Source organism: Periplaneta americana, chromosome 16 (genome assembly GCF_040183065.1).
Source record: "Periplaneta americana isolate PAMFEO1 chromosome 16, P.americana_PAMFEO1_priV1, whole genome shotgun sequence".
Classification (NCBI taxonomy): domain Eukaryota; kingdom Metazoa; phylum Arthropoda; class Insecta; order Blattodea; family Blattidae; genus Periplaneta; species Periplaneta americana.
In genome coordinates, this window is record NC_091132.1 from 163,034,075 (window position 1) to 163,170,068 (window position 135,994).

Genomic DNA, 135,994 nt, shown 5'->3' on the forward strand with positions numbered 1-135,994 from the left:
AAGAACTGAAGGGGTCGCGAGATGGTTTACAAAATAAAGAAATAACGCCTTATTAACATATGGGTACATTTTGTATTTGTAAACATAAACAATTTTGTACATGAAAAACAAAATAAGTTTCAGCAGTTATAAAATAAAAAATAATTCGACAAATTAGCCTAGTTTTTGGAAATAAGCTTCCCAAACTTGGAGTATCTATTCAATATACACACAGAGATATTATTGTCATGTTTAAGGAGACTTTATTTTACTTGGTTATTTAACGACGCTGTATCAACTACGAGGTTATTTAGCGTCGATGGAATTGATGATAGCACAATGATATTTGGTGATATGAGGCCGAGGATTCGCCATAGATTACCTGACATTTGCCTTGTAGTTGGAGAGAACCTCGTAAAAACCCAACCAGGTAATCAGCCCAAGCGGAAATCGAACCCGCTCCCGAGCGCAACTCCGGATCGGTAGGCAAGCGCCTTAGCCGCCAAAGGAGGTTTCTGGCTTTTGTTTTAATGGCAATCGTGCAAAGAAACTAATTTTGCTTAAATACGAGGCTGCAAATGTTATAAAACACGCAAAAGCTTCTTTTACAAACTCGGGGTATTATTGCATTGGATTTATGACATCTAACTACGAATAGTTTGTACTCTTGAACAGACTGGAAAGTCCAGAAAACGAAGATTTGGGATATGGATAATAGATATAGCAAGCATCATTTTCGATTTGTATTGAACTATTACAACTGCGCCACGGCTGTAATAGTTTGATGTACTAAGAATTATGTTTACTTAGTAGTTAGTGTCTTTTTCGGACCATATAGTTCCATTTTGGCCGTTGTTTGAGTGGTATCCATTGGTTTTGGATAAAATTATCGTTTTCGATTTTTCAAAGATTTCTATTTTTTGAATGAGGTTAAATACCGATACGGTAGTGGGGGAGGTCGCAAACAAAATTCTCACTCTAAAGTGGGTTGCGCCTTCAAAACATTTGGGAACCACTGGTGTACAGTAACTTCTAGATGTATGAAATGTGCAGGAAATCACTTTTATTATACTTGTACGAAACCAGCCACCATACCTGCGACATATTGTAATTGCAAACAGATCACCCTACTAATGGCTGGTTAAGGTGAAACTTACTGAAAAAAAAAAAAAAAAAAACATTACCAGACCGAACTCCCAAACCAATAATTCAATTCCACAAAAAAGTCAGTTCCCACAACTATCTAAAATACATAAAACATTGGCATGGTCACGTCCAGTTCCAAACCTAAAACTGAAGCAAGTAGTGGCGTATTTACTAGTGAAATACTAAAAGATTTATCAACATTCTTCAGACATTCAACATTATTATTATTATTATTATTATTATTATTATTATTATTATTATTATTATTATTAGAGAGCTCTTAAAAATTAGAAGTCTGGTTGCCCACTTAATATAGCACCCACCTCCATAGATAAAGGTATTATTCTCTGAAATTTTATCTCTCCAATACTTGATAAGAAACTACCAGCTCACACTACAGAACATAAATGCCAGCCATTAATAGGATATATAATCCAACACAACCACTTAAGATAGTGACATGGAATGATAACGATGTACAATATGACAAATATCTTTTACCTACGTTTCTTCAGAACATGACATTGACATTCTAAAGCCAAATCAACGTTCTCATATTCCGAAATATGTAATATACCGTACGGATGGCCCAAATGCATCACATGGAGGAGTAGCTATACTCATAAAATGTGCAATTATATATATATATATATATATATATATATATATATATATATATATATATATATATAGTTATGTCCAACCTCCCAATCTACAATATTTACAGGCAGTGCTTATATCAAACAACTATATAAATGAAAGGATAATAATTGGTTCCATGTGTGCACCACCCAGTGTGCCACTAACCAAACAAGATCCAAGTGCTTTGTTAGAACAATATCCCACGTTTATTATCTCAGGAGATTTTAATGCTAAACATATAAATTGGAACTGCAGAAAAACACTCAACGCAGAAAAATGTTACACAAGTATTCATATGAACATGATTATAATATCTAAGGGCCATTAACACCTACACACTATTCTCCACATGTCAAATCTGACTTCCACATCATGACGTGAGACCACCAACCACTGTCAACTGATAAAAAATAACTGGTTGATTGAATCTTTACAAGATTTTGAGAAACCCTATAAGTCAAACATTTTCAGACATCAATATTGAATCATATTCTTTTAAAAAATATTATTTTGTGTACATTCTTTATGTTTTTACCAACATTCCCCATTTCAAATAATTCAATTCTTAAGTCATGCAACTCTTTAAACAGTTTTTGTGTTTGCCCAAAACTTTGTATTTTTTACTAAATGTTTTTTTTTTTTTTTTTTTTGCATTCACTGCATTAAATGCAGTGAATGAATTTTAGGTTCGTGTAAAATCATGCTCCTAGTCGCACAGTTTCAAAATACATTTTCTCCCATTACTTAATGTTTCATGCATTTACGGAATGTTCCTTAAGGAACAGATTGTAAAGCACCAGTGATTAATACAGAAATGGTTTAACAGAAGCACCCCATTTCAACACGAAAACCTCTAGCCAAATGACATTTTATTTCTTTCATTTTTTTACATGGAGATCAAGCAATTTGCTGTTGATTGCGGAATTGAAGTTGTTTTCACTGATGTACAAACAATTCTTGGTAATTGATGTTTCTAAAGTTTTCCTGGTTGGAAAGCGACTAATTTATTTATAATAGTAAGTTTATGGTTACAACCTTCCAATACAAGTTTACTTTAATCACCGAGTTAGAAGAGAGATTATAGAGTAATCATTGCGCTGCCATGTTTGAAGAAAATTGAAAGTGCGTCCGACATTAAAATATGCGCCTAGACAAAATGGGCGTAACGATAGTAAGGCGGGAGTCGAATAGTTGTCAAAATTTCGTTTGCATAAATCAGTTGAATTGAAGTGGAAAAACCTAGTATTTCGTCAAAAATGTTATTTACGTGATAGTAACATAATCTAAAATACAGAACTTATGTACGCTAAATTTAAAACACTTGCACTATCCTGGAAGGAGAGCTTAAAAGTATAATCCTACGGGGAAAAATTATCATGTACATACAACCAGCAAATATATTGAAGGAAATGTTATTATTCTTAAATTATTTTTAAATGCGACCTGCAAGACACCTATAAAATGAACGAGTATGATTCGGATGATCTTATTAAATTGCTTTCCCAGTCTCTACACGTTACAAAACTACAGTATTTATTACTCCATAAGATACTATAGAATGAAAGTAGGCCTTAACTGTAGTAGGCTAAATAATCTTTACTTCTAACCTTGTAACTCGAGTGAAACAAAACACAACACGCTTTTATTTTCCTTAAGTGAAAACCTATATAATTATGTATATCCAATAGTTTTGATTACTATTAATTCTGATAAATCTCATACCTGTTTCTCCAGAAAAGCTACACCCTAGATCATATATGTAACAGATAACTCCCCGCTACGTTAAAATCGGCAGCACTTTGAAGAGAACAACCGCCAGGATCGCCACCCGTCCGCCGTAAACGAACACGAGATGGCAGCACGGTCGCTAATGCAATTCAAATGGGAATTATGACGTGACTCCTTATGTAACAACTAGATGGCAGCGTAGTAAACCTGACAAAAGTTGTTAACCTCAAAGCCTATAAGCCCGACATATCTGTTACATATATGATCTAGGGCTACACCAAGGAAGGCACAATTTTCTTTGTTTTGCTGACTTCTGTGAGATGTATATAGCCATAAACACTTGGTATGTATATAGTGATTAACACGTGGTTTGGTTTGCAGCAACAAATACTTTGAATATATAAATCGCTTAAAAAAAAAAATGTTATGTTTTATTTAACGACGCTCGCAACTGCAGAGGTTATATCAGCGTCGCCGGATGTGCCGGAATTTTGTCCCGCAGGAGTTCTTTTACATGCCAGTAAATCTACTGACATGAGCCTGTCGCATTTAAGCACACTTAAATGCCATCGACCTGGCCCGGGATCGAACCCGCAACCTTAGGCATAGAAGGCCAGCGCTATACCAACTCGCCAACCAGATCGATTAAATCGCTTTATCTGTATATTCTAATGCACAATAAATCTTTACAATAGCGTTACTAAAGCAAGGCAAATAGCAAGGATTCCCACCAAAAACAGTACGGGATAGCATGGAGGAGAGATGTTTGGTTGGGTTAGTGACACTACTACACAATTGTGAGGAATTATATGCAAGGCATACCAAGAGTATAAAGTAACCTATCACTGATTCGACCTTACAAAAACTCGTCTTTTCTGTTATCAGTATGGGAACGCACGGAAATGAGATAAGCTGCCCTTCCCCACCACCTCAGCGGACCAATCCCACCGGCCCCACTTCTCTGCGGGACGCCACATTCACAGGAAATTTCCATCCTTATTTCTATCAGCACACAATTTTTTGTTGTTTGTTTATAGTACATATGGCTCGACTAGAATCCAAGTACGTAAATACAGTTCCTTATTTTTTCAAAAGGAACCTACAAGAAAAGAAAAATACTGTGCACTCTGTATGGTATGCTGGACTTTGTTACACATTTACGCACGAAAAAAAGCTGCTAATTAACAAACCTATGGACTTAACTTCATACAATTTACCTGAAATATGAGCTGTTGAGAGCAGAAGTGGTGCAAGTGAAAATTGGGTAATAAGGGTTAAACTAAATATTCTGTAAAATACAGCGCAAAGTAGCAATTAATATTCACCACTCCTATAATACGCTAAGCTGTTACTCAGAAACAACCAGGATATGAAGACTGATATTGTCCAATCTGCACTTAAAATCCATGAAAAACTAATCCGCCTACATGGTGTTGACTACCCCAGCAATATGCAAGGACCCCGAAGATTAAAGACACAAGAGGGATTCCTACAGAAAGTTATGAAGGGAAGGGAAAACTAGATATATCATTTCAGCCATGCCCATTATTGCTCCCAGAAAATCCATCAGAACAGGATGATACACCTCGAGACATTCTGCAAGCCATCGCCACAGAAACTATTCTGACGAGGTATCCAGAAGAAACATGGCTACACATATATACAGACGGGTCACAGATAGAAAGAGATGGCACTGCTGGAGGTGGCATATACTGTAGGCTCTTCTCAACATATCTCTCTCTGGGCAGGGACCACATTGCCTTTGATGGAGAAGTGAGAGCCATAAAAACTGCTCTCACACAATTATTGCCTCGGTTATCAACATTTTCAAGTGCTGTAATTCTGTGTGACTCCCAAGCTGCAATTTCCGCCATCACCAACAACTCTAACTCTCCACCTTGTCCTGATATACACGAATGCAGGAAAATAATTAGGAACCTTACTGAGCAAAACAAAAAAGTAGTCCTGCAGTGGATACCATCCAATTGTGGTATCCCCGGGAATGAAATAGCTGATTCTCTTGCAAAAAACAGGCACTAAAATCCTGCCCTATGTTTGCGAAGTACCCTACAGTCGAGCATCAACCATCATACGACAGAAGGTAAAGGAAATTTATAAAAAATCTCTGCAAGATAACGTATGGAAAGACAATGTCACTCCGGTACCAGATTGGCTAAGGAGAGAAGCAGTTGCCAAATTCCAATTAGGAACTGGGCATGATTGCTTGCATAAACATCTATGCCGCATTGGTTTACTGCAGAATCCTAACTGCCCACTCTGCAAACAGAACATCGTAATGGACTCGACCATGTAATGGATTGTCCCAATCTGTCCTCCACACCACTGGTAGAGAAGTATTGGGAAGCAAGATAGAAGATGATGGCCATCCAAATTCCATCATTCTTGCTGAGATGAACTATTTTTGTACTTTTCTCACTGTTTATTTGTATATTTGTTTACTTATCTCACACTATTGCATGTTGCCATTATCACGGCTAAAGATAAACTCTACAGCCCTGCATTAAATAAATAAATAAATAAATAAATATTCAATTTATTTAAAATATCAGTAGTCAGTGGATAGCACGAAGGACATATTAATTGCTATTTTGTGCTGTATTTTACAGAATTTTTACTTTAAACCTCATTACCCAATTTTGACTTACACCTCTCCTGCTCTGAACGGCTCATATGATATAATATCCTTTGTCTATTTTCTTCTGTTATCACAGTTATATGCAGCACAGACACTTTTCTTTTTCGTAGCTCCTATCTCCATATACACAACGTTGTAAGCAGACGAAATTTTATAACGGAGGACACCTAGTTTATTACTGCCATACTTCGCCGCGGCAATGCTACAAGCGCTGTACAAGCCAACTTGGCCACTCTATAATCTCTCTTTAAATCGTTGGTTTCATACAAGGACGTTATATAGTATACTAGATTCACACAGAGCGCTGATGTCCTGTCCAAAATTGAAACCAGTCTGCGCATGTTTACGTCGCCATGTTACTGGTAGAAACAGCGGTAGTGGCCTCCTTGTGCTGTATTTTGTCTCGTTTTTTTTTTTTGTGAACACTGTGAAGGTGATGCAAATTGTTGTGATAACAGTATGAAATTTTATGTCTTGTAAATATGATTACAGTTGATATGAAGTGATGTGCTTTGTAAATAGTGTAAAATGGTAGTTTCCTGTGCGGCGTACAACTGCAATAACACGTGGCTTACAGGGTCAGGAATTTCTTTTCACAAGTACACAAGCTTTGAAATAATAAAATTGAATTCTGGAGGCTACATTGAAACTGTAACATATGTATACTGTATCTTAGATACCGTAGTTGAAAAAGTTTATAATTAGGCAACAATCTATCTTTACAGGTTCCCTTTGACGACGTCCGAGCTACTTGCAAAGTGGCTTGTCGCTATTAAAAGAGATAAATTTGTGCCTTAAATTTACGTAAAATTTTGTTCGGCTCATTTTAAAGACATAGATTTTTGGAAAAGTAATGGCAATAGAATTTTGAAAGATGATGCTGTAACCGGCCCTGTTTAATTTTCCAAGCCATTTGCAAAATGTATGATATATTATCTCTGTTGTTCCATTATCAATATCATTAAAAATCAATCAGTAGTTTACAACAATAAAGAATACTTAATTGTTAGTACAAGTATATCAGACTATAGAGAAATCCCACTGAGCGAATATTTTAGACTTACACATCAGATATTAAACACAATTAGTGGAAAGATAACTTTTTGTTTTTATTATATAAATTAATTTATCTGCAAGATAATAAACATCGATTCAAAATCTATATGTGGATAAGTAAGTAAGTAAGTAAGTAAGTAAATAAATAAATAAATAAATAAATAAATAAATAAATAAATAAATAAATAAATAAATAAATAAATAAATAAATAAATAAGTAAATAAATAAATGGCTATAATAGGTAAGCCTACTTTGTGAACTTATGATTCAGGGTTCATGATCAATATGTATAGGCCTAACTAGACTAATGAATTAGCCAGCCGTGGGTTTGATCTTGTTGGAGAACATGCTATCTTTCAGATGTAAGGAAATGAATACATAAAACTTAACAACGGGTCTATACTGATTATCACATTTATTTCACTTAAGAATTCGATTATAATAAGAACTTGTGAAATCAAGGTGCATATATTTATGTCTTGTGATCTAAGAGTAATATATGTTAATATAATTTTCGATTCTCTGAAACCTAACAATATGCTGATTATCGTAAAATTATACATTCTATAATGTATATTGTGTAGGCCTATTTATGGTTGTATGAGCATGTTTTCTATCAATTGCTCCGTACGTATTTTCTTTTCTTTAATGCTCTGACGCATATCAATGAAACTTTGAATATATTTATTTCGTCCTAATTTTACGTTAAACGTCGAAAATGGCCATAATCTGTCAATTTTAGATCATCACAGCGTTAAATTGCGAGAATTACGTACTTCTATTATGCGTCTGCTCTCCATCAACATGGCGGCAAGCGCAACGTTCAATTTGCCCCGGTTTCCTCGTTCGCGCAGCCGAGATTGTAGGGGCCGAGCCCCTACCACGCCGTAGCGGAGAAGTGAGAAATATGTTCCCAAATTGAAGCAAGAGAAAGCCGCCATTTGTTTGGTAGAAAACGCGCGGGATTTCGAAACCGCTATTTGAATACGTGTTGTATTGTGTATCTCCTTTGCGAGATACCTTTATACCGTGTTTCTGCTGTCAGCAGAGTTGCTAGGTTTTCTGCGGGATAAATCGGGATATCAGAAGCTAACTTAAGACATTAGACTTAGCAACACTTTATCATAAAATTTATATCAGTTTTCTGCAAAGTAGAGTTTACGTTATTTTTAATGTAATAGGCCTCTTCGCCTCCGTGAGAAACACTAAAATACGAACGACACGCAGTACAGAGAACACTATAATAATTTTGTCTTTTATTAACCACGAATATGTTTTAACCATTTGCTACTAAATTAACTTTGCAATATTTCTTTTCGGAACCGGTACTGCAGCAGTTGCACTATCTGACGATGAATCCATGTTTAAACGTAGTTCACTAAACTATAAAACGCAGGAATTGTATGTGTCTGTTATTAGTGTAAAATACGATATCAAAAACGCTAACATTTTTACCACTCAACGCACTTAAAATACGCAATATTTACTAATTGCGAGAACAGCGACTAGGGACCGAAACAGATTAATCAACAATACGGTAGAACTAGGAGAAGTATAATTTACGGTAATCAGCTGGGCTACCTCAGACTCACTAAATATCCGCGGGTTACCTCTATGTTTAGAATGTTACAATTTGAGTCAATATATAGGCCTGAATAAAAATATCGGGTAACAGAAAATACCTACATAATTTGTTTAAAATATGTTCTAGGCTAATATCTGTAAAATCGGAATTTTTGTCAATCCCGACTCTTTTTAATCGGGACTCAACCGGGAAACTGGGAGAATCCCGCCTAAATTTGGATACCCGGCAACCCCGGCTGTCAAGACTTGCATCATTTTCATAGAAATTCTGGGTGTGAATATTAATAGCCACGGTTAATAAAAGAATTAATATGTCTACTATTTTAATTCAATATGTCGGTTATGCTGTATGAAGTCACAAAGTAGCAGTAGCGGTGGCGGTGGGAGTGGCGGTGGTGGTGGGGGTGGCGTTGAGGGTGGTGGTGAGGGTGGGGAGGGGGTGGCGATGGTGGTGGCGGTGGGGGTGGCGGCGGGAGTGGCGGTGGTGGTGGCGGTGGGGGTGGCGGTTGTGGTGGCCGTGGGGGTGGCGGTGGGGGTGGTGATGGCAGTGGGGGTGGCGGTGGGGTTGGCGGTTGCCGTCGGGGTGGCGGTGGGGGTAGGGGTGGCGGTTGTGGTGGCGGTGGCCATGGGGGTGGCCGTGGAGGTGGCGGTTGGGGAAGGGGTGGTGGTGGCGGTGGCGTTGGGGGTGGCGGTGGTCGTAGGGGTGGCGGTGGGGGTGGGGAGGGGTGGTGGTGGCGGTGGAGGTGGGGTTGGCGGTGGCGTTGGGGGTGGCTGTGGCCGTAAGGGTGGCGGTGGGGAGGGGTGGTGGTGGCGGTGGGGGTGGCGGTTGCCGTCGGGGTCGCGGTGGCGGTGGTGGCGGTGGCCGTGGGGGTGGCGGTGGGGTGGCGTTGGGGGTGGGGGTGGCGGTGGGGGAGGGGTGGTGGTGGCGGTGTGGTTGGTGGCGGTGGTGGTGGTGGTGGCGGTGGTGGTGACGGTGGGGGTGGTGGCGGCGGTGGGGGTGGCGGTGGCAGTAGTAGTATAAAATGTTAAATTAATCTGTAATTAAGGCAAGAATTACTTTCAATCAATTATATTAAAAATTTAACTTTTTATAATTTATGCAATTTCTGTATCTTTAAATTTGGTGAATAATTATTCATGTATGCACTATATTCATGTATATAACCTATACAATCAAAGGCCTACTTATTACTGGAGAAGTGAAGAATGTACGTATGAGTACACGTGACTTTCATACCATGAGTTATTATATGATGAAAGAGTGATGGAACGGAGAAAAATTAGTGGATAAAGCATCAGCACGTAGAGCTGAAAACCCGGGTTCAAATCTCGGCGCCGGAGAGAATTTTTCTCCGTTCCATCACTCTTTCATCATGTGATGACGCAGAATATCTGCATGGAAATATCATATGTACTTCGGTACATCAAAATATATATGATATGCGTAATAAATCACTTTGTGATTTAAGACGGCGCCTATACCGTCGGATCCCGGCCAAACAGTCACTCATCTGAGTGCACCTCAACACATGTATGGACTTCGGTCCTGCGTTCATAGATATCTATGACGTAGTGCAGAGGGCGGCCACTAGAGGGAACCCAAGAGATGGAGCTTAATCTGAGACGATTCTAAACGGCGTCGGGGTTGTATCCGGCGTGGCTTAGTGGATAAAGCATCAGCACGTAGAGCTGAAAACCCGGGTTCAAATCTCGGCGCCGGAGAGAATTTTTCTCCGTTCCATCACTCTTTCATCATGTGATGACGCAGAATATCTGCATGGAAATATCTTCGGTATATATGAGTTATGAGTTATTATGTTATGAATTTTCTGTATCAGTCAGTGTTTATGTTGAAGTGGTGTCATTCTCGTAAAGTTGTAGCATATGTGTCTGTCATTATGAATTTAAGGAACTGTATATAAGGTTATACTTTTTTTTTTGGAAGAAAATGAAGGATATTGAGTGGATGCATTGTAGGGTACAAATTCTGTCTGCGGATTGCATCTGTTCACTTGCGGGTAAAGGAATCTTTACTAAGAGGAAACTTGAAGCATAGTCACATGCACATGGCAAGTATAGTAGTTTATCTTCTGCATTTGCATCACAGCTTTCTTTTTAAATTCATATATTATATTTAACATTTTAACATAGTTAATATCGAACTGTACAAATTTATTTATTTTATTTTAATGACATGATCTAATGAGAATAATTAGCCTTTAATTGTATAAGGTTAAAATCATGCCGTGCCTTCTCCATGTCTTATATACATACAAAAATCTAGCATCAGTGTTCAGCTTTACCATGTACAGTTTACCTCAAGAGGCACAAAACTTATATAATTGTAAATGCCAGCACGTGCATTACTTACTATAATATTAATTGTTAGATTAACTTATCACCTATTTTTAAAAATTGTTTGCATCTCATGCACCTGAAGATGACTTTTTAAAGTCGAAAATATTAGTGACTTCATATTAAATATTGTGATGTAACAGATTATCTGACCTCATAAATTGAAAAGTGTATTTGACTGAAAATGTATTATATATATTTATTAACTGTATTCACACTTTTCTGAACCAACATGTCTTAAAAAAAAAAAATTATGGTTTATTTAACGACGCTCGCAACTGTCGAGGTTATATCAGCGTCACTGGTGTGCCGGAATTTTGTCCAGTAGGAGTTCTTTTACATGCCAGTAAATCTACTGACATGAGACTGTCGCATTTAAGCACACTTAAATGTCATCAACCTGGTCCGGTATCGATTTTTTAGCAGCTTATTTTACGACGCTTTATCAACAGCTTACGTTATTTAGCGTCTGAATGAGATGGTGATAATGCCGATGATATTAGTCCAGGGTCAGCACCGAAAGTTACCCAGCATTTGCTCATATTGAGTTGAGGGAAAACCCCGGAAAAAACCTTAACTATAGTCCCGTCGCTCTAATTTCCGGCAGCCAATCGCGTTGCAGGTCGGCTACATTTAAACGCTTGCGTCTTGTGATTCGCTTGTGAAGACGTTATTCATTTCTTAAGGCTCGATAAACAATATAATCGTCCGCCATTTTGGCTCTTTCGTTGGCGTTCGCAGATAATGTTTAACGGTGTGGCAAATAGATTCCTCGTATGGTAGCTCGGGAACGAAAGAACAAATATGGCGAACGATACTATCTACCTAGACTTTATAGAGCCTTCGCTTCCTAAGACGTAAGCAAAGAGGCGGAGCCACGCCGGAAATAACAGCGTCGCGACTATAGGTAACTTGCCCCGACCAGGAATCGAGCCCGGGCCTCCTGGTTTCGCGGCCAGACGCGCTAACCGTTACTCCAAAGGGGTGGACTCCGGGATCGAACCTGCAACCTCGAGCACGAAGGCCAGCGCTATACCAACCGCACTACCGAGTCCGACTAAATTGTTAGAATAAAAATTAAACTCTTTTATTATGTACTTACCATCAGACTGCCTCCTTCCGCTGTCGTTCTATTTCAAACGATTTAATCACCTTCACTGAGATCCGGGCCACCTGGTTTCGCGACCAGACGCGCTAACCGTTACTCCACAGGTGTGGACTCCAGGATCGAACCTGCAACCTAGAGCATGAAGACCAGCGCTATACCAACCGCACTACCGAGTCCGACTAAATTGTTACAATAAAAACAAAACTATTTTATCATGTACTTACCATCAGACTCCCTTCTTTACTCTGTCGTTCTATTTCAAACGATTTAATCACCTTTACTGAAACATCTAACTGAAAGTGGAGTGTTATGATAGAACCGTAATACATATCCCGCAAGCAACGGTTTCATCTCAACACTGGGTTATCAGTCAGATAAGATATCTTACTTATTTAAACATGTCATTAAGGTAGGGTCACACGTCGCTACTTTTGCAGTGCTGCAGTAGAAAAAAACTGCGCAACTCTCGTACTGCGACGTGTGAACAACGGTGCAACCCGAAAAGTAGCGGCTATCGAACCTGCTGCCCGCTACTTTTTCATGCTACGCGCAGTTTAGAAGTAGCGACGTGTGAATAGGGTTCTCAGGGTTGCAGCTGCAGCATTTTTGATATCGGTTTTGTTGAAATTTCTGCTGCGGTTGCGACCAGTGTTGCCACCCAAATGTGCCAATGATACTTTCATTGTTTTTATATATATTTTAATGTTAGATGCGGTGAAAATAAATTATTTGTAACAGTTACTAAATGCACAACACAGTTTGAGTATATTTGCGATTCATTTTTTTAATTTTCCGTAGCGTAGTTTCAAACAGGAGGATTGCCAACATTGATTACGTGAATATGCTGTCGATTGATTACGTGAATATGCTGTCGATTATCATTTAAGTATATAGGCGTTTTTAGTAGCTTTATAGTAAAAATAATGCCAATATCTGAATACTAGTTAGGACAGAAAAGCAAATAATAGATAAATAAGCTATTGTATGAGTTTCATCATAATGCAAACATAACCACAAAATGTATATTGAAAAGTCAACACGGACATGGAAACCTGCAGCTAGACTGCAGCTGCAAAAGTTAGCGCCTTGTGTGTGAACAGACTCGCAACCTCGAGTTGCAACCTTTGCAGTGCTCGGGTTGCACAGCACGTAAAGTAGCGTGCAGCAAGCTACTTTTGGCTTATGTGTGAACACGACACACAACTTTTGCAGCTGCAGTACAAAAGTTGCGCAACAAAATTAGCGACGTGTGACCGTACCTTAAGAACCAAAAACACCAACGTCATATGTTTACCGTGCATCTGAGTCGAATACTGTATTATCTTCCTCTGTCGTTCAGTACATCCTCTACCAGTTGTTTTTAATTATTTATTCAATTACAGGTAAATAAATAAATACTGAATTATAATAATTCATTCTTTACAATCCAATATTTCATAATAGATAGGTCTACGCCTAACCTAAAAACATTAACTATGATATTATAACATAGTACTTACGTTTTGGACGCATTTTTTCTTCGAATTAACCACACGCTTCCTTATATCAGCTTCCATTTCCATGTATTTCTTGCTTTCATTACTACAGAACAGAAAACAAATAGTTTATCTTGAACAGCCATTAATCTCTAGAAACAAACAGAAACATGTAGAATCGAGCATGACAACTACGAATCTATGCAAGCGCAGTAGCATTCCCAGCATCGTGTAACATTTTTCAAACCTAATCCACTGACCAATTTAACCATTGAAAAATATTCAGTGATTATGAATTCCGTAAAGTTTGCATTGTGATAGCCATGGCAAATTTAGCACGCTGAAAGTGTGGGCTAACGTGAACTCTATGAATACCGCTCTATTTTTTTAAGGTATGTTTTCCTTTCCCCTTACAGCACAGTTCGTATCAGTGTTGCCAAGTCAGCAGTTTTGTAGCTAAATCTGGTGTTTTCAGGACTATGGTCAGTTACAGAACTTTACCATCAGCAGCTAGCTATTTATTTGGCGTTTTTTGATGATTCCGACAGGAGGAGACGATTTTTTATTCTTTTCTGTTAAGATATTATAATTGTTTTCATATGTACTTGCGGACAACAATGTTAGTTAATCATAAACCAGAGTTTAATATGGTATTATCACAATTTTTTATTGTGCGAGTACAAAATATCAACGTTTTATGTTAACTCGATTTGGTACGACCACGTCCATTTCCTGTCTCATCAATTGTTGTACAAATAAGGTATGCCACATTTGTTAAACTGTCTAATCATGTATGCATTGTTTTTGTAAACGAATTGATATATTTAATCATATTATTTTCATTTATGATAATATATTATTATATATTATTTAATTTATCATTCCCCATTAAAGTTTATGTAATACAGACATACTTAAAACTAAAAACCAAATTCATTGGTGGCAGGCACGTATCCAGCTCAGTGTGAAATCAGATTACGAACCGACTGGTGTGATTGTGAATGTGATTGTTTCCGAAGTGTCCAGTATATTCTTGATCTACTTCATTCAATTTTGAAGAAATATGCCGCGTAAAACTCCATACATACTAAAGTTTAGAAATGTGGGTAAAACATATTGTGTTGAAAGACTGGGTGGAAGAAGTTGCCGATGATAGTTGCAAAGCTCGGTGTAAATGGTGTAAGGTGATATTTAATCCAAAATATTCAGATTTGTCCATACGATTTTGCATAGAACATAGAGCCTAAGAAGTGATACACACTTTCCATATTTTAGTCTACATTTTTATAAAATTCTCCAGTTTCTAAAGCTGTATACTTTGTATTTCAAATTTGGAAGTGATGTGTTAAGAAAAATCTGGAGTTTTTCAACTACAGTTTAGCGGTTTTTTTAAGCTTGTGCAGCGGTAAATGGAATTCTGAGTTGGCAACACTGATTCGTATACGCCAGATACTGTCGGATGCTTTTCCAATTCATCGCGGGCTAAAGCAGGGAGATGTACTATCACGTCCACATCTGTGGAGTAACGGTTAGAGCGTCTGGCCACGAAACCAGGTGGCCCAGTTTCGATTCCCGGTCGGGGCTAGTTACTTGGTTGAGGTTTTTTCCGGAGTTTTCCGTCAACCCAATATGAGCAAATGCTGGGTAACTTTCGGTGATGGACCCCGGACTCATTTCACCGGCATCATCACCTTCATCTCATTCAGACGCTAAATAATCTAAGATGTTGATAAAGCGTCGTAAAATAACCTACTAAAAAATGTTCTATCACATTTACTTTTTAACTTTGCTGTAGAACAGGCGTTCTAAATCTGGTACTCGCGAACACCATGATGCTCTTTCAATGACATTTGGTGCTTTCGTCATGTGTGTAAAAAAGTGCTCGCAAGCACAAACGCTCCTGGGGTCCTTGTTTAAATTCAAACTTTGTTGTATGAGGCGGAACAAATAACGTTCTCATCCATCCATCATAATATCTTAGAGATCTGATAGATCTCGTATTTCACATGGTGTACAACCCCTTTCAATTCAATGTAGACTTAATAAGAAAAATCAAGATTATTCATGGCAATAATTAGCTTGCTCACGCGGAATTCAATTGATAGATCTTTAGTCCTCCTTAGCGCTGAAATATTTGTTTTAAAAGGAAAGATGCACAGCCTTTGAGGAGTCGAAGATATAAACACGCTCCAAATACTGCGGAATATTTCTCTCAAATATCTGGTTATGTTCGGGACAACCTAACAATGCAAAAAAAAAAAAAAAAAAAAAAAAAAAAAAAAAAAAAAAAAAACTTTCTACCTTATGAAATACCTTAATCACGATCAAGATTAACTAATTCACACCTGCAGGACTATTTAAGTGTAAGCTACAAGCGACCTCTCATTCGACATCACTAAAATTCTGAGTAACATTCAAGTTCAAGAATATCATTATCCTCTGTGATTGTTGTAAAATTGTATTTGTTTATTTATTTAGTTTAAATGTTTTGTTTTATTTAACGACGCTCGCAAATGCATAGGTTATATCAGTGTCGCCGGCTGTGCCCGAATTTTCTCCCGCAGGAGTTCTTTTACATGCCAGTAAATCTACTGACATGAGCCTGTCGCATTTAAGCACACTTAAATGCCATCGACCTGGCCCGGGATCGAACCCGCAACCTTGGGCATAGAAGGCCAGCGCTATACCAACTCCCCAACCAGGTCGACTATTTAGTTTATGTATTCATATAGCCCTAATCTAAAATATTCCAATTTATGGTGCTCACTCACTTAGTATTATGTGTGGGCGATGCTCACAATCTTCAAAATGTTGAGAACCCCTTCTCTAGAATATTCCATTAGAAAAGTCCAGGATAACAGAGAGGGTTAGATCAATTGCTTGTCTATGAGGATGACGTAAATATATTAGGAGAATCGACAAACTATTAGGCAGACACGGGAATGTTACTTGAAGCAAGTAAATAGATAGTTTTCGAAGTAAAAGACGAAAAGATGAAGTATATGATTATGTCTCGTGACCAGAATATTGTACGAAATGGAATTATAAAATTAGGAAATTTATCCTCTGAAGAGATGGAAAAATTCAAATACCTGGGAGCAACAGTAACAAATATAAATGATACATGGGAGGAAATTAAACGCAGAATAAATATGGGAAATGTCTGTTATTACTCGGTTGAGAAGCTTTTGTCTTTCAGTCTGCTTTCAAAAAAGTTGCCAGTTAGAATTTATAAAAGTTATATTACTGGTTGTTCTGTATGGTTCTGAAACATTGACTCTCACAGGAACAGAAATTAAGGATGTTTGAGAATAAGGTTCTCAGGAAAATATCTTCGGCTTAGAAGTTACAGGAGAATGGAGAAAGTAACACAACACAGAACTGCAAGCATTATATTCTTCACCTGACATAATTAGGAACATTAAATCCAGACAATTGAGATGGGCAGATATAGCACAACTGGGCGGATCGAGTAATTTATAGTGTGTTAGTTGGGAGGCCGGAGGGAAAAAAGACGTAGATGAGAGGATAATATTCAAATGGATTTGAGGGAGGTGGGATTTGATAATAGAGACTGGATTAATCTTGCACAGGATAGGGACCAATGGATGGTTTATGTGAAGGTGGCAATGAACCACTGGGTTCCTTAAAAGCCATAAGTAAGTAAGTGTGTTTTCCTCAGTCTCATTTCAGAATTCGATTAACAAAAGCCACGTTATGAACTTAATAGTGAACCATTTTGCTGAGTAGCCCGTCTTTTAATCTACTCTACCGACGGACACTAAAATTTGGCCGGCAGAACCCTACTTAGCACACGTACTATCGCTATCATTATGCTACGTAACACCATTGGGTTTATGAATACTAAAAACGTTACTTCGTTGTGTAGCTATCTTATCACAATAAATTGCGGTAATTATAAGTACTCATGTCATAATAACGTGTGAAGGATGAAGGGAGCACGTTACATTAAACTTGGCACGCGAAACACTAAATTAAATTATGAAAGGCGGAATGGGAAGCTCCACTTCAACATCTTAATAGATGTCATCTGTTAGAACGAGATGCTAATGAATGTAATATCACTTTGCATCTTGAAGGTATGTATTAACGTTTTGGAGGAAAATATACATTTTTTAACCAATTTTTTTAAAGATATTTGTCAGACAACATATAAAAGTACACTAACATAACCATATTTTAGAAACTTTGATTTCACTTTCTTGTCCCTTGCAAAAAAAAAAAAAAAAATGAATAAAAAATTATTCAATTTTCAAAATGTCACAGATTTCCTCAAAATTACTCAATTTTGAAATTTATTTCATTGAGTTCTTGCTGTTTATGCGTGCAATGCTCTGTACTAGGATTTTGCAGCTAACATTATTACAAACAATGTTAGAATTTTGTTTTCAAATTTCAAAAAAAATTATATACAACATAATCTAAATTAATTATGTCAGGCTTTTATTTTTCAGAATATTAAACTGAACTTAGTTCACAGAATTCCCACATTCATAAGCTTTAATTTTATGTATCTGTGAACTCCTTAGCTCAATATTTAGTACTAGTTTTATTAATTTGAATGGCGAAAAATGTGAAAAAAAATATATATACTGAGAAAACCAAGGATAAAGTTTAACATCTGAGACATGAACATAGTAAACTTACTTGACCATCTTAAAACTCTCCAGTTCCATAGGTTTGACCCTCCTTTTCACGTGTCTTATCCTCTTTCAGTTTTCTTCTGTCTCTCAAGTACCTCCTCCTCTGTTTTTGTTCTGGTGTAGTTTGATTTGCACTCTTACTCAAGCGTCTCACATCTGCTTCAAGTGCACCAGATGATGTGTACTTGCCGGGAGTAATGCCCATCCTCTTCCACTTTGTTTCCACAACTGAAATGGCAAACACTGTCCATAACTCCCAATTTCAATGTATCAAGCCCCACATATGTCTCCTTAGGACATCTTCTCCATATCATGCCATTGAATGACTCATTATTATTTTGTGTCAAACCATGTGGACATTTAGACTGCATTTTTGGTTTGGTAAGTCGCTCATGTATGGATTTCACAGCTTGAAGAATGTCAAAAGGCAGACCTGGCTTGTTTAGTCGGACCATCTGATCTGTGCCCCCGTAAGATATGCGAACTGAACCCTAATTACTTCTCAGCCTCGGTAATTCATTTCCCTCCCTCCATTCATCTCTCTCTCTCTCCCTTTCTGTCCTCCACTACTCACATATTTGGCCTTCTTGCAGGACAGTTTATTTGCACTTACAGTCCAGTGTTGTCAACTCAACATGAATACTGTAGCACGGAGTGGCGAAAGAAATATTATTAAGCAAGTATGTAATAGCATTTTTCGATGAAGAGAAATAAACAGGTCAATATCTGTTTCCTATAAATCAGGCAACGAAAAGAGCAGCTGCGAACACAGTGAGGCTTACTTTCAATGGATTACGTATTAAAATTACATAACTAATACTAATAATACAACATTTTTATGTAATTTATATAGGCAGGTCAGAGCTCCTAATAAATAAAATCAGGAGAGAGGGAGTCTGTGCAGGAGATGAAAAGCTAGAAACACCAGGGAAGAACAGACCAAGGGAACCTTTAATTCTTGTAGATGATATGGACCGATGTATTTTAAGAAGAAAGATACAAGAATTTTATACCGTGCAGAAAGAAGTTCCAACATTGAAGAAATTACTGAAGTTTGCGAGAGAAGCAATAATTTCCAAGGTTGGAGAGAAACGCTATAGAAAGTGATTCGAGACGTGGGATTTAGGTTTAAAAAATGTAGAAATATAAGATGATTTTGATTGAAAGAAATGATATTGTAGCATGGAGGACCAGTTATTTATGACACACTTTGACGGAAGTTTGGCAACATCCCTATTCGGCAAGGTTCGTGGCCTGCTGTTACATGGTGGGAGAAAAGCGGGTGGAATGGAGTGAGTACAGGCGTTAACTTTTCCAAGAAAAACGACAGTGCTGAAGGTGCACAGATCCGATGGTCCGACAATACTTGAATTTATTAAGCTCAATGTTGGCTCTAGCTCCTATGGGAAACCTGTGATATGTAGGACGATAAATTGGCACCATTATTGCATCTTTCCAATCTCTCGGGACAGTTAACTGATATTTCAAATATACGTACTACATAGGGAATCATGGCTTCCCTTCCCAATTTTAACATGTCTCCGGCAATACCATCAGGTCCTACTGATTTATGGGTTTTCAATTTAGAGATCCTCCTCCTTATGTCCCTAGGCTTGATAGAAAACTGACCCGCATTTTCCACAGAAGTTTGGTATTATTGCCCTCATTCCAAAAACAGTGGAATAATAGGAATTTAGTTTGTCTGCTTTTTCGCTGTCCTGTACAATACATACTGGAGTGACACTTCAGAGAGTTGACAGAGAGAACAGATTCGACTAAGAGAACAGAGAGTAGACTGAGAGGAGAGAGAGTGGACTAATGGTACAGCGGGAACTGAGAGGACTGATTGCACTGAGGGTGGAAAGAGAGTAGAGTGGACTCAGGGGACAGAGAGCGAATTGAGAGTGGAAAGAGAGAACTGAGGGAACAGAGAGTGGACTGAGTGTACTTGTAGAGAGAGTGGACTGAGAGTACAGAAAGTGGACTGAGAAAGAGAATGAACTGATTACAGAGAATGGTGAACTGAGAAGACAGAAAGTGCACTGAGATTACACATAATGGAATGAGAGGACAGAGTGGGCGGAGAGGACAGAGACTGGACTGAGATTAGACAGTGGACTGAGAATACAAAGAGATTTGAAAGAGAACACAAAGTGTGGGGTCAGGGTACAGAGAGTGGACTGAAAGGATAAGAGAGTGGACTGAGACTTCACAGAGAGTGGATTGAGAGGACAGAGAGTAGACTGAGCCGACAAATAATGGACTGAGAGGACAGAGATTGGACTGAGACCACATAGAGTGGGCTGAGAAGACAGAGTGGAATAAGGACAAAGACTCGACTCAGAGGGCAGAGACTGGACTTGTAGGACAGAGTGTAGTGACATGAGAGAGACTGAACTGAGAGCAAATAGAGTGGCCTGAGAGGACACAGAGTGGACTGAGAGAACAGAGAGTATGACAGCACAGAGACTTGACTAAGAGCACATAGAGTGGACTGAGCAGACAGACTGAGAGCACAGAGACTAGACTCAGAGGACAGAGACTGGACTGGTAGGACAGAGACTGTAGTGATAGGACAGAGCTTGGACTAAGAGCGCATAGAGTGGACTGAGAAAAGAGTGTGGAATGAGAGGACACAGAGTGTTCTGAGAGTACAGAGACTGGATTCAGAGGACAGAGACTGAACTCAGAGGACGGAGACTGGACTCAGAGGATAGAGTGTGTAGTGGCAGGGGAGAGATTGGACGGAGAGCACACAGAGTGGACTAAGAAAGAGAATGGACTGAGAGGACAGAGACAGGGACTGGACTGGTAGGACAGAGAGAGTACTGACACCACAGAGATTGGACTGAGAGAAGACAGTGAGTGGACTGAGACTGTTGTACTGGAGAAGATATAGAGGGGACTGAGAGGATAGAGATTGGACTGGCAGGACAGCGTGTACTAAGCGTGGACAGAAACTACAGAGAATTGGCTCAGAGATCAGAGAGTGGTCTGAGAGGGCAGAGAGAGAGTTGGGAGTCGAGAGAGAACTGAGAGGACACAGAGTGGACTGAGAGGACAGAGTGAGAGAAAAGATTGGACAAAGAGACCAGAGATTTGACTGAGACTAAAGAGAGCGGACTGAGAGTAAAGATAGCGTACTGAGAATACAGTGAACTGATAGAACATTGAAGAAAATGACAGATAACACAGAGAGATCTGAAATACAGGTTGAGGTCAAAAACATTATTTCCCCCAGTGAGACTTGTAATCTTACAAGTGGTTAGTACGGGAAAGAAGAAATTTATAAAAAAACAAAGCAGAAAATGTACACATATCTCTTGCCGTGAAGCTTACAGGCCACTGTCTGAACCCAGTGAGGGCATTCTTTCATGAGTTCATAAAATATTGTTACAGACATGAAGGAATTGGAAAAAAGAATGCTAGTTCTGTAAACATAATGCTCCATGTCCACGTATTAGCAGGCCATAATTGGAACTCTGTCAGGTCATTATTTCCCGAGTTTCTGTCCTTGTAAACTAATGAATGACTGGTACAGGTAAGCGCTTTCATCAAGAAATTTCAAGTATGGAAAAAGATAACAAGGATAGTGGAGTAGCAATATGCTAGCACACTATTGTTCAACTTCAGCTCGTGAGGTACCTGATGCCCAGTATAAAAAAATTCAGAAAAAGAAAGCCGCAATCTTCTGAACAGAGAGAATTTAACCTTATTGTCATTACTCAATCAATAAAACTCCTGTATCTCCTCATGAGGAGCATAGGGCATTCACAAAGTGCCTCCATCGGACCCTATTTGTAGCCAACTTCTTCACTTCGCTCCATGTTTTCCCCTCCCTAGCAATTTCCTACAAAACTGTTCTCTTCCATGTATTTTTTGACCTTCCTCTTGTTCTACTACCCTGGAGGTTCCAATTCAAAGCCATTCTTTCTACTGCTCCATCTTCTTTCCTGATTGTGTGCCCTATCCAATTCCACTTTCGTCTTTTGATTTCTATTGTGATTTCTTTCTGATTTATCTTCCATAGTTCTGAGTTCGTGCTTATATCTGACCATCTAATTTTTAAGATTCTTCGTAAACATCTATCAACAAAGGTTTGCAGTTTATTTTGTATAATTTTACTTGTTTTCCATGTGTCACAGTCATATAATAAGACTGATTTCACATTACTGTTAAAGATTTTAATTTTTGTAGATCTAGATATAATATAAGATTTCCATATTGGGTACAACTGGACAAATGCACTATTTGCATTTTTTATTCGGTTCTTTACATCCTCAAAGGCTCCACCATCCTTGTCAATTATACTACCCAAATATTTAAATTCTTGAACAGTATAAATGTTATTATTTATTATAACTTTATCTGTGTTTGTACAATTTAATCTCATTTCTTTAGTTTTCTTTACGTTTATTTTCATATGAGCTTATTCTCATTATATAAAACAGTATTTCGAATAGATATAAATTCGAAAATTTTTCAAAAACCGTAACCAACAACTGTTTTTTATTGTCATGTTCTTATTCAGGAAGTTCAAATTATATAGAGAATATGTATCACATGCCCAGCGCAAAAAAAAAAAAGTTTACGTTTGTTACGCAGTATCATCAGAGCAGAATATTGTAAACTGGCGGTTTAAAAAAAATGCATTCCTCAGCCCCGAACTTGAAACAGCTACCACTTTCACTTACAATTAAAAATAGCTTAATATACTATTTCATAAACATATCTTAATCATTGGTAATATTAATAACTTTTAACCGATTTGTAAATGCATACGTCTTACAGAATATAAATTTAATATCAATACTATGGTGAAGCATTAAACGTCCTTAAACCATATGAAGCCAGTTATGTAGACCAATTTACAGACAAAGTCGTTGCCCAGAGTGCACCAAAGGAGCCCGGTGTACACTACATCCGTGATGAGATGATTATGGAGATATGTTGGGCTGCCACAGGGAAATCGGAATTCTCTTAGAAAACCCGTGTTACCTGCACCATGGGGTTGGCCAACACAAGTTATAAATTGGGGGTACACCAGGGATCGAACCCGAGTGCAAAGGATTACAAGTCCTGCACTCCAGTCACTAGACCACCGTGGCAGCTTGAATTAATCATACATTACTTGCATGTTTCAAGAGCAACTGAAAAGATCATTCTCTTCGAGAAGCGAACTCTTTCATGATCACATGTGTTTCTATGCAGACCTGGTAAATTTGTCTTCCTCGATGGAGGCATGTGCTAGATTACCAAGTCATTCTCTGGTCACACGGGCTTAACCAATTTTACTGCTGTAAAACCTCAATGAAACATGACAGGGAAGAAGCAACACAGTTTTAAAAACGTATAACCTCCATCTCCACGAAATATCAATCCATTTCCCTTCAGAGATAATTTCAAGCGTACTTTCAAAATCTGTAGCCACAAATTTTACAAAGAAACATATAGTTTAAAAGAATAAAGACATTTCGTCATCTTTGTTATTTTATCGAAGTTATAGAGAATTTATAAGTTCATAAATAAATCTCAAGAAGAATTACACACAGAAACAGCGTGAAGTCTATCTGCATTTTTCAGAAAATCACTTATTCATTTCTCTTGGAAATATTTTCTATCATCCAAAAATATACATCTTGATTACACAACTTTTAACACTACATCACTTCGGAAAACGTAAAGGGTGCGTCAGAAAGAACGGATGGATTTCAAACTATCGATACGCAACGAGGAGAGAGATATAGTGAGGGGGACCACGACTGTCGGGTCAGCCATAGAATGCAGTTTCAGTTGAGAACATGGTGTTGGTCTAGTGTACAACGTGCTTTCATCGTAGAGACATTTTTGAAAAATGAAGAGTCTGTGATCGCCACTCAGGGCTCATTTCGACATCGGATGTCACGCTAGGATTCCAACTCGGAATACAATTTTGCGGTGGGAGGCTTCATTTCGTATCACAGGTTCAACATTAAAGAAGGAATCACCTGGACGAAATTCTATTGCACTGAGATTGTCCGAGGCTACGGTAAGATCTCGCGCCCTGCGACTTCTTTCTTTGGGACCATTTGAAGGCGTAAGTTTGTAAACATCGATCACATACACTGGACGAACTGAAGACAGCGATTCGTGAAGAAATCGTGGCAATTGCACCAGCTATGACTGTGAAAGTGATGGCGAACATCAGAAAACGCCTTGATGCCTGTATTGAAAGCCAAGGACATCATATGGATAATGTTGTTTTACATAAATAAACTGCATGTATTGGTGAATATGTTGATAACAATAAATTTTTGATTTGATGAATCTTTACAATTTTCTTGCCATGTGAAATCAATCCGTTCTTTCTGACGCACCCTGTATTATGTGACCTTTCTCGTGTTAAATTTTACATTACCTCGTTAAAATGTTTCAGGCTGTTATCGGCCATCAACAACTCACATACACAACACATGCAATCACCCAACACAACACAAACAGGCTGCATTCCGAAGAATGCTACACATACTACTCAACATACCAATGAAGTAACATGACCACAAACAAGAGCGAAACACAATCAAATACATAGCTCAAGAAAACGGATACAACCCCAACATAATAAGAAAGATAAACGCATAAGAATACAACACAAACACAGGAACACAAAAAATACATCACACTAACATACGAAAACAAAAACACACACAAGATTGCAACGTCATTCAATGAATTAAATTACAACATCGCATTCAGAACAATTAATATTCTACAAAAGCATCTCAACACACAAACAAACACATTCAACCACACAGGCGCATAGAAACTCAAATGCAACACCTGCAACAACTTCTACATAGGCTAGACAGGCAGATCATTTCTAACACGCTACAAAGAACACATCACAGCCATAACAAAACTACAAAACACTTCCACTTGTGCAGAACACATCACATATTTTAACCACACCTTCAATGACATCAACACAGACATGGAAATTCTACATAAAGCCAGAAACTAAACACACTAGAGCAATACGAAATATATAGACACATAAACACATCCAAATTCTCAACACACAACTCAACTTGAGAACACACACACTCTTTGACTCCACATTACATGACACAAACACACCCTCACAGGAAACACAAACAAAAGGCGCCAAGACCAGCAACAACCAGTTCTGAAGATGGCCCATAACAGGCTGAAACATATTAACTAAGTAATGTAAAATTTAACACGAGAAAGGACACATAATACGTTTTCCGAAGTAAAAATATACCTGCATCTCAATCTTATTTCACATCTTCAACTATGGACTTATTGTAGTTGCAAAATAATATACAAAGATAGTCTATATTACATTTTAGCCTTCTGAAAATAGAGTAATAATGGTTATTTTTGGATCACGGCATTCCTGCTTTGCTTCATATACCTATTTTTTAATTAAATTTAACTTGTGTTTACTGTCCTATATATTATCCAAACTCTTGTGGCATATAAAATCTTCATACAATGCACATATCCTAAATTTTACACACTGTACCTGCAATGGAAAAATATTCTTTCCAAACAAACATATATTTGTTATGGGATCATTTTCAAAATTCGAAATTAGCTAAATTATGAAGTACCGAAATAGAGTTTGTCAAAGTTTGAAAACAATCCGTTCAATATTGCAACAGTAAAGTTTTCTTTTGATTATCATTTATTTTTTGTATAAAAATTGTCACTCCACCACCGCTGGCCCATTTCCCATTTGCAAGACATACTCTTCTAAATACTCCCTGGGTTGAAGTTTAAATAACATTTATGTTGACAGCTAAAGACTGAAATCTGGCATAATTTTGTTCACCTAAAGAGTAACGAACCAATATTACACATATAATAAAAATAATGTCAAATCATGTGTCTGTACACTGTTACGTTTAACAAGTTAAATGTCAGAGCTATTTCCGAGAATTCTAAGGCCTTTCACAAATAACACTTTAGCATTCACTTCAATACAAACCGTTTACCTTCGTCTTATTGCCTCTTGTCTCTTCGTCTTACATTAAATGAACTGTGAATTACCAACTGTGCAAAACATTTCCCATAAACATCGCATCACAATTTCATAGTGCCAGAATGCGTACGTGTATGCACTGTAAGATGATCTGAGCGTAGAAAAGACTTTCCACAAACATCGCATTTAAATGTCTTTTCGCGAGAATGTGTAAGTGTATGCCTTATAAGATTTTCTGGATATGCAAAGCATTTACCACAAACATCGCATTTGAAGCCTTTCTCGCGAGAATGAGAAAGTCCATGCCTTTTGAGGTGACCGGATTCTACAAAGCCCATCCCACAAATTAGGCATATGAATGGTCTCTCGCCGGAATGCGTGCGTGCATGCCTGGTGAGACTTCCAGCCTGTACAAAACATTTCCCGCAAACATCGCACTTGAATGGCTTCTGTCCAAAATGCTTACGTGCATGGACTGTGAGATCGCCCGAATGCACGTAACATCTGCCACAAATTTTACACTTGAATGATCTTTCGCCAGAATGAATACGGGCATGATCTGTGAGACTACTTGGCTTAATAAAAGACATACCACAGACATCGCATACAAATGGCTTCTCACCGGTATGTCTACGTCCATGTACTTTGAGATAACTTGAAACTGCAAAACACTTGCCACAAATATCACATTTGAAGGGCTTTTCGCCCGAATGTGTGCGTTCATGCACCCTGAGATGGCTTGAATGAACAAAACATTTCTCACAAACGCTGCATTTGAAGGATTTCTCGCCAGAATGCATACGTGCATGGCTTTTCAGCTCACTACATCTTGCAAAACATTTCCCACATACATCGCATGTGAATGGCTTTTCACCAGTGTGTATAGGTACGTGGGATCTGAGATGATCTAAACGTAAGAAGTACTTCCCACAGGTACCGCATTCAAATCTCCTCTCTGTGGTGTGAATTCGCAAATGCTTTCTCTGGTTTTGTCTAGTCCTTAACAACTTGCCACAAATATTACACTTAAAGGAACTTTTGTCTGCGAGACTCAGTGTTTGTAATTCACTGTTACTTTTCGTTCCATGCCGGTGTTGATAGATATGGGGTTCTGGAGTCTCTGAGAGGAGATAATTCTCAGATACAGTGCAGTTCATCTGTGGCGTTCCTTTCCCATCAGTGTTCAATTTTCTGTAATCAAGAGATTCAATTAATCTAAGTTACTAACTTTACTACAACAAAGGCTATCAACAACGGCATTGAAGATGTTCACATTTGTGAACGAATCGTTCATTCGAGCGACTAATAATGAAGAATCATAAGGAATCGTCGTCAAAAGAATAGCAACGAATCGGCATGGTATCGTAACCCACGATTCTATTTACTTGTTTGATGTAACCTGTCAGCGGACATTTCCGAACAATACCGAATGCTCCCGAGCGACAGTGAAATCAAAATACTGCATTTGTTAAGTGTGAGAAATAATGAACACGAACTTGAAATTTACATGGTTAAATAGAGATGTAATGCAAAGAATATACTTGATAATAAGGTTCAGTTGATAAATTATAATTAATAAACACTGACTTGAATAATTTTGTAGACTAATGGAGGTCATGATGAATGGTTACAGCCAATGAGAAAGAGGCCATCCAATGTCCCGTCTCTTATGCCATCTATGCGAGAGATGTAGAACGTTTTTGTTCTACCCGTGGTTTGCAAAGGAAAGTGTCCTGTAAGTCGTTCGTTGACGAATCGTTGGAATCACAGACTAGGAAGAATTGTGAACTCGCTGACGATTCAAAAGAATAGTTGGAATAGCAGACTGGAAGAATCGTGAACGAATCGTTAGAATCGATTCGTAATGTATGATTGAATCGTTGGAATCGACTTCTGAAAAAGAATCGCGTTGCCCAACTCTAATGTTTACTAACCTAAAATGAACTACGAAAAATATATACCGATTTGCATAGAACATCCTGTTAGGAATAGTGCACTGGTCTGATGTTATAAGCTACATCGGCGAATTAATGCACAATACAGAGAGATGGAGATATTTAGGAAAGGCATATGAAGCTACGAATCTTCTGAAGCTGAAAAATTTCAACTGGCCTCGAAAATGACGCTTATAATTATTACGAATAAACTGCAAATGACGAAAGACGTTGATTCATACTTGAAGACCTCCCCAGAAAAAGATTCGACACATTCTTAAAATATGTGATGTAGGTGGAAAAAGTAATTTTAAACAGTTTTCCAGTAAACAGTTCATGAAACCTAATTCTCAGGTTTATGAATTGAATGGTAATTTCCTGAGATGCTAGGAAAGAAACATGGAAAGATGTAGAATTGTAAAAGATGTTCAAAAGATATCTATGAAAATTACGATTAGCTGTCAACAATCGAAATAAATGTGGAAAAGGTAAGAGCCTGAAATGTTACAATATTAAAAAAATGTAACGCAGATACCAACAATGTCAATGTTCCAAGTTAAAGTGTTATTCTACATTGCACTCACATTTTATTTCCAAAGCATCATCAGATTTTATAACCCCCAATTGTTAATGAGGTATCCATGTTTGTTTAGTATACAAGTCATCAATCAAGCAAGCATTTTCGTTTACTAGCTACTACGGACTTGATTGCTATTCACTACGTAGCATTGGATCGTAACTTCTGATGTCACATCCGGCTATTTAGTCAACAATCTAGTTCACTTCAGCTGAAAATGTAGCTTTGAGACACTGCCTAAATATAGGTAGGCTGACCAGACGTTCCCGATTTCTGGGTTTTGAGTTGCTGTACCCGGGGAGCAAATGTCCCCATTTTTGTCCCCGGAAATTAATTTTGTCCCAGAAGTTTTGATTTTGTTTGAATAACATTTTACACGTAAATATTCAAGTATCGTGCTGAAACTGCTGCGATTCATGCACATTTCTGAATGGTTCACAGTATGAGACAGAAGAACCAGCGAGCACAGTATGAGATATTTTCCACTCTTTGAGAAGAACATAGCATCTTTATCTTCACTCGCATTGCGCGGAAGAGTTACAACCAAATACCTTACAATTATAATACCGGACAGCAAGCAGCTTTATGTGCGAACGACGATGGTGCTGCTACCTACCTGCCAGGATGGAGATACTCGCGAAACAAGCTGTAATCAACTGCAATGTATATTGTTGCTGGGCTAGTAAATTTGTTAATAGTTTTATGAATTAGTACTAGTGTTAAAATGTCAGGGTGTATATGTGCTGCTTATAACTGTGACAATTGCTCCAAATCGTACTTTCGATTTCCGACAATTCATAAAACGTAAGTCAACAACATTCTTTAGTAGGCCTAATTCCTTCGTCCTTGTGTTGATAGAAAAATACAAATTAGTTTTTTTTTTATTTAGACCTAATAAATAAATAGAAGTTAAAATATATTGGATTTTAAGGTTTTATCAAATTAAGTTTTATTGTTGTCCACATGCTTTTACTAATTATTACAAGCATCAGATTACTAACAATTTTATCTTTACAGTTGTCAGCAATGCGTATATAAAACATTACTGTAAATTCATTCCTAATATCAGATTGATTTTGTCTCGGTAAACCAAAGAAAAAATATGTAACAATTACAGTAATTACGGAAAGTAATATGAAGCATGCAATATTTCTCATAATATGCAGCTTTGATATAAGATAATAATTTTACATTAAATATTATTCAACATTTCTTAAGTGTTTCATATATAATTCCACATTAGTATCTCCCGTTTTAAACAATAGTCCGAATCTCGCTATATTAATATTTGTATATGTGGACGTAATTCTATCCCTCTGCGCTAGATGTCAGGTCCGCGATTTTTCACACTCACGCCAATGGTGCTAGTATACAGCTGTCCGGTATTATTATAGTAAGGTATTTGTTAGAACTGCGTCCATTTTTAAATCTTTAAAAAAATGAGAGGTTTTAAGACAAACCAACAGGTGAAAAGTGGTATAATGTTTACAGTGCAAATTCAATGTAAGTAAAAGCATCTCAAGTGCGCTTCTAAGAAACACAAATGTTCTGCAACCCACCTAAACTCGTATTACGCGATTTAGATTCTAATTACCTTTTCATTTCAAGGGTAAAGAAGAATCTGCGGTCCACACCTGTGGAGTAACGGTCAGCGCGTCTGGCTGCGAAATCAGGTGGCCCGGGTTCGATTCCCGGTCGGGGCAAGTTACCTGGTTGAGGTTTTTTCCGGGGTTTTCCCTCAACCCAATATGAGCAAATGCTGGGTAACTTTCGGTGTTGGACCCCGGACTCATTTCACCGGCATTATCACCTTCATCTCATTCAGACGCTAAATAACCTTAGCTGTTGATAAAGCGTCGTAAAATAACCTACTAAAAAAAAAAAAAAAAAGAAAGAATCTGCGTTCCTCTAAAGAGGAGAACCCACTTGTAAATTTTCTAGATTAGCCAAAAGCTGAATCCAGTGTCAAGGTTTATTCGTTGCATGTGTTAAGTATGTACTCCACAACTGCTCTGAAAGTTTCTCTTACATCAGTAACACTACCACAGCCACCCATGTGGTAGCACTCGACAACTGCAGAAGGGGACACATGTTTCTTCTTATGTGTTAAGGTAATGTATAATAATTAATGCCCTACATCATCGCTTACTTCTGCCAGAAGAAACTCATCACGTGCATACTACACTCACCTCTCAGTCAAGAATTCAGATTCATCCATTTTTAGTTCCAGCTGGTTCTCCTGTTTGACTCTTACCATGTCAAATGTCTCTTCCTGAAATACCAATGAAATACAATGTACATTCTTTTAATCAAAGGAAATTTAGCATCAACTCACACAACTTTCGTAATGCCAAAAACTACGTATATGGTGGAACTATGCATAGAATACGAGCTACAAGTTTATTCTCTAGGTCTCATTTAAAATGCATGCATGAATATGTTAGGAGAAAATCCACAAACGATTAGGGAAAACACGGAAATTTTACATCAAGCAAGTAAAGTGGTAGGTTTGGAAGTAAATCCCGAAAAGACGAAGTATTTGATTATGTCTCGTGGCCAGAATATTGTACAAAATGGAAACATAAAAATTGGAGATTTAACCCTTCGAAAAGGTGGAAAAAATCAAATATCTTGGAGCAATAGTAACAAATATAAATTTATTTATTATTTATTTATTCTGGTGTAGTTAAGGCCATCAGGCCTTCTCTTCCACACCACCAGAAATACAAATACAATAATAGAAAGAAATAGAAAAAAACACTATTAACAAATCAAACCACACAAAAATATATACAGGTTGCAGTCGCACAAACTTTATATGAGTGATCTAGTATCGTAATTAATTGTATCCTAACTAATTAACTAACAAACCAGAAACTTGCAATTTTAATCTAGAGTAAAAAAAAAAAAACACAAATCAACACTAGCAATACCTAAATACCATTAAATAAGACAAAGTTTTCCAATTAAATTTTAAATTGTGATAAAGTCCGGTAGTCCCTGACAACATTAGGTAACGAATTCCAGAGGCGAGGTATTTCTACAGTATAGGAGGATGAGTATAAAGACGTTCTATGATGATGGATAGAAAGGAGTGCTTGATGTCGGTTTCGAAGAGTTGTAAGAAATTGAAAACACGATAGCAGACAATTCGAAGTAGAAATATGCATGATTCTAAACAGAAGAGACAGTGAATGTATTGTTCTACGTTCCTTCAGACGCACCCATGAAAGTAACTGGAGGGAAGGTGTTACATGGTCAAATTTACGAGTATTGCAGATGAATCGTATGCACAGATTATGAGCTTACATTAGTTGACAAGGAATCGCAATAATCAAAATGGTGCATTACAAGCGTCTGAATAAGATTCTTTATTAGACTAAATGGTACAAATTCTTTCATACGAAACAAGGAGTGAAGTTGAGGAAATATTATTTTGCAAGTGCGTGTTACTTGAGTGTTCCAATTTTGATCGATATCCATAAAAATACCAAGATTTTTAACTGGTTCACTGTATATAACAATAATCCCATTCAATTTTATATGTGGTATAGTACAACTATCAAGAGTGCTTTGTAGACGATTATGTCCCATGATTGCTTGCGATTTCTCTGGATTTAACCTTAATCCAAATTTGTGTGCACACAGTGAAATCGAATTCTAGTCTTCGTTTATTTTATTTACTGCGTCACTAGTCTCGTCAGGCTGGAAATGCAAATAAATTTGCAAGTCGTCAGCATACATATGGTATCTGTAGTGCTTCATCATATCAGTCACGTCATTAATATAGATCAAGAAGAGTAAAGGTCCGAGAACTAATCCCTGTTGAATTCCAGATTTCACGAATTTCACGACACGCCATTTTGAAGAATAATCGCTTGCAATGGCACATTGTTGACGTTCGCGAAGGTAGGATTCAAACCAAGTAACAGAACTTTCAGAAAGATTCAGAAGTCTTAAATGACACTCGGGAGGAAGTTAAATGCAGAATAAATATAGGAAATGCCTCTTATTATTCGGTTGGGAAGCTTTTGTCATCTAGTCTGTTGTCAAAAAATCAGAAAGTTAGAATGTATAAAACAGTTATATTACCGGTTGTTCTGTATGGTTGTGAAACTTGGACTCTCACATCGAGAGAGGAACAGAGATTAAGGGTGTTTGAGAATAAGGTTGTTAGGAAAATATTTGGGGCTAAGAAGGATGAAGTTACAGGAGAATGGAGAAAAGTTACACAATACAGAACTGCATGCATTGCATTCTTCACCTGACATAATTAGGAACATTAAGTCCAGACGTTTGAGATGTGCAGGGTATGTAGCACATATGGGAAAATCCAGAAATGCATATGGAGTGTTAGTTGGGAGACCGGAGAGAAAAAGGCCTTTGGGGAGGCCGGGACATAGATGGGATTATAATATTAAAATGGATTTGAGGAATGATGACAGAGACTGGATTAATCTTGCACAGGATAGGGACTGATGGCGGGCTTATGTGAGGGAGGCAATGAACCTGCGGGTTACTTAAAAGCCAGTTATAAGTAAGATATTAAGTAGTCTACTTGAAATTACACGAAACAGTCAAGAAACTTTCATATATAAAGAATTAAAAGTATTAATCGATTTTGAATTGGTAGCACACATCTGAAAAATGCAGTGTGCTGTAAGTCCAATTGGAATACTAGTTAATTACATCAGACCATCATACTTTAAGCTAAGAAGAAGAAGAAGAAGAAGAAGAAAAAAAAAAGTACTGATTGCAATCCAACGTTTTAAATAGCCGTAAATATTTATTATTGAATAATGTCACTGTGTAATAATTGAAGCTGCCAATGTAACCTCAGAATAATTATATTTATTTTGATGTACCGAAGTACATATGATATTTCCATGCAGATATTCTGCTTTCTCAGATGATGAGAGAGAGATGGAACGGAGAAAAATTCTCTCCGGCGCCGGGATTTGAACCCGGGTTTTCAGCTCTCCGTGCTGATGCTTTAACCACTAAGCCACGCCGGATACAATCCCGACACCGTTGAGAATCGTCTCAGATTAAGCTCCATCTCTTGGGTTCCCTCTGGTGGCCGCCCTCTGCACTACGTCATAGATGTCTATGCACGCAGGACCGAAGTCCATACATCATCTGAGAAAGCAGAATATCTGCATGGAAATATCATATGTACTTCGGTACATCAAAATAAATAAGATATGCGTAATAAATCACTTTGTGATTTAAAAAGACGGCGCCCATACCGTCGGACCCCGGCCAACCAGTCACTCATCTGAGTGCACCTCTACACATGTATGGACTTCGGTCCTGCGTGCATAGACATCTATGACGTAGTGCAGAGGGCGGCCACCAGAGGGAACCCAAGAGATGGAGCTTAATCTGAGACGATTCTCAACGGTGTCGGGATTGTATCCGGCGTGGCTTAGTGGTTAAAGCATCAGCACGGAGAGCTGAAAACCCGGGTTCAAATCCCGGCGCCGGAGAGAATTTTTCTCCGTTCCATCTCTCTCTCATCACCTCAGAATAATTAGCTTCCCTGGACCAATGTGATTAGTCCAAATGTGGTTCATGGTGCAAGAATACTTTTATCGCAGGCAGTGATGTATAGTACATGCGTGGCAGCCATACTCCTCTTACTTGCTGTATTAGCAAGTTCGTTGGTATTCAGTGGAGAATTATTGGCTATGCAAATTCTTTGTAAGCTGGAAATGCTTTGTATTTCCTGTTTAACATAGATGCGATGCATTCAGCTTATCGTAAAACATTTTCTGATTGTCTCGAAATTAATGCCCAAATATGGGGCATAACACTTACAAAACTGCATTCTAATTGCTTAAATTAAAACAAGCATTGTTCGAACTTCTTTCTCATGTGTAATCCCAACAAAGCTACATATTACTGTATTGCAAAGAATATATTTGGTTGTAATAGTTAAGACGACGAACTTAAAGTATGTATAAACGAAAAGATCCTAAAGTCCGTCTCATCTGCTAGGTAGTGTGGGTGATGCCACGGCTGAGAAGCTGGCAAGAGAACATAAAAACCATTTTGTTGAGGGATTAATGGGGAGTCATAGGGGAGGAGAACCCGGAAGCACAGCAAACATTGTGACAAGAAGCTTGATAACAAGATGACGGCAACTCCATCTACGGTTATTTTATGTAAGTAGTATCTAACCTCTTTGTTTAATATAAATCATGTTCGGTTTTGTATGAAATCAATTTAATCCTGAAATCTAAATCAAGAACCAAGTAGTTTTCCTATATATCCTGAGAGAACCAGCCTCGTTCACTACAATCATTCTTTTTTCATTATATAATAATAGTAATAATAATAATAATAATAATAATAATAATAAATATAATGAAAATAATAATTATAACAATAATTATTATTATAATAATGATAATAATAATAATAATAACAATAAAAATAATGATAATAATAATGATAACAATGATAATGATGATAATGATAATGATGATGATAATGATGATAATAATAATAACAATGATAATGATAATAATAATAATAATAATAAATGATGATAATAATAATGATAATAATGATGATAATAATAATAATAATGATACTAATGATAATTATGATAATATGATGATAATAATGGTAATGGTAATGATAATGATAATGATAATCACAATAATAATAATAATAATAACAAAAATAACAATCATAATAATAATAACCATAATAAAAATATTAATGATAGTAGTAGTAATATAATAGTGAAGTACAAAGCATACAATGAACACAATATTTATAGTTATACACTAGAAGAAAATTTATGATTATATATAGCTCAAGTTATCACATTATAGATATGCCATTATCGGGAAATTTGAAAACAAAAAGATAAAATGAGTTAAATATTACTAGAATATGAAAAAAGATGTGAATACGTGGAAAGATGCAATACAACACTTGTCATAATTGTAAATTAATTTGGCAACTCGTCAGAAGATTATTTTCTAACTTTGATTTGAAAGATTTCAATATTCGGCAGCCCTTACCTTCGGGTGGCAGTGAGTTCCAGTGACGAGAGGTAGCAACAATGAAAGAAGAGGAATACAGAGATGATGTGTGGAGTGGAATTTTTAGCGTGTTATCGCGTTGTGATAGAGTATTAATATTATGACAGCGAAGGAGAGAGTATGAAAATGGGCGAATAAATAAGAGGGGGATGAAGTATGCATAATTCGATATAAGAGAGAAAGCGAGTGCAGATTTCTTCTCTCATATAACCTAAGCCATGATAACTTCTCGAAAGAAGGTGAGATATGATCATAGTCTCGAACATTGCAAATGAAGCGGACGCATACGTTATCAACACGCTGTACTTTCTGAGAGGAATCAATCATGAGATCACTGAACAAAACGATCGTCTAGTTCAAAAGTGCGACAACTCAAAAAAACAAGTTTTGAGATATCTTCAGTTGAAAGTTTCAAATAATTCACTTAGAAAAGAACAGAGTTCTGGTACATAACCACGACAATTAGAAATGAGTCAGTATTCAGGACGAGTTTATCACAATCTTCCATTTCATTATTAATACATTTCGAAATGTACTAATAATGAATAAGTAAAGCCCATAGTTATAATTATTTCTAAGAAAAGTTTATTTAGTTTTTTTTTTTTTTTTGGTTGTAAATATGACTTATCTCAATATTGCATCGGAAAGAGCTCCGAAAGGGGCTTTCTGTAGTATAAATAACTAAAAAATGGCAATTTTTGAGTTGTCGCACTTTTGAACTGGACGATCGAAAAGTCGTAATTCACTGAACAAAATGTTGCAATATTATAATGGTGGTGTCAGGAATCCTGATAAGTTTAAGTATGGTATTTAGTCGGAATCGAATGCAGTAGCCGTCCATTCTGTAAGTCATCCGTTGTAAGTTAAGGTGAAACAAAACTTATATGCCAACAGTAGCGGGCACAACAGTAAGAATGCTGTTAGAAACAAAAGAGAACGTGCTCAATATCAAGAGAATAGAGAACAAACAAATTAATAAATTTCACTCACCTCAGGTTCACACTTTATCACAGGAAATGTCACTGGCACTGCAGTTTCCTCAATTTTTATCTCCCATTTGAAACCACAGTTGGAGACTGTGCTCTTCACTGTGGTGTCTTCCTGTGGAAAACGAATTTATAATAAAATTATAATATAAACGATTCCCGCAAGTGACACCACAGGCAGGCATCTTACCTGAATCCACCTGTCGGTGAACGCTCTGTATCTGTGTACCAAACTGCAAAAGAGTGTAGATGCAAGGTATAGGCTACTAGAAACATGAACCAAAACTAACCTAACACTGATACTCGAGCTTACAAAAATTCGCTATCTACTGTACCTACCTCTCTACCAAAAAACCAACATGCATGGTATAACAAAAGCCTTAACAAATCAAACCTAATCTGTCACTGATTCTCGACCTTAAGAAAACTAGCATATCCCATAGTTCCACAATTTGCACCAGGGGCATACGCAAGGGAGGGGGGATGAAACCCGGTAACCCCCTCTTGAACTTCGAAAAGAATATTTAGATTTGACTACTTTTTTATACATAATCATTTTTCATTCTCTAATTCTTCATTGTAAAAGTAACAAAATCTACATACAGTAAAACCCCGATAAGACGCTGTTCAAGGGACCGGCTGTAAACTGCATATTAACCAGGACCGTGTATTAGGCGGGTATACTAATTTTGACTTATATACAGTATCTATTAGCATTTTTATTTACTGAAATACATGATTCATGAAAGGTAATACAGTATTACTCCATTATGTAATTACTGTACTGTACGTCAAAGACATTTACAATATGTACTGTACCTAATTCTTTCGAAAAAAAAAGTCATTTATAGTTGTTTGCCGTATGCGTGTTCTCCAAGTCCTCATGTTTACCACACTCCAGTTCCCTGCGATTATATCTTCCCGACGACGTCGCAACTGTAATGATAGAGTCGCGATCTTTTATTATCATTCTTAATACCGATGATGAGATTCCTAATGAATCAGAGAGTTGTTTCTGAGTAAGAGTACTGGTCTCATCGTACTTTCGTAAGATTTCCAATTTTTCCGGCACAGAAAGCGCTTTTCGTTTAACACTCATTGTAATGACATTCACAGACACTTCAATACACTAAAGGACAACAAACTGCCCAGCAAAAATTTCCAGAATTTTATTACGGCTGAGTGAGGAATGCTGTTTGAGAGAGAGAGATAGAGGTATTGTAACTGTATGTAGGCTTTAAGCGCGCAGGTAAAGAGTAGAATAAGTGAGCGTTACAAGAGGGTGGGGTTTACTAAGGTATGAAGTATGAAGGTTTAAATGCGCAGGTAAAAGGTCGAATACCAATACTTTTCAGGTTAACGGCACCAGTGAGTTCAGTGACCAAGATGTTTCATTGTTGTTAGAGTACATTCCTGAAAATTACACGAAAATATTCCACAAAAACAGCATATTATGCGGTACTCGAGTGCAACAAATGGGGTACTTTATAAAGGCGTTATGTATGAAATGTGCAGGGACCGGACAAAAAAAGCATATTACACGGGATAGCGTAATAAGCGGGCGCGTCTTATCGAGGTTTTACTGTAGTCATAAGGCACAGTCCTCCTACCTTGCCTTCAATATAATCCCTGTGCTTGGTGCTGCAGCACGTTCGAATTATAACAATGCTACCTTTATTATAGAGAGATCTACTGCTTAGTACCGACTTGTAATAAAATTAAGCTGACATAATACAAAATTTAATTTGTTGTGAAACATATTGAAAAGGTTGTTTTGATAGTTCTACAGTACATATGTTAAATATTGTGCATTGTCGATTTTAAGCTCCCTTTAACCACTTCCCTTATTAACCAGAGATAACTCGGGTTGCTAACTTGTGTCAAAATTTATTAACCCGAGTTAAATCGTTTGAGTCCCATTTTCACTGCTAAGGATTATATCCCGAAAATATACGTTTCCATTCTTTCATTAACCTTTTCCTCACTAGATGACTACAGAAGTTAGTGATATTGCTACACCTGGTGGTGTTTTTTGTACTTTTTTGCGAGTGGAATTCTATGCTCACATAGCATTCACACACAGTAGTGAGTAGATGGTAGTTAGTTTTGGCGGTTTCTATTTGTATTCAGTGTTTTTTGTGCTGTTTTGTGTAAAGATGGATCAAGTTAGTGATTCCGAAACTTTTGATCAGGAATATATTCGTGTAGAAGATTAGGAAATGAAACATCGGTATCAGAAGACGAAGTTATAGACCAACAAACAAATTCAGATCAGTTGATGTCGCGTCTTTTCGACAGTGGTTTGAATAGAAGACATCCGGCACCATGTCTTCTGCACCTCTGAGGTCCCCATTCCCTGAAATTTTAACATTGCTTCTGATAACGATAATTCTCAATTTTTTTAATTATTCTTTAATAATGACCTCATCAACATTATATTCGAGGAGACGATTCGGCATGCTAATAAGTCTTCACAGAATGCTGAAAATAATTCGTGGCGGCCTACTACAGACTCTGAAATACGTGTACTTTTGGGCATAGTGATACTCCAGAACATTATTCACAAACCTGAAGAACAGATGTACTGGTACAAACATTCAATGACTGCTACACCATTCTTCCCAAAACGCTCTCATATAGGAGAGCAGATACTACTGTCCGGAATGCAATGTGCCACTGTGCATAATATCCTGCTTTCGAGTCTATCACACGACAAGCAACATTTAACGCCTTGATAACAGCACTGGTGTTGTACCTCATAAATGAATCCATAAAAAAAAAAAAAAACATAAGTTGGTAAATAGTTTAGGAGCAAATCAAAGTGGGACAACTACCAGAGCTGGAATCAAGGTGCACGAGATAACTCGGGATAATAATTCAGGTATGAATGTATGTCTATTTCATAGCGATTTTTTAGGTATGTAAGCAAATTAGTGATGTACAGTGATTCAGCAATATTAAATGACCTCTTTACGAAAAAAAAAAATGACACTTTTTTCACAAAACTGATAAAATATATAGTAAGGGACGAGGTTAAGATTGGTCCTCACCCAGTCCTTAGTGTGAGTTTTGACTTTACTGTGAATCGTTCGTTTAACGTTTTGTGCATGTGACAATTAAAATTTTTTAAATATACACCATCATCATCATCATAACCATTTCACGTATTAGACCTAGGGGTCTGTTACGGTCTCTATCCAGCACTTTTTAGGTGCTCCCAAGTTTCTTCGGCCTCTTGGAGTATAGCATAAGATCAGTTTTACCAAGCGGTTGGGCAGCATCCTGGCAACATATTCTTTTCAGTTCAGTTTGTATAGTTCTATATACTGAGTAACTGAATCTACTTTTAATTCTTTAAGAATGTACTCATTTCTTTTATGGTCAAGGAGGGAGTAACCAGCACTTCTCATAAATCGCATTTTGGCTATACATAGTATACAGGGTTAGTTAAAAGTCCCGCACCACTTAAATAACTTTTGAAGCATGTGGTTCAGTGACATTACACTTGGTGTGTGGTGATACCCATATATTAAGAACTCAATAATGATATTACCGAGTTTTTTTCTACTTCCGGTTTAACCGGTAGTACTGCCAACTCTCTTATTTTAAATGAAACACCCAAGATATATTTTTTATTTTAGAATAATGCTCATTAAGAGCTTTTCAAGTAGTACCCCACACTTGATACGTCTGTACAAATTCAGTGTTGCTAAATCAAGAAAACAGAAAAGTGCATCGAATATTAAAATAATAAAATATTCCTTCTTTAACAAAAACAAAATAAAGCTAGCTTACCTTCTAAATTCTGTGTTCAAACTGGTAGCCATCAGCTGCTTGACTATGTGCCATCCGATCATAGAAATCATTTAAGGAATGATTTAATCGGGCTTTGGGAATATTTTGCAGCACTTCCATTATTCGATGCTCCAGATCTTCTACGTTGTTGGGTCTTTCTCGATATACTACTGACTTCAAATGACCCCACAAAAAGAAGTCCAAAAGCGACAAAATAAATCTGGGGATCTAGCTAACCACTCTATGTGACCTCTCCTACCAATCCATCATTGTGGAAGAACCTGGTCTAAACGCTCACAAACGTTCTGTCCATAGTGAGCTGGAGCTCCATTTGGTTGGAAATAGATGTCATCTATTGACTGGATGTGAAAACAAGTTTGTGATGGCCGGTACTACAGGGACATCATTTTATTTTTACTAACATTTCTAATATTAACCTGGCTATACCTTTGTCTTAAAGGTTGTGAACCGGAAACACCGTTTGCTACCCTCTTCCAAGACTGGAGTTCGATGATACTGGCGTAAGATACAAACAAATCACTTTACTAGATATAGGAGGGATGAAAAGTAGTTCATCCATATACGTAAAGTAGGAAATATCGCTATTTTGAGTTTAATAATTTTCATTAGGTTTTTCTTTAATCAAAATACAGTAAAGTATTAACAATAAGTGTTTTTACTCTCGAACTGAGCTGTCCATTCGGACGTATTCATTATGCAGTGTATATTATACTGTCTACAGCACATAAGCGTACAATATAGAGAATGAAGTTAAATTGAAAAATAATCATAATATGGATATTTAAACACATATTTGAAAATGATGGCTGTTCATTTCTATACAGGTTTCAGTTCTTTTTTGCGTATTATTGCACATAGATTATTATATCTAATTCCAATTACCAGTTTCGTCTTTCGTACTCGTAACTCATGTTGAAATAATTGTGTACCCAATCTATAAAAGAGTTCCTTACGTACTGTAAATTCACTCTTCATTTCTGCCCGATCCAAAAAGATAAAATTTTTCACACATGCTATTTACTCTCCGTCCATGTGGTTTTGTCGCAGGGTCGTAGAAAGGGGGGAAATCACGTGATAGTTAATTACTTAACGAGGTCCTTTTATTTAAGTTATTTTAAACAGTTGTATAATATTACGTAGACATCCAATTCCTAACAAATTAATGTTTTCAGAAAAGAGCTAAGACAGCCCAGCCACAAAGGAATGGGCAGAAGTGTGTGGGTTGTTGTTATGTTTTATTTAACGACGCGGTTATATCAGCGTCGCCGGATGTGCCGGAATTTTGTCCCACAGGAAAGTGTGTGGGAGAAACCGGGATGCGACATAGGCAAACAGACGACAGTACCTGTGCGAGAATATGATTCAATATTGAAAGCGAACATATTTCTGGAACGTACTATACTCACTAACTCAGTACTGTTTGTGTTTACTATGACCGTAAGGCGACTTTGACTGTATGCGCTTGGTTCTGTGTGAAGAACAGCTGGAAGTTTACTAGTAAAGGGGGTGGGGATGAAGTACATTCAAAAACTCAGATACAATAAAAATTGAAGTAAAAATAAAATGATGTCCCTGTACTTGATTTTGGAGAAAATCCAAGTATCTATTAGAATTTAACGTTTCTCTAAAGAAGAAAAGCCTTATAATATGATCACCAATAATATCAGCCCAAACATTAAGTTTCTGTGGGTAGTGCGTGTGGTTCTCCTCCATCTATTGTCTGTTGACAAATCCATTCAGGCAGAATGTGGCTTTATCTGAGAATACAATTTGTCTAAGAAAGGCCGGATTGTTGTTGATGGGCTCCATCATTAATTCACAAATCTCATTCTTCTGTCGGAACCGTCCTCTGAAAGTTCCTGCAAAAGTTGATTTTTATAAGGATGTTGCTTGGCACTTTTAAGGATTTTCATCACGGAACTTTGGCTTGTATTATATTCTAACGCCAAATTTGTAGTAGATACTTTTGGATTTTCCTGCACACACAGGGGAATGTGCTATGAAGTATTATCATCAGTTGCACTTTTCGGGCGACCTGATCTTGGTAAGTTCTTTACGCTTCCAGTTTCAGTGAATTTCCTTATGATCCTTGTCACTGTTGTATGTGGAATTGGATTGCGATCCAGATGCATTCCATTAAATAAATTCGCCGCCTCTCAATGAGATCGTTGTCTGTCTCCATAGCCAATAATCATTCAAATTTGAATTCTTTCCCTTTCGCTCGACATCGGACAGAATTATTCAACACACTAGAGAGTCAGATTCAATTCCTTAAATAAGATATCTGTATCAGTAACATGTTTCCATGTGTGTGCGACGCTGATATAACCTCTGCAGTTGCGAGCGTCGTTAAATAAAACATAACATTTAACATCCATGTATGTAAACAATGGACAATCAAATTACAGTAAACAAAAGAAGCATTTTACCCGTATTCCATGAATATAAACAAAGGAAGTCAAATCACAATAAACAAAAGAAGCGTTTTACTGGTATTATTCATTAGACCTACACTTTTCTGTTTTCTTGATTTAGCAACACTGAATTTGTACAGAAGTATCAAGTGTGGGTACTTTTTGAAAAGCTCTTAATGAGCATTATTAAAATATATATATATATATATATATATATATATATATATATATATTGGGTATTCCATTTAAAATACGAGAGTTGGAGTTACAGACTTTTAACTAACCCTGTATATTAATATTAATAAATAAACCATAATACAATAATAATAATAATAATAATAATAATAATAATAATAATAATAATAATAATAATAATAAACACGTGCCATGACTAAATGACTAACGATGTTACCGTGCACTAACTTATACGAGACCTGTCACTTTTTATAGATGAAGTACACTGTATTAAGTTTAATAACATCTAAAATACCTATAATGAAATCTTGACACTGGTAACATTATACAGTGTAACTATAACTCAATAAACACAAACTGAACAAACAAATCTTGAAGTTTTGGCATTTAGGCGTACTGAAAGATCTTTTACACTTACATCTTGTAAATGATTTGCCTCTCCTGTATATGCGTCATCATTTGTTTGTACAGCCAACAGGTCGAATTCGGGTTCCATCTTAATAACATCCATTATCACTGAAAGAATAATAACATAAAATTGGATATTTGATTATTGTTGTAGATTCTATGTTGGAAATATTTTAATAGAACTGCACGTGTATCCTGTTTTAAACCTAATGTTGCAGATAGCTTTGAGGGGAACCTCCTTAGAGTAATCACTTAAACCTGAAATATAGTAGGCCTAATTATAATCAGTAACTACAAATATCTCCTTCACCTCCTATCATCTTTATTTTCACATTGATAAGACACACGCATAGCTCAGCGAAATATTATTCGACACTGGAAACAAGACACAATCCCCTGTCATCATTTGTTTCCTCTGTCCATTACAGTAACATCTAAATAATAATGAGCAGAAATTAAACACTATGTTTGAATGTCATGCGCCCGTATAAGATTTGCAACACTGGAAATTAATATCATATTCTATAGGCCTAAACGAGACTGTGGAAGTTCCACACATACCTAAGAGTTGTAAATTAGGTCCAACGAGGTATACCTCAAAGGGAACTGATATTATTTTAAGATAATCAACTAATTAAGTTCAAAGAAATGATAACATAGACACAGATTAAAATAGACACAACAAACTCATTATCCACTTAAGATTCAGGCGGCCGTGACAATGAAAAAACATTCGGAATACATTATACACATGCAAACAAGTTAAGGGACGTTGCGATACTTGCGTTTGTGGCTAGGAATGAACCAAAGACGTTATAGTGGAATGAACATGCCTTAATGTTTTTGCTACACTGTCAAGGGCATGACGAACAATTCTACTGGATAGTTGGATAACTACATACGAAAGAATATCCACGTCACAGACACACTATCACGGCTTACTTTGTGACTCTCTATGATATTTGATGATTGGCTGGGACTTAAATATAGAGAAACACGCGGAATTTTGAATGTTAAGATGCGTAGGATTGTAAGAAGATATTACACAATACATCCGAATTACAGATTTACAAATACTATGTGATGCCATAAGTCCCGCGCCGTGGCATCGTGGTCTAAGGCATCCTGCCTAGGACTCGCGTTACGGAATGCGCGCTGGTTCGAATCCTCATAGGGAAGAAATTTTCTCATGAAATTTCGGCCACTGTATGGGACCGGTGCCCACCCACATCGTGATGCACTTGGGGAGCTACGATAGGTAGCGAAATCCGGTTGCGAATACCAGCTATAACGGCTGGGGGAATCATCGTGCTAACCACACGATACCTCCATTCTGGTTGGATGATCGTCTACCTCTGCTTCGACATGTGGGCGTGAGGCCAGCAGCCGGCTGGTCGGTGTAGGCCCTTCACGAGCTGTAGCGCCACGGATTATTATTATTATTATTATTATTATTATTATTATGTGATGACACATCTTGTGCATGCTGTCACTGTAAAAACAAAATATATGAGAATTTCAGAAGAAAACAGAGTAGGTGTTGCCAGTGAATTCAAACTTGTGATATTTGCAGATATGAATTTTCATTCAACTGATCAAAAAAGAAGCCAGAAGGAATTTATGAGAGTAATAATAGTCTTACTTATGGTATGAGATGCTTAGGTAAGGGTGGAGAAGGTACTAATTTTTTGTGTGGGATAACGAATATGCCCCCACCTATTGTACGATTTGATGCTACAAATAAATGCATACCTACGAAGTAGCTGAAGAAAGTATGAAAGAAGCAGTGGATAATGTAGTGAAGGAAAGGTGAGAAAAGGAAGTGTTACCACCAAATGAATTAGCCACAGACTTGGCTGTATGAGTGGATGCGGAGAGGGCATACATCTCTGTACGTGGTAACATCAACAATAAGTATCGACAATGGGAAAGTCTTGGATGTTGCCCAGGGGCGAAGCTGAAGGGTAATCTGTGAGCCTTAGATTACCCATTGGATTTTGAAGAAATAAGCGCATTTATATTTTCTTGTTTTAATTGGTATAGGTAAATGAAATCTCTAGTTTTCGGTCTAGTTACGGAAGGATTGACGCCAGATCCTCGGCGCGGAACCAGCACATAACTACAGTGTGGCTACTCGTTGATACTGCTTCAAACCAGGCTCACGGCAGCAGCTAGAGAAAGCATCTGCGCATGCGCCAAGCGGAATGCTTGCATACGTCACTAATGCTAGACAGCTCTGTGAAGAGCCTAGACTCAGCAGCACCAATCTCAGAGTCTGCTTCTGCTACAAACGTCCTGAAATTCAGCTACAAATACCAAAATGAAGCCACACACATTCAGAGAGTAATACACAGAATCCACGACCAATGCAATAGTTACAATGTTGGAAGGCGGATGTGTTGGAAATGTCATTCATTAATTTAGGGCCAGTTCATTTTTGTTGCATAGGCGACTCCCAATAAAGACACTGTCAGGTGTCGGTGAATTCATGAATCCAAGAATTGATGGTTAAACAATGGGCGCTATTCACATAACAGGAAAAGAAAACTGAAAATACCAAAGCTTTCCTTGCCATAAATAATGGTCGCTGTGTCCGGAATTCAGTCCTACCTTAAATTTTCTATTATGTTTTCGTAATTTTTTGCGGAAGCGAGTAACTTCTTATGACTATTAGAGTGTGAGAAAATAAAATTTGATAGAAGAACGTGTTTACACATTAAATTGAGAGTATTCACAAATAGTCATTCGATCGAATCTCATTCAGCTACATTTTGCCATTGGACTATATAGCTAAAAGCTACGTTTACCGAAATCGGCCACGATTGGCAACGCTGCAGTCTGTCAGTGTGTGAGAAATAATAGGGCAGTATTCATTTTTCGTCGGTCTGTTTCCGTAAAGTGCAGATGTGTTCATTATTATCATGTATCATTCATTATTCACTTAGGGTCTACGTTTTTATTCAAATAATCACTTGTGGGTTCGGTATTTCGAATACACTTATAGTATAGAATTCGAATTAGATTAACTACCAAAACGAATGTGAAATTTAAAATATATTTAACGGTTGGTAAAGAATACTACGTGAAAACGAACTTTTTCTAATGGCACATTTCGACGCAGGAGCATGACTATTGGTTAGCAGCAACGTCTTTAAATAACGACGCGGTGGTGAAGTGAGAGCGGTATTCCAGAGCATGTTTGTGAGTTTAAAAACATGGATCACAAACGTTTATTCTGACCAAACAAAGCATTTGCCTGCAGGTTTTTTGCTGAAATATTTTTTGAACAATGGCCTAGAAAAAATCTATCAAGAAACAGTGCGGCTCTTAAGATTGATTCTCACCTTCCCTGTATCTACTGCGTCGAGTGAACTAAGTATGAGTGCATTGAAGAGAGTTAAGACATTTTAAAGGAACTCCATGTCAGATTCTAGACTGAGCAATTTGAGTACCTACTCTGGCTATTGAGAAGGGTTTGTTAAACAGTCTTTTCAGGGATGACATCTTCAAAGAACGCATCATCGACATCTATTCAGAGCAAAAAACACCCCGACTGGAGTTTATGTAAAAAAAAAAAAAGATATATATGTATATACTTTAGAATACCCAGTTGCATGAATGTAGCTTCGCCACTGATGTTGCCATCAGTGTGCAATAGAAAACCCTTGCCAGATTCAGCAGCAAAGAAGCAATGGACTGATGAACATAAAATGATTTGATGCAGTAATTACAGTGGTTCCAGTGGTGGCATTGACATGTTCAGTCGATCCCAACCACAATATGGAGTTGATATACTCTGTACGTCTTGGGGATGGTGACTCATCCTTCAAAAGAGTCTTAGATGCAAACATAGCCTATATAACTTGGTGAGAGACTTGTTTGGCTACTGAAAGACAAGACAGGTGTAATCTTCGGTGATGGCAAAAAGTTAGGTGGAAGAGATAGATTGAGTAAAAAAGAAAAATAGATTCCCTGCAGAGCTATTATGGAATGGCTATAAGAAAGAATAATTGCAGTGTAGAAGACATGAGGAAAGCAATCTGGGCCACTTACTTCCTTAAATTGTCTACAAGTGAGAATCTGATGCATCAGTTGTGATCCAAAGAAGGATGGTCCAAATATAATATCGATAGTAGCATAAACATTCACTCCCGGAAGCAGTAATAAATTGAATATAACCTATATTCAGTTCATTGTCAGACCCTGAACTTTTGAAGAAATGCCTACATGGCAAAACTCGAAATATATATGAAAGTTTCAATAATTCAATATGGATTAGGTGTCCCAAAACTAGAGCCTGTAGTGCACACTATAAGGATCTTACATCATATTGATCAGAGGCAGATAACGAAGGCATAAGAAAATTTTCAGAAATCGCAACAGAGAGCAAGGAAAGAGAGAGGAGGTAAAAGGAAGGACGAGGAGGAAGATGACTATGAATATGGGGAACACAGCTTTTCTGTCATCTATAACTAAGAATGTATTGTTTCAAATTAAAAAAATAAATAAATAAAACTTTAAACAGGGTTCCCAGCCACCTATCGTGCATCAGAGAAAATGATTAAAAGTTTTGATGTGTTTCAGTGTAATCAGTTTTTGACTCTTGAATTCTATATGCCAAATTTCTAGGTCGTTTTCCATTTTGTTGTACTGTGAACATCAAGAATGATAAATGTAGGTACTTTCTGAAGTACCTTTTATTTTAATAATTTCCCATCACTAGTCCGTCACTTGCCTGTACTTGCTCCACTGATACCAACAGCACCTGACAGGGGAAAGACTACTAAGCTAGAGGGTACATGGAAGGCGAGAAACATAAATCTTCAAATTGCTTGAACCTCGACTGGAGGGGTGATATTCCTTTTTAGAAATGAAAATGGGAAAATACCCATTGTATAATATGCAAGAAGCACATGATACGCAGAAAAACCTTATTTAAAACAACACTATGCCAATTTGCAGCCTATGTATTGTCCACGATTAGTAGTATATAATATGCTTGTGAAAAGTTCTTCTCCATAATAAGCATATGTAGCCAATTCATTTTATGTAATTTTTTCAGAAAAGTCTATATATATTGACAGTTTATTGTTTCAGTCATTGACAAGACTTGTAACTTATTATGTAAAAGTTAATACCTAAAACATACACAACAGTAAAGTCAATGACTGAAACAAACTTTCAATATGTAGCCAAGATTAAGAGCAAACATAAAGAATATAAAATTACAAGCTGTTTTGCGGCTTGCAGCATTAAAATATCTTATTACGGATATTGCGAAAATAAGTTAAGAAACAAAGAAAGCCATTCTTCCAGAAAATAAGTTCTGAAGTTACACAGATCTTGTTTTTTTTTAGAAGGTTATTTTACGACGCTTTATCAACATCTTATGTTATTTAGCATCTGAATGAGATGGTGATAATGCCGGAGAAATGAGTCTCTGGGATCCAGCACCGATAATTACCTAACATTTGCTCATATTGATTTGAAGGGAAACTCCGGAAAAAACCTCAACTAGGTAACTTGCCTCGACTGGGAATTGAACCCTGCCATCTGGTTTCGCCGCCAGACGCGTTATCCGTTATTCCACAGGTGTGGACACGTTGTAATACTGTTCTAAGACACAAAAAAGCACTAATGTTTAAAGTGTCAATGAAATTAGAAGTCAGTCTAAACAAATAGAAAAAATTTTCATGATTGGTTTCAATTAAACAAATGAGTTATTTTTAATCATATTCTTCTAGTACACTTCGACTTACGCAGTGTGCAAAGAATATTAAATATCTATTTACTGTGATCGAATTAGAATTCATGGTCATGTTATGTTATGTTATATTTTATTTAACGACGCTCGCAACTGCAGAGGTTATATCAGCATCACCAGATGTGCCGGAATTTTGTCCTGCAGTTCTTTTACGTGCCAGTAAATCTATTGATATGAGCCTGTCGCATTTAAGCACACTTAAATGCCATCGACCTGGCCCGGGATCGAACCCACAACCTTGGGCATAGAAGGCCAGCGCTATATCAACTCGCCAACCAGGTCGACTGTCATGTTATGTTTGTAAAAAAACTGAGTTCTTAAAGGATCGTGTTTCTTCCTGTATTTACAGCAATTGTTGTTAGGCCTTGAAAGTTAGAATTCCCACCCACAAACTTGTTACTAGGGAAAACTTTCTTCATAACATAAAACTATACTGAAAAGATGCATTACAGTGCACTTTTTGTTACTAGTTACCATTACAGTGCAGTACTGCGAAGGCTTTGGAATAATATTCTTCTAAATTTTCAATGCAAAATATATTGTATTTGCAATTTTAAAAATATGATTGTGCAAAAAATATTGTACAATACACGTTTGTAAAGTGCATTACAAAATCTCAGAAATTGAAAAAGTTCCTCTGCTAATTTTTCAAAATGTTCCTACATTTCGTAAAAAGCACTTCCCAACCTTGTATCATAATATACTTTTGCTAGTAGTAATCAATTAATTTTTCTTAAGTAACATGTTTTATTTATTGTATATTTTTCGAAATAAAATATGTACCGGTATTTCTAAGAATAAATAAATTCCTTGTACATGTACAGACAGCTGTATTTCTACTACTAAGAAAATGGGATGGGACACAATTCTTTCGTTTGTTGAAATTTTTTTCAATAATAAAGTTATTCCTGAATCCTGATACTCATGGCTCACCGCCACAATTGTTCAACCCTTCCTCAGTACATCATCCCTTCATTGTCTTCTGTAAAAGATACGTAAACAGTCTCATTTGGATTTCTTTCCGCCTAACCTTGGAGCAGTAAATGACGAGCATGGGGAAAGATTTCATTAAGAAATATCTGAAGTGGAAAGGGGATATAAAGGAAGAACATCCAGTATGCTTGCAGACTATTGTTGGTTTCTTGTAAAAGACAACTCCAGGTCTTCTTATAAACTGAACTCATCCAGAAAATCCTTTTAAATGGTAAGTTTAAATTCTCATTTTACACATTAAATATTTTTAATGTTGTGTTTTTTTTCTGTTTTATACTATGTAACATCATTTTTATATCCAGTACACGTTTTTCAAGTATTGTGAGGCCTTTTGAATCCCTAGTCTGTTGCAATTCTATCAGTAGCAGTGAAAAATAAAAGCAAAGAAGTTTTTCATAAAAAAAATTAATTCATTTTCTCCGGAAAGTGGTATACGTGATGGGGCAATTTGGATTTTAAATTCAGATTTAGGGCACACATATTAGTAATAATCACCTATTTTTATTTCGGAGCAAGAGAAAAAGAAAAAATTTGTAGTTCAGTGATATAACACAAGAATCACAGAACAGTAATGTCAATGATCGGGCCAATATTTATCATGTATCATATATCCCTGTGTATCAAATGTCCCCAGTCTTCTCTACGACCTACAGCATGATAAGCTGCCTATTTCTATTCAAATAGGCCTAATCTCCTGATAGCACAAGCGGATTTTGTAGAAATGAATCATATATAAACACTCGTTGCATAATAAAATAATCAGACAAAATAATTATTTGTCGTTCGAGTTCTGTTAGCGAACTGTACAAATCAGTTAATAAACACAAGTATTCAGACTCGAGTTAAGTATTACACTGCATACGGTACATTACCTTCAGCTGTTACCGCAGATCCTCGAGACTGTGTGGATATCGGCCGGATAGAAGTGTCGCCTTTCATTGGGTCACAGATTATCTAGTCAGCCTGTGAAATGCCTTTGAAATGAAATACCTTCCAGAGTAAGCTTTAGTCAGCTGGCTACGGACTGGAAGGTCCGGGGTTCGATCCCAGGTAGTGACAAGATATTTTCTAGTTGGCAAACTTTCAGAACGGCCACAAGGTTCACTCAGCCTTCTATAAAATTGAGTACCGCGTCTTTTCCGGGGGTAAAAGGTGGTCAGAGCGTGGTGCCGACCACACCACCTCATTCTAGTGCCAAGGTCATGGAAAGCATGGGGCTCTACCTCCATGCCCTCCAAGTGCCTTCATGGCATGTTACGGGATACCTTTATCTTTACCTTTAGCAGTTCATCATCCTGAATATACACAGTACTGGTTTTGTAAAAATGCATTTTCATAACACAAGAGATATTTTGTTCACATACACACATACTAACTGTTATGACCACTTGAAATTAGCGCTACGAGATTCTGAGTACAAGAAGATACACGACAGTGTGACGTGTCCAATATAAAATAATACTAGAGAAACCAATCCAACAGAAGATGTTGGTAGGTACGCAATATGGAAGTACGGTATGTAAAAAATTATAGTCAATATGAAAATAGATAAATCGTAGCCTAACGTGATATAAAACTACGAAGAACACAGGTGTAATGAAATGGACACATAAATGACTAAAAAGAGCCCAACCCAATCTATACTACTAATAAAACTGTAACGAAAATTGTTCTGGTAATTTTACCTTTTTCAAATATAATTGGTGTTAACATGTATATTTAACTATACTGAGACCAAAAATCGCATTTTCTAAATTTCTGTTTCCATGTCTGTCTGTATGTTTATACCGGTATGTATTTTCCTGTATGTGCTTTGAACCTGGTTGAGTGGAAGAGAAGGCATGATGGTCTTAACTCTGCCGAAAAAATAAAACTATTACTATTATTATTATTATGATGTTGTGTTTTCACGCCATAATGGCTGAACCGATTTCTATAAAAACTAATATATAAATATTGTAGATTATATTAATTTGTCCTACAGAATTTATCTGTAATATTGACACTAATATTTTAACCCAGGTCCTTGGTTCTATGTACCAAGCACTCTGACCACTGAGCTACGCCGAATTCAATCCACAGCACCGGATCGAATTCTCCTCCTTCGATGTTTCTCCTTAAAATATTAAGTAATATATAAATGTTTATTTTTAAAATACATTTAGAATATCAATATATTTATCCACATACCTTTTTCCACTGAAGCGTTCTTATTTTCCTCCATATTTGCCAATAAACAAGATACTGCTGACGTGATATTGCAGTAGTAAAACAGACAGAAAATCTTCTTTCTTGTACACTAAACAGTCCAGTCCAGCTAACAACCATCTGATGAGCATGCTGAAACCTTAAAGACAGGAACTGCTGAAATGTTAAAGCTTGTATTTGTATTTATTAACAATCCATGGTATTCATACATTGCTTCACAGCTAGAATATGGAACAAGTCAAATAACTTAATACTATTATAAAGTCTATAAAGTCAGTCTATACAGAAGAGATTTACAATATAGTCTACTAGTACAACACAAAGTTTTAGTATCAATTTCATGAAGCGTTATTGAAAGTCATGAATTCACCTACAGAATAGAAGGCGTGAGAAATTAAGTACTTCTTTAATTTTGCCCTAAATAATCTTATATTTTGAGTTTCATTTTTTATATCGATAGGGAGGCTATTAAAAATTTTTACTGCCATATCACGCACTCCTTTTTGATAGCACGATAGACTTGCCGATGGAGTATGAAAGTCATTTTTTGACGTGTATTTATGCTATGAACTGTTGAATTAGTTACAAAGTTTCACGATTACATAAGAGGAAGATTATTAATGAAAAAATATACTGACAAGCCATGGGCATTATTTGTAGTTTTTTGTAGTTCCAATATGCTGTCAAGTTGTTGTAGAGTGCAGCATGAACCATCGAAAGCCACAATGAGAGATATCTCCCATGTCATATACTTCTACATACGGAAGAAATAACGATCTGAAGGTTGTAGTCCATATGCAATATTCGGAGGTATAATTTATATTAAGGGGAGTCTGTACATTATAAAAGTTACAAGTGTAGAAAAAATAGGGCATATGTAACATACCTTTATGCATACAACCGGTTAAATAAATTTAAAATTCCACTGAGCAGTTGGCAAAAAATATACATTCATAACAATTTTTGCATTCAGAATGACTGCAAATTAATTTTTATTCTTGCTGAAGATAGAAATAAACATTTTTTTCAATGATTATGAGAGAAGAAAATTCGCTCCGGCGCTGGGGATCGAACCTGGGTCCTTGGTCCTACGTACAAAGCCCTCTAACCACTGAGCTATGCCGAAGTTCAATCCACAGAACCAGATCGAATTCCCGTCCTCTAGTGTTTTTCCCTTTATGGTCTGACTCCATGTTCGACATATATGCTGACATATATTAAGTCAACTACCATTATACAAGGAGCGCACTCAATGGAGTGACTTGGTGGCCGGGATTCCACAATATATGCACGAAGGATCTGCGTAGAGATTAATGTTTGGTCCCACAGAATTTATCTGTTACGGTAACAATGATTATTAGAGGAGAAAAATTCGCTCTGGTACCGAGGATCGAACCTGGGTCCTTGGTCCTACGGAATAAGTGCTCTAACCACTGAGCTATGCCGAAGTTCAATCCACAGCACTGGATCGAATCCTCCTCCTTTAGTGTTTTTTCCCTTTGTGGCCTGACACGATGTTCAACATATATGTTGACATTAAGTCGACTGCCATTATACAGTGTGTCCAGTTGAAGACCTCTACCGATAAGATTCTAAATGCGACTGGGGACTAGCCGCTCGACGACCACAAGATTATTTAAATGCAGATAGCACGACAACGGTCTGCAGCCTGACCAATATGGATGTCTAATATGAGTTCGCGCATTAAGTCTTTCTGTGTGTACTGTGTATAGTTTGGAGTTTGCTGTGTGTAGTGAGTTACTATTTCAGTTTTAGTGTTAGTGTTAATCGCATTTACAATCGAACAGCGTGTTTGTCCGCAGAGGTGGGAAGGACATTACTCGCAAGAGAGCCAGATCTCTTGCATTGGAGTGCCGCGATAGCTGCGCTGAGCTGTATAGCCTCCTGCCTGGAGACCTGTACAAGGAGTGCACTCAACTGAATGACTTGATGGCTGGGATTGCACATTATATGCACTGTTGGGCGAAGAATCTATGTAAAGATTAATGTTTGGTCCTACAGAATTTATCTGTTATGGTAACGTAGTTAATTTTTTTAATCTACTGTGTAAAATGCCATCACATTGATATTCTGTATTAATTTCAGACTTCTGGGTACAATACTTTCTGAGAAAAGGGTACCAATATCCCAAAAAATAAGAAAGTGAGGAAAAATGGTGTCAGAGTTTCCATATCTTGCAATGTTAAATTCCTCAATTTTGGGTGCACTTTACTCAGAGGTGATAAAAGATACATATGTAACAAAATAGAGCATATATAACATACTTTTATGTATACAACTGGCTAAATAAATTTTAAATTCCACTGAGCGGTTGGCAAGAAAAAATTTTTTCATAGCTAATATTTTTTGCATTAAGAATTACTACAATACTTTTGCTGAAGGTTAAATTATAAATAATAAAATTATATTATCATTTTACACATATTAAACAACCAAAAAACGATAAAAGCCAAAATTCCTTTCTTGTCAAAATTCGGTATACAGACTCCCCTTAACAGATTTTCAGAATTGTGATGCTCTTCCTCCAATATTTGTATAACAACTCTTTATTATTGTGGATGCATAAAACTTATGCAAAAGCAGGCTGCGAGGACTAGATAATGGAAGAAATGCTTCTTTTAGAAATGAAGCGAATAATTGCTGTGTCATCTAACCTGATGAACTCCATTTAACGATTAAATTTTCAGCTTTAAACACCATTTCCTGAACAAACAGGTTTGGTCAAAGTTTTCCACTCCGTCATATTATGGGCATGAAGGTGTTTGATTGTGTTGTTGTCTCTTTAGACTGCACTACGCCATAAACATCGGATATTCCTTTAATTTCTAATGTCCTTCCCATGGGCATTCCCTTATGAAATCCACATTCATCAGCATTATATATATGGTCAACATTGAAAGTAGTCACAATTTCACTACATTCATTTCTAAAACACTGCATTACAGCAACATGCCATGCCTTATCCTGTATTATTTGTCGGTTTGTTACAAAAGATGTCACTTTTCGAGTAACTATATCATAATCCTGTTTGAAGTTATAACAATAGCGATTTTCTGTAAATCACGATTTTTAACTATTTCTTTCATTGATCTCCGTTCCATAAATTCATTAAATGTACATTTATGCACTTCTCTAATCTGATCTAGGAGTTTTGGTGACGTTGAACTTGTTCCTTCATCCTATACAATTGTCGTTCATTTGAAAGCCAAGTAAAATGATGTTTCATGGACGACCAGGTTCTGTGGCTGAACTTCTGTCTGTGATGTTTTGGAGGTCCAGGAAGTAACCAGTAGTTAATCACTTTAACCTTCTCTTCGAATGAAATTTCTCTAGGTTTTTTCTCTCGAGTTGGTGCGTATTGTGAATCAGATTGCTGTGAAGTACAGGATTCACTATCTGTTTCATTGTCAGAAGAAGATACTGATTCTAATATTCTACGTTCTTGTTCATAGCGCACATTGTCTTCTTCTTCTTTTTCTGGCTCATTTACTTCAACATCAAGATTGTGGTGTATTTCAACATTTTCCATTGCAAACATTCTAATCACTGTGTGCATTTCATTTGTCAATTCTGTTCCTTTTTCCGTAATTGTAGGGTCTGTATCTGTAGTAAATCTTACGTGATTTCTGTAACAAAGTATATTGAGCTGTCCATTTGAATAACCCGATCCAAATGTTGGACACTAAATATTAACATACATTAAAAATCAGAATCCTCCATCATTATATATAAACGAAACTATGAAAAAATGGAAGAAGACAAATCAGCACTCTACACTTACCTCTCAGTCGATACTGCATCCTCCTCTGAAGATACTTCCCGTGTCTGTTGCTGCTGAAGTCTGTCAAGATCGAAGGAATCTTCCTAAAAAGAGTGTAATTAATGAGGGAAGGTTAGTGCAACATCTGGTTTCCTATGTCAGTGACATGATTCTAAATCCTAATGAGTGAAATCAAATTTTTTTAGTAAAGTTATAATGACTCATTCAGTATTGAACTAGTTTCTACAACCATCTATGATTTAGATCTTCCACATATCCTTCCTTAAATTCAAACTATTTATCTGTATTAACCCCAGCAATACAAACTCGTGGCGGGGAGGTAGTTTATACCCACCTCCTCCGAAATTTATATTTTAAATATTTAATTGATATATTGAAAATATGAAAATACTATTATTGCCTGTTATGAATCCTTCTATCTTATTGTGTTATTGTTTAATCGTTTTCACTGATAGTTCTACTAAAACTAGTGGCTTGTGCAGCAAATGCTGCAGACTAAGTTCATTAGAAGTTTATAATAATGATTTTTCAATTTTATTTCCTAGACATGATTCCATATATTATGAGAGTTACTTGCTTCCACAATAATGAAAGATCTAACATTGAAAGTAACATAACACAATGAAGTATAAACTTGTCAAAAAATCTCTTTTAAAAAACTTCCCTTTCAATGGATTTTATGCCAAATACATTTTCTTGGACATATCTGTCTTCATTTCTTTCAGTTTCAATGCCAAAGCTCAAGTAAAAACGTCAAGACGATCAGCGGTTTTTTCATGTAGAATTGAAGTAGTAGGTCATTGTAGATTATTGGCAAGAATATGACATTTTGGAGTGTATTAGATACCAGTGAAAGCTGGACATCATTTTGGCCACATTAAAACGTTAGCATAATAATATGTTCAATCAATGGCGTATTTATTGGTCATAAGCTCGTAATGAGTTTTATTGTTACTCACTAAAGACCAGAGATCTAAGTTATTCATGTATTATTCCACATATTTTCAACAGTAAACACTGTTGTGAGAAATGCACTCCTGAAATGCTGAATATAAGGTGAATGCTACAGCAGAGTTGTAGAATCGTATAATATACATCCTAAGTAAAATTATTCATAAAAATCATTAGCTGTTTAGCGTTTTATTCGTTGCTGGTTGCGGGAAATAAACCAACTCATCATGTCAGCAAGAAATAAAATGCCCTGTTATTCTTCGTACTGTAAAGTGATGTACTTGGCAGCGTTCACGAATCTGATCGATTAAACTAAAAGAACATATTAATATTGATATAGGTTGAAGACGTAGCTAAAATAGGAAGAATGACTCAATTACTAATGCCTCTGCACTACTACCTAAGATAATTACAGAATCAGACATAAATATCTACGCCACACCTCCATTAATATCTAAAAAAAGACTTAAGATTTATAACTACAAAAGTATTCAATTTTTTATAACAATAATGTCTTATGTAAGTTTTGTAGCTTTCAGTAACATATAGGTATAGTCGTTACTCAGAAAATTATAGAAATGAAGATCTAATATAAGATATCGTCTACATTTACTTACATAACCTCAAAAGGTTTCACTTTCATATCATAAATATTATCAGTATTAATGTTTATCGTTAATAACAAACACTCACGCCATGGAATTACCTATAATATTTAATTGTTAATGGTGATAATATCAACAAACCTTGAGTTTTGTAGTTTTTAATAACCTATACACAGCTATACGAAGAAAATTACACAACAGACAATCAGATCTGCAAATTCATGATAATATTATAGCCTTTCGTAATAAGTTTTGAAGTTCTCAGTAGAGGAGTACCTGGTCGCTCTTTGGACAGATCCCGGTGCAGACATGGCTGCCCGGAGACTGAAACCCTTGCCCACGTCCAAGGTCAGTGTAACAGAGGTTTACTCCACCGAAATGCCAGACACCATCATGTTCGATCCTTAATTGCAACTGCTTTAAGAAAAAAGTCTTGGACAGTAGAAGAGGAAGTTTTTTGCCTTGCTACTAATGGCTCCTCTAGACGTATTGACATCATAGCGTATTCCCAGACTGCCAAGAAAGGATATATAATTGATCCTACCATAAGGATTGAAACGGGGAGTAGCCAGCCGAAGGATGTCAATAAAGAAAAGATCAACATTTATCTGCCAGCAGTTGATTACTTCAAAGTAAAATACCAGCTTGAAGACATTGAGGTGATTGGTCTTCTTATTGGAGCTCGTGGTGTGATTCCCAAATTCTTTGAACGCTTCAGGAAGACTTTTGAACTACCACAGACACTTACTGCTGACATCATAACTTCAGTTTTGAAACGCTCTTGCCAAATTCTGAGTCATCATATTCACTCTGTTTAATTTTTTTTATTCACTTTCTATTCATATATGTTTATTTTAATTTTCTTTCTACAAAATTTATGTATTTTTGATCGACATCGATCTTCTGAAGACCAATCTAGCTTTCCAGATCAATCCACCACTATGATAATTGACAAATCTTTAATCCGAAATACTGAAGCAGTACGTCTGGATCAAGTTCGGCAAGAAATTCAGTTATTTTCTAAAAAATATGAAGCTCTGTTGGAAAAGGATCCATGTCCTGGTGAGTTCAATACAATTTATAATGATTTTGTGGAAGCCCTTACAGAAATGAATCATAAACTACTGGGTCCTAAGCATCCTTCTGTCCGTTTTTATGAAATGAGAAAACAAAATAAAAACATTTTTACCACTAATGATAGGTGCTATCATGGTAGCAGTAATCCTCAAAAACAGTCAAAAAGAGACAGGAAAAAAAGAAACGAAAAATATAAATATGAACTTTTGCAATATCAATATTTTAATGAACGCAAACCGTGTGTTCGATCAATATTGAATAATAACAATACCTATAATAACGATCGCTGTCAGATACCAATACAAGATTTAAAAAATGCTATGGAGAACAAATGGGGAATTCCAAATAATTGTACACTTGACAATTATGTCACATTTCATTCTAGTCTACCTAATGATGAGTTACAACAGGAGTTTAAAATTTCTATAGAAGTTATTCAAAAGTGTCTAAACAAGATGAGGACTGATTCAGCTCCTGGACCTGATAAGGTTCTAATTCGGACTTTGAAATTAACTGAATGCTCTCCAATAATATCTCTTATATTGGACATAATGCTAAAATGGAAAATTGTTGCAGATAAAATGAGTGAAGCAAAAACTATATTAATTTACAAAGGCAAGGGGAAGAAGAATGATTCCAATAACTGGAGGCCAATCTCTATTTGTTCAGTAATTCGAAGATTGATTGAAAGAGTTCTTGATTCTACACTGCGGCAATTTGTTAACTTAAATGAAAACCAAAGGGGATTTGTATCGCAACCAGGAACATTTATTAATGGGTGCCTCAAGAAAGCTAAGCAGGAGAAGAAGGATGTCTCAATAGTTATGTTGGATGTGCGACAGGCCTTTGATTCTATTGGATTAGAACACGTAACTAATTGTCTGAAATCCCTACCTATTCCAGTATCTTTACGAGAATTAGGTCAATCTTTAATAGTGGGGAACTTTACTCGGATTCACAGTTCCAATCAGATATCTGATCCAATTGTATTGCAGAAAGAAGTTTTCCAAGGATCACCTTTATCCCCATTAATTTTTAATATGTCAATAGATTTTATTCTAAAACAACTTACGGAGAAACAAGTCAGTGATAAATTTGGTTTTAAGGTTTCTGAGAATTTAGACAATCTAACAATGGCTGCCTTTGCTGATGATTTAGTAGTCATAGGGAAAATATGTCAGCTGCTCAGGACGTAGTATTAATGGTGAAGGAGCTTTTAGAAGGCATTGGATTACACATTAATCCAAATAAATCAACTTCCATTAATATTGTAAAAGGAAAGTTACGTGAAGAGGATCTGATTCTTTATGAAGATTGCTCCATAAGAGGGATCAAACAAGATGAAACTATAAGATATTTGGGTGTATCATTCAATGAGGAAATAACATTTGATCGGGAGAGGGATCAAACAAGATGAAACTATAAGATATTTGGGTGTGTCATTCAATGAGGAAATAACATTTGATCGGGAGGCATTTATGTTAAGTCTGGAAAATGATTTGGAAAATTTAGTATCCACCTCCATGCTCCGTCCAGATCAAAAGCTAACATTGTTAACCAGTATACATGGCCTAAATTGATCTACCCATTGCAAATGGCTCCTATCCATCAGTTACCAGGAACATTCTTAGAAGATATTGACAAGTTAATCCGTAGTTCTGTTAAACAAATGCTTATGTTGCCATCTGATACACCTACTAGTATGTTATATGCAAGCAAAAACTACAGAGGTTTGGGACTAGTCAGAGCATCATGGGAAGCGTTCCTGCAACACTGCAACATCTGCATCACTTTAATATTAAATGAAAATCCTTATGTAAATAGTATGCGACCTTTGATGTCTGAACTTAATTCTTCCTGTCAACATCTAAGTCTCCCTTGTCCAGTTGAACTTCGTAAATCTGTGACTAGGAAATTAAGAGAGGAATTAAGAAATGCAGAATTCGAATCATGGAAAGTAATGCCTGGAAGAGGCAGAGGTGTAGAATTGTACAGCCAAGTACCTAAAGCCAACGCCTGGATTTTTAATAAGTCTGGACTATCTACATCTGAATGGGTAACCTGCCTCAAATTGAATGCCAATTTAGCAGCAGTTAGAGGAGTACCTGGTCCCTCTTTGGACGGATCCCGGTGCAGACATGGCAGCCCGGAGACTGAAAACCTTGCCCACGTCCAAGGTCAGTGTAACAGAGGTTTACTCCTCCGAAATGCCAGACACCATCATGTTCGATCCTTAATTGCAACTGCTTTAAGAAAAAAGTCTTGGATAGTAGAAGAGGAAGTTTTTTGCCTTGCTACTAATGGCTCCTCTAGACGTATTGACATCACAGCATATTCCCAGACTACCAAGAAAGGATATATAATTGATCCTACCATAAGGATTGAAACGGGGAGTAGCCAGCCGGAGGATGTCAATAAAGAAAAGATCAACATTTGCCTGCCAACAGTTGATTACTTCAAGGCAAAATACCAGCTTGAAGACATTGAGGTGATTGGTCTTCTTATTGGAGCTCGTGGTGTGATTCCCAAGTTCTTTGAAAGCTTCAGGAAGACTTTTGAACTACCACAGACACTTACTGCTGACATCATAACTTCGGTTTTGAAACGCTCTGCCAAATTCTGAGTCATCATATTCACTCTGTTTAATTTTTTTATTCACTTTATATTCATATATGTTTATTTTAATTTTCTTTCTACAAAATTTATGTAAACATTCAATATTGTAAAATTCATGTAGGAGAGTACACTGAGTCCTTCTGGGCTACCTCCAATGGGAGGCAGTTATTATCTTATCTCTTATCTACACAAATGAAGATCGACCTAATGGTATTATGATGTCATAGAATCTGGCAATCCTGGAGGCATGGCCTCCTAGTTCTCAAAAGTGACAACAGATGGATTTTGGAACATTAAAATCCGTTTAGCCGTTTTCCCGTAATTTTCATTACCAGTTCAAATTATATACATAGTGTGACAGCTGCGTCGGAATTCGAACGCATGTCCGACAGGGTGCACGGCAGACGAAATGTTGGTCGCTTAGGTGTGGCGGCGAGGGGAGGTTGCGCGCGCATCTGGTGCTTGCTGAGAGGAGAAGGAAGCAAACTGCTACGTGCGGTGTGAAGGGGGGGACGGACCCTCCCGAACAGAATCGTCCAGAAGTCCGTCGAGAACTCGTACTTTCTCGCAACTATGGTGTGGGTATAAATTACGACACGCGGGTGAGCAGTGGAACAGTCAGTCAGTAGTTGTACTGTTGTAGTCAGTGGACAGGAAGCCAGCCAGTCTTGTGTAGCAGTGAAGCCAGCTTCGAGACCGGAGTCCGACTTGAGTGTGTCCGCAGCTGTGTGAGCATTTGAAGCCCTGAGTTCGAGTGCAGTGGACCGCAGTTGGAGGACCTGAGTTCGAGTACAGTGGACTGTCTCTGAAGGTCTGTGGTTCGAGATACTGTGAACTCGAGTGACTGAACTAGAAGAACTGTGAACTGAGGACTGACAGTTCTGATTTGTAAATAGTGCTTTGTGAACATTAGTTAAAATTAACAGTTCATTGTTATTCTCAATATTCAAGTAAATTGTCATTGTCGTCTGTGGAGTGCAATAACGAATACTGTGTTGCTGTGTGGAGAGCAAATCCCATTGTTGACGGGAGTGGAATTAAATTGCAGAAAGTGAAGAGTTATTGTTAAGAATAAAGCTACATTATTGTTGTTCAGTATAAAAATTCACAATAGATATGAAAATATATCAAGGTGAACAAAATTATTCAGTCTTTATTGATGTAACTGTAAGAAAATATATTATGACCAGGGAACGGATTTATATGGACTAAAAATATATGAAATATGTAAATATATATGTAGTTATTTTTACCAAAATATGGAATTAAATATGGATTTTTACCAAAATATGGAATTAAATATGGACTTAAAATTATAAAAAAATGACTATGTACGTTAAATATTGGTACATTTTAATCAAACTAAACAAAAAATATAATGGACGTACCTTATCTTCCAATGTAGTTTCAACAAAACACAATTTTTATTGTCTGTTACCATAACAATAGGTTACAAACATTTCTTTCAAGTGCTGAAAAGTGAATCTTCTTCTATTGTCTCTGAGGATAGATTTATACTGACTAAAAGAGCGTTCGACGTCACAAGAAGTAACTGGTACATAATTCAATTTCACAATGTCTGCTGGGGATAAGTCCAAGTTAATCTTCACTGTTGATTCACCACTCATCACAGCAACAACCTTTTGTAGTTCTTCATATCCAGGGTTTTTTGAAAGTACAGTGTCCACCTTAGCTCTTACTGCATCTGCAACTTTACCTCTACCACGATTCAGTTGTTCCACAGTACTATTTATAATTTCAAAACTTTCAGATAGTGAAAGGTGCCTATTTTGGAGACTTTTGAGCGTTTTTATGATGCATGAAAATGTATGCTGAATGTGAGCTAAGTCATTCTTCACACTTATGTCACAGGTAACTGTTTTCGCAGTATCAATTGAGACTGCATCTTCAGAGTCCAATGCAAGGAGAACATTGTTAATAGAGTCTATATGTTCGGCATAATATTCAACTGCTTCTAGCCATGTACCCCATCTAGTTAAAATTGGCTTTGGTGGCAATGGAATTTCAGGGTACATTTCTTTCAACACGTTAACTCTACTGGGAGCTTTGAGAAATACTTTTTTCACTGATGAAATCAACAAATCTACTTTAGGGAAATTGTCTCTGACCACTTCTGCCACACGATGAAATGCATGCGCCACACAAGTAAAATGAGTCAATTTAGGATATACAACAGATAATGCTTGTCCAGCTTTGACCATATAAGGGGCAGCATCGCTAATAAAGAATAACACATTATCGTACATAATACCCTTTGGCCACAGGATACCCATAGCTTCGTTGAACAGTTTAACTATAGTTTTGTTATTGCACTTTTCTAGAACATCACAATGTAAAAGAATTCGTTCAGAATATTGTTCACTTAACAAACCGATAACTACATTACCAACAAGTCTACCTTCTTTGTCGGGAGTCTCATCAATGGAAACCCAAATTGAACTATCTTTAATTTCATCTCTTATCTTCTGTATTGTCTCATCGTAGATGGATGGAGCATACGTCTTCCTAAGTGTTGACTCATCCGGGATTGTATGTTGAGTATATTTTTCAAGGAATTCCCTGAAGACCTTATTCTTTAGTTTGTAGAGAGGAATATCAGCAGAGATGAGAGAACGGCACAGGTCGATGTTAAACTCAGATCTTACATTCGATGTTGTTGGTTGTGTTAAAAACAATTATCTCTGCTTGGAATTTAGTTGTTTGTTGGCCTGATGTTTACTAGTTGTAATGTGTTGTTGCACCAGGAACTTTTGTGTAGATGATACTGCACACTGACACAAATTACAAAATAATATTTTATTGTCAGTTGATAAACCATCTTCTTTAAATTCTGAAATGTAACTTGTTAGTTTTGATTTTAAATTGACTGAATGACGTACTTTTGGCATATTTACCGTCTTTATAGTATGATTTACAAAACTGAACCTATGTGTACTCTGACTGGCATTTAACTGTTGAGCTGCACAACTGAAGTCTGTTAAAAATTTTAAATTAAATTAATACAGTTTTGTAACTTACTTTCCCATTGTTGATAGGACTGCTAATTTTCAAATAACTCTGATGTTAAAGGGATTACTGAACATGTGTTTAAATCTCTATTGTTGAAATGTATTTTTAAAAGTTAATGGAATTTTGTTTTGTTTTATTGTTAAACCTAATATAATATGGACTGTTTTATATGAAATATGGAAAATATATGGAAATTAACGAAAATATGTACTAAACTCTAAAATATGGAAAAATATGGAAAATAAAAGTAGGATTTTTCAACCCTACACATTGTGAAACATAAAGATAATGCAAAATATAAATTATATTAGCTTTATAAGTAAATATGTATTTACATATAAATCCTTTCCCTGATTATGACAAATCAATATTTCTATTTTATTATAGTACATACTACTTGCCGATTACAAATGTTAAAAAAATTGTTGAGAATTAAACCTTTTGTACTAAAACTGAGGTCTGTTCAATGAAGATGCGCAACATTTTCCAGAGTGTTATGTTGAAGTAATTGTTCCAAAATATACAAACCTTTCAATTTTTCTCATTTATTATAATCCATATTATTTGTTAATTAAAAATGTTAAAAAATTGTTCAAAATTAAACATTTCTGTAGTGGTCACAAAATATCACTCCCCTCGTTGTTACTGAATGTTAATTAACAGCTTTTGGTATTGCTAGGATTAAAATACATAGGAATAAAGTTTAAATGCTGAAAATATGTGCATGTGGTACATAACCACAATTTGCTAAAATATCTAGGGTATATAAATATGAGAATAATATAGTTTGTGTGTAGATATCCTCAAAATGCAGATTCTTAAATACGATTTTGTTCTTGTCAGTTGAGATGTGGCGAAAATATTCGTGTATTTGTAGGGATAAAATCAGCAATAGTACTAGTATTGTAGCAGTAATAGTAGTAAAGCAATGATGTTAATATTAATATTAGTAGTAGCAGTAGTAGTGGTAAATGCAGTAGCAGTATTAGTGTGGTAGTAGCAATATTAATCATAGTAATGGTTATAGGTGTAATAGTAATACACATTGTTTTCTAAGTAATTAAATTTCCAATAAACTATTAGAGATCGGATTGAGATTTTTTCTGGAGTTATTAGGAATATTTTTTAATGCTGCTATAATTGATAATTAGCTTTTAAAAGTCTAACAACAAACATTTATCTTTGATAATCATACTACAATCATTTAGAAAACATATAACGAAACAGTTTTTTAAGACTTTAGATTCATTTTTCGAAAAATTTAAATTAATCTGCTGAGAAATCCAAAGTTTTTAATGTTGCGAAGTGCATAATTGTAAGGAATTTTATTAACATGCAATATTTTAAAAATATATGGACTTAGACAGTCCTGAAAACACACTTATTAGTTTATTAGACATGCAATTAAAAAGAACATAATCAGACATATGAAATTAAAAAATTTGTTCCATTTTGTGTAACTTTATGGGGAATGACTAACATGCAGAATTCACACGTTTGGTCCAAGGAAAATTCCCATGAGATTATGGTACGTAAGTTCCATACCACTTCAGTTGCAATGTGCAGTGCATGAACAAAAATGTAATTGATTCAAACATTTTCAAGGATCATCTTAAGGGGTACTTGCAATATTTGTGAGGAGTGATGATCATTAGAGCCGGATGTTTGGTAAAATGCCTTTTCTACTGGGTGAAGGTAAATCATTATTTGCATAGATATAAATGTGATTTGGAGTAAATGAAAGTGATAGGGCAAATTTTTATTTTGTCTATTTTGCCTTTTTAAGGCAAAGGTGTTTCTTATTAATAAATACCTTTTTTTTTTGTCATTTTAAAGCAATATTTCTTGTTTATTTACAATTTTATGATTAATTGCAATGTGTATGTAATTTAAATATTTGAAACAATGACTAACTTTACTAACAATAGTAAATAAAAGTAATTTATTTCGGTGCTTAATCTGCTAATAATCATACTTTAATACTATTGGTGTAATATGAATAATGATCGACAATCCACAGTTACAAATATAATATTGTCATGTCTTCACGATACCAAGAAACAGCTTTATAATTTTAAATATTAAGCCCATTCTCATAAAAGTTGTCACATATAATTTCCAATCGTTTGCTTTCATATTTTCAAATGTTACTCTTACAATTTTGTGTTACACGTGTTTATTATTGTAGGAGAAAGAAATCTGAGTGAGGAACAGTCAGTTATTGTCGGGTGACAGAAGGTATAAGATCGGTTAGCTAGAATGCCTAAATTCAGTAAACCATTGAAAAGTAAACTTCATGTTTGTTAGTGAATTTGGTGCTCATGTGATTTCAACCGATGGAACAGTTTTGCTATGTAAGGTTTGTGAAAAGCCGGTTAATCACGAAAAAAAGTATTTTATAAATCACCATGTGTCACCTACGAAGTAAATATGTGAGTTATGTTTATAAAATTTAAATTTATTGCTAAAATATATTATGCCTTTCTAAAATTTATAATGCCTTTTTAAAAGATTATTCCGCCTTTTTTTTACGTTTTTATTGCCTTTTTTCTGCCTATTTTAACTGTTATAAATGCCTAAACATCCGGGCTCTAATCATCATCCAGGACATTGGATAGGACGTGGTGGTCCCTTTCCTTGTCCACCTAGATCTTCGGACTTGATTTCATTTGAATACTGTTTGTGGGGATGATTTATACACATTGTGTGGGAGTGAACACCAGAGAAGAGTTGGCACAACGTATCTGCCTAGCAGTCGAGGATATTCTTGGCCAACAAAGGGAAATTAGGGAATGCAATGAGTGCAGTTCACACTCGGCAACTGCGTGTATTGCTGCATCAGGTGGGGTCTTCGAAAACCGGCTTTAAGGGGTTAGGTACAGCTTACAACAGTAAAATTTTTTAAAATATTGAACATTTTTTTCCTCCATTACTTGTACAATAATGAAAATTGGTAGGTGCAAAATACTGTCCTCCTGCTATATGAAAGAAATATTTTACTATATATATATATTTTTTTTTTTCAAAATTCAAAATGTTGGCAGGTCACTGTGCAGTGATGAAGTGTTTCCCTCATGACTCATAAACTTGTTAACTTTTTCATGTTCTCTCTCTTTTATTTTATTGCTGAAACTCATGTTTACAATATCATGCTCTTTCAACTACATTCCTTAATAAATAATATTTTTTTTTTTATTTTGTATTATAAGAAAATACTGACATTTGACCATTTTTTTTAAATGAATTTATTTTTTATTAGACAATCTATCAAAAGTAGTGAAGTGATTTTCGATCATATTATAGATATGACATGCATAAATACACACAAAAAATTTCATCACAGATTGTTGGATGGTTTTTTGGTTATGTGGGAAACGCTCCATCACTGCACAGTGACCTGAATTAAAAAAAAAATGTAAATATATTTTTTTTAATTGTAATACATACATACACATATATATATATATATATATATATATTTCATATATATATATATATATATATTTCATATAGCAGAAGGACGGAGTTTTACACATACTAATTTTCATTATTGTACAGCTGTCAAAAGAAAAAGTGGCCGCTCTCCTGAAACAAAGTTCCCTTCGGGTATCTTCGCTACAATTCGGAGACAGGCGATGTTACATGTTGTTGGACCACGTTGCCTGATATCTACAGTTATAACTGAAGTATTCTGTGTGTTATCGATAGCATAATGGTAGCGTTCAGGCCTCTTATTCATGAGGTCCTGCGTTCGACTACAACCACGTGCTTTTATGTTCTTTTTTGTTCTGTTTTTGAGAGAGACAAACTATACATAATGGCTCCTTTCTCTTTTACGATTATTTTAGTAATTAACATCAGGTTCATTAATATATTATGCCATGACTTTATCATTATGATATTGTGGCTGCAAATGGAAAGAAAAAAGATTTTATTCTCAATAAAAATATCTTTCGTGGCATAAACAAAACAAATTTACTGGCGTCGGCCTTAAAACATTCAAACAATTAAGCGTTCAAAAAACAAAACAAAAAGCCACAATTCAATATTTAGTCTATCTTCCTCTTATCTCGATCATCTTGCAGTCGAGTGGGCATGGAATTGACTAGTCTTTGCAAATAGCGACTGTTTTTAGACACGATATTCCAGGCATTCTGAACATACATACATAAGTGTTCTGTCCATGGGCAGGTCTTTCATTGCAAACCCAGCAATATCCAATCTTTCCTATTTTCTGCCTTCCTCTTAGTCTCCGCATATGATCCACATATCCCAATGTCGTCTATTATCCTTTTCAACCAGAGACCCAACCAGTTACTTTTTATCTTTCTAATCAGTTTCAGCATCATTCTTTCTTCACTCATTTTTTCAAACACAATTATATTTCTTATTCTATCTGTCCACTTCCCACGCACCGTTCTTCTCCACATCCACATTTCAAATGCTTCAATTCGTTTCTCTTCATTTCGTCGTAATGTCCATGTTCCTTCCCCATACAATGCCACACTCCACACTAAGCACTTCACTAGTCTCTTCCTTAGTTCTTTTTCCAGAGGTCCGCAGAAGATCCTTCTTCTTCTATTTAAAGCTTCCTTTGTTCATGTTTGCAGTTTTTCTTGGGAAGGATAGGCCTAAATGCGGTAACATCCCGTTGCTTTCCGCACACCACTATCTCTTTCGCATCTTATTAAATTCCAGGGGGCCCAAGCGTGGAGATGAGGAGAGTGGATTTGACTAATTGGGCCCTCCGGACTTCACCGAAAGTCACGGCAAGGGTTAAATATTAATTCTATCAGGATGTTTGACCCTATCAGAGATCGGGAAATCTCAATTAGCCTTTGCCCCCCGCATCCTGGACTAGCTTCTACGAATCATCAGAAAATCTTAAGAGTGTGATTGGGCCAATTTTTCCGAAAATGTTTCCACACTTTTGCCCTCGTAGCTCGGAATTTAGATGTCAACGTCTCAGGTTCAATTCCTCGTTACTCCTTTTCATTTTCTTGTGGTTCAAGATAGTATAATGTAATAATACAAAAAGAAAAACTAATACCAGCATTATGCAACTGGATTTTTCCAAACCTAATATTAAATTTATGTTATTTATATCGCTAAAGAACGATTACAATATAAATAACTTGAATATTATTTATACAGTATCACTAAAGAACGATAACAGAATATAAATGATAAATATCGGTTTGTTTAATTAATATAAGATATTATATAATACGTATTTAATTATCTAAATAAAATAACCTATTTTACAAAGAAAGATGTTTATTTGTGTTATAATAATTACCTACATAAAATACAGATTATTTATATTGCGAAAGAACAATAACAATATAAATAACTTGAATATTATTTTATAATGCTAATGAAGGAAAACAATATAAATGATAACTTGAATATTATTTATATCGCTAAAGAACGATAACAATATAAAAAACGTGAATATTATTCATATCGGAATTTCACAGATTTATTACAGATGTATTTAAGAAATTGTAGAAGAATAGTAATTAGTAACAGTGTCCTATTTATTCTTCTTGGAGCCAAATTTGTAACTTTTAAAAGTGTGGTTACTATGTTGAAGTGTATGTGTTGCAACGGATGCTTGATTTATTATGTATGTGAGTCAGTTATGGGATGCTTGATGTCGTCGCAAAGTCGTAATTATAGTTTGATTGTGTTTGTGTGACTATTGTGTATTAATTTATGATGTATGGTACGGAAAGCTGCATATTTGTGTTATAGAAGTGTTACGTATGTGTGTTAATGTTTTTGTATGTTTCAAATTGATAACTGATATTTGTTTTGCAATCGCAATGCCTAATTTACGGATTGTTTATGTTTTGTTTACATCGCGTAAGCTAATTTAATTTTCTTTTCCATTTCTCTTTATGCTTATCTTTTTTGTGTATAAAACTATAGCCCTAAGAAACATATGTAAAATAGGGCTAACCCCCATTGGAGATACTGTAGCTACAATGGTAATAATTATTATTCATATCGTTATAAAACGGTAACAGAATACAAATGATGACTTGAATTTTATTCATATCTCTAAAGAACAATAACAAAATATAAATAACGTGATATCCATGAAGAACGATAACTGGATATAAATGATAATTTGAATATCATTTACATCGCTAAAGAACGATTAAAAAATAAAATGAAAACTTGAAGAAGGCGCGAACCCAGAACCTCTGAATCATTAAACAAGCACTCTACCGCTGGTCTGCGAGGAGCAGATATGGAACACTTTCGTAGTTCCGGAACTGCTTGTACAAGCACATGCATCGTGTAACATCGCCGCGACGCGAAGTGGACTTTGAAAATATTCGCTGTTCACGAGTGCGGCCACTTTTTTTTGACAGCTGTACAAGATACAGTAATGGAGGAAAAAAATGTTCACTATTTCCAAAATGTTACTGCTGTAAGCTGTACCTAACCCCTTACTACAGATTTCTCAGGCAAGTAATAACCTGTATGTTCTGAAATGAATTTATAATATACCAAGTACAATTTCCGTAGATAAATAACTTAAATGCTTAATCCTTAATAGCTTCCATGTTTATGTCTAATATCCAGGGGGTGTAGCTCATCAATTTTAGAAGTATGACATGTTTATAAAAACGTTATTAATCATAATTATATCAGAAATCAGATCCTAGAATACTGCACAATTTTCGTAAATCACCCTGCAAACAAAAAAAAAAAAAAAATACACGCATGCACGCATATACACACACACACTCACTCTCTACCCCTCCTCCTCAACCCTTTGTCACTTCCCCCCTCCCAGTGTGTAAAGATGTAGCTATATTTCAAATTTAGGATAGGCCTACATTGGAATTAAAGAGTAAAAACTTTTACAATAAAAATATTAATGGCTTTTCATATGCTAAAATCTCTGTGGATTCATTGATATGGTAAATATCTGCGAAAAAAAAAAAAAGAATAAATGATTAGGCCTAATATTGCAGGAAAAACAGACAGCAAACTCTATGGGAACCACATACCTCAGCTTTACACTTTGCGGTAACAAAATTAGTAGTCACTGCAGTCTCCTCAAGTCCAACCTCTGGGTTTAGATCATAGCTGTGGTTCACGCATTCCGTCTTTATTCTAACAACATGGAGATCCAATAAATTCCCTTCCTGCAGAAGACAGAGACATAATGCATACAAAACATACAACACCTTGTAAGAATGTGATTCCAAGTGCTACATGATGCACTAGTCATACTGAGGGTTGACTGCTAATTAAGACACATGTGAAATACTTACTTACTTACTTACTTACAAATGGCTTTTAAGGAACCCAAAGGTTCAATACCGCCCTCACATAAGCTCGCCATCAGTCCCTATGCTGTGCAAGATTAACCCACTCTCTATCATCATATCCCCCCCCCCCAAATCCATTTTAATATTATTCTCCCATCTACGTCTCGGCATCCCCAAAGGTCTTTTTCCCTCTGGCCACCCAACTAACACTCTATATGCATTTATGGATTCGTCCATACATTCTACATGTCCTGCCCATCTCAAACGTCTGCATTTAATATTCCTAATTGTCAGATGAAGAATACAATGCGTGCAGTTCTGTGCTGTGCAACTTTCTCCATTCTCCTGTAACTTCATCCCTCTTAGCCCCAAATATTTTCCTAAGCACCTTATTCTCAAACACCCTTAACCTATGTTCCTCTCTCAAAGTGACAGTCCAAGTTTCACACCCATATAGAACAACCGGTAATATAACTGTTTTATAAATTCTAACTTTAAGATTTTTTGACAGCAGACTAGATGACAAAAGCTTCTCAACCGAATAATAACACGCATTTTCCATATTTATTCCACGTTTAATTTCTTCGCAAGTGTCACTTATATTTGTTACTGTTGCTTCAAGATATTTTACTTTTTCCACCTCTTCGAAGAATAAATCTCCAATTCTTATAATTCCATTTCATACAATATTCTGGTCACGAGACATAAACATATACTTTGTCTGGTACATATGATACACAAATGAAAATGTTTAATTCTAGAAACGACAAATACTTCGTAACTACGTGTATGGAATAGATCTGATAACTGAAAGGGGGAAAATAAAAAAAAATTCACAATACTGTTTCTGTACATACTTTTTCCGAATTCAAATAGCCTATCTCAACATATTTTATGAAACACATACATCAACTGAAAGAAGAAAAAGAGATGTTACTGAAACTGAAAACCTAATTATTTTAGTTCAATATGAGTTACATGAATAATTTTACTCCATAAAAGATACATTTCCTTCCCTTGGTTGGTTTAATGTTCGTGAAGCCTTTATAATAATTACGAAAGATTTCCTTAATTCAATAAAATGTCATCAGTGCCTTGCCATGCTAATACAAATTTTCACCTTCACACCAGGTGCAGAGAAGGATAGCATGTAGGCTAATACATTTGCATACAGATCACCGATATTGACTTTAAAGTAGGAAAAGTTCTTAGAAACATCATACATCACCTCAGCTTGAAGATAATTTCATCTTATAATTCACTTCAATGTACTGTATCCCTAATGAGAAAGTATTCATATTCAGGTTGATATGAGAGACAAGGATATTTTTTTTCACATATTTGTGACATGGCACCATATAGGACAGTGGGAGATTGACACTTTGCATTCATTTAATATTTCTTTAATATTGATAAATAAATGTTTTCACATGAAGATTTTGAGATGTTGTATTATTCAAAGATATCCGACCCTACTAATCGATAATGATCGATAATTTGTTGGTGTAAGTGTGGATTCTTTAGTTATTACTTCTATGAATAGATGGCGAAGATAATAGGCACTCTTGCCATCGTACATAAATTTACCAGCATTAAAGAATTGGGGGGGCAAAGACTAATTGTGATTTCCTGGTCTATGATCACGTCAGAAACCCTGATGGAACTAATATTTGACTCTTACAGTGAATTCCGAAGGTCCCAATTAGTCAAATTCACTCTCCTCACCTCCTGGGGAACAAACTGATGGACATCGTCAAGAAAATAGGCGTGGATTGAAAGACAGGAGGCTGATCAGTAACCTTTATATGAAACGAGTCGAAGTCAGGATAGGAGAAGAAATGTCTGAAGGAAGTGAAATAGGGAAAGGAGTAGGCCTACGACAAGGATGCCATTTATCATCTACCCTGTTCAACACCTACTTGGAGGATTTGGTGAAGAATTGTTTTCAGAACATGGGAGGGGTAAAAGTAGGAGGAAGTGCATAAGATTTGCCGATGATATGGCATTGTTGGCAAAGGGGAGACGATACTAAGGGTTATACTCATCATCATTATCCTTCACGAATTAGGCATCTGTAGACCTGTTTCGGCCCCATCTAGCAGTCTTCTAAAAGGTCTTCCTGGTAGACGATGTCCTCTAGGTTTATACTGCATCATTATTTTTGGGATTCTTGAGTTTTCCATTCTTCTTATATGATCTAGCCAATTGAATTTGTATCTGCTTATTTTTTCTTCTACTAACTCTACTTCTAATTGTTCTAAAATTTCATTGCTTTTTCGGTCTAAACGAATATATCCTGCTGTCCTCCTGAAAAATTTAATCTCCATTGCTTTGATTCTGTTCATGTCTTTTTTCTTTAATGTCCAAATCTCGATTCCGTATAAAAGGGAGGGTAATGCTAGTGTATTATATATTTTTATTCTTGTAGATTTTTGTACTAATTTACCTTTTAATGTATTGTTTATTATTCCTAGAATTTGTGTAAATTTTGTAATTCTCTTATTCACATCTTTTTCATTTTCATAAGATATTTCACAACCCAGATAATTGTATTTGTTCGAGGCATTGGTTATTGTGTATTATCTTACTTCTGACTGGGTCTTGTCCTAAAAATGCCATTACTTTTGATTTTTGTTCTGAAATTTCCATCCCAAAATCTTTTAATATTTTATTTAATGTATATAATCCTCTTTGTAAATTATCCTCTGAATTGGAAATTATGACTTGATCATCGGCATAGAGTAAGGTAAGGGTTATACTATACTGCTGGAGCCAAATGACAGCTATGAGCAGTATGGGGTGAAGGCAAATAATGTGGGTCCTTTGAAAAACCCTACTATATGTATGAATATGTTTATTAAGCTTATATAATTTTATACACAACAATTTTTATCTGACTAAGTTCTCTGCCCTCAAAGGGGTATAAATTTGAAAATAAATATCAGTTTTCGAGACATATGGAATAATACGTTCTACGTTATACATATTTAAAATATAACATCCTTTCATAAGAATTCCATTGAAATAATAGCAAATATAATTTAACCTCAAAAGTTAAAAAAGTGTACTTCAATATAACGTAACGCTTCAAACCATATTAATGACAACATGGGCAGTTCTTTTATCTGGCAGAGGTGCAAACAAATAAAAAATAAAAGAAAATTACATATAATTCCTCTACCACTTGTTATACTCATAAATGATCTCTCGAATAGATCTTTCTTCATTCTTACAATTCTGATCCTTATTTGAATTTTTTTTCCCTTCAAATATCCATTCCAAAAATGTCATATGATTACATAAGAGAGTTCCGAAGCCATGCTATACTTACCAACACTCTAATATGATTATGTACACACAGAATATTTAGTCCTGACAGCTCAGCGACGCGAAAGAGAGGAAGTAATAGGAGTAGTAGGAAGAGTTCCAGAGTATAGATAGGAGTGAGCCGTCAGTAAAGAAATGCAGTACAGCTTAACTATACTGGAAACACAACGCTCTACTGCATGCATGACATCCGATCGCTCTGAATGCAAGCTACTCACTAACCTGAACACCTTTGGTGTAACTTAATGGATTCGCTTGACCCAGGTGCACATTGTCGGCGACTGTAAGGACTAAATAATCGTAATGTATATATTATCAATTAGTCTTCAATAATAGAAGCAGAATGCTAGAATATATACTATCAAACAGCGTTAGATACTTTATTGTTCCCACTATTCACTCCCAAATAATTGGTTAAATTTGTATTTACAGCTCGATTCAACGTTATTCGCCCCTGTCCTTGTTTGTTTGGCTAGTGAGCGAGCTATGTGTTGCGTCATAAGAAAGAAATTTAATCACAAATGTGAATAGTAGGGGAAGAGGGAAGAGGAAGAATGAAAATAATATCTATGCTCGAAGCTGAGGGACACTCATATCAAGAAAATATAAGTCAACATGACATTGTTTAGTCAACAAACTTACTGGTTAATAATGGGACGTGTGGACGAATATTGTGTTTTATGACGGCGTGTACCGCGACATGATAAGAAGGAAGTGTTAGGTGTTATGACTGCGTGGCCTGACCTGTGTGACCCAGCCCACCAGTAGCGACGAGTAGCTCACTCTTAGTCTATCTACTTACTTTTTGCAGGGGCCAAAATCCCTGAATCAATCTGTACATGAATTTATAATGCATATAAATCTCAAACCTGATCACCAAACTGAGACGAGGATAACAGATTTGAATATTTCAACATCATCTCTGCTAATCTCAATTAATTATTAGAAATTACAATTAAATTAACTTGCATACAGAAAATATTGTAAGAGATGAGATTTTAAATTTCTTAGTCTATATACTGAAAGTCTGCTGATAATAACACATAATTTTATCTCATCTTCTACAATGTTATACACATTGCATATATAAATTAAAAAGAGTGACTTTCAATTTACCTCTGATAAGGGCTTCTCATCTGTTTCAGTGTTATCATTCGATTGTATAGCCAATGGATCGACCTCAGATTCCTTCTTGATCACATCCATCACGACTGTAACAAACAGACATTTAAGTTTTGACACTGATTTGGAGAATGTCAGCTGCCAAAAGGAGTTTACACGCACTGGTTGCAATAATATAATATCTGCAATATAACAGTTTCCTCGCACATCCGAATTTGTTCTGACTACTAAGTATTTCATACAAAAATACAGACTGCTTTAGTATTAGCGATCATGTCAGGACGAATTGGATTCCGCACAATTCTCATGTAGAGAACAAGATTCAAATCCTGTATAAACTGTTTAGACAGCATTTCTTTATATGTGTGCGTGTGTTTATATGGACATGCATGTAAAAGCATATGCACTACTCAAGATTAATATTACTAAGAGTACGTAATTTATTTTATTTAATCGACCAGTAGCAGAGAAAAGTATTCACACAATAAGTTTTAACTGTGAGCTACGAATAAGCATAAATATTATCATCTGGGTTTCAAAAGACAGATATATTGTTAAAAGCGAATGTTTAGACCACGCATGCTCACGGCAAGCATTTTGCACTTTGGCCGCCTGAGTACATGGTGGGCGGGCACTGGAAACCAATCGCAAAAGTAAACAGACAGTGTCGTGCATTCATGAGTAGCATAACTAAGAAGTAACATTGCGGGCGGTTTGTAAAATAATAGGTCTACTGATATGATATTCATTTATGTGTTTATTTATTCATTCATTTACTTATTTATTACGAAGTTATTTATTTAGTTAATGGTACTTTTTTATGTATTTATTTATTCATTCATATCCTTATTTCTTTCTTCTTTTTTATGTCTCTTTTCCTTTTTACTTCTTTATTTCTTTCCTTCTTCCTTGCTTTCCATCTTTATTTATTTATTTATTTCTGTCTTTCTTTATTTATTATTTAATCTGTCAGAGATAAGGATCAGACCTTCTCTCACCCTCTATCAGGAGATTACAAATAGAATATCAAGAATACAATTCAAATTAAAATTACAATTATTATTAAATTTACAGTTACAATAAAATCATTCAATAATTATTAAATTTACAGTTACAATAAAATCAAAGTACTAAAATATTATCGGATAAATAAAGAATGAACAATTTATTAAATAATTCAAGAGCAAAGAAAGTGTTAGTCGCAGAAGTACAAATTAAGGCTGGGTGCACACAGAATCAGACGCAGCAGAGACAAGGAGACACGGAGAGACAACATCGAATGACTGCTTGAAGTTCGTCGCGAGGAGACTGTCTGATAGCTGCAGTGTACTGCGTATGCATTAGTAGTGACTAGGATTGCACACTTTACTATCTACAAATACTATACTGTTGTGTAGTGCACATTATTCATAATGGAGCTCAATGCGGATAAATTAGTTGTTTTAGTACAGGAAATATGTTCTGTAAAATCTTTGAAACAATATCACAACAATAATGTGGTTTCTAAATATATGTGAGAAATTGCAAATGAGATGAAAGCATCAGGTAAATAATAATATTGATAATAATAATAATTTGTAGTAGGCCTACTTCTCTGCTCTATACTCTCATTCATTATTGATTTAATATAGACCTACTATTTTTCTTTATTGTGAGTCATAAACATAGAAAATGACGTTTGTGCACTACATTAGTAGTATTTTAATTTTAAGACTCTTATAATCCTATAGATTTTTATGCGTATTAGACATCCTTAGGAAATAATAACCAAATACAATAGAATTTCTCATATAGATAGTCCTCTTTCATTGACGCCATTTTCTAGCCTAGGCCAGTTTTCCAAACCCACACAGCCAGGAAATCAATTGTTGTGAGCAGACCGTGTTAAGCTGTCGCGAGGCATTGTAAAGCAAAACGTCGCGTCTCGCCTCGCCGCATCACGGAGCGTCTGATTCTGTGTGCACCCGGCCTTGCAATGCTTCTCGACAGCTTAACACAGTCTGATCGCGACACAACTGACGTGCTGGCTGTATGGATTTGGAAAACTGGCCTAGGCTAGAAAATGGCGTCAATGAAAATGAACTGTCCATATGAGAAATTTTATTGTATTTGGTTATTTCCTAAGGATGTCTAAAATGCCTAAAAATCTATAGAATTGAATACTACTAATATAGTGCACAAATATGTTACATGTTTATGACTACTTCACAACTCACAATAAAGAAAAATAGTACAATGAATCAATAATGAGTGATAGTATAGAGCAGAGAAGTAGGCCTACCATAAATTATTATTAGGCCTATCAATATTATTATTCACCTGATGCTTTCATCTCATTTGCAATTTCTCACATATTTTTAGAAACCACATTATTGTCGTGATATTGTTTCAAAGATTTACAGAACAAAGGCCTATATTTCCTGATAAGCCTGATAAGATGTGTTCCTTTTACATTACTTTCCCCCGAACATATTCCTGCCGCTTGTCCCACTGTTGCACCACATAATGTTTCTCTTTAGCACGGCTGTCACGCAAACACAAAAAACAGCAATATTTTTTTAAGCCCCCTTGCAAACCAAGCAGCAAACCAATTACTTTATGATCACCACATATCTTCCAATAATGAATTTTAAAGGCATATTAGTTCCGTTAAGTTCAATGTCAATTGATAAATGAGTTCTATTCAGTCAATACTTAACATAAAAACACAATAAAACATGTTATAACAACATTTAAACAGGTTTAAAAACAAACGTTTTCGCCAATTTTGATTGGCATCTTCAGGTCGTGTAGGTCGAATAGAACATGTTATGATAAGTGAACACTTGATATATAAAGTTAAAAACAGAAGTTAAAAATATAATATAACTTAAAAACAGAGAACAGAACTAGCAAGCCACCACGATGTATGTGGAAACACTATGTTGAAAGAGGCGTGTGTGACCCAAGGGAACGGCAAACACTTCCGTCATTGCAGGTACAGTTTTCAAGACAGATTTGACGATTCTACAAACAGGTCGGTCGTGTGGCCGATTATGGAAAGCAGGAAAAATCAAAAAGTTGGAAAAGCATCTTGAATTCATGAGGTAGCGACACGACTGTCGCCTGTTTAAATGTTGTTATAACATGTTTTATTGTGTTTTTATGTTAAGTATTGACTGAATAGAACTCATTTATCAATTTCCAATAATGAGTCTCATATTTTAAAACACGCACAATCTTAGCCATACTTTCATAACTTTCTTTAAGATCTACAGAATGGAAAACCGGAACAGATGGAAATTCATTACTATTCAGAAGCAACACTGCTTTTGAGCTAAACTTAGATGAATCTATAAACAATCGCCAGTCATCTGGATTATGCTCAACCCCTAGTTCACTCGTTAAACTATTAAGACTACACAGAAACAACACTCACTTAAGTTACATCACCTTTTATGCAGGAAATATTACTTTACAACCCCATTAGAAGTGGCAGACCGATCTCAACCTAGATTTATCTCTTTGTAGTCTCTACTTCTAGAAGAAAAGACAGATTTATTACTGGTATCCTGATAACGATAACTGACAAAGGCTGCTTGGTTAGATGGTATAACATATAGGCCTAACAAATTTTCATCTTTACATTTTGTAAGTAAGGCCGGGTGCACACAGAATCAGACGCGATGCGGCGCTACATTTTGCTTTTGCTTATAACGCCTCACGACAGCTGACTTTCTGCTTGCTACAACTGATATGCTGGCTGTGTGGGTTTGGAAAACTGACCTAGGCTAGAAAATGGCGTCAATAAAAGAGGACAGTCTATATGAAAAATTCTATTGTATTTGCTTATTATTTCCCAAGGATGCTTAATGCGGCTAAAAATCTATAAGACTGAAAGAGTCTTAAAATTAAAAGTACTGCACAAACGTCATTTTGTATGTTTATGACCACTTCACGACTCACAATAAAGAAAAATAATATATTAAATCAATAATGAGTGATAGTATAGAGCAGAGAATTAGGCTTACAACAAATTAATTACACTAGTCAACTTTCATTTTACACCAGACATAAAACTAACAAATTCTTACTAATCTAGACCTTCTGAATTCAAAAATAGCAAATGTTCCATCAGTTCTTGTTTCGAGATGCACAATATAATTCATTTTCTATGCATTTTATTGAATAAAAAAATACCGTATTTCGTGTGTAACTATTTTGTTTTAAAAATGTGAAGACCCATTATGTGAAAACAATATTAGTATAAGTAGGCCACCATGTTAGAAGAACTTTTAGAAAGCGAAATTTTTTATTGCCCTTCTACGAGTCTATTTGGAGAGGGTGAAACAGGTTCACGGTATGATTTCACTTTGAGTTTACCTGATTTTACTTGAGATATGTATTTCTTTCACTGTGAGCTTTAATTACATTACTGTAGTTTATATTTTGCAATAGACCACCACGTCAAAACCATTTCTAGAAGTGGAAATTGTTTTATTGCCCTTTTTGCTTCCATTTGGAGGGAAAAAAACAGGTTTTCCATATGAAATCACTTCAATTTATCAGGAGATTTCTGTGTTCGTATTCCGTGTAAGACGTGTATTTCTTTAAAGTGTGCTTTAACGATAATATTCAAAGTAAGAATTTGAAGGCTGAAGCATTGCTTTTTGGAATGCAATTAGGGTACACAAACTTTTGCTGCTTTCTGTGTGAATGGGACAGTCGCGCTCGAGATAAGAATTATAAAATAAAACGACCATCACTAGAGCCAGAGAAGAAAAATATTATACATCAACCCCTTGTACTTCAAAGCAAACTAATTTTACACTTTACACATTAAGTTAGCATTAATGAAAAATTTTGTTAAAGAGATGAATCATAAAACTTAAGAATTTAAACATATCCAGGAAAAATAACCTTCTATTAATAATCTGTGGTGCTACAGCCCGTGAAGGGTCCAGACCGACCAGCCGGCTCCTGGCCTCACGTCCACAGGCCGAAGCAGAGGTGGCCAATCATCCAACCAGAATGGAGGTATCACGTGGTTAGCACGATGATCCGCCCAACTCTTATAGCTGGCTTTCGCAACCAGATTTCGCTACCTATTGTAGCTCCCCAAATGCATCACGATGTTGGGTGGCACCGGTCTCATACACTGGCCGAAATTTCATGAGAAAATTTCTTCCCCCATGAGGACTCGAACCAGAGCACATTCCATAACATTTCCTGCTATTAGTGATTCAAAAATAAAAGAGGGAGTTCTCAATGTACCACAAATTGGAGAAATAATGGACAGTCACTTCGAATCTTTGTTGAAAGGAAAAGAGAGAGCTGTCTGGATTGCATTCAAGAAGGTTGTATTAAATTTTCTTGGTTACTGTAGAAGTGACAACTATGAAGAACTGGTGAAAAATTTACTGTTGGCGTATGAAACTAGAGGTTGTAAAATGTCCCTGAAAATTCACTTCCTTCACTCACATTTTGACTTTCTTCCTGAGAATTGTGGCGATTTCAGACAGTGAAAATTGAACCTTATTTTCATTATATAGATCAATATTTTGAATAGCTATAAATTCGAAAATTTCTCAAAAACCGTAACCAACAACTGTTTTTTATTGTCATATTCGTATTCGGGAGGCTCAAATTATATAAAAAATATGTATCACATGCCCAGCGAAAAAAAAAAAAAGTTAAAATTTGTTACGCAGTGTTATTATTATTAATTATTATTCACCTGGTACTTTCATCTGATTTGCAATTTTTCACATATTTTTAGAAACCACATTATTCTCGTGATATTGTTTCAAAGATTGTTCAGAATGTATCTTTCCTGTACTAAAACAACTAATTTATCCGAATTGAGCTCCATTATGAATAATGTGCATTACACAACAATAGTAATTTTTGTATATAGTGAAAGCGTGCAATCATAGCCACTGCTAACGCATGCACAGTACACTGCAGCTATCAGACAGTCTCATCGGGATGAACTTCAAGCAATCATTCGATGTTGTCTCTTCGTGTCTCCTTGAGTCTGCTCGGGACCGTCACTCCACCTCTGATTCTGTGTGCACCCCCCCTAAGTATAATCGCCGGGCCAGCCGGAATAACGATTGGCGAGGCTTTGATATTTATAAGTCAGTGTTTGTCGCTTGTGATTGTGGTTCTTTTAGTCCCACCGCTCCAATCATATTCTACAAAAAACTGTTGCCGTGAATGGCAACCCAGGATTGAAATTTGACGTGTACATATCAAGTCCACGTGGAGTAAGTACCAAGGTTGCCATTTTTAATAACAAATGTTCGTTCAGTTTAGTAAAGCATTTCAAGTGGAAGTTATAGGTTGGTGTTAATATTTAAGATGTGGAGGCCGTGGGAAGGCGATGATGAAGTTGAAAGTAATGTAAATGCGTGTGTTCCTTCAACTAGTAGAAGTAAGACAATTACAGGTAGTAAATGTATGGGGACATTGAATAAACAGTCTCAGAAAATAATTTGTAATGTGTATGCCTACGTCAAAAGTAATAAATTGGGCAAGGGACCGATTACAGAGACCGCAAAAGCTGTTGGATTAAGTAGGCAAGCCGAAAGTAGAGTTGTAGAAAGAGGTCCTAAAACATAAAAAAAATGTAAAAATAAAAAAACAAATTTGAAAAAGCTGATAACTTCACCTGCGATCTCATTTGTCTAACGGTGTATGTTTTTTTTTTTTTAAATGGACAGTCGCGAACAGTTAGTGAAATATTATTAGAACTTCAAAACAAGTGTGAATTCCCCTGCAAAGAAACAACACTGAGAGAATTATTGAAAAAGTTAGGATTTAGGTTCCAAATTCTTAACAAAAGACGCATGATAATGGAGTCGTCGAGAAGAGTAATGTGGAGGTACAAATATTTGAACACACTTCGTTCTAAAAGATCAGCAGCCCATAAAATTATATTTTTGGACGAGACATGGTATGACACCCATGATGTCTCCAAAAAAGGTTGGGATGATGGGAGTTGCTCATGTGCCTTCAATGCCCCTGTATCTCGCGGGAAACGAATTATGGTTTTGCACGCAGGTAGTAGTGATGGCTGGGTTCCAAATAGTTTGTTCCTTTCAGCTATAGGTGACTCCAAAGCAGATTCACATGATGAAACGAATTCCTAAATTTTTTAGAACTGGTTTATGAACAAATTAATGAAAAATCTTCCATCAAGCCCTCCATGTATAATTGTAACGGTTAACGATGCTTACCATTCCAGGCTACAGTTTAGGCTACCAAATAGATCCACAAGAAAGGATGATATTATTAGCTTCATGGTGCAACCACAGTCTACTATATACAGTCGCGAAGCTTGAGGTGTTTTTTTTGCAAATCTTGTGATAATGCGCTCCAAGCAGTTAGCAACTAGAGACAATAGACTGTCCATGGTCGACTTTGGACTGTGTCGTATTTCTATCGAGTGCTAGCTCGTTGCGTATTTCATATTGATGCTTGTGAAATGTTCGTTATTGGTTATAATGAAAATGTTAATGGCTAAAATATAATAATTGGAATAATAATATGGGACAAGGAGGAGACGTTTGTAGTGCTATAAATTGTAGCAAAGTAAGAGAAAGAGGCCAGAGTTATCCTTCTTCCGATTTCCGAAAGATTCAGAAAGGTTCCTGGGTTGCCACGAGAATGCTGTGCAGAAACAAAACTCTTAATTTGAAGTTCTTTGTGACTGTTATAATACATTATATCCTTAAATTTCACAATGAAATGTTTCAATCTAACCGAAAGGACATTAGATACCGGTTAAAGTTATGTCACTTAGGCTGCTAAATTTCCAGAGGAATAAAGGTTAGGTCTACTTTTTTTTCAGAGGATATATTTTTAATTGTAACTATTAATTTTGTTATTATTTTTATGTGTTATTTTACTAAAGACGTAGAAAAATTAAGTTTGTTTTAATGAAATTTATTTATCACGTTTTATTTTCAATTCTGGTGGCATTATTATTGCTTAGGCCTACTTTTTCTTCAAAGGATATATTTTTAATTATAGCTGTTAATTTTGTTGTTATTTTTATTTGTTGCTTTACTAGAGACGTAGAAAAGTCTGTTACAATAAAACTTATTGATCACGTTTCATTTCCAATTCTGGTGTGATTATTATTGCTTAACCTCATCCCACTTTGTTAACTACGTAAGCCTACACTACAAGTACCGATACATGTAAGTTACTCCATTAATTCATATTTCCATTATTATTGTTGTAAAGAGAAATGCAAATTAATATTTATTGGTTTCATAGTTAATTATCGCTATAATCTTGAATGAGTGAAGCTATTATAGTAAATTTCAGTTCGTTTTGCACAAACAAAAATTATATTAACCTATTTCTTGCAGCTATCTTCGAGTTTATGGTGGAATTTAATATACTTCATTAAAATAATAAATTAACTTTATGCATTTAATATTTCAATAATGGAAGGAAGGTGTTAATTTTTCCAAAAGAACATGACAACGAAAGTGTAACATATTTTGTCGGCTGCTGGAGGGAGATCTGCGATGATGAGGCGATAGTAGCGATCCTAGTGGTGGGCAACTACCCATGTTTGCATTTTTACTACTTATAGAGCTTCGCGACTGTATATAGTAGATTGTGGTGCAACACAATCTAGAAGTATCCAATCCACTCCCCACTATATCCGTATTGCTTGAACTTATAAAAGAAGCTAATATCAGTAGTGAGTTTTTCATTGACAAAATTGCAAGATATTTCGACCATGAGGTTTTGCGGTTGTCCCCATATGACTGTAATTTAAATGCTATTGTACGCTTAAAACATGAAGTTCGAAAACGAAATGTGACTCCATCACGTAGTGACAGTATATGCAGAACTATATGAGAATCTGTTGAACTTATAAATTTAGAACTGTGGACGAAATGTGTTAACAGGGCAAGAGAAATAGAACGGCAATATATTGTTAGCGATTCTGAAAACAACAGAGATTCGTTCATTATAAGCTTAGGTGACAGTTACAGTGAAGGAAGCAGTCAAGATGAGAGCTAGGATGTCAGGTAATTAATAACTGTAATTTACATATTTATATAATTAATGTACTTAGACAGCATATTATTATTATTATTATTATTATTATTATTATTATTATTATTATTATTATTATTATTATTATATTAGTTATAAAGTATCGTGTTTGTTCGCCCTGCAGTTTGAAAAAGACGCGACAACATCGCTTTAGAACAGTATGCAATTGACAGGTCTGTTATTGTTGTTTATATTTTCTTGATCTGCCGGTAGTTACTCCGGCTGGCGCGGCGATTATAACCATGTAGGACAGGGGTAGCCAACATATGACACGCGTTACCAGGTGGCACGCGAACTCGTTTTCGATCTAGGAAATCTGAAGTATCTAAAAATTGTGACGTGATGTGACATTTTAAGCATTGTTTTCAGAATCTACGCGTGAAAATTGACTAAAATCATATATTATCTTCACGGAAGAAAATTTCATGTTGAGTAGTGTAATTAGACCTAAGACGAAAACTAGCAATATTCACGGATAGGCCTACGTACTTACCTCTAGGAATTAGCCTGTATTACAATAGAAATAAACCACAAATTAGCAATACTCTCACTTCCCAGTTCAAAATAGAATGCAGAATTCCTGAGGATGGACAGCTTCCTTTGTGGAAGGCGTGATCAAGGGAGCCGTGATCCGTGAACAAAGTTACGGAGCAGACTAAAAATTAAAGACATGTGCGATTTATTGAAGAGCGTTACATTAGGACATAGCTTTCTTTGTTTAACTTTTTATTTCGATATTTTGACTTTATATATAACACTCGTAAATTATTCCATTTTCAACCACTACGTGACATTTCAATTCACCAATATTAGGAGTCTGAGCATCATATTAACCTTCCGTCGTGCGCAATGTCTCTGACAGATCCGTTTCCCGCATTTTTAAAACGTAACGTCATTAGGTTTGTTGCAGCAAGCAATTCATTTCACATTCCGAACTAATACCGAACTTTTTTCGACACATGCTCCAGTTGTAAATGGTGTCAGAACTAGTTTGGGATTTTACGTTGTTGTAACTCTTCTTTCACGACCTTCGGAGTTTCTTATATTAAAATTATATTCATCTTCCGGACTTAATTATTCGTAAAATATATCGCTATCACCTTTCAAATCACTCATGCTGGACTATTTTTTATTTTAACCTGCCTAATCTCGAAGCATTTTAACCTTCAGATTAAACCATCTGCGCATGTGTCAACAATTCAGAATTCCCAGTTGCTGCTCTTAAGCGAGAACCAATGTCATTAATTCCGAACGCTCTCTAAAGCACGTTGGAAAAGGGATCAGTATCGGTTCGAAATCAGTTCAACAAGTCTTGTAACGCACCTTGAGTTACTGCGCGTAAGTAGGCAGTTCAGAATCGATTCTGAACCATGCTAGAACAGAGCTCAATGGCCTCATGTTCCTTACCAACGAGTTATAATATAGTATAGACAGGCTACAACGCCTTCTAGTTGAAGACAATTGAACATTAGTCCGCCATGTTTTGTTTGGACAAAACAAAGGGGCGTGGCTCGAATGTTGTAGGAAATGAGTGATGAAGTTAGTATTATTTTAAATTGAGTTACATTATTAAGCCCATGTTAATAAGTAAAAAGTAAAATACACACAAAACTTTAAGTTTTATAACAGCTATAGGTCTATGTTTTATTAGTTTTACTAAATTTAGCCCAGATATTAAATGACAAGCTATAATCAATGCAACCAAACCAAGGCACCTAAAGACGGATGAATGTATTCCGCAAAAGAAAAATACGTATTTTTGGCTTTGTCACAAATTTAATTACTTTACAGATAATCTAACCTAATATAAAATCATGTAATTCAGTGCTCACCACGTGATTTTAAGAGAGACGACGTATGTAACTAATAGGAGTAAAATATAGGAAAGGTAGTGGCGAAAATTAAAAATTCCAATAATTATTTAGTAAAATTCATTTGAAAATGGAATTAAACAGGGACTTTTTGAACACTGTAATTAAAACTAGAAATAATCTCTTAGCATGCAACATAAAAATTAAATAATGACACTAATAGAAAGTTACTCATAATCATAACTCACCACATTTATTGAAACTATAAGATACTTATGGTTAACTTTGTTATTAGAAGCAACAGGAGCCACAGCTCGGTACACTTCTTTTCGCGTGATGGAGACATCGTGTAGTCTAATATAATTTGAAACAAATATTGATCTCACACGTGTCTCACAACTAGGCAGAGGCTTTTGCAGAATAAATCTGTTCTTACATTTGACGAAATAATGACAAATTTTATGTGATGCAAGTGCTGACTTTCCTCTTTGTTAACAAAAAGAGCCCTAGGGAATAGGCCCTATAAACACAATAAATACTAAACTCTTGATGGTACGAAATTATTAAATATATATTTCGCTTATGCTCAGTCCGTCTTATCTTATAATTCTCTGGGGCAATGCAACTTGTCTTTTTTTCAGTAGGTTATTTTACGACCCTTTATCAACATCTTAGGTTATTTAGCGTCTGAATGAGATGAAACTAATAATGCCGGTGAAATGAGTCCGGGGTCCAACACCGAAAGTAACCCTGCAACTTGTCCTGAGAGGATTTAATTATCCAGAAACGAATATTACGATTTACGGTACATTTTAATTTAAATCCAAGGGAATGAGACATTTTTAGAAATTCATTACTTTTCTATTTATTTATAAATCACTTTTTTTTACAAAAAATAGCGAAATGCTTAAATTAAATATTGATGTATCCGAAATATCTTATAATAATAATAATAATAACGTTATTTTATATTACCTGGCAGAGTTAAGGCCTGCTCTTTCACTGACCTAAGTCTACAATTAATACAAATACATAAGTAATAATCATAATAGTAATAATAGATATGTTATGAAATATTATTATTGGAACTGTATCATACAAGAATATAAAATAAAGTATTCATTGAAAACTATGGGCCACCTGATTATTCAAAGTCTCCCATAGTATTATAACTTGTTGCCTGTGGTATACCTTTGATAAGCACTCCTTGCGGAGGTTGGCAGTTCTATGGACCGCCATGTTTTGTTTGGTACGATCCATAGTACCGACAACCTCTGCAGGGAGTGCTTATCAAAGGTATACTGCCTCTCTATAGTACATAACTCGTTGTTCCTTACATGCTTACATGTTTATGAGTTTATGATAGTAACATTCTGTTAGGTGGTTATTATTGCCAGATAATATGCCAAAACGGAAGTGAAAATTCAGCTATTAGTAGAAATCTAAACAATATATAAATGCTTTAGGAATGGTTGGAATGAAAATCAACCAGAATGTACAGTGTGCGTTCCTGGGACATATGTTTCTTTTGCAAACAAAGATAAATATTACTCTCAGAAATATACAAAATATCTTCGTGCTGAAAGTTCCACAAAAGTGATGGAGTTTTTCACTTCAGAAGGTAATGATAAGACTGTGACACTCGCGTTTAATACTCTTATATTACACTGCCATAGCTTTAATTCAACATATTGTACATCTTCATTAATGAAGACTTGTTTTAGTGAATCAGCCATTGCGAAAAAATTAACTACTGCAAAAACAAAAACTGAAGCAATAATTAAAAATGTAATCTCTTCTCATTCTCTTGATATTGCTATGAATTCACTTAAGGACATGCCATTCTGTGGTATCTCAAGCGATTCAAATAACCACGGTGCTGTTAAAGGTTTCTCTATTTTGGTCCAGTTTTTTTGACTAGAAACAAAAGGTCTAGTGACAAAATCACTGGAGTTAGAAAGTAAGCAAAACGAAACTTCAGAAAAAATAGCCAAGTATGTTGAGGAAATCTTCGATACATTTGAGTTGTCTTCCAAGTGCGTCGCTTTTGGTGATGATAACTGTAATACCATCTTTGGGGGTGTGTGTCTAGGAAGAAAGGGAAAAATGTGTACTCATACCTAAAGAACAAGGTTAATAAATCAATAATTGGTGTTGGATGCCCTGTACACATAATATTTAAAGTTAGTGAATATGAAATTAATATTAATGGAGCAATCTTTTGAACAGTTATTTGTAATCAACAGGGAGCTGACATGTTAGAAGTGGACACTGAATCTGTTGTTCTGAAGGTATTCAATTATTTTTCTGTGTTCACAGTTTGCACCAAACTTCTAAAACTGTTTTGTGACTTTGCAGAAGTAGAGTATAAGAACTTCTGAGCCACAGTAAAACAAGGTAGTTGTCACTGTTTCCTGTCATAAATTGTCTACTGCAAATGTTTGCATCACTAAAGTCTTTTTTCCTCTCTCAAGATAAATGTTCAGTTATTCTAGAGAATTTTTTTGAAGATTAGTTTACTGAAATATGTGTGTGGTATATACATTCTTTGGCAATTGTTTTCCATGCATATATTGAATATATTCAAAATAAGGATAACTCTTATAGAAGCTATGCATTCTTTGGAGATTGTGCTTAAAACTTAAAAAAAAAAGGCTTAATCATAAGTTTGTGCCTGTTAAAGTAAAAGAATTGTTACATAAGCAAGAAAAATAAGGATATCAACAGAAATCGAACATATTTAGAGATTCAGTTTCTAATATTTATGAGGCATGTATACAGTATTTAGAAATGTGGCTTCAAACTTTAGAGGAGGTTAGGTGCTTCAAGTGGATGGGGCTCACAGAGTCTCTGTCTTGGGATAATGTTGAAACCTGTATAAGGTGTCTTGGTGAAAAGGGTGTGTGTGTAGATTATGCCAAAGCTCTTGATCAATTTTGTAATTTGAAAGAGTTTGTAAGTAGTAAAGTTGATTGTGATGATTTTAACAAATTGTCCTTTGATAAAAAATGGGTGGAACATTTTAAACATAATGAAAATATAGAGATTAATTCAGAATTGCTAATAATTGCACAATACCTTTTTGCTACCCCTTCTCATAATAGTAATGCAAAAAGAATATTTTCATTAATGCAAGCACAATGAACAAATGTTACGAATAGTTTGTGTGTAGAGGCATTGAAAGCATTGTTGACTGTGGAATACAATCTTAAGCATTATTTATGTCGAGATTTCCATGCTTACTTAATTTCTACACCAGATTTTTTTTAGGAAAATAAGTCCTAACGAGATGGTTGGTGGGGTTTAAAAAGGGCGCGTCAGTTACTATTGCTATCACCCTTAAGTTCTAAAGAGACGTATGAGTAAGTTAATGAAAGGTATTAATTGTGAAAACAAAAATATGATCAAATGCTCAGTATAGTTCCTCAAAAGGAGTTGTGACTATTTTATGACATGAGTGGAGTTGTGGGGTCAAAAACGATACCACTACAAAAGGAGGTAAAATATTAATTTTGTTTAAATTTGAGATGGGTCTAATAAGAATATAATTATTATTAAGTCTGTTTATATAAATTAAGAAGATATAACTAATATGTGTACAATATAATTATTAGTAGTGTGTGCAAGATGTTGAAGAAATAATATCATAACAGAATGTGACTCCGAAAGACTGTATGATATTTTTGAGGTAATTTAAAATTATTGTAAAACATAAAGTTCCATTTTATCATATTATCTATATAACCATCACATTAAAATGTAGTAATCACCCTAGAATGTCAGTCTCGTTGCTGTCAATACTGAATTACCTTAATTCTCCACACTCTCTACATGTAACTGAACGACAGTCCTGGCAAACTGGACGGTCACAACTAACACAATATTGGTTTGTCTTCTTCTCTTTTGAACGAGGACACAGTGCGCAACGTTTTCTTTTCGATTTCTGGTGTGTTCCTTCCTCCTTTGGCACACGTTCCTTCAAAATCCTGGAAAAAATCATTCTGAGTTACTTGAGGAGTCGGTCATTTACAAGCCTTTCATGTAGATACGGCTCTCTAAGTGTCTTCCTAGAGTTTTCAGGAATTCAAAGCGGGAAATGGGTTTATAGATCTTGAACGATATCTGTATTATATAAGGTATAAGATCACACAAGTAATATTCAGAATTGCATAGAAAATAGCCAGAGACCATCTTCGGGTTCGTAGTAGCTTCCTTGAAATTATTCAAACCTGCTTCACATGGAGCTACTACCTGAAAGCCAGATTTGCATAATACATTTGTTACTGAAGGTATATTAAAAGAAAGCCACAATTTAAGACACACAGTATTTGTGTGCACTCATAGTTGAGTTCTGGCGTCTTGAGTTGTGTGGATATAAAAGGAAAAATTGTGACGGTGTCGTGTACAGTTCCCAGGGTAGCTTAGTCTGTAGAGCGTTCGCGCGCTAAGCGAAGGGTTCTGGGATCGATACACGGCCCCGGAACAATTTTTCCTTGAACTTATTCAAGTTTACAGAAACATTTTATTAGAATGGCGTATTGCCAAAAAGGGAATATGCATTAACTGTGAGAGCACAAGACTTCATAAAATAGTTCCCATGGACATCGGATGTGAATGATTTCTCGCCAAAATATATACGTACATGCGAGTGAAAGAAGCCGGGGTGAAATGGAGTATACTGAAATGAAACAAGATTTAGTAGCATTGAAGGAGACCATAGCGGAGATGAGGAAGAAGATGGAAGAAATCCAACACGAAAATGAAGGTCTGAAAAGCAAATGGGAGCACTTAGAGGAGGAAAAGAGGAGAAAGAACTTGATATTTTTTGGAGTAGAAGAAATGGAAAAAGAACATGGTGGTGAAACATACGAGAAGATAATAGGAGTGTGCTGGGAGTGTTTTGGAATGGATTTGAGCGACGGACAAATTGTGGATGTATTTAGAATAGGGAGAAGAAATCGAAATCGCAATCCAGATCCAGTTAGGACTATACTAGTCAAATTCAAGAGCATGACAACGAAGGATAAGATTGTGAGAACCAGAAGGTTGCTAGGGAACACTTCCATCAGAATGGACAATGATTGGAGTTATGAAGTAAGGAGCAGAAGACGAGTTTTGGTCCCTTTCCTGAAAGAAGCTAGGAAAAGAGGTCAATTTGCAAGACTGTGTGGTTATAAATTAAAGATTAATAATTTGATCTTTAGTGTTGAATGTCTCGAAAGCATCAAGGAGCCGGTAGTAGGTTCGGAAGAAATGGAGAGGAATAGAAGAGTCGTGAAGGAGAAAATTAGGGGGGATTAGTGTCGAGGAGCATTGGAAAGGATATCAGCTCGGACAACAGTCATGAAAATAGCAAGGCAAGCACGACACGGAGGTCATCAGACAGACATGGAATGCGGAAGGAAGCAACTTCAAGCGATCGAGTAAAGCCTATGACGTCATCTGAGGAGGAAATATCAACACGTAGCAGAAATCTACAAACGCGTCAAAATTCCTGCAATCAGCATTTTGAGGCGATTCCAAGGCGAGTACGTGAGTTGCAGGGTCAGGGGAAAACAATGACAAGGCAAGTGAAGAAAAATGGAACAGATTCAGGTAGCAGTGATGAAGGAATAAAGGCGAATAGTAAAAAGAAACATTATGATTTAAGAAGTTGGTGTAGTGGGGATGTAGTGGGGGGAAAATTCAAGAAAATAGTAGGGGAGGTTAAGATATCAATAGGAAGTGAAGTGAAGTGAGGGGAGGATATAAGTGTGGGGATCAGCAATGGAGAAGTGGGGAAATACGGATGGATAGGCCGGTGAAGGAGAGGTGACAAGATACATTTAAAGAGAACATAAGTGGAAGAGACGGAAGTAAGTTATGACTTGCATAAATTTGCTATGTAATAAGGTGGATGGCACTGTATACAAATATGTGAAGTGCCATCTCACCGGAAGAAAGTGCTTAATGACAAATATATATCATATCATATCATATACGTACATGACCTTCGTGAAAACCAGACTCTGCGAAATATTTTCTACAAATCATTTCAATACCTTCATACCAGTATGAGTATACGCATGCCGAGCAATTAAATATCGAATTTGAAGCGCTCTTCCGCACAATACGTACATGTCTTTTCAGATAACACAAGTATTGAAAAAAAATTCTCCTACTAATGTCATATTTAAAGGACTCCTGGCCAGAATGCATAAGTGCATGTAATGACACTTCCCGAATACACAGTATAATTCCAATAAACATCATGTTTGAATGTCTTCTAGCCAGAATGCTTACGTGTATGCACTTTGAGCTGACTGGACTGTATAAAACTTTTTCCACAAACATCGCATTTGAATGGTCTCTCGCCAGAATGGATACGTGCATGAACTGTGAGTGTTCCAGACTGTAAGAAACATTTCCCACAAACACCGCATTTGAATGGCCTCTCGCCAGAATGCTTTCGTACATGCAGTTTCAGATCTCCCGAATATAGAAAACATTTACTACAAACATCGCATTTGAATGGTTTCTCGCCTAAATGCTTTCGTGCATGCACAGAGAGAGTTCCGGAATGTACAAAACATTTCCCACAAACTCCGCATTGGAATGGCTTATTGCCAGAATGCTTACGTACATGCACTGACAGTTCACACGACTGTACGAAACATTTCCCACAGACAACGCATTCGAATGGTTTCTCGCCAGTATGAGTACGTCCATGCACAGTAAGAGAACTGGAAGTTAGAAAGCACTTCCCACAAATATCGCATATGAACGGCTTGTCACCGGAATGAGTACGTGAGTGAATCTTCAGATAACCGGCATCAACAAAACATTTTCCACAGACATCGCACTTATATGGTTTGTTGCCACAATGCGTACGTGTGTGTGCTGTAAGGTGACCCGATTGTGTGTAACATTTCCCACAAACACTGCATTTGAATGGTTTGTCGCCTGAATGCGTACGTGCGTGCAACGTGAGTACACTAGACCTTGCAAAACATCTCCCACATAAATCACATTTAAATGGTTTGTCGCCCGTGTGCGTACGAATATGGGATTTCAGATTATCTAATCGTAAAAAGTGTTTCCCGCAATTATCACACTGAAATCTCCTTTCGGTGGTGTGGGTTCGCAAATGCTTTCTCTGCCTTTCGAGATTCTGCAACAATTTGCCACATATATTGCACTTAAAGGATTCGTCCATTTGATTTTGAGAATGTGGCTCTACGTTCTTCTTTCCTGTAAGCAATTGATTGTGCCTCTGGGGTTCAGGTGTATTTTTTCTAACTGGATTCTGCAAGGACACCCGATTCTCATCTGTTGTCCACTTCACCTGTGGCGTTTCATTTCCTTCAGCGTTTAATGCGCTGAAATCAAAAGGTCCCATTCTTTGAAGTTACGACCATCATATCAAAGTCTATGAACACCCTCAATAAAGAAGTACACTGTCGTAAGACGATGACCATGTGGCCCGGGTTCGAATCCCGGTCTGGACAAGTTACATGGTTGAGGTTTTTCCGGGGTTTTCCCTCAACCCAATACGAGCAAATGCTGGGTAACTTTCGGTGCTGGACCCTGGACTCATTTCACCGGCATTATTACCTTCATTTCATTCAGACGCTAAGTGATGGATGTAACTATACATGGGAACTGCTTTGCAGTAGTTATACACATGAAACCCCTTGTTTAAGCGTTGTATACAAGTATAGAGAAAAAATTGCCGTTCCTCTAACAGCTGTTCATATCGATTGTCATTTTATGGTGATGGTTGCCTTGTAACCAGAAGAACAAACCAAAGAGCACAGAATAATTAGAATTATATTGCTGTAGCTGTACATTTTGACAAAAAATATAGCGCGGTAATCGATTAGCCCCAGTTGTAGTATCGATACTTAGTATGGCACACTATCACGCACTATCAGAAGCAATAGCGAACATCAGATATTCTATTACCTTCGTAATGAAGGAACTATTACGTAGCTGTGTAACAGTTATACAGACTGTCTGTTGCCAACCAAGTCACACCACCTTTGGATTCTGACCGCGTGGTGGTCAACCTGACTGGCAAGACACTGGACCCGAATCAGGTATCGGTTCTAGCGAAAGGACTTAACTTTGCCCTAGCACCTAAGAAACCTCCTGTAAAGGAAATCATAAGCGGAGTGGAACAAGCTATCCACAAACTCCCGACCGACACTGCGGAAGAGATTCGCAGGGACGTCTTCGGGGCCCTCATAAGGGCCGGTAAAGCCACACCCAACATCACAAAGGCAGAACACCAAGCACTCCGCTCGTTACGAGAGGATGAAAGTATTGTGGTGCTACCGGCAGATAAAAGAAATGCTTCGGTCGTCATGGAGTCCAATACATACAATGAGAAGATCCTGGAACTACTAGCGGATCCATCATACAAGACACTCAGCCGCGATCCCACGAGCTCCATAGAAAGGCGCTCAACAGCCTTACTAAAGAAGGCCAATCTGCCAGCCGAAGTGACGAAGTCCTTGACTCCACATTCCACGAGACCACCTAGACTCTACAGGTTGCCGAAAATTCACAAGAAGGAGGTTCCTCTGAGACCTATTGTCAGCGCCGTAAGTTCTCCCACCTACCGGCTGGCCAAATACCTCACCAGTCTTCTGAATCCTCTTGTGGGAAAATGCAGCCACCATGTGAAGAATTCGGCAGAGTTCATCAAGACTCTACAGAGCATCAGAACAAATCCATCTGATATTCTGGTGAGTTTTGATGTTGTGTCCCTCTTCACTACAGACGTGGACAAATTATTAACAAAATGGACGATTTTTATGATAATTCTGTTTACAAAATTTGACTTTTCAATTTAGACTACATTTGATAATTTTGGATATTTCCATCATTACAGTAGACAGAAATATGCAAAAATGTCAACTGTAGTTTAAATTGAAGAGTCAAGTTTTGAAAAAATATACAATAAAAGTCTTCAATTTTGCTAATAATTTGTAAATTAGCAAAATTGTCAACAGCATTGAGGAGTCAAATTTTGTAAAAATATAAAGCAAAAATCTTCAGTTTTGCTAATAATTTCGAAATATCCAAAATGCCAACTGTAGTACAAATTGAAGAATCGAATTTTGTAAAAATATGCAATAAAACCTTCAGTTTTGCTAATAATTTGTAAATATGCAAAAATATCAAATGTAGTCCAAATTGAGGAGTTAAATTTTGAAAAATATAGAATACAAATCTTCAATTTTGCTAATAATTTGGAAATAAACAAAAATGTCAACTGTAGTGTAAATTGAAGAATCGTATTTTGTAAAAATATATAATAAAAATCTTCAATTTTGCTAATAATTTGGAAATAAACAAAAATGTCAACTGTAGTGTAAATTGAAGAATCGTATTTTGTAAAAATATATAATAAAAATCTTAAATTTTGCTAATAATTTGTCCACGTCTGTAGTGTCCCACTCAAGGAAACGTTGGAGTTATTGAGACCTCACTACCCGCCTGAGGTAATTGGACTCTTTAACCATACGCTCAGCCCCACCTACTTCATGTACAAAGGGCAGTATTATGAGCACTCCGACGGTGTAGTCATGGGCTCACCTCTGTCACTTGCCATAGCCAATTTGTACATGGAAGACTTCGAGCACAGAGCCCTGGAGAACGCGCCCCTGAAACCAGCTCACTTCTACCACTATGTAGATGAAACTTTGGTCGTCTGGCCTCAGGGACAAGAAAAACTTGAGGAGTTCCAAGAATACCTGAACAATATCCACCCAAACATCCAGTTCACGAAAGAGGTGGAAAAAGACGGATGTCTCCCCTTCTTAGACATTCTCATCTCCAGGAAGTCAGATGGCACACTGGGTCACAGAGTATACAGGAAACCGACTCATACCGATCTATATCTGAATGGACGCAGCCACCACCATCCGGCACAGAAACGAACGGTCCTGTCGACTCTTCTACACAGGGCAAGAGGGATTTCGGACAAAGAGAGTCTCCGTTCTGAGATCTGTCACCTACGCAAGACGTTCCTACAGAACAACTTCGGCAACAGGGAAATCGGCTTGGCCCTCAGAAGGGCCTTTTCGGACAAACCACCTGCCGAGGAACAAGAGGAGACAAAGGGCATGGCATACATCCCATTCTACGGCCCCATCTCGGGCAAAATTAGCAGAATGCTAAGAAAACACGGGATTAAAACCATCCATAAGCCGCCCACAAAGATCCAGACTTGCTGAGACCAGTTAAGGACGACCTTGGTCTCAGGGCACCTGGTGTCTACAGAATACCTTGTGAGTGTGGGAAATGCTACATCGGGCAGACGGGACGAACTATTATGGAACGCTGCAAGGAACATCAACGCAGCATAAGACTATATTATCCTGATAAGTCTGCAGTAGCCCAACACAGCCTAGAAACTGGTCACAAGATAGATTTCAGCGCCACCACCATCTTGGACAAGACATCAGGTTACTGGGACTTAGTTATCAAGGAAGCCATCGAAATCCAGCTAGATGGCAATAATTTCAACAGAGACGGGGGTCTACAGCTGAATACAGCATGGAAACCTGCCATCAATACCCTTAGACCACCAGCACACGGCAGACAGTCGGGACCAGCAAGTAGCTCCTGATTGGCTGCTGCGTCGACCAACCAGAATGCGCCTGGCAGTCGGGACTAGGAACTAGCTCCTGATTGGCCCGCAGCGGGAAGCCCTACTTTTGCATATATACCGGCTAGACGTGGTCCCACATCACTTCGTCCCTGAAGAAGATGGCAGAGCTAGCCGTCGAAAGCTTGGAAGCTAATCTCCAACTCACCTGGCTGAGAACCCGAGAAGAGTTATTCTACATCAAATGCCGGGAAAGCCTCAAGTCATACATTATTCCCAGTTTCTTCTTCCAAACCTGGCAAAGTTTCAGCCTACAGAGGAAGGCAATTGATGACATCGTTCTTGCAGCTCTGACAGGATCCATATTTCTACACCAAAACCATCTCTACGGTCAACAGTGATCTTCAATTAATTAGTACCTAATTATTTATTCAATAATTTCTTATCATTGTTGTGTGACTCCATTAAACTTACACATATGTATGTTATTTACACCTTGAATTGCTTATTGTACAATATGTTCTGTCTTTGTCGCAGCCTGTTAATACAGGGAGCTGTTATCGTTTAGATAATTAAATAATAAGCAACTATCACTATGTCCATATTTCATATGTTGTATAATATTGTAGAGCAATTCCACGTGTAACTGACTGACATTTACAGTACACTTTGACAGCAAAATGCCTGCCTAAATTGCATAATGGGTTGAAATTAGACTGTGTCACCGCAGGATTTTATAGAGGGAAGTGTACACTTAAGATACATATAAAAATAATCGTCTTTAAAAGCAAAAGTATACTATTTACTTACGTCCAAAGTGTATGTAACAGACTGACATAAATGTCAACTCTCTCTTCGGTTGAACATGGTTCTCCACAGATTTCTCTGAATTGTCATTGCTGATACAATTTTGCAAAATATAGTTCAGAAAGGAAATTGTAATATTCAGTTTAAGTTGAAAACGACCTCCAAATCACGATTAGTAATGGAGTTATGGCCGAAAAAGTGATGTGTAACAGACTGACCTCATTCTGTAACTGACTGACATCTCTGAATTATAAACTGAAGTTGCACTTACAGAACCGTAAATAGTACAAAATAATATGAAACTTGATAAGTAGTAAATTAACATAACGATTAATTTAAATGAACAATATGTTTTCCAGAATACAAAAATTAGTTTGCTTAACCATGCATCTTAAATGACACAAATTAATGCACATACAAGTATTACATAGGCCTACTTAATAACATATATAGTTCTTTATCTTTGATTAAAGACTGTATATACAAGCCATATGCATTGGTGTTTAATTTTAGGACTCTAAAAGAGTGTCACAGCAACCTTGACAGCGCTTATCACTCTGTATGGCATCAACTCCCCAGCGTAAGACAGTATGTTACGTTATTCAGCGCGTTCCTAATCATCTGGCACTGACCTCCTTATCGATTACGATAAGGTGACGCAGATCGCAGTTTATATTTCCCATGCCTATGGCTGTTATATATTATGTTCATAATAATAGATTAGAATGTTGAGTTCTACTTTTAGAATGAATTTGAACCATTGGAATTAAACACGAAGAAGCACTCCACGGCACTCGTTGACTCACTTATTTAGTCTAACAAGTATGTACTGCAGGAACACTGTCAATATGTCACTTGTTATCTGAACAAACTTTAGTTTCTTTTCACACACGGAACCTGTGGACCTTTCGCACTGATTGTTCACAAGACAGTTGTACATATTCTACAACATAGGGATCTAACACTTTCACGTAATGAACTCCATGAGATGCCGGAATAGGTGCAAGATGTTCAAATCGTTTTTCGAGATACTTTTTTCCTTCGTCTATCTCAATCTGCGCTACCTCCTTAACAATAATTTGGATGTTTTTATTGCTCACAATGTTACAAAATTCTGTAGCGCTTTGTATCTTCTTCCCCGATTTCGCAGGCATCCATGCCATCCTTTTTACTTGGCCTCCAATCACATCCACGGCCCCTTTTCCATGATGTGACTGAAAGAAGTTCCATTCTATGTTAAATCCAAATATGCGAGCAAGCAATGTCACATTGCTCAATGTTTACTTCTGTTTAAAATGACTCACTGCTTTATCTGAAAATATTTTTACCACCTCAATGTTCGGAAGAATCGCCAAAATTTCCGAAAACACTTTTCGTAGACAAACATTCACTACATAGCCTATTTGTCATGTGCTACATAATCTGACACTAATGCAGAGGATTTCTTCTGAACTTCCCTGTCACCTTCCTGTTTAAACCAGGCAACAACAGCAAATATTGAAACCTGCTTATTGCTCCAATGAGCTGCCAGAATCTCATTTTGCTTTTTTCAGGTATAATTACTGCACACTTATCACCAGTTCACATGTAACTTCACCAAGGCCTTCCAAGTAACTAAGCACACTGTGAGAATGAACAACATAACAGCTGAGAAAGCGACATGTCAGTCACTCACAATGCCGCTGCGGAAATCACTTTAGAAGAAAATATTCTAATACTCTTTTATTGGTCATTTAGTAATAACGCAGAATACCAAAGGAAATCTTAATCTGTCAATTATTGTGCTCTGTGGAAGAGTTTTTGTATGTTTCTTGTGACGGACTGACCGTAACTTACAGAACAAATAATTATAATGATTTTAAGTTATTTAGGATCTTAGGATACTTCAACTAATTACATATTTACTTCAAGGAAAGACCAAAATATAGTATACAAAAAAGACGGCTCGAAATAAAACAAATTTACGTGTCAAAATTGTGACACGAAACATAAGTACCTATACGTGTTTTTTTAAGCGTTTGGAATATGACAAGATCTGCAGCAAGTTATAGACTAAAAGAAAGAGTATTTTAAACATTATCTCACGAAATAAGGCGATTTAAAGTATAAAGAAACATATTTCTTCAACAAAAATACACCTACATCAATTTCAAGAAATTCACCTCAGTATGACATTTTCGTGGAATTGCTCTATAGTATTGCGCAATTTTGCATATTTAATTTCCCTACCAATTTTTTTTTCTATAGTTCTATTAAAATTATAGCATATCAGAGGTCTGCATCGGACGTTTTCGCTCGAGCACCAAGTAGTTCATAGCATAATCCGATAGGTAGCGCACATGCATGAAGGGTAAAATTATCGCGAGCGATAAATCCTTGAACGGTATAAGCGGAGCATTAGGTATTCGTTCTTGTTACAGGCAAGATGTACACTGTCAAAAATGGAGAGCGAGCTAAAAGATGTAGTGAAGTTGAAACTACTCAACAAGGAATACAAGTTAAGTGCTAAAGAAGGTATGAAGAGTGATGTGTGGGACAAATTGTTACTTGTGATACTTAGTGTATCAATCTTTGTGTCTGTAACAGTTGTGCAGCATGATTATTCGTTTTATTATATTTTCTGGGACGTTATCTCTGTACTAATATTGTTATTAATCTACTGCTATATCAATAATATTTTGTAAAACGTTTCTACATTGTTGCAGCATATAGACGGAACACTATGTATGGACCTATCATATTATATGTGGTAAATCAAATATTGAATAATTATTAATTAGCAATAATACCTGTATATCGAAGTTTCTCATATTATTTTATTTATAACGCCATGTTACTGTTTTGGTATGTTCCATTAGATGTTTGTCATAAACGCAGAAAATAAAGCCTTATTTTTAAGGTGTAAGCAAAACATATGTGTATCTTATCTGTCGCCTTCCATACAAGATAAGACATGTCGGTGAGATGACCTTGTACTGTGCTTCTATTTATTACGAGTGTATCACGACCGATCGTATCTCACTCGAGGGGGCGACATTCGACCGAGTTCAAACGAGTGATTCAACTCAAATGCAGCACTCTGTAGCATATATTAACCTGTTGTATCCTATAGGATACTTTGTGAATTTAAGGGTTAAACGTGTATAAGAGTTGTTATTAGTGGGACCAAGTGTTTATATGAATCTTTTTCACCACAATGTCAGAAATCAGATCCCAGAGTACCTAAAATGTTATGTTTTATTTAACGACGCTCGCAACTGCAGAGGTTATATCAGCGTCGCCGGATGTGCCGGAATTTTGTCCCGCAGGAGTTCTTTTACATGCCAGCAAATCTACTGACATGAGCCTGTCGCATTTAAGCACCCCAGAGTACCTATTGCATAATTTTCGTTAATGACTTTCTATAACAGACTGGGAAAACAGTTTTAGTAGATTAGTTGTCCATTTAGCAAAAACGCCAAAAGGCTGTTTAAAGATTACTGTGCTCAAATATCATTCACAGGTACATATCATGCTTTATATTAATTGCTGCACAAAGTAAATTCTATGTCAATAAAATCTTCTCAAGTGTGCTTCTAAGAAAACCACTTGCTTTGCAACATATCTAAAGTGGTGATACGAGATTTAAATTCCAATTCTTTGATCATTTTAGGGGAAAGTTCTACTTGTAAATTTTCTACATTGGCCAACAGCTGAATCCCGTGTCAAGATTTACTCAGTGAATCTGATATGTACTCAACAATTTTTTTGAAGTCTCTCTTGTGTCACTGATAAGTACTTTAGTACGATTCTTGGCACCTCTCAGTACAGTCCCTACCCGGAGATCCGATTGAGGGACTATTTTACCTCTGGAGAATTTTACACTAAGGAACTCCATGTATCATAAGCAGTGAAAAATATAGTGAGACTGCATTGGTGTTAATGCAGCTTCTGTGGGTAAGTCTTAGTTACTTGTTAGCTTAAATAACAAATTTAAGCCCCCTTATCACAAGGTGAGTATTATCGCCGCACTCTCATGGTTAACATGTCGGCATCATACAATAATGTGCGGTGTGCTTTTAAAACATAATTTTGCCGACCGATTGTTGCTTGTAGGTTTCACTCTAAGCATCACATTGTCACGTCTACTTCCTCAATAAGAATAAGCACTAATTTGTTATATTGTTAAATGGCTATTATCATTATTATAATTATAATTATTATTATTATTATTTCATATACGAGTACGTTGACATTCTTAACTCTTAATAATAACTCTTTAATAATTTTTAATCATATACCTTAATGATCGTCTTCAGCACAAGACAATGCAACCTCGATTTTAGTCCACGTGGATTAGACAAGTAGGTGTCATTTAATAATGGAAGCAGCTTACTGGTTGCAATATTGAAATTGAGGCGAGTGATTGGAGCGGCGACATAAGAAATTGAAAACAATAATGCAATTAAATTTCAAAGACTTGCCGAATGTTATGCACAAGGCCGCTCAAAAACCTGCCGAATGTTAACCATGAGAGTGCGGCAATAATATCCACGCGGGTGTACGCACATAGAATTATTCCAATTCAGAAACAACTAAGTAAACTAAAAAAACTCCAAAAGGAAATAACATTTCAATGGACACCTAGTCACTGTGGTATACCTAGAAACATCGATAATATTGCAAACCAGGCAACATATTTGCAACCAAGACCTCTTCAAGTGATATCTCTATCCAGTGCTTTTGCTTCAGTAAAGTCTCATTTTATGAACCTATGGATAAACAATTGGCTCTCTTCTGACAAAGGACAAATTTTACAGTCTGTATAAAAGAAACCAAATGACCTGGAAATGTACAAAAACTTGCCCAGACATGTTCAAACATTTTTAACAAGAGCCAGAACAGGTCACATTGTCACACAATTGTACCTACACCAATTTCACATTTTTGATAATCCTACTTGTCTGTGATGTAATAATCATGATTTTTTTTTTAATTTAGACCGGCCAGAGGCCATTTACCAAACTTATCTATTTTGTTTTCTGTTTTCGTTTTCATCTGTTTCCTTTGTTTTACTTACTCTAATACAAACACAACACCCATGCCCGAGGCGGGACTCGAACCTACAACCCTTCGGACCAAGTGATAGGGACATCCCGTGCCCTTACCGCTTGAGCCATCCGGGCCGGCGATGATGAAGATCTGGAACACATTCTTCTATACTGTCCATCCATAAACCACAAAAGAAGTAAATTAAAATCATCAGTTGCAGAAGACACAGCCCTGCAGTATATATTGACTACACCCCAACTCTGGCTACTAGCAACAGGCATCTATAATGAACACCGATCAAAATACTCATTTCTCGTGAAAAACAACAACTGAATAGACTATAGTGGACTTTATGTTGTCAGCAAACAGCTGGATAAATTAAGAAGATTGACTGATTGATTGTGTCACTGATACACAACTCGACCTGTGGCAGTACTTGACAAGTACAGAAGTGAACATACGTTTCTTCTTATGTGTTGCAGAACAAATATTATCTAAAGCCCTATTCATCTCTTACTTTACCTGCAAAACAGAGCATAAATTGAAAACGTATATACTACACTCACCTCTCAGTCAAGACTTCAGATTTCTCCGTCGTTACATCCAGCTTATTCTCCTGTTTCACTCTAGCCATGCCAAATGTTTCATCCTGAAAATAATAAACATACAGAGTGGGCAGATAGTTGGGGTGAATTGAAGCTAGGCATGGCATACCATTGGTCAAGGTGTGCCAATTAAGGTTAGAGTATTAATTGTTTAAGTTTACATGGCAAAGATTTCTGTTTTGTTACTGAAATCAACAAATCTTAATTATTTCAGTAAATGTACTTGCCTCGTGTGTCACCAGAACATTGGGCATTAACTATTGAAGCTATCTTTAAAAACTGAGACTCAGTGATAACAACACAATGATGGATTCACGGACTATCAGCCGAATTAAAGCTGTGGAATACTCCATTTCCCTGAAAAATCAGCAGTGGCTCAACACAGCATAGAAAATGAGCACAGGATCCTGTTCAACCAGACTGAGATCGTCAAGAAATACAATCACTATTGGGAATGAGCAGGTCTGTCATGGTAATTTTTTTCTTGGCCATACGCCCCCCTTATTTTCTCTCTTGAAATACATTTTACTCTCCTCTCTCTACACCTCCAACAGTCATTTGATGGATGTTTTCATGTCAACGAAGTAATAAATAAATAAATAGCTACTGTACACCAAAGAAAGTACAATTTCTCATTGCTTCCTTGGCACCTGTTAAATGTATATAGTGATAAACAAGTAGTTTTAGGCTACAGCCACAATCAACATAAAACTCGTTTGATAATTAACTGTATGGTATATTCTAATGCAATATTGTAGTCCCTTCAACTTGTTACAAATATTACACTTGAGAGGTTGAGGACGCAATCTAGGGAAATAGACCATTTCCCTAATAATTTGTCCTGGGCCTCTCACATGTTATGTTGGTAATTAACAAGTAGTGGGGGGTCACCGGCGTGGCTTAGTCCGTTAAGGTGCTTGCCTGCTGATCTGAAGTTGCGCTCTGACATGGATCCAATCCCCGCTTGGGCTGATTACCTGGTGGGTTTTTTCCGAGGTTTTCCCCAACCGTAAGGTGAATGCCAGGTAATCTATGGCGAATCCTCGGCCTCATCTCGCCAAATACCATTTCGCTATCACCAATCTCATCGACGCTAAATAACCTCGTAGTTGATACAGCGTCGTTAAATAACCAACTAAAAATATTTTTAAAACAGTAGTGGGGGAGTGTTAACCTACAACAGTGCGTTAGAATAAACAGGTAAGTACCAACGATTTTTATGTTGAACGTATTTGTGGCTGCAAACTAAAATCATATGTTCATCACTATACACATCATACAGAAGCTAGAGAAGTAAACAAAAACTGCCTCTTTTGGTGTAGCTTTTCTGGAAAAATACCATTTTTTATATATACTTCTGGATTCCAGCACTGTAGAGGTGGACCGTTTATGTTTATGAACATCAAAGAAGATATATTGGGAATTGCAAGAGATGATCTAAGCTCAGTACCGATCTCCTTGTAAAAATATAATCTCCATGCACAAATCTTAGGCACCCATACAATGCATGGCTCCATATAGGCAAAATTATCTCTTCCTCACATGGTTCATTAAAAGATTCTAGATTCCCATACAATATACGGCCCCGTATGGCCTCCATGATAGGACTGGGAACGAGTAATCCTGGAGACCATTGAAATTAGATTATAAAAGAACAACTTCAATAGGGATGGTGGCCTGCAAGGCATGGACCCCAGCCTTGAACAGACTAAAGCCCTCACGAGAACTTACACCGAATACCGAGGACCAGCACCTAGCTCAGCTGGCCGATCAAACTTGCCATCCGCCAACAACACAAAAGGAACCCCGGTAGGGGCGGACTTTATGAACACACAGAATTCCCGGCCCTGGATTCGTTCCATCACCCAGCCAATCCCGCACATCTGACCAAACCAATTTATATCTGAAACAACATTCAGACATCGGCATCATCAGTTCCCTGACGATGGCTATAGAGTCAGTAGCTGAAAGCTTAGAGCATACATGGGCACAATTTTCGGTTACGTGAGGCACTCGATTTGAAATAGTTTGTTTACTAGGAGAGCAAACTGCAGAGTAGGATGGGAAATATAAACTGCTGTGACCTGCGTCACCTTACCGTAATCGCTAAGGTGGTCAGTGGCGAATTATTAGTAAAGCGCTTGGTTAACGTGAGAGACTCGAAAACTTTTATTCAATTTGGCAAACTAATACGGCAGCTTTAATCATAAACCTCTTTACTGTTTCTCCGTTGCTGAATTGATTTAAATCACAGGCGAGAAATTGCGTAACTAGCCAATAATATTCCATCACGTTCTCTAAGTTTATTTTCTTGAATATTCTGGCGTTTCTCAAGATTACTTAATAGATTTGCAAGTTCTCGACCTAAAATAATTTCAGAAAATCATATTTCGTTTTCTACGCACATTTGATATTTCTTTTGGATATAATACGTACAAACAACATTTAATTCCTCGTAGGCTACCTTTTAATGCATCGTGTTTAAGGTATAATGTCGTATTTAGTATACTATGCAAATGTTAAGATCATAAATTTTCTTCGGAATAGTACGAAAAATAACATTTTATTTGTCTTACCTTGTAATTCAGCACGTTCTTTATAACATAAGGAGTAATGTCGTTGTATATTAAATTTATTAATGCCTAATAGGATTTTCGAGCATAACATACATCGTATGTTCTCCCCTTCTAAACAGCAAAAAAACTTTTTCTCCCATTTCTCATGAACACGTACACACTGCCTTGATAATGCCATTATGCATAGGAGCTACGTGAGGGAGGAACGGGGACTATGAAGATGATGTCACTCAGAGCGATAAGCTCTGTGAAGGTCAGTGAGGCATTATTTCTCAAGTGAGGCACGATGCCCATCTCTGGCTTAGAGTATTCCACAACTTAACTCGGCTCATAGCCCATGCTTACATCATTATGAATCAACGCCGAGGAAGCCTGAAGTCATACAACACAGCGATTATTCAAGCGGCATTTCAACATTGCAAGACATGGAAGAGTTCCGGATCGCAACACAATCAATAACTGGATTGATAAATTACGAACAGCAGCTTCTCTCAAGAGATGACAAACCTAGAGCTCTAACTGTGCATACACCAGAGAATATCCCACACCAAACTGTCACCTTCTGACTATGAAGTGGTTTCATATGCAGTTCACGAGAATTCTGAGTGCTTCAGTATCAGATGTGTTTATTTACATTACCAGCAGGAGCGAATGCTAGTCACGAAAGTTAGGCTTGCTCTTTTATTCATAGGGGAAGATGGGAGGATATAATAATTCATAATTAATAAAAATAATCAGACCTACATAAATAATTTATTTTATAATTATGAAATCATTATGAGTCATGGATCATATTCGCTTATGAGATGTAGAAGTTCGATATAACATAACAAACATGGCCAACAAAACAGTTTATTTAGTTTTTTTGGATCCTGCCAACCAATGCATATTGTTGTATTGAACTGCACTGAACGAGCGCACATATTCTCTATAATGCCTGTCTTATCTTGAATAGTCCTTCGGGAAAATGGATTTAATAATAAGGTTTCAATTACACACAATTCCGAACTCATTGCAATACTTCAAATTAATGTTTAAGAATTAATAATACATGCAGCAGCTAACATATGCATTCCGCTCATACAATTACATTGCAGTCGCAAATCACAGCACATTCCCGCTGTCAATGCTGCTCTGTGTAACGATAAATAGTCGTTGGTGTAGCTCTCAGACCAGAGCTTAAACAACACATAACAGAAGCATGTACGCCTAGGACGGACAAAGGAGGAAGGCACTTGCGCGCACATCATATTCTCGCTATTTCTACGTCTTTCCTGTAGCTCCGAGAAACGAGCAAGCATTGCGTTACTTGCGGTGTGCAACCTGCGGATGGTATTACGCCTATACAATATTCCAAAAATCAAAATAAATTTTAATGTACGTAACGCCATTTTGAGAAATACACATTCTACGAAAATATTGGGCTTGTGTAGCAAGCATAGGATGCCCTGAGAAAACGCCCCTGATTACCAGACAATTCAAAGTGGGCTTTATCTGACATTATTAACAGACGAATAATCCTTGTATCTTCGTTCATTAAATGAATAAATTCATTGCAAAATTCCATTGTTGAGATGAAGTCATGGTCCAACATCTCTTGCACTATTTGAATTTTGTACGGATGGTAATTTAAGTCTATGTGCAAAATTCGACGAAGATAATTCAGTTTTGTTAATTTCAGTAACAAAACAGAAATCGTTGCCATGTAAACCTAAACAATTAATACCATAACCTCAAATGCTATACCTTGACCAATGTTATGACATGCCTAGCATCAATCTACTCCAACTATCGGATGGGTATTACATAGGGTTACCAAACATCCGTATTTAGCAGGACATATCCGTATCTTGAAGGCTAGTCCTGCTGTCCATATTTATTTCTGAAGATTTGTTTAATGTCCGTATTTTTATGGGAAAGTCCCAATCATCTTATTTTTTATAATTACATTTCAAAACATAATTTTGAACTGCGAATAAAACTATAGTTTTTTGTCCCTATATTTTATTTAGAGTCTGAACTCATTGCAATGGTAGCATAATGTTCTAATTATTAGCTTCACTGGTCAATAAACTTTCGTTACAACGTTACAATAGTGCTGCAAGTGTTTGCGTCAATGGTGAGTATTCTCTTTTCAATACAAGCCCTGAATGAACCATGACAGATCACGCTCTGTCCGTAAAATCGGTCGATCGGCATGTATAAACAGTAGCATGGTCTCTGATACCATCAGTAAGACGAGGTTGAGTCAATTTATTATTTTTTGACCTGAAAATCAGCATCAGTAAAACTGTAAACATACGAAATTATTCTTCAGATTGTAGTGAAGGCCACTGTTTCAGTGATCTGTCAGCAAATACAGATTTAGTGATAGTGATAGATTTATTGGTATTAGTTCACAAAAGTACAAACTTAATAATTTCAAAAAAGATCTATATACAAAAGTAGTCATACATAATAAATATACAATTTCCTAAACTAATTAATTTATCGCAAATTTCAGTAATTAATTGTTCAAACTTGCAATTCCGTCTAGTTTTAGTGCATGTTTAAACCAATCGTGATAACTAGGGCTAGGATTTTGATGAAATTGCATCTTTTTTCTAGTAAACCAGAAACATTGCTACTTCAATATTTATATGTTATGTGATAAACTGAGCGTTTTAAGACATATTTGTTAGGGCATTTTTTTGCATTTTTTTGCCTGTTTCAACTTATAAGAACATCTTTTGTTTTATTCGGTCATTTTTTAGGCATTTTCATTTAATTTTGGCCATAAATCCCCATTATTAATGTAAAATAATGTTTATTTCCTTTGATATATTCTTTACATATTTTGTCCATTAATACTCATTATTTTGTATAATATTGTAAACGTTTCTCTACCCAAATATTGCCATTTTAACGTAGTACACCCCATGATATGGATCAGTCCAACCACCCCTTCAGTATAGACTCCTCTATACCTGCTAATTCCGGATAAGAGTGGCCTTGTGGTAGACAGCATGGAAACTAAAAGTAAAATAAATCATGGCCCTACAGCCCATGAAGGGCCAAGACCGACCAGCCGATTGCTGACCTCACGTCCACATGCCAAAGCAGAGGTGAACGATCATACATGGAAACTATATCAGGTAAAATAATTAAAGTGTACTACTTAGAAAAAATTATGCAAAATTTAATTTAATTACTAGTCTAAATATGAAGTAGTACAAAACCTCTTTTCCTACTAAGCCAATTAATTATATAAGATCAATTTTTAGGGCATTTCTGAAAGATATTTAGGTCATAAATGGATTGTTTTTTTCATGATTTATAGGTCATCAAAATCCTAGCCCTAGTGATAGCTATTAAAACTTTAAAACTTATTTATCTGCTCCTTTTCACAATTTTCTACCATGAACATTTTTAAATTAATTTTTTTTAACATCTAAATTTATTCTATAACTTTCATATTTATGTATAATTATAGGTTCACTTATGCCTATTAACTAATTCTTCCCTGTCATCAAACTGCATCCAGGTTAGCACTTGTTGACATATAGCCAGCACACTGCAATAGCTGAATCGGTATTTCTCAGTGAGTACAGTAGGTCAGTCTAAATTCCTGCTACATGCTTGTCAGCAAGTTATTTGCTTATTTATACATCTTGCAGCATACATGTAAACATATTTGACATATTAATTACGTAAATCAATATCAATTACAGTTACAAGATTCTTTTCCATGCTCACATTTTCGTTTAATACTATTCTACTTTTTATCAAATTTATTTTATGTGTAATCTTATTGAAATTTAAAATCTTGAAATATACAAATCAATTCTGTCAGCAAATATATGGTGAGTGAAGTAATTTTTGTAATTATGACTACATGTAAAATTTGGTTTAAAAAAATAGGTTGGTGTTTGTCACGTAGGTCTATGTTTCTATATACAGAGCTGGAATTAATATGTACTGTACTGTGACTGTGTTTTTTTAATTGTATTTTAATTATTTTATTGTACAGATAATCATTTAATATATGCCTACGCAACTTAACAAGCAATAATCATTCGATTTTTGAATGTGAAAAGTTCTAAAGAATAAGACATTTACAAATGTTTTTTGTGTCCGGACTTTGTCCTGCTTTTTAAACTACTTTGTTCTGTTTTTAAACTACTTTGTCCTGCTTTTTAAACTACATTGTCCTGTTTTTTAAACTACTTTGTCCCGCTTTTTAAACTACTTTGTCCTGCTTCTTAAACTACTTTGTCCTGCTTTTTAAACTACTTTGTCCTGCTTTTTAAACTACATTCTCCTGCTTTTTAAACTACTTTGTCCTGTTTTTAAACTACTTTGCTCTGTTTTTTAAACTACTTTGTCCCGTTTTTAAACTACTTTACCCTGTTTTTAAACTACTTTGTCCTGCTTTTTAAACTACTTTGTCCTGTTTTTAAACTACTTTGTCCTGCTTTCTAAACTACTTTCTCCTTCTTTTTAAACTACTTTGTCCTGTTTTGAAACTACGTTGTCCTGTTTTAAACTACTTTTTCCTGTTTTTTAAACTACTTTGTCCTGTTTTTAAACTACTTTGTCCTGTTCTTAAACTACTTTGCCCTGTTTTTAAACTACTTTGTCCTGTTTTTTAACTACTTTGTCCTGTTTTTAACTACTTTGTCCTGTTTTTAAACTACTTTGTCCTGTTTTTAAACTACGTTGTCCTGTTCTTAAACTACTTTGTCCTGTTTTTAAACTACTTTGTCCTGTTTTTAAACTACTTTGTCCTGTTTTTAAACTACTTTGTCCTGCTTTTTAAACTACTTTGTCCTGTTTTTAAACTACTTTCTCCTGCTTTTTAAACTACTTTGTCCTGTTTTTAAACTACTTTGTCCTGTTTTTAAACTACTTTGTCCTGTTTTTTAAACTACTTTGTCCTGTTCTTAAACTACTTTGTCCTGTTTTTCACTAATGAATATCTGGTAACCCTAGTATTACGTAAGTCAAAATCATGAGTTCTGCCCTACCTTGTACCAGAGAAAATTCATAATGTTAAATTCAATAGATCTGAATGAATAAAATGAAATGTTCATTGTTTTAAGCTATAGAATTTAATATCAACATACGTAATGCCAAAAACAACGTACACGTGGTTGGATTATGCACAGGATATGGGATACAACCTTATTCCCCACATCTCATTTAAAACACGTGAATTCGAGGACTTAATGTGGAACTAACGTAACTACAAACGACGTTTCATTTTTTATTTTTTTTATTTTAATGCAGTATTTTACGACGCTTTATCGACTGCTCTGCTTATGTGTGGTTTCTCAAACAACCGATTCAACTGTATCTGCGACGAAAAGCATACACTATGCACTCCACTTACCTCAGCTTTGCACATTATGGTAGCAAAATTAGTTGGCACTGCAGTTTCTTCAATTTTAATCTGTGACGTAAGATCGCAGCCGTGGTCCACGCATTCCGTCTTTATTCCACCCATGTGGAGATCCAATAAATTCCCATCCTGCAGAACACGGACATAATACATATGTAACATATAACACCAGCATAAGTTTGAGAAAAGAAATGCTTCTACTTCTAAAATGATTAACATGTGGCAATATGTGTATTTTTTATTTGAGTCATTTTACGACGCTTCATCATCTGCTATGTTTATCCAGAGTATGAATGAGATGAAGGTGATAATGCCAGCGAAATGAGTCCAAGATCCAGCGCCGAAAGTTACCCAGCAATTGCTGTTAATGGGTTGAGAGAAAATCTCAGAAAAATCTCAAACAGGTAATTTGTCCGAACTGGAATTTGAACTAGTCACCTGCAAAGGTCGAACATGAGAGAGGCAACTTACTTACTGGATTTTAAGGAACCCAGAGGCTCACTGCCCGCCATTGGTCCCTATCCCGAGCAAGATTAATCCAGTCTCTATCATCATATCCCACCTCCCGCAAATCCATTTTAATATTATCTTCCCATCTACGTCTCGGCCTCCCCAAAGGTCTTTTCCCTCCGGCCTCCCAACTAACACTCTATATGCATTTCTGGATTCACCCATAAGTGCTACATGCCCTGCTCATATCAAACGTCTGGACTTAATGTTCCTAATTATGTCAGGTGAAGAACACAATGCGTGCAGTTCTGTGTTGTGTAACTTTCTCCATTCTCCTGAACTTCATCCCTCTTAGCCCCAAATATTTTCCTAAGCACCTTATTCTCAAACACCCTTAACCTATGTTCCTCTCTCAAAGTCAGAGTCCAAATTTCACAACCATAAAGAACAACCGGTAATATAACTGTTTTATAAATTCCAACTTTCAGACTTTTTGACAGCAGACTGGATGATAAAAGCTTCTGAACTGAATAATAACAGGCATTTCCCATATTTATTCTGTGTTTAATTTCCTCCTGAGTATCATTTATATTTGTTACCGTTGCTCCCAGGTATTTGAATTTTTCCACTAAGATATCATAAACTTGGTCTTATTTCATACGAAAATCTAATAGGAAGATCTGTGCTAAAACCCTTAAGTAGTTAAAACGTGAAGTGGTGGGATTGGAGGACAGCGAACATTTTTATAACAAGGTGGAACAAACACGACAGGCTTCCTTCTGCAGAGCAAACATCAGTGAATATCGAACATCGCCAGACTCGATAAACTTGAACCGAACATACCGCCTGTAATGCACGATGCTAATTTGAACCAGGGCCCAATTGTTTCGCGCTGAAACGTGATAACCGTTACTCTAAGATGTATTTAGATTTCGGTCCGTTAATAATATAGTGATTGCCCCTGCAAGCAGTGATGATAATAATAATAAAAATAATAATAATAATAATAATAATAATAATAATAATAGTTCTGTAATAGCTACTGATCATATGAATAGGGGAATTCGTTCGTGGACGTCAATATGTGTAATGACATGCTATTCACAATATAGAAGACAAAAAGTTAATTATACAGCGCACCTCTGAATGTTCTTGGATTTCAATACTACAGTACGAGTAATCTGTATTATGTAGGGATAATATTCAGTCGAAATCAACAGCATTTCATTGTTCATTTAAACTCAGTCGAGTTAAAGTTGTGGAATACTCCAAGCTTTCGACTACTGACTTTGTAGCCATCGTCAGGGAACTGATGATGCCGATGTTGAATTGAATTGAAAGGGGAGAAGAGGGAGGAGAAACTTAAAAGGTACGTAAAACGCGTCCTAGTAAAGGATTCGGGGCTGAAAGAAACTGAATATGTGAGCTCCAAGCCTGTTGGCCACTTGTCTCACTCCGGGTTATGCTGCTCCTCTTAAGGAGCCCTAGAAAATTTTGTAGGGGAAGAGCCGAAAATGGACGTAACCTCTTAGGTAGGCTACCACATACGCGAGGGGAGGGGAATGTGATCAAAGTGATAATGGGACAGGTGTCTCTGATGCATGTCTTCAATTCATTACAGGTAAATTCGTCCACGGAACAAGGTTCAATATAGAAACCCACTACAAAAAAGTCCACAATTTCAAGCCTACTCTACATGAGTGTACATGACTGTAGATATGAGATGGAACATATTAGTCAAGTATCTGTGAGAAAGACAATGGACTGTTTTCACGATAGACTGGGGCATTGTTTGGCTGTGAATGGTTCTTATTTTGAGTGACATGAACGCAAACTGGATAAACAACTCTACATTATTATATTTTTTTAATTTCAGTCTATATACTTCAAAGTCTGTTAACTATAAATTAGGAGATATATAACCTTATGTCATACTCTACTCTGTGATTAAAGTCCAACATAGAAATTAAGGTGCATCCACATGGTTCAACTTTACATATTTAAGCAATGCATGCAAGAGTGAACGAAACTCATTCAATTGTGCATGCCATTTTCCGCTAAAAATGAGAGCACATTCAGCAACTGAAAGCTACTCATCCCCGGTGGGTATCTTGGGCGTTATTTCGTTCAACAGTAGCATGTAGCAAGCAGCTCATTGTTCTATGTTGGCTGTCATGAATAAACTGAAAATCGCTTTTTCCCTTTCTTATTTTTTCTTCTTTTTTTTTTTTTTTTTTTTTTTTTTGTAACGGTGGACATCTTAAGCTGAAAATGGCGGCAAGCATAATTAGCTTTATTGAAGATTATCGTAAATATGAGTGTCCATGGAGTGTTTAAGCACAATTTCGAGAATCAAATAGGCCCAAGTATTGGATTGATATTAAATATTTATTAATTAATATATAGACGTAGTGAAGATTACATTCAACACGACGCATCATGTAGACACAAAATATGCATGCATCTTAGTTGAACGTGGGCTTCCATGTTGATTTTTTCAATATTCTCCCTAGAGTGCATGCGTACGTGTATGAAAAATTAAACCATGTAGATGCAGGTTCAGAGGACCAGTGACTTTTAATTTACCTCTGGTAAGAGCTTCTCATCTGTAGCAGTGTCATCACTCGACTGTATAGCTAATGGGTCAACCTCGAGTTCCTTCTTGATTGCATCCATCACGACTGTAACAGACATTTAAGCGATTGTCATATATGCAGAATGTAAGTTGATGAAACAGCCTTATTGACAGCGGTTACAAAGTATATTTTGCTGGAACTTCCGCAACTTTTATGATCTAATTAAATGTTATAAAAATGTAGGATACATTTAGAATTAGTGAGTACCTATGTCGGTATGAATTCGACTATGGACACTTCTCATGTAGAGAGTAAGATAATATGTTAATTGACTGTATGAAAAATGGACAGACAGAATAAGAATCGAAGCTGTGTTGGAAAGAGGAATTGGCTGGGTCACTAGCTGAGAAGAAATTGAATACTGAAGGATGCACTGGAAGGAATGGTAAACGAGAGAAGGGTTCGAGGCAGAAGATACAAAATAATAGCCGACATTAAAATATATGGATCATATGCGGAGACTAAGAGGAAGGCAGAGAATAGGAAAGACTGGAGAATGTTGGGTTTGCAGTGAAAGACCTGCCCTTGGGTAGAACACTATAAATGAATGCATGAATGAAGTGTACCTATATGCTAGGTAGACTAAAAGCCCAAACGGAACAACTGGATAATACGCACGGTAGAGCAATGTCGATAGTCGACGTTACTCGCTAGCCACTAGTCACCAGGACATACCGAGCCATGTCAAACAAAAGACAATCGAAATCGTGGTAGTTAAATTCGCGACTATATTCTTAAATAAATCACTTCATTAGTCAAGTGCAAGGTTTATGTAGTACAACGGCGGTGTTTTGAATGCATTAAAAGAAAATGCAGATGTAGTAAAATTTTAAAGTAGGTTATCACAACGAAATGAAGAGGAATGAAGGTCTGTTTCACGAAACATCAATCAAATGACGGAAAGTACATTTCCGGTTAATGTTCACCAAAGCGTTAAGTACGTAATTATGACCGCGTTGCCGTTTTATTTGTGACCTAGGGAAAAATACTTAATCTTTTACGAAAAAGAAATTTTAGGGACTATGACATTATTCACCGCTTTTATTATATTCTTGTTTATCAATATTACGAAACAAAAACTGTCATAAAGGCCATGGCCGGCTAGAAACATTGATACCAAAGAGATAAACCAATTCGGCCGTGAAGAAACAAAAGAAAATGAGACAGATATTTTAGTTCGAGATAAAATGGACACTTTACAAGACATAGTGAAACGTTTCCAAAAGGAAATGTCAAAAAGGTACAATTCTTGCCTGTCTCCGCGTGCGCGGATTTTGTTAATAAAAACCAGAACTAACCAAACCTAACCTTAGTATATACAAGGTGTGCAACTGGAGCAAGAAGGGATCTTCATTTAATTTGCAATGTACACGCTAAAATAAATTTAAGTAAGGATCACGCTCCCACTGCATGAGAGGTCCGCGGATGCGCTACAGCAAAACTGTTTCTGTCCCGGCCCTCTCATCCAAGCCACATAATCTACTCGCAATATTTACGCAAATACATCTTGTCGCTAACAGTGGTGCTATCTCTCAGTAATGTTCAGAACGAAGGGGGTTGAGAGAGAAAAAATAAATAAATTTATCCTTCTGACGACGCCACACACCAACGTCATGTTCTTATGTTGGCGACATTGTGTATTTAGTTAAACGTAACGGCACTGTTAAAAGCTACCGTGCTAATTCTCCAGTTTAGGGGCCCAAACAAACCATACCTAACCCGTCACTGATTCTCGAGCTTACAAAAACTCGCCACATACTGTATCTTCCATTTAGCACAAAACGTACATGAAAGACATAGGCCTACCAGAAGTCTGAACAAACCAAACCTAACCTGTAACTGATTCTCGGCCTTGCGAAAACTACCTATCTACTGTGTCTTCCTATGGGCCTTTGCAAAGCACACTAGAAACCTGAACATACCACACCTGTCACTGAATAACCTTACTAAAACTCGCTTTTTCAACCTAGTCAGGCTAGTGAGTATAGTTCCACAATTTGCACACACACATTTAGCCTATCGGACAATACATCGTGTCTTCACAGAAAAAGGTAGTTCTTCAATATTCAACAATGGCCCCTTTGAAAATTCCAAAACTCTCCACTTTTTATTAATTATATATTCAGCAAACCTAACGTAAAATCGGAGCTCATTGTCCAATAATTGTACATCGAAAAATAGGTTCAGAAAAGCAGAATCACAACCATCGCACAATCGACGGAAGGTAATATATTACGTCTTATATATGCCGTGTATTTTACCACGCAACAGGTAAAATCACAAAATTAAACACGGTGAAACGAGCGTTGAGCGGATTCCGCCGATTTTGGAATAGACACCGACGTACTTGAACTGCCAACATAGAAAACAAAAAATCACACTCAATCGCTTTCACCTTCTTCTTGACGGGATAATAAAAGCCTAAACTAACCTAACCTAACCTAAGTGCGTCGGTATCTATTCCAAAATCGGCGGAATCCGCTCAACGCTCGTTTAATCTTTATATTTTATCGGCGTTGTCATGACTTAAGGTTCGAATGATAATTACACAGCAGGCAAAAACTAACTGACAATATTCACGTATACACACTTACCTCTGTGAAGTATTAAAATGAAAAAGAACCACAATATTAGCGATATCTACACTTCTCCATTTTAACTTTTAATTGTAGAATACATCGACAGCTTTCAGTACGATCTAGTCAGCCGTGACCACCGAGGGAAAATCTGAGATGATGATGATGATGATGATGATGATGATGATGATGATGATGATGATGATGATGATGATGATGATGATGATGATGATTATGATCGGGAGCAGATCTTCCGCTTACCCAAATCATCGCGGACGATGGTGTGCACCGTGTCCTTGCTAATGTCCAATTCCTCCGCAATCAATCTTAGAGTCAGTCGCCGATCTTGTGCCAGCATTTGTCGCACTTTCGCGATCATTTCTGGGGTTCTGCTTGTCGATGGCCGACCTGAACGTGGCTCATCCTCAATTGTTTCCTTCCCTTCACGGAAGCGTTTAAACCATTCGTAAACACATTTTCTGCTCACGGCTTCCCTCCCGTACACCTGCACCAACATTCCATGTGTCTCCGTTGCAGTCTTCCCCAATTTGTAGCAGAATTTGATGTTTATACGTTGCTCCATTGCGCTGTAACACTTCCTCTCACACTACGTTCAACTGGTCGCAGTCTGTTTACACTGCCAGTCACATACTTTCCATGCTGTGTATCGATTCTCCCCAAGTCTCTGAAGAACCATGCGCATGCGCAAGCATATGCGCCAAGTGGCCGTTCAGATATGACATCATTCACCGAACTTTTTAGACACACCACGTATTACCGGTATTAAAGGATAATTGTTTCACCATATTTTCTGTTGAATCTTGATAATGGGTTGTGTTGATTTTAAAGATATAATATTAAAAGCATAATATTCCCAAGTGAAAATGAATGTAATATCAATATTATAGACACAAGATAGAAATTAAATAGCATGGAGAAAGCAAGTTTTGGAATTGACTATTGGATAACGCCACACTCTACTATATACAGTCGCGAAGCTCAATATGTAGTAAAAATGCTAGCATGGGTAGTTGCCCACCACTAGGATCGCTACTATCGCCTCATCATCACAGATCTCTCCTAGCAGATGACAAAATATGTTACACTTTCGTTGTCGTGTTCTTTTGGAAAAATTAACACCTTCTTTCCATTATTTAAATATTAAATGAATAAAGTTCATTTATTATTTTAATGAAATATATTAAATTCCACCATAAACTCGAAGATACCTGCAAGAAATAGATTAATATTATTTCTGTTTGTGCAAAACGAACTGAAATTTACTATAATCGCTTCACTCATTCAAGATTATAACGATAATGAACTATGAAACCAATAAATATTAATTCGCATTTCCCTTTACAACAATAATATAATAACAATAATAATGGGAGTAACTTAGGTGTACCGGTACTTGTAGTGTAGGCTTACGTAGTTAACAAAGTGGGTTGAGGTTAAGCAATAATAATCACACCAGAACTGGAAATAAAACGTGATCAATAAGTTTTATTGTAACAGACTTACTTTTTCTACGTCTCTAGTAAATTAACAAATAAAAATAGCAACAAAATTAACAGCTATAATTAAAAACATATCCTTTGAAAAAAGAAGTAGGCCTAAGTTGTCTGAAAATGTACAATTATTCAAGAAATCAGCTGATACAGACGTCGAATTAGTGCAAAGCTTTTGTTTCTCAGCTGCAGGTAATAACAGAACAGGTTTATTTGAAACATCAAATCAAGTTGGAACTGCATTCCAGATTAATTTATTTTTGTTTTCATTCATAAATTGTGTGTTTTCGAAATTAAGAGAGCAAAACTTTATATTATTATAAAGATATGCTTCATTCTTTGTCTTTAGATCTTCCCTCCTGCTGTTTATTAACCACTTTTTGCGTCTAGAAGTAAAATAAGAAATAGATGTTAGGATTTTTCTTCACGAGCATCAATGCGAAATACGCAACCACCTAGCACTCGATAGAAATACGACTCAGTCCACTCTAAATTCAAAGTCGACCGTGGACAGTCTATTGTTTCTAGTTGCTAACCGCTTGGAGCGCTTTATCGCGAGATTTGCAAAAAATCACCTTAAGCTTCGCGACTGTATATAGTAGACTGTGATAACGCGATATTTGAAATAAACGCATCAGAATATGGCAAGTTTTGGAATCTGAGGATTAAATCTAGTATGCATAAGGAGAATAGTATAGACTAATAAAAATTCCATGACTCGGATTTTTTCTCTCACTTGTACTGAGGAGGAACCCGAAGGCTTAAACTGCAGCCTGAGGCTTATTGTGCTTACCACTCCTATTCTGTGAATGATAGGGTAACCGAACGACCGCACTCTTGTACAAGTACAGTACGCCGCACCGTGAACTTAACCCGGGCTATTGCATGAATGATGATATGAAATGATGGCGAAATGAGTCCGAGGTCCAACGCCGAGAATTACCCAGTAATTGTTTCAATTGGTTGAAGTAAAGCCCCGGTAAGACTCCAAGAAGTAATTTATCTCTACCTGGATTTGAACCCGGGCGCTCTCGTTTCATAGTCAGATGTGCTGACCATTAATCCACAACAGTGGACTATGACTCGGTGTTGACCGAGACTTTTGTGTATAGACTATGGCGACTATGCTTAACTATTGCGAGTAACAAGATATTAACGTACAGTAGCATACTACGCCAAGCTGCTGAAAAACAGAGTGCAAGAAATGATCAGGGAATCTGTCTGAAAAAGTCATTACTATACTGTACACGACATTCCGGACTTCATAAGGCCAATCTGACAATATCATCTCTGACCGAATTTCATTTGGAAGTATCCGTTTTCTCTGTATACATATTATAAAAGAATTGTCAACCCTTAGCTACTCTTTAATTTACAACAATGACAACACTTTTCACTTAACCCTTTCTTACCTATAGATACCATATGGCAATAATTAACTTTATAGCATTTATATACTTGTGTGTTACATATGAAGGTAAATTTTGCTGGATAACTTCTATTTCAATACATTTTCATCAATATAGTTTTGTTTCAAATGTTGCCACTCCCGTAACTTGGTCACTGAATTGGTCATAGCAACGAGTTAGATACTATAGAGAGGCTGAAGACCTCTGATAAGCGCTCCCTGCGGAGGCCAACAGTACTATGGATCGTTCCCTAAAAAACATGGCGGTCTATAGTACCGCCAGCCTCCGCAAGGAGTGCTTATCAAAGGTACACTGCAACGAGTTGGTACATGTATTATATTTTTCAGATATATCAATATTTAATTTAAACATTTCGCTATAGGTTTTGTAAAAAGCTGATTTATAAATGAAAAAGTAATAATTAAGACTTTAAAATCTCCAAAAATGTCTCATTCCCTCGGATTTAAATGAAATGTACCGTAAATCATAATATTCGTTGCTGGATAATTAACCCCTCTCAATACAGGTAGGCTACCATTGCCGCAGAGAATTATAAGATAAGACGGACTGAGCATAAGCGAAATATCTGTATTAATAAGTTTGTACCATCAAGAGTTTAGTATTTATTGTGTTTATAGGGCCTACTCCAATTTTCTTTTTATTAATGCGTAGGGCTCTTTTTTTAACAAAGAGGAAAGTTAGCACTTCCATCACACACAACTTGTCATTATTGTTCAAAATAATGTAAGAACAGTTTTACTCTGCAAAAGCCTCTGCCTAGTTGCGAGACACGTGTGAGATCAATGTTTGTTTCAAATTATATTAGACTACACGATGTCTCCATCACGCGACAATATTTGTTTCAAATTTTATTAGACTACATGATGTCTCCATCACGCGAAAAGAAGTGTACCTAGCTGTGGCTCCTGTTGTTTCTGATAACAATGTTAATCATAAGTATCTTATCGTTTCAATAAATGTGGTGACTTATGATCATGAGTAACTTTCTATTAGTGCCATTCTTTAATTATTATGTTGCATGCTAAGAGGTTATTCGTAGTTTTAATAATTGCAGTTTTCAAAAGTTCTCTATGTTAATTCCAATTTCAAACGAATTTTTCTCAATAACTTAATTACTGGATTTTTTTTTTTTTAATTTTCGCCACTACCTTTCCCATATTTTACTCCTATTAGTTACATACGTCGTCTCTCTTGAAATCACCTGGTGAGCACTGAATTACATAATTTCATATTAGGTTAGATTAGCTGTAAGGTAATTAAATTTGTGACGAAGTCAAAAAATTATTTATTTTTCTTCTGCCGATTAAATTCATCCATCTTTAGTTGCTTTGCTTTAGTTGCATCGAGTATAGCTTGTCATTTAATATCTGGGCTATATTTAGTGAAACTAATAAAACTAGGCCTACAGCTGTTATAAAACGTAAAATTTTGTGTGTATTTTACTTTTTACTTATTAACATAGTCTTAATATGTAACTCAATTCACAATAATACTAATTTCATCACAGCCATTTCCTACAACATCCGAGCCACGCCCTTTGTTTTGACTAACCGAAACATGGCGGACCAATGTTCAATTGTCTTCAACTTTCTGAGGTCTTTGTCCTCTCTATAGTATCTAACTCGTTGGGTCATAGACTTACTAAATAACCACTAGACCGCTCACTGGCGCTAGTGTTATGCTCCCAAATTGAACAGCCGGCGGGCGGCCATTTGTTTGTTAGAGCTGAATAAGAGCGTATTCCGAATCTCACCGGTGAGCAATCCGATGGCATCACGGTGTTCCGAATTCCACCGATGACGTCATTGATGCTCCACCGGTGTCGCACCGGTGCCATCAACTTGTGGAGGTGGTGGCAGTCTCCATCAGTGAATCTGATTGGTTCTTGTATAGGGCGGGAATTAGCAGACGAATGACATCGTGCACTGTTGTGTCATGGCGGTGTGTTCTGCTTTAGTTCTCTGTATTGTTTGTAATGAGCACAACGTGAAAACAATATGTTAATGGCTTATGAGCGAACATGTCAACGGACCAGTTATTACTACCGGTTCAAGAAATAAGTTGTTTATGCTCTCTTTTCTTTGAACGAGATGGCAGTACGGAAATTTCGTAAAATTTTGCTAGCGTAGCACAGATAACCACTTACACAGTCGCCATGACAGCATCGATTCTTCCAGCAGTTTTGTTCCTTATTTTCGTTGCAACGTGACGTCATCGATGCCACCGGACCGGTGAGATTCGGAATACGCTGTAAGCACAGTTCTTTCGTGCGCTGCTTTTAATTGCAGTAATGCACACGGATGTAAAGATAAAGTAGGAAGGAATGTTATAGTTCACTGATTAGTTAATCCTTCATTTCTAAGACGATTTTTTCTCCATATTATGTTATAGAAGACAAATTATTGTACTTGTCATGTGACTCTTTATGCTTCAAGTTTCCTCTGAGTAAAGATTCTATTAACCGAAAGTGGATAGGTGCAATCCGCAGAGAGATTTTCTACCCTACAATGAATCATTCAGTGTGTTCAACTCATTTCGAAGATAATTTTTTACCTTTCAAACTATGCTATTACCATATACATTGCTATTGTCCTTCATCTACTCCATATCATTCATTTTCTTCAAACAGTTCTTTTTTCAGTGCATACATGAATAATTATTCACCGAATTTAAAGCTACAGAAACTGCATAAGTTATAACATTTTTTTAATATAACTGATTGAAAGTAATTCTTATCTTATTTACGAATTAATTAAACATTTTCTTATGCTACTACTGCTGCTGCTGTTGCTACTACTACTACTACTACTACTACTACTACTACTACCACCACTACTACTACTACCACTACTACTACTACTACTACTACTACTAATAATAATAATAATAATAATAATAATAATAATAATAATAATGCTTTTTGACTTCATGCAGCAGTTTAACCTATAGATTGAATTTACAAGTTGACATTAATTCTTTTATTAACCGTGGTTATGAATATTCACATTCAGAGTTCCTACGAAAATGATACAAGTCTGACAGCCAGGCTTTCCGGGTATCCCAATTTTGGCGGGATTCTCCCAATTTCCTGGTTGAGTCCCGATTAAAGCGAGTCGGGATTGACAAAAAAAACCGATTTTACAGATTATTATTTAAACAAATTATGTCGGTATTTCCTATTATCCGATATTTTTATTTAGGCCTATATATTGATTCAAATGGTAACATTGTAAACATAGAAGTTACCACGGATATTTAGTAATTCTGTGAGGTAGCCCAGCTGATTGCCGTAAGGCAACTAAACTCGCAAAATAATACCTACTTCTCCTAGTTCTACCGCATTGTTGATTAATCCGTTTCGGTCCCTGGTCGCTGCTCTCACAATTATTAAATATTGTGTACTTTGAGTGCGTTGAGTGGCAAAAAAGATAGCGTTTTGATATCGTGTAAACAATTGCTGTGTTTTAAAATTTAGTAAACTATGTTTAAACATGGATTCATCGTCAGATAGTGAAACTGTTGCAGTAACGGTTACAAAGTTAATTTAGTAGCAAATGGTTAAAACATATTCGTGGTTAATAAAAGAAAAAATTATAATGTTCATTGTACTGTGTGTCCTTTGTACTTTAGTGTTTATCACGGAGGCGAATAGGCCTATTACATTAAAAAGCACGCAAACACTACTTTGCAGAAAGCTGCTATAAATTTTATGGTAAAATGTTGATAAGACTAATGTCTTAAGTTAGCTTCTGATAATCCGATTTCCCTCGCAGAAAACCTAGCAACTCTGCTGACAGCAGAAACACGGTATTAAAGGTATCTCGCAAAGTTTTGTTCCTTTACACAAAATCATTTAGCTTTAGGATACGTAATAAACATATTTAAATAGCGGTTTCGAAATCTCGCGTGTTTCCTACCAAACAAATGGCGGATTTCTGCTACTTCAATTTGGGAACATATTTCTCACTTCTCCGCTACGGCGTGGTAGGGGCTCGGAATTGGTCCTAATACAGCTATTTGTTTCAACATAGATTTGCTTGTAAATTTAATTTGGGTTAGAAAGGTTTAAGGGACCTTTAGCAAATATGTTATTCACATTTTTCAGAACATCATATTCATCTCCTTTTTTTACTTGGTTATTTAACAACGCTGTATCAACTATTAGGTTATTTATCGTCCATGGGAGTGGTGATAGCGACATGGTATTTCGCGAGATGAGGCCGAGGATTCGCCATAGATTACTTGACATTCGCTTACGGTTGGGGAAAACCTCGGTAAAAACCCAACCTGGTAATCAGCCCAAACTGGGATAGAACCCGCGCCCAAGAGCAACTCCGAATTGGCAGGCAAGCGCCTTAGCCCACTGAGCTGCGTCGGTGGCTCATATTCATCTTCACGTCCACTTTCGCACGAATCATTGTCATTATAGAACGAACAGTAGGTTCGCTATTCACAGTAATAAGCTCATGGTAAAAATAATAAGTCTAGTATACCGGTACTGCATTATTCCAGAAATCTTCAGAATTCTTTTTCAGCAGATTTTCAACATCAGTTAATTTTTCTTTTGTAGTATGGTTTCCACATGCTGCAGGCACAGTAAAATTGATTTCTTGTACAGGTACTGATTGGCCTTTTTTTTTACAATGCTTCTGTAAACACATGAATCATTACGAAAGAATTGCTACCTCCTCATAATTACTTTCTAAAATTAAATGTCTCTTTTTTAAGCAGAATAAATAGCTGTAATATATATATATATATATATATATATATATATATATATACAGGGGCGAATGCAAGGGGGGGATTAAGGGGATATATCCCCTCCCGAAATTTTGAGAAAAAATGCGAGACAAGAAACAAAAATAATATTAATTTTAATTCGTGAATGTACATAGGAATTAGAGGGTTTTCCACGTAAATTCTCTTTGCTAAAATGTTAAATTCCAAGAACTGCAGGAAGACAAACACAGCGTTCTGACTTCAAGACAGAGAGTCATGAAGAGTATTTTAGGCTCGTAATTTTCCTTCTCTTCTTAGACTCTTTCATTAGTCAGCTCAAGGACAGGTTTTTAAATCATAAGGTAATCCTAAAGTCCATACAAAATTTTTCTGCCTAAAAACATAGTGCGAGCATCAGATGAAGATTTAGAAACTGCTGTTGAGGCTATAGTAAATCAGTGGCCCAATGATGTTGATGCATCACCGGAGTCTTTCTTCAATGAATTGAAGTTGTGGAGAAGAAATTTCCTTGATCAGAAAAATCTTCACCTAATACCTACTGATTTTATACCATCTTTGAACAGGTTCAATGAAATTATTTTTCCATGCACATTCCCTGTAACTACAGCAACACCAGAACGGTCGTTCTCAACTTTGCGGTATTTGAAGACTTACTTGAGGAGCATGATGGGAGCAGACAGATTAAATGGACTGGCCTTGATGTATATACATAAAAATGTAGAAGTAAAAGCTCATGAAGTACTGGATGAAATGTCTAAGAAGCCTCGTCACCTTCTTTTGCAAATGTCATTCTGTCATTGTTTTTGTATTGCAGTCATTGTAAATGTTAAAATTAAAAAATTACGGTTTATTTAACAACGCTCGCAATTGCCGAGGTTATATCAGCGTCGCCGGTGTGCCGGAATTTTTTCCCTCAGGACTTTTTTTACATGCCAGTAAATCGACTGATATGAGGCCTGTCGCATTTAAACACACTTAAATGCCATCGAGCTGGGTTGGGGTAGAACCCGCAACTTCGAGCACAGAAGGCTATACCGACTACGCTACTCAGGCCAACTTGTAAATGTTTGTGACTCGGAAACAAATTGTGAGTATATAAACTTATTTCTCATTACTCCATTTTTACTATCTCCTCAAATCCCTGCCCGAAAAAAAATCCTGCGTCCGCCCCTGTATATATATCATAGCATAACATAACATTTATGTAGTCGCGTGAGGGTCATGTTGACCCCTAGTGTTATATTTTGGTTTGTATTATTTTTACGCTGTTGCCTACATTGTCCAGCTTATCAGTATCTTCCTGAAAGGGTGTCGGCAATAAGACTGTTAACTTCCAGTTCATCACTGTCATTTGTTGCGTTAATTTAAATTTTCAACGCTGGGGGTTCTGTTAACCCCCACGCGACTACTAATGTCATAAATTAGCCCACAAGTAGTATAGTGTTATTTTTGTGATTCTATAAGTGAAATCTCTTAATCTAGAAGATTATGGCAAGTAATGATGCATATGAGCTAGAAGATTTACATAGAACCGGGATATTCCATATTTTAATTCGTGTGTTTAACTGGGGGTCACTCCAACCTCAACGCGACTACTAATGTTACAAATCAGTCCACAAGTTTACAGTGTTGCTTTTGTGGTGTACAGTGGCGGCTCGTGGGTATTGAATTCAGGGGGGCTGCATAAAAAAATAAACCATGCAACTTATCTTATTTAAAGATTAGTTCCATGCGCCTTGCCTTGTAGGTTGCAAACTTTTGAATCATCTTCTTATTAAAATCCGATATGTCGTTTAACATAGTCTTTACAATGGAAAACATAGCTAATGCAGTCAGTCTCTCTTCTCTCATCGTATTTCTGAGATAGGATTTTACTCTCTTCAAACACGAAAAGCAACGTTCTGGTTCGGAAGTTGTCATTGGTATGGTGATAGCTATGCGTAGTAGTTCCACAACTTCTGAAAATGAGGCCTGCAAGTTCTCAGATAGAAGAAACTGCAAGAGCTTGACTGCGTCACTGATATTTCTGAATTCTTGTCTCTGCTACAACACAGTGAGTTCCGTTTTCAGTTTGTCTTTATCGAACGTTGGAAAAAGCTTCACATATGCATTTAGGTCATTTTCAGGAAATGAGCTTTTATAGCTTTCAAATTTTTCTTGACACAGAAGAGAAGATAATATCAGGTGATCTATGAACTGTGTTAGCTTATGTGATAATGAGGTCGCACACTTCCTTGGCTGTCGCAACCCTTGTCTGAATCCCTTCGACCTTACGACGCTTTTTAGGGTTTTCATTTTCACAGATCTCGCTGCTCAACTGTGCACTGTTCCGTATTGTCTGTATGGCATTAACAAAGCTTGATTTGCAGAGACGGCCTCGGTAGCATAGTCGGTTGCGGGTTCGATCCCGGCCCAGGTCGATGGCATTTAAGTGTGTTTAAATGAGACAGGCTCATGTCAGTGGATTTACTGGCATTAAAAGAATCCTGCAGGATAAAATTCCGGCACATCGGCGACGCTGCAGTTGCGAGTGTCGTTAAATAAACCATAATTTAATTTTTATATGCAGATTTGAACCTTAGAAATATCTAACTGGTGATGTTGTAGTTGGTTGTATAATATATCTACATGATACATCAATAAATGAAAAAAAAAAAAAACTGAGCCAGAAATTGAATTCAGGATCTTCAAGAGTACGCACCAGGGCGCTTGCCTCATTTATTGTGATGTTAGATGTTTCAGATTCCATTATGGTTTGAAAACATTCTAGCAATTCTCATGAAAACATTTACTGTTCGTATTTTAAAACTCCATCTTGTTGCCCCAGCTGATGGAATTGTCTTTGAAACACATTAATCTAATACAGGCTGTGTGGAGATCGAGAGAAGAAAGCAGGGATACTGGATAAATTAGCAAAAAAATATGCGAGCTTTGTAGGCTATTTGTTTATCGGCTCTTTCCATTATGAGATTCGACTGATGGGCACTTAATTTGACATTTCTCCTGATTTGTTAAGGTGCTGAACTGAATAGACTGTAAATATTGTACAAAATTAAACATTGTTGCACTTGTTATACTCACAACAGTAAAGAAAATGTATTTAAAACTGCGCGCTGCTGATAAACTGCTGCAAATTCTGCAGCGCCTGGAACTCTGTATTCACGGCGAGGGGCAGCAGGGGAGGGGTAAAACTAACGCGCAAAGCATCCGAGACGAGACTGGCAGCTCCAGGGGAGGAAGTGGCTTCACCAATCCGTCCTTGTCTCTCGTTTCGCTCTGGCAGCACCAGGGGAGGAAGTGACTTCACTAACGATTGCGTGCATGTCAGTGAAAGCGAAATTAAAAAAAACAAATAGAGCCGCTAAATAAAGACTATAATAAATGTATTTCACAACATAAAACGAGTCAAGGGCCACAAATGTCTGGGGGTGCTGCAGCTCCGCAGCCCCCCTTCGAAAGCCGCCCCTGGTGGTGTATATACGTGAAAATTATTACTTAAGTACATTTTGGCAAGTAATGACCCATATGAGCTAGAAAGTTTACGTAGAACTATGAATTTTATATTTTAATTCGTATTTTTGCTTGGGGTCACCTTGACCCCACGCGAATACTTATGTCACAAAATAGTTCGCGAGTAGGCCTACTTAAGTGATAGTAGGCCTAATCTGTAGATAAAGCGTACTTTGGAATAAACAAGACAGAAGAGCGGCTCGATTTATGAGAATAAGACAGGTTTTGAAATGGGCCTGGAGTAGGCAAGTTTTGGTACAATCCTAATTGAGGATAACGCAGCTTGTGGTATAAAACTAAACTTTTCATCGTAGTTTTAAAAGGGATCAGATTTGTTTAAACAGAAACGATATGAAAATAATTGGACTTTATAATATGGAATGCACTGGCATTTCTAACTCATTTCCTGATTTTTGAGTAGAAGGTAGGTTATGGACTCTTGACCAGGGATATACGAACTCCCGATTATTGGATCAACAGGTTGGTATAACGTCTTCGGCTTGTTATTTAGTCAACTGTTCGATGAAAGTCCGAACCCAACAAGGCAACACTCATGAGGCAAATGGACCAGGAGATAATTGATAGGATGGCCAGTTCTTTTATTGAATAGAATTGTTTTGTTATACTCCATCATTAGCAAAAAATTCATTCTTTAACGTTTTATATTTTGATGTTCTGACTTTATTATATTTATATAACACTCATTAACTCACCCTATCCAATATTAAACGACAACTTACATTTCATAGTCCATCTCAGTGGCGGCTCCCGCATATTTCTTAAGAGGAGGAAAGAAGTTAACTGCACAAAATGACACCTTCTTGAATGAAACATGCTACAAATTAGCCTACATGCATACATGTAAGACCAGATAGTGTTCGGGTTGGCTTCCCTTTTGTATAGCAATAATCTGTTCTTGTACACTGAGTTTCCTAAATAATTGTCCAAAATATAATACGGTTTCACTTCCATTCAATTTCAAATATATTTGTACAAAACTGACAACTTGGATGCTGTCCTGTCTAGTAGACAATGAATGGAAGTGAATTTCAGTGGCCAAAATGATCTATGATACTGACGTAGAACCACAGTCTACTATATACAGTCGCGAAGCTTGAGGTGTTTTTTTGCAAATCTCGTGATAAAGCGCTACAAGCGGTTAGCAACTAGAAACAATAGACTGTCCATGGTCGACTTTGGACAGTGTCGTATTTCTATCGAGTACTTGCTCGATGTTCCTTATTGGTTATAATTAAAATGTTAATGGCTATAATATAATAATTTGAATAATAATATGGGACAAGGAGGAGACGTTTGTAGTGCTATAAATTGTGGCAACAGTAAGAGAAAGAGGCCAAAGTTATCATTTTTCCGATTTCCGAAAGATTCAGAAAGGTTCCTGGGTTTCCACAAGAATGCTGTGCAGAAACAAAACTGTTAATTTGAAGTTCTTTGTGACTGTTAGAATGCATTATATCCTTAAATTTCACAATGTAATGTTTCAGTCTAACCGAAAGGACATTAGATACCGGTTAAAGTTATGTCACTTAAGCTGCTAAATTTCCAGAGAAATAAAGGTTAGGTCTACTTTTTTTTTCAGAGTATATATTTTTAATTGTAGCTATTATGTTATTATTTTTATGTGTTATTTTACTAAAGACGTAGAAAAATTAAGTTTGTTTTAATGAAATTTATTGATCACGTTTTATTTTCAATTCTGGTGGGATTATTATTGCTTAGGCCTACTTTTTTCTTCAAAGGATATGTTTTTAATTATAGCTGTTAATTTTGTTGTTATTTTTATCTGTTGCTTTACTAGAGACGTAGAAAAAGTCTGTTACAATAAAATTTATTGATCACGTTTTATTTCCAATTCTGGTGTGATTATTATTGCTTAACCTCATCCCACTTTGTTAACTACGTAAGCCTACACTACAAGTACCGGTACACGAAAGTTACTCCATTAATTCATATTTCCATTATTATTGTTGTAAAGAGAAATGCAAATTAATATTTATTTGGTTCATAGTTAATTATCGCTATAATCTTGAATGAGTGAAGCTATTATAGTAAATTTCAGTTCGTTTTACACAAATAAAAATTATATGAACTTATTTCTTGCAGGTATCTTCGAGTTTATGGTGGAATTTAATATAATTCATTAAAATAACAAATTAACTTTATGCATTTAATATTTCAATAAAGGAAGGAAAGTGTTAATTTTTCCAAAAGAACACGATAACGAAAGTGTTAACATATTTTGTCGGCTGCTAGGAGAGAGATCTGCGATGATGAGGTGATAGTAGCGATCTTAGTGGTGGGCAACTACCCATTTTTGCATTTTTACTACATATTGAGTTTCGCGACTGTATATAGTAGACAGTGGTAGAACTACTTCCTCTTTGTTTTATACAAACCCGACTTTAGCTTTCAAATATCCTCGAAAGTTTCAAATCATGAATAGTACCCTACACATATAAAGTGCAATGAATAATATATTTTCATTTATAATTTTAAATAAGTTTATATGGTGTCTTATAATTTGCGTTAAAACTGTTTTTATTATGCCTCCTCCTAGATGTGTTACAGTCTGGTTGAATGAAGCATCGTTAGATGGCAGCGGTAGCGAGCTTGCTGCACGACCAGTCGGTTTCTATTTCCCGCCCATGCGCTGATTCAGAGGAGGATCTCCTCACTCTCCGTTCATTTACTTGCTTTAAAACTCTGCTTCTTTCTCCGGCCGCTAGTGCGCTGTTGTCTATGTGTGTTAACTACAGTAAAGGAGGAAAAGATTGGCCTTCCTCCACACAAACAATCTCGCATCCTTCTCACAGTTTTCTACAGCACATCAGCGCACGTCGTTTAAAACTCGATCAACCAAGGTTTACTTATAGCTGTGAACTTAAAAATTATCGAATCTTCCCCGAATTTTAAGGCACATATTTTATTTGGTATTTACTTTCAGAAGAAGAAAAATGTGAGGAGGACGTTCCTCCCTTCCCACCCCTGAGGAACCGCCACTGCCATCTCTAATCTTAGAAGTCTGAGTAGCGGTATCGTATTAAGCAAAACTACATTCTTCTTTGTAATCAGAGTGGATATCAAGTCCGTACATTGTGACGCTCAAAAAATTTTGTTTATAAATGATGTAAGAGAAGACGATGCGATCCTTCGCAAGTATAACGGAATTTTTTAGTGTATTCAAAAGAAGAGTCACCTAAAGATAAAGATATTTAATTAATGACACAGGACTAGAACACAAGCACCATTACAAGTGAGTAACCTATAGGATATTATTTTATCATTCACCTTAATGTTTGTAGCAGGGTTGCCAGATGTCCCGATTTGGCGGGACATGTCCCAATTTTCATATAAAAGTATGCAAAAAGTCCCTCCTTTAGAAAATTAACGTAATTTTTATAATTTTATCGTTACCTAGTAACTATTTTGACATAGGCCTAGATAATTACAACAAATTTAAATTAATTTTCTTAACAATTTAGGCTTTCATATTGGAAAAAAGCAACGAATATTTTGGCCAGTAAGTTTTGTAACAGCTAATTCGTTGGTGAATATGATATTTTTTAACGTTCATCCCAAATGCATGGCAAAGAAAATGGAAAAAAAAAAAACTTGTTGCAATTGCTGAAGTCCAGTAATAAATATGCAGGAAGCTCTGGAAATGTGTACTGTACGGTAGGCCTATGTTAAATTATTGATTTGGAGCAGTAATATGCTAAGGCACAAAATGAATACGAATTCAGGTGTCAGTAAATTTTATGTCATAGTTATCAATTAATAAACATTGAAATTTAAATATTTTGTCACATCTGGTGCCATATTTTTGGAATTTGTGCTTTACAATTGATAAAAAAAAAACAACTGGGGAAATCTCTGAGACAGAAGTCCTATTAAGTCATTTAGTTAATATTTTGGCATAACATATTATTGCCACAAGCCCTTCAGAAAGACGCCAGAGAGACGTGATGTAATTCACACCCAGATAAATATTTTTTGTACTTGGAAACCTGTATCTACATGAGGTTTCTTTCATTCAAATTTCAATTTTGAGATTTATATTAGTTTCTTCTACTGTATGTAAAGGGATATTTTTATTACTTTTTTTTTTTTTTTTTTTTTTGTAGTCATGAAAATGTCAACTCTGCCCATATTCATATCATTCCTTCTTTAAGACAAAACGTAAGTACTGTAGGTATGATAAAAGAATGTCCCTCTAAAATCTGGCAACCCTGGTTTGTAGAGCGGCGAACATATTATAGTACATTTTCACTTGCTGCCATCTTTGATAATAGGTTTAACTAGGCTTTATGAGGGAAACATGATGGTAATACTCCACAAAAAAATAAAAATATCAATATACTCCCTCTAATAAAACTATAAATGAAAAGCTGACTGTTATAAACTCCATGAACAAATTCCCTTCTTGTTTTATAGTGTTCAGGAGAAATAGCATATTGCTATACAAGTGCATTATAACAGAATTGAGGAAACAGTTTGAAACAACGAGGCGAATCCAAGTTTGTTCAATTTCCGAGATTCTGTTACCGGTACACACTTAACGAATATGTATTGCACACTATTTTTTGGACGATGGACATCACCAATATTAATTGGAATAGGGTGACCAGACGTCCTCTTTTGTCCGTACATGCCCTCCTTTTTTTAGGCCTTTGTCTGGGGTCCGGGCGGATTAAAACAATCAAGAAACATCCTCCTTTTCGTAAACTTGTATGCCTGATATTTTGAAATTATCTGATTTGACACCTTTATCAAGTAATCTGCGTGTAGGTGGCAGCAGCATTGACGGAGTACACTCTTTGCCAATGATGATACCTCTCTTTGCTTTCAAAGTAATATTAAATTCACATTTTGTGCGGTCTTTTTATTTACAGTATTTTTTTATTAATTGTAGTTCCCTTGGCTTTCATATGTAGTGAACTATAAAATAATTTTATAGAATTAAGTTTTATCATAAGTATGGTGTAATAAAATAGATATTTTGTTTTCTCTTTAATAATTATACTTCCCTTGACCTTCATATGTAGCTAACTGTGAAATCATTATTAAGTTTCATTATAACTATTTTGTAATATTAACATACTTTGAAGTATGACATAAGCCTAAATCTGTATTGTAAATATTTTGTAAGAAAATAGATTTGACGTAATTTATAGTATAATTAGTCTTAAGACTGAATCTAAGTACATATTTCCTGTTCTCTTTCTTCGAACAATGTCCTCCTTTATGAAGCTTTGTGTCCTCTTTTCTATCGATATGAATCTGGTCACCCTAAATTGGAATAGGTATTAAAAGAGTATTGCGATCAAAACAATAAAAATCAAAACATGAATTGCCTGTCGTTGCTGTGGGAGCAGGAGGTACTTTGTTTTTACATAAATGGACGCCATATTCCGATTTGTGGAAGTTATTTCGTCGTTTTTATGAAACCTCCTATGTGACAGTACTCAACATAGCTTTCCAGGAGGAATGCAACAAATTAAACTGTCTATGAAGCAAGTGAACAACGATTGTAAATTGAAAAAAAATAAAAAAGCATGATCGTCGAAAAAAACAGTATCGGTAATAGAATGTAGCTACCGTACCTCTCACCTGCATTGAAACTGAGCGTAAGGTGTAAATTACTTAAAGAAAATTACGAAAATCCTGCGTCCATGTTCCTACCCAGACAATTCTCTTCAAAATTGAAATATACATTTCCATCCTCCCCTTACTGATACAACTAAAAGTATTATGCATTCGAGGTGTAATTAAAAGCAATATCATCTAACAGAAAGGAAGACAGAATGAGACACAGAATTGTATTTAACCCTAGACTGCATACCCTTTTTGACAGCTTTTTTTTTTGTATATCTGTGGTTTCTAGTCACCCCACATATTCTTTTGTGTACAATGGCTTTTATTTTGTACTGTAGGTATTCTTTATGGATATGTTAAGTAAGGATTTTTGGATTATGAATAAATAACTTTGAAGTTAAAGAGCCAATTAACTTTATAAAATTATAAGATTACAGAATTTCAGAACTTAATAACTATAACGGAAATGTCAGTGCTTGAAAATTGCTGAGAACTGATCAATTATAAAACTATATATGTAATTATTTTATTTAAAACATAGAGGTCCTTGCTAACACAATTATTTTTAACACACGAGGTTTAAAAATTTATAACAAATAGTTGTGATATATAACAGCATATTACAGTTTGCTTACAAATTGAATACTCCATTTTTAGAAAAAAACATGTTTCTAATAATATTGCATCATTTGGAAATAATCTTAGTATTATTTTGAGGCTTACAGGATAAGAACACCCTCATTTTGGACATTCAACGCAGATATCTCTACTGTGTTCCTGTGTGTTGCACTTCACACAAGATCATATTTTATTTTCCTGTCTTTAGTGCGAGTAGAGCTACATAAAGCAAATCTAGCGTGTTTCATTTGTTTCAATCCATGCCGCGATACATACACTAGAGTTTATACATAACCTCTACAGCCATCACTAACACAATGACTAGAAACGGCTATAAAAACTTACAAACGTGTCTGTATACCTGGGGCATGGATATATTTATCCACTAATCACCCCACGAAGCTCGTGAAACGTGTGTACTGCTTTGAAACTCACAACCTCCTGAGGAGTGAGAACTACGTAGTCTAAGTAGTGAATG

The 135,994-nt window shown here is 36.3% G+C and overlaps 1 protein-coding gene and 2 non-coding genes across 10 annotated transcripts; 1 reads left to right on the forward strand and 2 right to left on the reverse strand.

Annotated features, from left to right (window-relative positions):
- Positions 1-25,833: 25,833 nt before the first annotated feature.
- LOC138691704 (zinc finger protein ZFP2-like) lies at positions 25,834-118,913 on the reverse strand. 8 transcript variants are annotated; one of them, XM_069813977.1, is made up of 13 exons: positions 118,350-118,903; positions 115,463-115,557; positions 112,418-112,555; positions 104,432-104,514; positions 91,240-91,416; positions 76,551-76,645; positions 71,844-71,981; positions 56,537-56,619; positions 52,717-52,890; positions 43,780-43,877; positions 36,941-37,051; positions 31,082-31,164; positions 25,834-27,572 (listed from the first exon to the last, which is right to left on the reverse strand). In XM_069813977.1, exons 1-6 carry the CDS (start codon positions 118,669-118,671, stop codon positions 76,615-76,617), a joined length of 846 nt encoding a protein of 281 aa, XP_069670078.1. In that variant the 5' UTR covers positions 118,672-118,903; the 3' UTR covers positions 25,834-27,572; positions 31,082-31,164; positions 36,941-37,051; positions 43,780-43,877; positions 52,717-52,890; positions 56,537-56,619; positions 71,844-71,981; positions 76,551-76,614. The 8 variants fall into 8 exon arrangements, with proteins under 8 accessions (XP_069670078.1, XP_069670075.1, XP_069670077.1 ...); XM_069813974.1 differs by lacking the exons at positions 71,844-71,981; positions 91,240-91,416; positions 104,432-104,514; ... (1 more) ...; positions 115,463-115,557; positions 118,350-118,903 and adding exons at positions 75,657-75,724; positions 86,113-86,221; XM_069813976.1 differs by lacking the exons at positions 52,717-52,890; positions 56,537-56,619; positions 71,844-71,981; ... (4 more) ...; positions 115,463-115,557; positions 118,350-118,903 and adding an exon at positions 44,331-44,476.
- Positions 33,836-33,907, reverse strand: TRNAS-GGA (transfer RNA serine (anticodon GGA)). The gene has a single exon. It is a non-coding gene; the product is annotated as a tRNA-Ser (tRNA).
- Positions 34,310-34,381, forward strand: TRNAS-GGA (transfer RNA serine (anticodon GGA)). Its single transcript has one exon. It is a non-coding gene; the product is annotated as a tRNA-Ser (tRNA).
- Positions 118,914-135,994: the final 17,081 nt, after the last annotated feature.

Coding starts and splice junctions, on each gene's coding strand:
- LOC138691704 (XM_069813973.1), bottom strand. CDS start 118,671: ATGGAGCAACGTATAAACATCAAATTCTGCTACAAATTGGGGAAGACT. Junction 104,515..112,417: donor CCATAATGTGCAAAGCTGAG/GTAAGTGGAGTG, acceptor TATTATTTTCAG/GATGAAACATTTGGCATGGC. Junction 94,789..104,431: donor TCTGAAGTCTTGACTGAGAG/GTGAGTGTAGTA, acceptor TTTTGATTTCAG/CGCATTAAACGCTGAAGGAA.